General features: G+C 36.0%; 1 protein-coding gene and 1 pseudogene across 1 annotated transcript; both read left to right on the forward strand.

Moving 5' to 3' along the window:
• The first annotated feature begins 22,061 nt into the window (after positions 1–22,061).
• CCDC172 (coiled-coil domain containing 172) lies at positions 22,062–90,028 on the forward strand. The gene is made up of 8 exons (XM_053585145.1): positions 22,062–22,140; positions 22,342–22,427; positions 54,740–54,856; positions 56,044–56,209; positions 72,987–73,088; positions 73,406–73,508; positions 87,045–87,132; positions 88,882–90,028. Exons 1-8 carry the CDS (start codon positions 22,062–22,064, stop codon positions 88,918–88,920), a joined length of 780 nt encoding a protein of 259 aa, XP_053441120.1. The 3' UTR covers positions 88,921–90,028.
• On the forward strand, positions 63,957–64,049 carry LOC128582969 (uncharacterized; annotated as a pseudogene).
• Positions 90,029–139,057: the final 49,029 nt, after the last annotated feature.

A 139,057-nucleotide genomic window follows, 5' to 3' on the forward strand; every position in this document is an offset into this window, starting at 1 on the left:
TCTCATTCTAGCTCTCCTGCGTCTCCACCACATCTGCAGTTACTTCCTCCACTGATGTCTCGGACCCTTCCAGGTCATCCATGAAGGTTGGAATCAACCCCTTTCATACTCCCACTAATGTTGATATTTTGGCCTCCGCCCATGAGTCACAAATGTTCTTAACGAGAACTAGAATGATGAGTCCTTTCCATAAGGTTTTCAACTTATTTGCTCAGATTCATCAGGGGAATTACTATCCATGGCAGCTATAGCTTTATGAAATGTGTTTCTTAAGTAATAAAACCAGAAAGTTGAAATTGCTCCTTGATCTAAGGGCTACAGAGTGATATTATGTTAGCAGACAGGAGGGAGGGGGGAGGATGGGCAGAGGGAGGGTGATTGGTGGGATTACACCTGTGGTGCATCTTACAAGGATACATGTGAAACTTAGTAAATGTAGAATATAAATGTCTTAACACAATAACTAAGAAAATGCCAGGAAGGCTATGTTAGCCAGTATGATGAAAATGTATCAAACGGTCTATAAAACCAGAGTATGGTGCCCCATGATTGCATTAATGTACACAGCTATGATTTAATAATAAAAAAAGAATATTTTAAGGATATATTACCTGCATGAATATAATACAGGATATATTACCTGCATAAATATAACATGTAATAAATACATTAAAAAGAAAAAAAAACAACAACATTAACTCCCTATACTTCTCCATCAAAGCTTTTGGGCAGCCAAGTACATTATCAATGAGCAGTAATATTTTGAAAGGAATCTTTTTTTTTTCCTCAGCAGTAGTTCTAAACAGTAAACTTAAAATATTCAGCAAACCATGCTATAAACAGACATGCTACCATTCAGATTTAGTTCTTCCATTTATAGAACACAGGCAGAGTAGATTTAGCATAATTCAATCCTTAAGGGCTCCAGGATTTTGGGAATGGTTAGTGATTATTAGCTTCAACCAAAAATCATCAGCTTAGGTTTGGAATGTGTTGCTTCTATTAAAAAAAATAAATAAATAAAAATAAAAAAAACACACTAAAGTCATCAGCTGCATTATTAGATCTTAGTAAGAAACTCAGACCTATCCTTTGAAGTCTTAAAGCCAGGCACTGACTTTGCCTCTGTAGTCATCTTGTCATCTTTATCCTCGATGCCACCTTTTTCTGATAGAAGGCTTCCATCTATACTGACAATATGTTGTTTACTGTAGCCACCTTCTTCAGTGACCTTAGGTGGATCTTCTGGATGACTCACCGCAGCTTCTATGTCAGTGCTTGCTGTTTCCCCTTGTACTTTCATATTATGGAGATGGCTTCTTTCCTTAAGCCTTGTGAGTTAACTTCTCCTGAATTCAAACTTTTCTTCTATACCTTCCTTACCTGTCTTACCCTTCCTAGAATTGAAGAGAGTTAGAGCCTTCTATGGATTAAGCTTTGCTTCAAGGCAATGTTGTGGCTGGTTTGATCTTCCATATTGCTATCTATGGTAGAGCTATCTCACTAAGCTTACTCACTTCTAGCTTTTGATTTAAAGTGAGAGATGTTTTGGAAAGAGATATGGAGAACACTTAGAGATCTAAAAATAGATCTGCCATTCAATCCTGTAATCCCTCTACTGGGCATATACCCAGAAGACCAAAAATCACATCATAACAAAGATATTTGTACCAGAATGTTTATTGCAGCCCAATTCATAATTGCTAAGTCATGGAAAAAGCCCATCGATCCACTAATGGATTAATAAATTGTGGTATATGTACACCATGGAATACTATGCAGCCTTAAAGAAAGATGGAGACTTTACCTCTTTCATGTTTACATGGATGGAGCTGGAACATAGTCTTCTTAGTAAAGTATCTCAAGAATGGAAGAAAAAGTATCCAATGTACTCACCCTTATTATGAAACTAATGTAGGACCTTCACATGAAAGCTATAACCCAGTTATAACCTAAGAATAGGGAGAAAGGGGAAAGGGAGGGGAGGGAGGGAGGAGGGAGGGGGAAGGAGGGGGATTAATGGGATTACACCTGCGGTGCATCTTACAAGGGTATATGTGAATCCTAGTAAATGTGGAATGTAAAGGTCTTAGCAAAATAACTAAGAAAATGCTACAAAAGCTATGTTAACTAATGTGATGAAAATGTGTCAAACGATCTATGAACCAAGTGTATGGTGCCCCACGATCACACTAATGTACACAGCTATGGTTTAATAAAAATAAATAAAAATTAAAAAAAAACAAAAACAAAAACAACAAAAAAAAAAAGAATGGAAGAAAAAGTACCCAATGTACTTAGCCCTACTATGAAACTAATTTAGGGTTTTCACATGAAAGCTATAACCCAGTTACAACCTAAGAATAGGGGGAAGGGGGAAAGGGAGGGGAGGGAGAGGGGAGGTGGGTAGAGGGAAGGGGATTGGTGGGATTACACCAGTGGTGCATCTTACAAGGGTATATGTGAAACTTGGTAAATGTGGAATGTAAGAGTCTTGGCACAGTAACTGAGAGAATGCCAGGAAGGCTATGTTAACCAGTGTGACGAAAGTGTGTCAAACGGTCTGTGAAGCTAGTGAATAATGCCCCATGATCATATCAATGTACCCAGCTATGATTTAATAAAAAATAAAAATAAAAAAAATAAACTGAGAGATATGTGATTTTTCTTTTCACTTGGACACCTGGAAGTCATATTAATATGCCTAATTTCAGTATTGTTGTGGCTCAGGATACAGGGCAATCCCAGGAGAGAGACAGTAGAATGGCTCATTGGTAGAGTAATCAGAACAACACAACATTTGTGTTAAGGTTAAGTTCACTGCCATATCTGGGCACAATTAGCAATACTTCAAAACAATTATAATAGTCACGTCAAAGATCACTTATCACAGATCATCATAACAGATACAATACTTAAAAAGCTTGAAACATTGTAAGAATTACCAATATGTGACACAGAGACATGAAAGTAAGCACATAGACTAGCTTGATGCAAGGTTGCCACAAGTTTTCAATTAGTAAAAAAGGTGGTAGCCGTGAAGCACAATAAAGCAAAGTACAATAAAACGAGGTATGCCTGTCCAGAAACTTGCCCTGGCATTGGTACTAACCACAGAGCAGGCATTTATATCAAAAATGTAATCTGATGCTATTATCTATCTCATCTGTTTGTTCCATGTTGATATTAACATGATTTGAGGACTGTTATGATGACAGTGATACATGTTGTATACCAGCAGAGGTCCAAGGGATTACCTTCCCTGAAAACCTTTGCCATTTGGCACTACAAGAGTTTGACTGTAGAGAAAAAAGGAAGAAGTCCTAATGTGATGTTGACACTGAGCCCAAAAGGCCAGGGCACCAGCTTTTTCCCCATTCTGTATCTGGTATCTGAAAATACATTTCAAATACAACATGTCACCTTATAGGCATTAAGTCTTAGAATTTGCTAATATAGTAGAACCTCCCTGGTTGCATCTCCCTACATTGGTCACCTCCTTAAGTTGACCTAGTTTACATAGACTGGACATGCACCACATGTGTGTATCAGTACAACAGGCCCAGTTCCTTACGTTGACCACCTCCATATGTTGACCAGTTTGTTACAGTCCCTTGGGTGGTCAACTTACAGAGGTTCTATTGTATTAAACATTTGCCCTGAGTTACATATTCTCTTTTTTAAGAAAGAAGAGAACTAGCCGGGTGCTGTGGCGGGTGCCTGTAGTCCCAGCTACTCAGGAGGCTGAGGCAAGAAAATCGCTTAAGCCTAGGAGTTGGAGGTTGCTGTGAGCTGTGTGATGCCACGGCACTCTACCGAGGGCCATAAAGTGAGACCCTGTCTCTACAAAAAAAAAAAAAAAAAAAAAAGAAAGAAAGAAAGAAGAGAACATAAGCTTCTTGCTGAACAGGAGAGTGTGTTACAGTGGATTTATCTACAGTTTGCAAGTGAGTATGAACATTCCCTTTATGTTACACATAGGCAGTAAGTCTGTAATTCACTGCTGCTTGTGTTTAAAACATATTTGCCTATTGGTCTCTTGACTTGGAATCAATTTATTCCAAATGAGCTAAAATATGAATTTATGTGAAAAATGGAAGTCGTGACAGAATTTTCAGTAAGCTGCACAGTAAACAAAACATTTTGTGCCTTATTTTTTCTAGTTAACTATTTTATACTATTCCTAATTTATCTCTTTTAATATATAAGAAATAAAGTATGCAAATGACTGATTATAGGTATAAAATTAAAATATATACTTGGAAGGAAGTTCCTAGGGTAGACTGTGGGCAGAATTTTCCACGACTTCTTAGAGAACAGTTAGAAGATTTAAACAACAAAAAAGAAATTACTCAGACTTTGTTCACACACTGGCCTTTAAAATTCACTTTTAGCTGGATATGTACACTAATGTGTTGCTTATCTGTAATTTATTGACACAGTTGAACAGTTGCAAGATACTGGTCCTTGTGGTCATCTACCATTCCAAACGATGATTAAGTACATAGAAAGATACAGTTTAGAGAGAGAGAAATGAGAAACGGGAGTCACAGGAATGGGCCACACCATGATCTGTATTCATAATGTAATTCAAGAAAAAAAACTTGACCAGAACATCATAATAGATATGTAGATATGTTAGATTTCGCAAAATCGTATGAACATGACCATTCACAATGGGTAATAAATCCTATTCATAGTTAAATACTTGTTTCTTAGGTCAATTTTCACATGATGTCATAATGGTCTTTGGCTGTGATTATACTGAGTTCTTAACTTCCTTACAAAGCATGAAGCTAAAAAAAAAATAGGAAGTTGAGAGAAAGTTTTAAAATGGACAAAGCATCTGTATGCTTTAACGCAGTGGTTCTCAACCTGTGGGTCGCGACCATGAAAATACATCCTGCGTATCAGATATTTACATTATGATTCATAACAGTAGCAAAATTACAGTTATGAAGTAGCAACAAAAATAATTTTATGGTTGGGGGCCACCACAACATGAGGAACTGTATTAAAGGGTTGCGGCATTAGGAAGGTTGAGAACCACTGCTTTAAAGACTTCTCTGTTCAGATAAAGTCAATCAGAATTGGGAGTTTTTGTGTCTAGAACCAATCCTGTCACTTGTACATTTGAACAAATTAGAACCTCAGTTTCCTGATCTGTAAAATAGTGACATACACTCATGTCCCATCTCCAGGGTGACCAAAAGTTTACTATAATGCTGGTAACTTTTGGAGCTCCTGGCCAGAGGAAAATAGAGTGGCCTATGACCTAGGTCTCAGTAGCTGACTAAACAGAAACGTATATCAGGATTTGAACCACAAATTGTATTTCACAGAGCATCATTGATCCTAACATCGTTTAGGATGCCTCACGAAGGAAGGGCGTTAGGGCCAAATAAATTTTGGAACATTGTATAAACTAAATGAATCAGGTTTCTTTATTGCAGGGTGTCTTAGAACCTTTAATAAACTCACCTGCATTGTGAGTCTCCATGGGAACTAGAAAATGCAGTTTCTCATCTTATTTTCATATGGAATCATTTTTTTTTTTAAAGCATGTAAAAATCTTTAGGAAAACTAGGAGTTCCTTAAGGCACAGCTTGGAAAATATTTCTTTATGTAATTTTTCTCAAGTTCAAATATTTTAGCTGATACGTTTTTAATAACAGAATGGTAAAGATCCAAAAGTACTCAATAAATGCTCTTTTGGGGAGGATTTCTTGGAAGTTTACATCCTCCACTGGAAGATCTTGGGCTTGTCTTTGCTGGGAATGAATTAATTATGGCTTGTCAGTGATTTTAAAAAGAACATTTCCCAAATCCCTAAAGATTGCTGAGAACATAGAACAACATGCAACATGAACATTAGACATAAGTGTGATCTTTCGGGAACCCATTTGAACAATTTAGAGATGATGAGAATTTCCTTTTTATGGTTTAAAACAAAATTGTTAACTGCAGAGCAGAAGTCGGGTCAGACAGATAAACTGTTCCTAAGAATGTGCTGATTGCATTTTGTATTTTATGGTAGCTGAAGAGTTTGAGCTGCTTGCTAATGAGATCAAGAACCATTACATATATTACTGGCATCTTTAAAAGCTGCAGATCTATTTTAAAATATCTTTAGGCTACATTTGTTCAAAGCATTGTCTTTCCGTTAGACGAATTCACCTACACATTAATTTTTCTCTATAATAAACTACTGATAGTCTAAAGAAATATTTCTCTGTATCTCTTTGGAAGCTAGGCATTTTCTCTGACTTCTGTCTCTTCTGAAAACAAGTTGTTGACAAATACAACTGTCACAATGATGGTAGACTGAATTATCCTGCTGATTTCTTAATCCATTGTTTGAATTATAATGTTCCAAAATAAGAGCAATCTCTTTAAAATATTTTGTCATCTTACACTGTCTGAAAAATAAATAGTCTTAAACCAAACTGTTGCTGAAATTCTTTCATAAAACTGAACTTTTAGCATGAAGGTCTATATGCAAGAGAAAATGTGGGGGGCAGGGATTTTTCTTTTTGAGGAAGGTGTTTCTAATCCAGGTGACATAACTTGGAGTCAGGTCTGAAGTAAAAAACCAAAGGATAAAGGAGATGGATTTCAAAGTCAAAAAGAGAGCTGGAATATGCATTAAAAAGAGTACAAATAGTGCAAAGATCTCTTCAAGACAGTGGTTTCATTTCCTTTGGATATATACCCAGAAGTGGGATTGCTGGATCTTATGGTAGTTCTATTATTAAATTTTTGAGGAACCTCCATACTCTTTCCCATAATGGCTGTATCAATTTACAATATGTTCATTGCAGCCTTATTCACAATAGTCAAGATATGGAAACAATCTAAGTATCCACGATGGATGAATGGATAAAGAAAATATGGAATACACACAACGGAATAGTATTTAATCTTTAGAAAGAAGAAATCTTAGCGTTTGTGACAATAGGGATGAACCTGGTAGACATTGTGCTAAACGAAATAAGCCAGACACAGAAATCCAAACACTTACGTGATCTCACTTCTACGTGGAATCTAAAACAGTGGAACTCATAAAAGCAGAGAGTACAAGGGTGGTTGCCAGTGGCTAGGGAAGGAGGAATGGGAGGTGTGGGTCAGACATTTACAAAGCTTCAGTTCTACAGATCTAACGTAGAACTGAATAAGCACTGGAGATCCATCGTACTGCCCGGTGACTATCGTTAACAATACTGTAGCAGACACTTGATATTTGTCTAGAGGGTAGATCTTAAAGGTTCTTACCACAACAAAAAGGTAACTACATGAAGTGATGGATATGGTATGCTAATGAGCTTGATTGTGGTAATCACTGCACAATGTCTATGAATATCAAAACATTGCCTTGTTCCCCTTAGATATATACAATATATTTTTTGTCAAACATACCTCAATAAAGCTGGGAGAAAAGACTGCAGGATTCTCTTTCAGATTTGTCGTGAAGCACTGGGTAAAGCAGGCAGCCATCCAAGTGTTAATTTCCGTATTTATGAAATGAAGGAACTAGACATCAGTAATCAGTAAGATAAAACATTTTTATTAGAAATTTGATACGGAAAGAGAGAACAAAAAGGAAAAAATATGGACTCTAGGAACTAACTGTGGAAATCTTTCCACGTGTTAAACATGAAGAAAAAGTAATACTACAAGGACTCATCCTCCCTTTCCTCTTTGTTTAGCATTTCACATGTAGATTAGCAATGGCTATTGCTTTAGGGGGAGACAGCAGCTGCAAATTTGACTCAATTTTCCACCTAGAATTTTGTCCCTTGTTGTTGCATGCCTGGAATATGGTTCTTTTTCACCACTTCTCATTTGAAAGGCTTTCACTTACTATGCCTATAAGCTATGATATTAAGGCTCAATGCCAGTAAAGTTTCAGGGAAAAGAGTGAGAAAATTATTTAAAAGGACTACTTTTTTGATAATGGCAGTGTTTTGACAGTTTTTGACAGGCAATTTGCAATAATGCAACCTCCTGGATTACAGCCAACCTCTGAAATGGGCTGTAATTTAGAATGATGGCAGCTTCCATGACCTCTGTATTGGAGAGTCACTGGAATTAAAAAAGCAAAAAAATTCTCCAAACAGTTTTGATCTATATTTGAAAACCCAGTTTAAATGTTCTGATACTATAGCCATTTTACTTAATGAAAGCATTTTCTTGTCCTATGTACAGCTCTACCTGGTTTACCCTGAAGGTGAGGAAGATTTTCTGCCTTTCTGTGTGTGGTAAAACTCTTCTTCTGAGATTCTGCTCCCATCCAAATTATGGGCATTCTAACAAGCTGGTTGTGGGTATGTATGTCTGCCCCTTCTCACTGGATGAAATTAGATAGGCTCAGGCCTGGGTAACTATATCACACTGTCATCCTGCAGAGGGTGGAAGCCCTGGGCTGTCACAACTTACTCTTTTCACACAATTGTGCTGCCTCTGGTTCTGAGTTTGGTCCTGAAGGCTCCTTTGAAAAACAGGTTCTATTACTCCTTTCATTCTGAGAGTTAAATGCTATTTAAAGAGTTGTGTAACTTAAATATGTGTTGGGTATGTAGTGTAGGATTTTTAACAGAACCGCAATTCTCCAAACATACCAATATATTCCAAAATTGCCAGTTGCAGGCCATAAAATATTTACATTACAGAGTAAATAATGTATGTTTAGTCAGAAACGATAAAATATTTACAATTTTTCTAAAGATACTATATGGGTTTTTTTCCTCTGCCACAGCCATTTTTCTTGAAGTAGGAAAATAGGCAACTTCAAAAGCTCTAAGAACAATGTAGAAGCATCTATGAAGGTGAAGGAGGTTCTGAGGTGGTAAGTGGGAAAGTCCCCACAAGGACCAAACAACACCAGCTAATCTCAGATATCAAGATCCCTTTACCATTAAATAGAAGACTTGCTAGACTTCACACAACACAGTCATTTGCCAAAGAACTTCTGTGGGAGTGTTGTGAACCTCAGAGGATGGTATGACCTTCTGACCTTCCAAAGAAATACATTTTTTTTTTTTTTTTTTTTACAAAGTCTTGCTCTGTTGCCAGGGCTAGAGTTCCATGGCATCATCATGGCTGTCTGCAACCTCCAGTTCCTGGGCTCAATGATCCTCCTGCCTCAGCCTCCCAAGTAGCAGGGACTATAGGATTGTCCCACCATGCCTAGATAACTTTTTCTATTTTTAATACAAACAGGGTCTCAGTCCTGCTCAGGCTAGTCTGGAACTCCTGAACTCAAGCAATCTTCCTGCCTTGGTGTCCCAGAGTGCTAGGATTACAGGTGTGAGCCACTGTCTCTGACCTCAAATACACTTTAAACACCCCCCTCCAACACACACACTCATTGATTCTGAACATGATACAGAGAACACAATCAGGGCTACTAAATCCTCACTGCATGTGTTTGGGAAAGAGCCTGAAAAAGCTCTGAACAGAGGTTTTCAACTAAATCACCTGATTTAGTAGTATAGAGATTTCCAGGCTCTCACTCTAAGAAGTCCCGATAGCCTAATTGATTGCAGAATGTGGTAATCTTCATTTTTGAAAAGATTTTCAAATGATGACCACCCAAGTTAGGGAACTATTGTCATAGGCTGAAAAATTGCCCCTAATCATAGCCATGCCCTGGAACCTCCAAATGGCAAAATAGTTTATGTGGCAAATGGGAAGTTATAGACGTAATTATATTAAATACCGTGGGATGGGGAGATTATCTTGGATAATCAATATGTCCTTATAAAAATGGAGATAGAAGGAGATTTGACTACAGAAGAGGAAAGCAAAGTGATGTTGGAAACAAGGGGTTACAGGGTTGGCTTTGAAGATGGAGGAAGGGGCCTTGAGCCCATGGATGGAGATGGCCACTAGACGTGGGAAAAGACAAGAGATGCTTGCCTAGAGCCCCAAGAAGGAAAACAGCCCAGCTGACATCGTCACTTTAGCCCCATGAAACTAATTTTGGACTTCTGACCTTTAGAACTGTAAGGGCATAAATACGTGTTGTCTTAAGCCACTAAATGTATATTAGCTTGTGGCGAAAACAACAGGAAACTAAGAGATGACCCATCACCCTAAACCACTTCGATTTTCAGAGCCCTTTATTACTAAAGCAGAGTTTTAAGGCTCTAGAATTTAACCTATTTCCTGCTATGGAGGGACTTGAAGCAGCCTTTTCCTCTGGAAAAGTATTCTGCCCTGTCCTCCCAACGGCATTGTGCACTGCCCCCACTGTCTGAGCACTGCCCCCACAGGTGACTACCCTCCCCTGAGAATGCCACAACTGCCCCCAGAGACAAGACAGCCACAAGGGAGCATGGTCAGTAACTCAGTAACTGCATCCCTCAAGTTTGAACATCTAGACATGAGAATTTATCATGTCTCTCCTGCCTACGCAGCTTTCTGCCAGCTACTGTGGGGAATTCAGACTTGGGAGAGGTCACTCCCCGCTCTCCTGCTGAGTACAGACAGTGCACAGTGATTACAAAACACTTAGGTTGCATTTCCAGGAATGCCAGCACCGAGGCTCCCCTGGTTACAAAGGTTATTATCTCATCTTGGGACAGGACAAATGCATCATTGCACTTTAAGGGAAGAAGATGTCAAAGCACGGGGCTTACCAGTTATACTCTGATTAGAACACCTGGAAATCAAGTCATTTTTCCCGTAGTTTTAGGCTCTCAGTAAGCTGGGGGATGTATCAACAGTGCTTGTAGTCTAGGGTGGGTGAGTGTGTGTGTGGGGAGGGAGAAAAGTAGGGGGAATCTCTATATTTTATCAGTACTTGTTCCTATCAAAACTCCTCACAGTGAAAAAGAGAAAAAAGAAGATGGCAGCTGCATAGAGCTGGGATAGCATCTCGTTTCTATGACAACAGTGTCTGCTGTGCTCCTAAACTCCATCTGGTATTTTCAGGCCTAACAGCCAGGTAGCATGTAAATGCCTAATGGGAAAAAAAGGTATCAATAGAGATTCTTCGGATCAGGCTCAAATGAACACAGCAACACCATGCCCTTTCTAAGAAAAACAGCAAATTACTTTGTCGGTAACAGGGCATTATGAAGACAGACTGCAAAGTACATAGATCATACTCAAGTCTATTTTATGGACTGAGCGAGCACAATATGCACCTAAAATTAAAGTAGCTTTTGAGACAGACATGGGGGGCTTTTGCCCAAAGGCAAGCTCACAACGCTCTCATGGGATGATCCTTTCCTTCCTCCCTTCCTCGGTTTCGCAGCCCAGCTTTGTGGAGTTGTGTGTGTTTAAGGTAATATGGATGCAGCAGCTCTACCTGCCTCACTGACCTTCCCTCCAGATTTTTATCCTTGCTGATTACTGTTCTCTGGTAGCTCTGCAGAATTTAGGAGAAGCTGGATTTCAGCTCTCCTGCCTGGCCTCTGGCTCACAGAAAAGCATGCTTTCAAAACAGCATAATACAACACAGCTGGTCTCCACCATCTCCTACCCCCCATTTTGAGCACAAGCTAGTGGAAGCACCTCCTCCTTTTTCTACCCTAACATTTAAAACATAGTATCTTTACAAAGCTATAATTTATCTAAAAATACAATACAATATGACTTTATGGATAGACTGCCATGCAGTATTGGGAACATAATTAAACTGAAAATTTATCTTTTGTTTATCTGACATTCAAATTGAACTGGACATCCAGTATTTGTATTTGATAAATCTGGCAATCCTATTTATAGGCAGGAATATAGGCCTTTAAATTCCTTTGATCACTTAGCATTTGACACAGTGTATCAAAATGCTGATACACTGAATTGAGTATTGGTTTCAGCATTTTCTGATTATTAAAATGAACATTTAAATGTCCATCATTTACACCAAAAACTGTTGTTTATTCTTATCTTTGCATTCATTAATTTGCCTTTGTTCATTCAACATAGACTTATTGGGCGGTTACTATTTGCCTGACACTGACCTAGTGGCTGGGAATCAGTGGTGTGAGGAAGACTGACAGCCCTCCCTCAGAGAGCTAACATTTGCTAACTACTGGATTTTATCTATGATATTTTTTTCCCATTGTTGACAAGCCCTGTTTAACATACAAGAACCCGTCAGATATGGCTCCTGCCATCCAAGAACTGATGAACTATACTACCTAGGCTGCCCCTTATACATCTTAAAATTTCCTCCAAACCCCATCAAACCAATGTGCATTAAATCCATGGGCACTTAAATTGTTACTATTTTATTTGCCCATTTTTCACATTATTTTCAGCATCTCAAATTAGAAGACCATTGACCTTGAAAGGGGTGGGAATTACCTGGTGCAACCTTTCCATTAGTTTCTGGAGTCTTTTATTGTCCTCACTAGAATCTGGGTTCTTCCTCTGTTCTTGTCTCCTGAGTCCTAACAGGAGATATGGATTTACATAATTTACATGTGATATTTGCATTCTTTCTCCCTCCTTATTTCTGTATTGCCCCAACTCTTTTCTCTTTTTAACTATCTAATCTACTTGGTACTGGTAACTACTGAATAGGAAGAAATTAAAAGATTGCAGTGGTCCAGAAAGTTCTAGAGACATGGGATGTTTTAAGTTCTTTTTCTGTATAAATCCAATTCTTTCCTCTCATCTCTCCCTTTTGGACTGAGACATTCTTTTATGAGAATTCTGTGTAGCTTATTGTTTATACTCAAGTATGATATTTAAAATATATAACCACTGTGTAGTCAGAATAATGGTCCCCAAAGATATCTGCATCTTAATCAATCCCTGAAACCTGCCACTAAGTCATCTTATATGGCAAAGGGACTTTTCTGATTAAATTACAGATCTGGAGATTGGTGAGATTATCCCAGATGATCTGTGTGGGCCCAGTGGAATCACAAGGAGGGAGGCAGGGATGCAGGAGCAGGAGAGATTTGGGGATGCTACATTGCTGTCTTAAAGAAGAAGAAGAAAGAGGCCAGGGGCCCAGGGATGCAGGTAGCATAGTTTTTACAAAAAGACAAGAAACAGAATTGTCTCTCAGACCCTCTGGATGGTCTATGGGCACCTTGAGTTTAGCCCACTAAGACCTATTTCAGACGTTGTATCTCCAGAACTATAGGATCACTAATTTGTATCATTTTAAGCCCTTACATTTCTGGTAACTTGTTAAAGCAGCCATCATATACTAATACACCTATAGGCCCAGAGATGATTGATCAGAATTGACATGGAACAGGGTCTGTGAGACCTTTTGTTAAGCCAGGTGTTAGCTAATTATAGGTAGATCTGCAGGGCTGTGGAGATAGGACAGCCCAGTTGGTGGGGGCTGGCTGGCACTGGAGGGCATTGATTATTTACCAAGCATGTAAAACTAAATATAGAAGATTTAGAACAGATTCTGGCATGAATTCTCAATTTTTTTCCCCGAAGTCCTTGATATTAACCCTTAACCAAAATGGTGAAGGCCACGATCCTAATTCTAGATTCTTTTCTGTGTGCCCTACCTGGGATGATTTTCCACAGAGTGAGCTGGGATGATCCCTTCTTGCTTGAGGGATTTTATTACTAAATTCTTAGTTGTTGTTGTTTTCCAATTTACTATCTGAAATTGCCATCTGTAATTTGTAATTATTGAGTCTTTATTTTGTTTTTCCTTCCTCTTTCCTCCCTTTCTTGTACTCTGCCTCTCCTATCCCCATTTGAAAACAAGTGACATAAGGGAGAAAGAGAGTCAATGACTTGTTCAAGGTCACTCAGGTAGTTATCAGCCACATTGAACCCTGGACCTGGGTCAACACACTTCATCCCACCCCGGGTATGTGTAATCACTCCTCCACCAAAGCAGCAGTGCCCACTTGTCATCTTCCTATTTTTAAAATGCCACCATTCCCCCCATGTAATCCTTTTATGGTTGCCCACTGCATTTTAAATAAAATCCAAACTCATTCTGCTACTGTCAAGGCCCTGCATGATTGAATCCTGACCTCTTTGACAATCCCACATCTGTGCACTGATCCCTCTGGCTCCCTCTCCATTCAGCAGATGCCAAGTTCTTCCAGCCTGAGAAACTTCTGGAAACATAAATGTGTTCTCCACACAGTCTACATCAGGTCACTACCCCATGCTGTTATATTTATACCTACCCTTACTCTGCTTGTTATGAATTAATGAGTGTTTTCTGCTTTGCTTCTGCTTGCCCCTGTAGGTTCTTTCAGTGCAGAGTTCGTTGACGTTGTTCATTGTTGTGGCACGGAGCCCAGCACACGGTAGGTCTTCAACAAACATTGAATAATGTTTGTGCTCCTTCCTCACCCACTCACCCTGAAGCTACAACACTACTCTCAAAGCAGGGAACAACTAGTCCATCTCGCAAACCACCGCGACAGGCTGCCAATCAGATGCTGGAACTGAAAAAAAGGCAAGAAAAGGTGTCTGGCTAATTAGTTATGGAAAATAGCGTAGCTGGCACTTAAAGGAAGTGGAAACTAGCTTTCTGACCTCTGTTGTAATCAGCTTACATGGTGAAGCAGGAGATTTGAATCCGCTTATCTCCTCCTAGATGAGAATATTATGTCTCATTTGCAGTTACAGCTTTCTGGACTGAAATATCATATTTTATGAGTAATAGCATCTGTAAGTAAGATGAAAGACATCACAAGAGAAAATGAAAGCATTTAAAATGCAACAATTACTGAAATAAAATCATCTTTAGAACATTTTTTCTGACAAGTTCTCTTAGGTTTTATTAATTTCTTCTAAGAATATCACCATGAATCTTTTTTATGGGTGTTTGGATCCTGTGTGCATAATCCTTGCATTTATTCACTTGAGGCTAAGGCACAATACAATGTGGGATCTCGGCCCGTTTCCTGCTTTTTTTTCTGTGTTAATGCCTTGGAAAGGAAAATGGTAAAGGGGAGAGATTATCAGATAGTTTAGGAAACCTGTGCATATACACATTTTATAAGTAGAATAATGAAATGCAACAAACACAGACTTAGAAGATTGTCAAATTTCAAATGATGATATATATACAATTCTTCAGTAATTCCAGTATTTTGCAATATTTCCTAATATGTTTTCTGATAGGTCAATTTCTTTCGCTTTTTATTCATTCCATTCAATTCTATTACAGAACTACTTATTATTATGAAACAATCAGCTTATTCTCTGTTTTAAAGTCTTTCTTAGCTAGCTTCTTTATCTGAATGCTAATTAATTATTTCCTTTAACCACCATAAGGAATTCCATATTCTATTATCAACACACCTGCAATGTCAAATAAAAGGTAAGGTTTATGAGCCATGTAAACTATGATAAAACATTTTGAACTGCCTATGACATCGTGGAGGGAAAATAATGGCAGTATCTGGTTTTTATAATGTAATACTATGGTACTAAGGCCACAACAGTCATTTTAAATATTGACAGCATAAAGTAATTTTGTCCTGATAAGAGAGCAATTTAACAAAGTGTTTTAAAAAGAAATAAAATTTATGGTTCACTCTATCTACACATATATGTATATATACATTTTAAAAAAATTTCCAGTCACTCTAAATACATCATAGAAAGTAATAGAAATATTAAAATTTATCTCAAATTTCCTAATAGTCATTATGACTAATTCACTGAAATAAAAAGAAATCTTCATCTATGGAAATTGTAATAAAAACTGGATAGAGTAGAATATGTTAGTTGGTTTAAGTTTAGACCTACTCACCTGTGAAGGTTCAATTATTTAGTGGGTAGGTAACTACGTTAAGTATTAGGTGGGCAAAGAACATATTAATGACTAAAACAAATAACCTATAAGAACAAAAAACTGCCTTAAATATCTCTTTTATTTCTTTCTATGTAATTCCAAAGCACTTAAATTATTGCCACGAAGACAACAATTTGATGCAACCAAATTTCAAGTCCCTCATCTTAGTCATCTTGTACCCAATAAATATTTATTAAATAAACAAATGAATTATATACCACAGGGAAGAGAGGTTTCCAAGTTTTGTTTTTTATTTTCTGGAACTGACAATCTCTCTCTCTCATGTAAGGTACCTGGCTGAGCTCTGGACTCTATGTAAAAATCCAAGTTTATCATCTACACTATGATTATTTGTGCAAGGATTTTGATATTTAATGATTCCTAAAATGAATGGAATTTCTTCCTACAATAGTGCTTTTTCTTAATCAGTGATTAAGAATTGACTGTTTCTGTTCATTTTTTATGGTAGAATATAAAACTGAAAATAAAATTTATATCTTTAGGCATTTATACCCACATACATTATTTAATCATGCAGGTCTGTATATGTACTATGCACGTGTGTTTTCTCAATGTTTCCATCTATCATCTGCCATCTAATCGCCTTAATGGGGAAGGGTCCCTGAAGCCCATGGATTGCCTCAGACCAGCCCTACAACCCTGGTTGTTACACACTTCCAAACTCTTACATTCAGGTCAATATAGAAAACAGATTAAAGAGGAATTGCTTTAACTGAAGTAGTACAAAATCACTAGTGAACAAAAAAGATCTTTTATAGGAAAAAAATTAGGAAGAGGTTCTAGACCCAGCTCTGATATCAAGTGTATGTGCAATATGAGGAAATTTATCAGCCTCTCTGGCCTCAATGTTAACACTTATAAAAACAAAAGGATTATGAAAAATACTTTCTAAAGTCCCTTAAACCACTAAAAATGCTTTGATTATAATGGAAATAAATAAGTCTTACTTAAAAATGTTGAGTTTTAAAAATTAGAACCATTTTCCACAGCCAAACTTTTAACTTACATCTCAAAAAAAATGATATGCCCTATCTCAGAACATGGCAATATTTCAAACTAGGGTCATTTTCAGATATAATTGGTTAAGATGAGATCATATTGAAGTAGGGTAGGCCTTTTATCCAGTATGCCTGGTGTTCTCATAAGGAGAGAAAGAGAAAGAGACAGAGACACACAGGGAGAATCCCAAATGATGACAAAAGCAGAGATTGGAATGATGTGTCTACATGCCAAAGAATGTCAAGGATGTCCCATTCTTTGGTCCTGCAAGGACTAAAACTAAAAAGACGCAAGAAACAGATTCTCCTTACGAACCCCTACAAGGAACCAACTGTGCCTGCTTCTTGATTTTAGAATTCTAGCCTCCAGAACCGTGAGATAATAAATTTGTGTTCTAAAACACTGAGTTGTGGTACCTTGTTATAGCACCCTAGGAAACTGATTTAAATATTAGTACGGCTATATAATGTTTTGTATATGAATTGCACTTTTAGCCTTACATTTCAGATATATGATATGGCTGGCTGAATAGGCATTAACAACGAGGCGTGACCCTTCTGATTATTTTTCCCTAAATAACATTTTGTTTTAATTCATTGAGGAGCATTGCATTACTCATCTAAATTCTAGAAGTCTATAAACATCTTCAGAAAAAATAGCAGTTTGTCAGTAATACACAATTTTTAGAAAATGTATTTGTCTTGAAACACAGCTGCTAAAATAGTCTCATTTTTCTCCTCTCTCTAGTTTTAGAAGCAGTAAAGCAGTTAGGGTTTGCCTTAATAGACATCAGGGTTCAAATCCTGATTCTGCTACTTTCTAGCTACTACATGTGACCTTGGAGAAGTTACTTAAATCTCTCACTTCAGTTGTCCAAATAATCAAAGCATTGATCTCTCAGGGTTGTTGGGTTAATTAAAAGAATTAATACGGTCAAGGTCTCAGATGGTGATTGGCACATAAAGAATGTTTGTGTTCTCCCAAAACTCATGTGTTGAAATCCTGATTCCTAAGGTGATACTATTAAGAGTTAGGGATTTGGGGGCGGGTGGGTAATTAGGTTATAAGGGCAGGTTCTCAGATTGGGATTAGTGTCCTTATACAAGCGACAACAGGATGCCAGCTAGCTCCTTCCACTGTGTGAAGACTTGGCAAGAAGACTCCCTTCTATGAAGCAGGAAACAGGAACTTCCCAGACAGTGGATCTATAGACACCCTGATTTTGAAATTTCCAGACTCCAGAACAGTGACAGGAATACTTCCACCATTTTTTTCTATTTTTTATTTTATATTTTATTTACTAATTAAATCATATCTGTGTACATTAATGTAATTATGGGGTACAATATACTGGTTTTATATATGATTTGAAATACTTCCATCAGCCTGAATGGATCGAGCTATTCAACATGCTACATGCTAGTCTCTTGCTTTTGAGTGCTTCTAACCCACTGGCATAAATTGGTTGCATAAAGCAACTATGACAATGAAATAAATCTGATTGATAAAGCAACTTACCTGCTCTAAAACATGATGCGGTTTTCCATTGCATACATGAAAATGTTAAACATTGTCCAGATACTGGCCCCATATGACTTTTTTCTTTTTATTCTCTCCTACTTTGTAGCTACTGAAATTCCAGCCTTAAAATCCAGCTCGTTTTTTATCTTCTACTGATGAATCTTCCCAGATCACCTATATCAGACTTACTCTCTCTCATAGCTTAGGGTGAAGCTCTTAAACACAGAAGCATACCTAAGAATTATTTGTGCATGCTATGTCCCATTTGATAGATTTTTGACCCCCAGCAGGGCAGGGCTTGTATCTTTTCAACTATGTAGCCCTCACATTACCCAGAAGAGAATTTTACACTTAGTAGATACTCAATAAATGGTTGTTAAACTTGGTTGAACTCATATATATTTTTTTCTTTGTGGCAGATGCCCTAAGAAAAGCATAAAATAAATGAATTATTTTTCTTCTTTCCATTGCAATATATGTGCCCTGGGCTAGTGAGTATTTGCAAGCCTGGTTTAGAACTTAGGGAAGTCATCAATCTAAAAAAAGGAGAGGAAATGTGTTTTAAATCACAAGAGCAATATAGCCTTATATAAAGCCTTCTAGCAAAATAATTATCGATGGCTCAATAACCCAGGTGCTAGTGTTATTATGAACAAAAGTCTGAGGTTGAGAGACAATGAGTGATCTTAACTTTTATATTCCATAGGTACGCAATTTAATGAAACATGTACAGATGGAAAGTTTAGATCTGAGAATCATATGTGGGTATCATAATGCAAATAATTGGCTTTCTTTCTAAAGAACATCTGTTGAAACATCTGAAAGCGGTTGTTTATTCTGCTGCCAAAATGCTGAAAAATATAATAATTCTCCAATGAGGTTAGAAGTATCTGGAGGAAGAAAAATCCTTTTTATGTAGTTCTGCTTTTATTAAATCTTGTTGTTTCTCTAATATGGCACATAGGGGATGTCCAATAATATTTGTTGAATGAATGTTGAATGAATAGCAGAAACTCATTAAACAGTTGTTGAATGAATCATTTCTTCTTTTTTCAGAGTTATAAGATGCATTTTCAGAAAATAGCATGCTTGAGTTTTACTACATCATATACTACTTTTATTTGGCATAAATTTAAGTAATGCTTCTTTCTCTGAACATTATAAGATGTAATCGGCATGCGTATCTATGAGAAAAAGTATCTTTACACTAGAGAAAATGTTTGAATAAACCTAGCTATATGATTGCCATGTTTTGATATTTCGATACGTTACTTTTATTTATTATTATAAAACACTTGAAATTTGAATTATAGGCTTGCATAATCATGTTTGCTTCAACAAACAAAATTTAAAAATCTTGCTAATATTGTTGTGGTGCCTCTAAGAAGATTCTAATTTAAAAGCACCAAAATGTTTTGGGAGATGAAAAAGACTGCAGAAGATGAAGAAGTCATTTCTTCCCAGACCTCCTTTCTGGAATTTCCAGCAGATTTCTCTTCTATACTCCTGGGTAAGTGAGGTGACTGGGCTCCCCGAAGGCTGCCTAAATTTTACTCTGCCAAGTTTCAGTACAGAAAGAGCATGTTAAATAATAAATGTGAATTTGAGTGTAGCTAATAAAATTGGAATGTTAAATAGAAGCATGCTTTTGAAAACCAGCCTCCTTGTGAGGCTGCTCCCTGTGCAAGTCCATGGGAAATAATTCTAAAGGGAGTGATATTAATTAGTAATATAATTTATCTTCTGGAAGCCCTTTCCTTTGATGACCGCTGTGGTACAGTTTATAAGCCTCCAAACAAGTGCTCAAAGAAAATGGTTCAAACCACGATTTTAGCTTTGTTTTCCATCCTTGAACAGATAAAAAAAGTCACAAATGACTGCAGTATATCTAAATTTTCCATATTCATCTAGGTGATGGAAAATTGTGAAGTTATAAAAATGAATTGGTGAAAAATTTCAATGAAATGGTAATATACCTGTTATTTAATAAGAGGAAAAACAAGAGCAGAATCCAAAATTAAATTCATGTCGGTACAAATGTCTTCTGATCCCAGATTTCTTGGTTTCTGTTCTCGCTGCCACATGCTAGATATGCAATCTTAGCCAGATATTAATTTGTTCTGTGCCTCGGTTTCCTCAACTACACTATGAAGATAATAGTAAAAATCATCTCAAAAGGATATAGAGTATTTAGAATTGTGCTGGCAAATAATCAATAACAAATTATTATTTATCCACAATAATTTCAAGTTTATAAAAGAGCAATGAAGGTGAGGAAGATTATCTGGAAGGCAAAAGCTAAAAAGATGATATTTGCTGGGCAGCACCTATGGCTCAAAGGAGTAGGGCACTGTCCCCATATGCCAGAGGTAGCGGGTTCAAACTCAGCCCTGGCCAAAAGCTTCAAAAAAAAAAAAAAAGATGATATTTGCTTATAAATGATATGCTTACAGGAAATTCTTTGCTGTTTTCTACACTTTTCAGTATGTATTCTTTTATAATAAAGTTTAAAGAGTAAGTTTTATGAATCCTTGGCTTGATGAAAATTAAAGGTGGAAATCTGGAATAAGTTAAAATTTATAACTGATTATACTACAGCATTAATTAAATATTAATTAAGCCTATGTGCTGTGACAGAATTTGCATTTATCTTATTTTACTTAATTCTAATTCCATTCTAACAAGAAAATACTTTTTAAAGTTTAACCAATGTCAATTTTACATTCAGAAATAAAGTCAAATTTTATTAAAATGTCAATATTTCGACCTACTAAAACTAAAAATATTTTAATTTTTGATTTAAAAAAATCCCACGCAAAAATTCCAAAGGTGCCTTTCATGGTTAAGCTTTAATTAGCAACCACTTTGGTCTCTGACACATACCGCGCAGATATTGAAGTGTTAATATCACCACAGCTTGATTACAAAAGGCAATGATTAATTTTAAAGCAGACAAAAAAGATATGCCCTGATTACAAAGGAATGATTAAGGCGGAATGTCAGACACTGCACATTTATAGCAGTCTTTGCCATCGTCAAAGGATAAGAGTTTGCAAAGTTTATATTTAGAATTCTCGGTACTTTGTACTTTACCATGCCCTGCTATTTGGGCCCTGGAGGCCGAGCACCCTAACGCTGGTGGAGGGTAAGACCTTGGAGGGTCGCAAAGTTCGCAGCCAATCAACCCACGCGGGACGGGCCCAACGAGCCTCCGTAGCTCAGTTCCCACCCGGCCAGACGGACCGGAGGCGCTGGCCGAGGCTCAGGGGAGGTTTCTGGCCTGAGGTAATGTTAGGGAGTGCCTGTTTGCGGAGAGACAGAGCATTTTGAAGACCTTATCCCTAAAAGGAGAGGGGACTAGGGTTAAAACGCTGACCCCAAAAGGGCTGCTTCTCAGACCCCAGCCAAGGCCCGGCGCCTCCATTTTTATTTGCTCCCAGAGCAAAAATCCAACCCTACGGGAGGGAGGCCGAGGCCGGGGAGCTGCCTTCCTCCAGCAAGAAAGGCCAAGCGTGGAACTGTCTCAGGACGGGAGGGAGAAAAGCGGGGGTTTGTAAATTGTAGCAGGAAAAAAACAAGGGCCAAAAGCGGGAGGGGCCGTGGCCAGCGGACTCTGTCCTTGGTGCGGGCAGGTGACAGGAACTTGGAGACTGGTCCATCTGACAGTAGTCCTAGAAGAAGCCTTCCTTACCGTGCTTTCCAGGATCTTCAGGCTTGGTTATAAAATATTCAACGGTGAGAAAAGGATCCGCAGGAGCCCGGGCCTGAGATGAGCTTAGAGTCCTTGTTTCAGCACATCATCTTCACCGAGCACCAGGCGGAGGAGAGTCGCCGTCTGATACGAGAAGGTCTGGGGGTTTCTGTCCCTTGGTTGGGGTCTCTTGTCTTCAGGAGCTGGGTGTTTGAAGCAGAAGGAAACCCCAAAGGTCAGAGCAGTTAGGGGAGCTTGCTTGCCCTTTTGAGGAAAAGCCAGCTGACAGGTGCCTTATCAAATGCTACCGAAATGGGACGTTAGATTGATGTGTTTAAAGATTTAATTTGTATTACAGTAAGATTGGAAATAACTAGATGTCGTGAAAAAATTAAGAAAGAAACAGAAACGCTGAATGAAGAGAAAATGAAGTTGGAATCTAAGGTATTGACATGGAGAGCATATTAATTATCACTTGAAAAAGTCTACGTTAACTTCGAGGGGGGGCATATTTCACCATTTCATCATTGTCCTTAAAGTAGAAAACAAGCTATTTCTATGCTGGCAAGTTTAGTTCCATGTTACCTGGGAATATTTAAATTTCCGAATCTAGTGACACCTTCAATTCTATTATGGATTTGTTCTAGAGAAACTAGTTAGGGTAGTGAAGAATTTGTTGTCTATTTTGTGGGATGATTAAGATTTTAAAAGCACAATTGTTAATTGGAAGAAGAATTATTCTACTTATTCAATAAGTAGTTGGTGCAGTATATACATTTTGAATATAAATAATTTAAGTGTGCTATGTGGATGTAAGGATCGAATGTAATTTTCAAATGAACCTCTGTCTTTTGTTTTTTTACTTCTCTGCCACATTGTGGACATGTCTTTCAGCTAAAAGTATACTTTTTCCAATTGCATTTCTCTTTTATCTGCAGCATTTTTAATTTTATGTTATTTTAAATCAAAAGGGGAGAGTTTGATGGCTTCTTGTAGGGGAATTTGAAAGGTGGATAGTGTTTGGAGAGGCAAAGAAAAGTAATAGGAGAAAAACATCCCAGAGAAATGGAAAAGGCTGACATGCCCAAGGCATATTCCAAGAGGACTCTAGTCAAAATAGAGGGCTGATATCTGGAAATAGTAGGAAACCATTGTGGGTTTTCCATCAGGGAGCAGTGTGACAAAGTGGTTTTAGGTAGCTGTGTGCTGTGATGTGTGCCTTTAGTCCCATCTACTTGGGAGGCTGAACTGGGATGATGGCTTGAGTCCAGGAGTTTGAGGCCAGCCCGAGTAACATAGGGAGATGCTATCTCTACCAAAAAAAAAGAAAAAAGAAGAAGAAGAAGAAAAAAGAGTGTTTTAGAAAGATCATTCCGAGCTCTGATAGGGAGGATGAGAACAGATAAGAAGCTAAGAATATCATTTAAATGTGTCACGATGAGGTCCTTGCTATATGGATGGATGGGTGGAGGCAGACAGTTATTAAAAAATATTTATTCAACATTTAGTCTACAATATTTAGAGGACTAAAGAAGCAATGTGCAGTTCGAACTCGTTGAGGAAGTCTGTTTACTTCAGATATGTCTTTTTAAATTTACCACTGTGAGGAATTTCAGGGGGTTTTGTGTGAATAAATTAATTATAGAACCCTTCTCCACCTGGTGAGCTTCAGGTCTTCTTTCCAAGTCTTCATCCAACATTACTCATGGAAATCTTGGTAAAGTTTTTTTTTTTTTAATTAAATACCAATACTAGTTGTGTTTCTATCCCCCACAAGGAACATTTCTAGAATTTTTTTATCTTTTATTCCCACTGCCTGTATTAAATACCTAGCACATAGTATACATTAGGGTATTAAATGAATTGAGTACTAATAGTGTGATAGATGAAAGGGAGAGTCTTTTAAAATAGAATTTGGAATTGTTTTTCAGTGAGACCCTGGCTCTTATTTTGTCTGTGAATAGCAGATAAAGTTACTGCTACCAACAATGCTAAAAGCTGGTGGGATATTCAGAGTATTAAAAACATCATGATGTAGCTTTCGTTTTCTTGAAAAATAATTAACATGTAACTAAAAGCTAATAGAAGTAATAGGTAAAGTATGAGCACTTAGTAAATGATGGGCACGGTTCTAAGTACTTCACTTATATTAACTTTTTTGGTCCTAACTGGAATTTTGTAATGAGACACCATCATTATCCCCTCATTAGAGATGAGGAAACTGAGAGGTTAAAGGACGTGTCCTTGACACATAATAGTTAAAAAACAAATTACTCTAATGAGAGTAGCAGTTGGTTAATGACAGCATATTTTATTAAAGCAGAATTCTTGAGCTCATCTCAAACTTTTTTCTTCACGAAATTCATGTATAATAATATATCTGAAGCTTTGCATCTAGTTTAGGGCAATAAACATTTTTAAAAGGTCACTTATATAAGTTTTGTGCAAAATAAATTTTTCCTGGATTAGTGAAGACATTGACCTGACAGATAATAAATTTTGAAAAAAAAGGTTATTCTTTGTAATTTTTTTTGTTAGCAGACTGTTTTGACTGAAAATGGAAATGTAATTTGTTGACATATACACATATTTTAAAAAAGAACATTGATTCAGTTGTTTGTACTAGAGAGAAGACAGAGAAAATCCCTAATATTATTTAGAAACATTTGCTGAAATTACTAATTAATAAAAGCTCATAAATGTGCATTGCTTTTTAATCACCTGATATACATGGGTAATAATACATGTGTATCTTACTAATAAAATTAACATATGAGGTTCACAGTTCACACAATACTAATTTGTAGTTGAAGTAATTTGATTTATAATTATAGTCAAGATGGGGGGTGTGTGTATAAAGATTTTAAAAGTGGTACCACAATTATAATGTAAATGACTAATGGGAAGAACTAAAGAAGTAATCATAAATTGATTTCTTGTTTCTTTTATTCTCAGAGTTAATTATATGTCTGCCAATAACAATGAAAATATATTTACTTGAATATTTAACTTGGCATTTATTGACCCATTTATCAAGTACAAGCAGCATAAGGAGAAAGAACATAATTTGAATAGAGCAGTGCTTGAGTTATTGTACAATGATACATTCAGAAAATATTTTGGGCATTTATTTTGGTTAAAAAATGTATTTAGTAAGTACAGTATTCATTTTTTTTTTCTGTTCTCTAAAACCCAGGTAGCATGTAATTAGAACTTGAATGATAGCATTTGCCTTTCAGGGCTCAATGAGTCCTTTAAAATATATGGTTACAGAAGTCTCAGATTATCCAGTATTAGTACTTTGTGAATTGGACAGCTACAGTATGCCTGGTTAGGTTTGGTAATATGAAAATAGAAAGATGAAAACATGCCCTGGATTTGCATTAATGCTTACCAATATACTGAAAGCTTCTGATAGTCACAGGAAGGTTTTATAGTATTGATGATGCAGCAAGCCACATGTAAGGACTCACAGGACAATTAAAGTTTCTTTTAAGCATCTAAAAGATGTTCTATTTAAAAAAATGGCATGTAATTAAAATTTGGGCATTTAATTTTTATAAGAATATTCCATAAAAACCAATATAATGCCATATTCCCTCAGGAGGGAGTAAATGAAGAAAAATCAGAAGCTATTTTGTGAATATTTTGTTTATTTTTTCTTTTTCTAATTTTAACTTATTGCATAAACATAACAATAAAAGAATATTTCATGAATTTTTAAAGGAAAATTATATTGAAATAAAAAAGTAACGTAAGGTGGCTTTGTTTGCTTTACTTCAAAATATACATATTCTTTTCTCTTAATTGGTTTAAGTTCAGGACCCTCTCAGAACAGCAGGCAAAGTTATATCCTTCAGTTCTGTATTACCTAATTAGAGAAAGAACAAAACCACAAATTATTATCATTTATAAAACTGAAATAGAGTATGTAATCAAGGTGTATTCTTTTGCTTCTGTATGTTTAACAAAAGAATTTATATCCTGCCAAAATTTAATGTTATTATTGATTAAAAATGACTTTAAAACATGGATAAAAGAAGGGCATTATTTTTCCCCTCTTATTAACATTTGCATGTGAATTATTTAATCTTAATTTTAGAAAATAGCACGTGAATTATTTAATCTTAATTTTAGAAAATAATATGTAATTCTGTTTATCAAAAGTTAATATATACCTACATTTCCATTAATTATGACCAAGACAGTTTAGGGGGTAGTTACACTTTGTTGCTTATAATCTTTATGTATTTGCATGACATTTCTTCAAGCCATTTGGTTTAACATGTTCTAAGTCCCTGAGGAAGTAGAAAGGGGTGGGATCCAGAACATGAGGTAAGAAGTAGACTTAGACAAGAGAGGAATGCCTTTTGCATTGTGAAAACTAAAAATAATAGGTAGTTACTATATATCATGCCTGTGCATTTTACAAACCTTCTCAAATCTCACAAGAACCCTGTCAAGTTGGTATTATTGTTACTCCCATTATGCATGTGAGCAAAATTGAGACTCAAACAAATTAAGTAACTTGCATAAGACCACATAAATGGTAGTAAATAGTAGATCTAAGATTCTAATCTGTATTGGTAGACTAGAGAGGCTGCACTCTTAAACACTCAACTATAGCAAGAGCAAGGAAGAAGAAAAGGGTGCGAGTAGATACAGGTGCAATAGATTCAGTGGCAGGAAATTAAAGACATGATTCACTAGAAGTAGTTTCCTTGCTTTATTACGTCAAGGAATTTGATATGTATGTGTCATGTGTCTTTAAAGAAGAGTAAGAAAGAATCTGTTCCTCTGCTTTATCAGCGGGGTAGCATTATACAAGTGAGATAATACTGTTTGGAAAGATTTTCCTATAATTGTGGCTTCTCATTATTAAAGATCCATATGACTCAAGTGACGGATTGATATGAATAATATATGGTCCTTGCCTCTGAGAGCCTTAAATCAGTGATATTAACCATTTCTTAGAAAAAAGGCTCCATCAGCATAGGGTACTTGCTCTTGGTTGCAAGAAATAGAAATTCAGTTCAAAATGGCTTTAACAATGCTGGGAAATTATTGACTTACGTAACTGAAAACCCAGCATTTGATTTGGCAGTTTCATCAGTTGAAATTGCATCGGGTTGCTTATAATAAAAATCTATGTGGTGGCTTTGGTAAATAAATGGTCTTACATAATGGGGAGTCTGAGGTGGGGAATCCAGTGCCATTTATTTACTAAAGCTGCTCAAGTAAATCCTAAAAAAATCCCACACATTCTGTTTTTCATTCCACTATCCTTAGCATGCAGCTTTCATCCTCATAGTCACTGTTCCCATTACGAGACATTAGATCTGAATTCCAGCTAGAAAAAGAGGAAAGCTTGAAATACCAAAATGCTTCTCCTCATGTGGCTTTATGTTGTTTTAGGGAAGGGAAGTCCTCTCAAGGACCTAGGCTTTCATCTCAAGGGTTAGAGTTTTGTCACATGGTCAACGTTGGCAGAGGAATCTGGTGAATGTATTTTTAATGGGGTTATTGCTCTGATCAAAATTGGAATTCTATTAGTAAAGTAGAATGTTATAATGACTGATTGCCCTTGTGTTCCCCAGAAAATTACTAACAACTCCTAAGGTCATATATTTTCTTCTTCAAAATCAGAAAGAGAGGAAGAGGATGTTTCCAGACACTTTCTCTGAAAAGTGGGGCTATTTCTTTCGTAGAACCTCATCGATAATTTCTCCTATCTTATTTTAAAGAATTGTGACATTTCACTATCTCTGAACCAGTAACTGTGGTCAAGGGTTAGTGACTTCTCCCATATTCAGTGGGCTATCTGGATATGTTTCAGGTTTCAAAAAAAACATGAACTAATTACAAACGACAAAGGAAATGTTTGTTAGGGAAGCAAGCACAGGGTCTACACCACCTATTTTAGTGGCCATGAAGAGTTCCTGTGGTTGGTTGAAATATTTCTGATTAATTATTGATTATGTTTATCATTTACTCTTTGTATGATTTATCATATATGACAGAATATAATGCAAGGTTTTCCCCCTCTGAATTAGCCTCAGTTAAGTAGCAGTTGTTTTTTGTTGAGTCCTTATAAAGCCTTTCATATTATTTGAACAAGGACTGAAGTAATGATGGTTTGGGATGCTTAGAGAAATCATCTGATTGAATTGATTAAAAAAATTTTATAGGCTTAATTATTATTCTTGAGAGTGTGACCTCAGATTTCCTAGTGCTAGATGTCATTGTGAAAAGCTACTTACCTGTAACTTACAAATAATTAATAAATTTCTAAAATGTAGTATTTTTTAAAAAGCCTATGGAAGTTACATAAGTATAATACCATTTAAAAATATGCAAAACAAAAATATACCTTGTGAGGGATATATAAATATCTAGAAAAGTTTAATGGCATTCATGGGGATGATAAATAGCACATCAAAATAGTGATTATCTCTGATAGGGATGGAAGATAATCAGGAAAGGATACACAGGGCACTTAAGCTACATGTGCTGCTTTATTAAGTTGAGGGTAGGGACACAGCTGTTGGGTCACTCTTAAAAAAATAAAAATACATTTGAAACCTTACAAAGCAGTGATTTTTAGTCTTCAAATGGTTGTGCAGCCATCACAATCTAATTCTAGGACATTTTCATCACCCCCCCTCCAAAGAAACCCTATACCCATTATCAGTCATCTTCCCATCTCCTCCTAACTCCATCAGCCCAAGGTCATAACTAATCCACATTTTGTCTCTGGTCATTTCATATAAACAGAAGCCTTTTATGACTGTCTTCTTTTATCTAGCATGTTTTCAAGGTACATCCATGTTGTAGCATGTATCAATACTTTATTCCTTTCATGGGTAAATAGGATTCTTCTGTGTGTGTATTGTGTATCCCTTTATCAATCAGCCATCTGGGTTGTTTCTACTATTTAGCTACTGTGAATAGTACTGCTATGAAAATTTGTGCATAAATGTTTGGATGACCATACATTTTCAAGTGTCTTGGATATTTCACCTAGGAGTAGAATATTTTGGTTTAACTTTTTGAGCAAATGCCTGTTTTCATGGGGGCTGTGCCATTTTACATTCCTTCCAGCAAAGTATGAGGATTCCAATGTCTGTATGTCTTTGCTAACACATATTATTTTTGGTTTTTTGAGGGTTTTTTAAAAGCCGTATTAATGGGGCGGCACCTGTGGCTCAGTGAGTAGGGCGCCGGCCCCATATACCGAGGGTGGCGGGTTCAAACCCAGCCCCGGCCAAACTGCAACAAAAAAATAGCCGGGCATTGTGGCGGGCACCTGTAGTCCCAGCTGCTTGGGAGGCTGAGGGAAGAGAATCTCGTAAGCCCAAGAGCTGGAGGTTGCTGTGAGCCGTGTGACGCCATGGCACTCTACCGAGGGCAGTAAAGTGAGACTCTGTCTCTATAAAAAAACAAACAAACTGTTGCCTTTAAAAAAAAAAAAAGTCATATTAATGGGTTTGGAGTCATCTTATTGTGGTTTCTATTTCCGGTCCCTAGTGACATTGATATTGAACATCTTTTCAGATGCTTATGGCCCATTTGCCACATACATTCTTTTTTTCATTTTGTTTTGTTTTTTGGCCGGGGCTGGGTTTAAATCTGCCACCTCCGGCATATGGGACCGGCGCCCTACTCTTTGAGCCACAGGCTCCGCCCGCCACATACATTCTTAACATGAGCTCCTTGATTAATGGTCATATGTATGGTTACAATTGTTTCATGGCGATACCTGGTCACTGAGAAGTAGTCATTTCTCTTCATATTAATAGAATTGAAATGATTACATTTCTAAATGAAGTGAAAAATATATATAGCAGTTATTGGATTCCTTTTTATCTGCTTAGTTTTCATGATCTTAAGAAAATCTGGGGGCGGTGCCTGTGGATCAGTGAGTAGGGCGCCGGCCCCATATACCAAGGGTGGCAGTTTCAAATCCAGCCCCAGCCAAACTGCAACAACAACAACAAATAGCCAGGCGTTGTGGCAGGTACCTAGTCCCAGCTATTTGGGAAGCTGAGGCAAGAGAATCGCCTAAGCCCATGCAAGAGCTGGAGGTTGCCATGAGCTGTGACGCTACGGCACTCTTCCAAGGGTGACAAAGTGAGACTCTGTCTCTAAAAAAAAAAAAAGGAAATCTGGAGAATATTTCATAGTAATAGCAGTTTACAACAAACTCCACAACAGTATACCAGATAGCCTTTCTGTTTGCAAGTATTTATAACTAATAAAAGTTGTGGATCTGGCTTGGATCCACACAGTGGAAAATCTAAGCACTGTTTCTAATCGTAAAATCTTCCAATGCCTCTATTTCTTTTAAGTGCTACTCTAAATAAATTGTTTACCCTGAAATGTTAAGAAACAACAATAACAAAAAGATTCCTTTCCAGGAACTGAAAGGACAGTTTTCTAATTAAAAGCTGTGAATTTGTGGCTTAGTAGGCAGAAAGCATGAGATTAAAATTTAGTTTTTGCTGGGCAAGGTGACTCATGCCTATAATACTAGCACTCTGGCAGGCCAAGGTGGGTGGGCTGCTTGAGCCCCGGAGTACAAGATCAGCCCCAGCAAGAGCAACCCTATCTGTACTAAAGATAGAAAAAATTAGCCCAGCACTATGGCAGACGTATGGTCCCAGTTACTTGGGAAGCTGAGACAAGAGGTTTGCATGAACCCCAGAGTTTAAGGTTGCTGTGAGCTATGATGCCATGGCACTCTACCCAGGGTGACTGAGTGAGACTCTATCTCAAAAAAAAAAAAAAATTTAGTTTTCTAGCCTGATAAAACTGTACAACACAAAAGAATCCCCTTTTAGCAGTCTACTTTCTGATTTATGATTTCTTGGAAAATCAGTTAGTTATGTTCCTCACTTCCCCTAAATATTACCAATAACACATTGGATAATTATTTATTCCACATATATTCATTGAGCAACTTCTCAATCACACCATGAGTAATTCACAAACATAACACCTTTCTTCTCTAATTATAGAATTGAGATCAAGCAGTTTCAACCTAACTGAAAACTAAAAATTTTTGATGTTTTAATTTTGAAAAGTTTATAATGGTTCTTAATTTTCTCTGTGTAATTCTATAGAAAAGGCCTTATTACATTTGTCATGAATAATCATCCAAAACTTGGAAATAAGCAAAAAGAATCACTGAGTGTCCATTGAGTATCGTATTGAATATTTTCCAGTAGCTTGCCTGCCTGGGGACAATCAGATTTTCTAGGGGTGTGTGCCTTTCTAGTGGGTTCTTCTGTTTTGGGATATACCAACCAATTTTGACCTCAGGGCCTTTGTACTTGCTGGGTTTTTGTTTGTTTGCCTGAAATATTTCATCCCTCAGCTATTATTTTGTCATTCACACTCACTTATGTCTCTCTTCACAGGTGACTAGGTGATTAATTCTTATGAGATACAAGATTTTTAGTGCTAATAACAGGACAGTCTCATGCAAATCCTCGATTTCTGCTCAGTTGTCACCTTAGACCATTGGTTCTTTAAGTGTCTTCTGTAGCTTCATAGGGGTTCCTAAGACACTTTCAGGAAGTCTGTAAGGTCCTACTATTTTCTTTCTTTCTTTTTTTTTTTTTAATTTTCTCTATACATGTACATGTGTTTTTTGGTTTCCACTTTTTGCCTTCACAAAATTAAAGAGGCTTAAAATTTAATAACAATAACAATGTTTAAGATAAGGACTAGAAACAAAAACCACATAAAGAACGAACAAAGATAAATACAATCGTAAAATAAATCAGATGATTGCTGCAACAAAATGTTGCAAAATATTGAGCAATAATAATAATAATGCAAAAAAAGTAACATTCACATGGTCAGATAAAAGTATGTCTATCGTAGAATGCTTTGACTCTGAGGTTCAGTATGGAGTCATCAGTTCTTTTTTTTTTTTCAAAGTCTCAAGAAATAGAAAGTATTTATTTTTTTAAATAAAAACAGAAGATAATTTCAAAAAAACAGATCATGCCAAATCTTATAGACAATAGAAAAAGAAGAAATACTTCAAAATCATTCTACTTCATCTGGATATACCTGATACTAAACTTGGAAAAAATATATTACAATAAAGGGAAATTACAAACATACTTCACTTATAAATGAGGGTGTAATATCCTAAAACAACATATTAACAAATTGAATTAAAAATTATTGTTCAAATAATGTACTTTAGTCAAAATTATATCCAATTTATGTGAGAATTAGTCATTCTTTTCTTTTCTTTTTTTCCTTTCTCTCACTCCTCCCTCATTCTCTCTCTGCTCTCCTCTTCCCCTACCACCACTGTGTCATTAATTGTCCTCATATCAAAGCTGAATACATAGGATTCATGCTTCTCCATTCCTGTGATGCTTAACTGTCTGGGCTAAATCTAGGGAGAGGATGTGATTCCAAATACTGATCCATTTCCTTCACATTGTCAAATTTCTGGGCATAAAGTTTCTGGTAATAATCAGAGATAATTTCTTATATCTCTGTGGCATCAGTTATTTCCCCTTTATCATTTCTTATTGAGGTTACTAGAGATTTTACTTTTTTATTTCTAGTCTGGCCAAAGGTTTATTTTATTTGTTTCAAAAAACCAACTCCTTTTTTCATTCATTTTCTGAATGATTCTTTTGTTTTCAATTTCATTGATCTTTAATTTTGGATATTTCTTTTCTTCTGCTGGGTTTAGACTTAGATGGTTCTTCATTTTACAATTTTATAAGATGGCTTGTGAGTTTGTTGATGTGCTCTCTTTCTGTTTTTCAAATGTAGGCTTCTAAAGCGATACATTATCCTCGCAGCGATATATTTTCCTCGCAGGACTGCTTTTGCTGTATCTCACAGGTTTTGGTAACTTTTTTCTTCATTGTTGGTATACTCAAGGAAGTTAATGATTTCCTTTTTTATTTCTTCCTGCACCCAACTGTCATTCAGCATAAGGTTGTTTAACTTCCATGCCTTTGTGTGAGGTTGAACGTTTTTTGTTGGAGTTGAGTTCCACTTTTAGTGCTTTGTGGTCTGAGAAGATGCAAGGTAAAATTTCAATTCTTTTGATTCTGTTGAGATTTGTTTTGTGTTCTAGGATATGATCAATTTTGGAGAATGTTCCATGGGACAATAAGAAGAATGTGTATTCTTTATCTTTGGGATAGAGTGTTCTATATATGTCTTATCAAGCACAGTTGTTCTAGGGTTTCATTGAAATCTCTTATATCTTTGTTTAATTTCTGTTTAGAGACTCTGTCCAGCTTTGAGAGAGGGGTGTTAAAGTCCCCTGTTATCAGACTAAGTAAAGTCTGTTTCAAGAATCTGGGAGCATGTAAACTGGGTGCATAAATATTTAGAATTGAAATGTCTTCTTGTTGTATTTTTCCCTTGACCAATATGAAGTGACCATCATTGTCTTTTTTGACTTTAGTTGCTTTATCTACACATATCTGAAAATAAGATTGCAGCCCCTCTTTTCTTCTGAATTCCGTTTGCCTGAAAAATTGATTTCCAACCCTTAACTCTGAGTTTGTCTTTTGACATGTGATATGTTTCCTGCAGACAGCAAATAGATGGCTTGTGTTTTTTAATCCACTCGGCCAATCTATGCCTCTTCAGTGGGGAATTCAAGCCATTGACATTTATTGAGATAATTGATAAGTGTGGCAGCATTCTATTCATCTTATTTTGTGAAAGTTCATTGCTTAGTTTTGTCTTTTGCATCATTGTGGAAGCTAGATTATATCCTGTAATTTATGGATGTTTACTTTGATGAAGGTCCATTGTGATGGTTGGTATGTAGAACAGGTTGAAATATTTCCTGTAAAGCTGGTCTTGTGGCAAATTTCCTCAATGTTTGCATATCAGTAAAAGATTTGATTTCTCCATCAATTTTAAAGCTTAACTTAGTGGGATATAGAATTCTGGGCTGGAAATTGTTCTGTTTAAGTAGATTAAAGGTAGGTTACCATTGTCTTCTTGCTTGAAAGGTTTCATTAGAGAAGTCTGCAGTCATCTGATGGATTTGCCCCTGTGGGTCAACTGGTTCTTACTTCTGGCAGCTTGAAGAATCACTTGTTTTGTATTGACTTAGGACAGATTCATCACACTGTGTCTTGGAGAAGCTCGGTTAGAGTTGAGGAGACTTGGGGTCCGATATTCCTCTGCAAGAAGTGTGTCAGAATCTTTGGTGATATTTGGGAATTTTTCATTTATAATATTCTTTAGTATGGCTTCCATTCTCCTGAGGCATTCTTCTTCTCCTTCTGGGATACCTATAACTCACATGTTTGAATGCTTCATAAAATCCCATAATTCTGTCAGTGAACGTTCTGCTTTCTATCTCTTCTTTTCTGCCTCTTTAACTATCTGAGTCATCTCAAGAGCTTTGTTCTCTACCTCTGAGATTCCTTCTTCTGCATGGTCTAATCTGTTGTTGATACTTTCTTTTGCATCTTTAAGTTCCCTAATTGACTGTTTCAGTTCCTTCAGCTCTACTATATCCTTTCTATATTCTTCGTATCATTCATCTCTAATTTGATTCTGTTCTTGGATTTCCTTTTGGTTATTTTCCACTTTCTCAGCAATTTTCTTCATTGGTTTTAGGTTGTTTTCCACTTTTTAAGCAATTTCCTTCATTGTTTTTTGATTGTTTTCTATTTTCTCAGAAATTTCCTTCATTGTTTTCATCATCTGTATTTTAAATTCCCTGTCATTTCTAACATATTTTTTTTAAATTAAATCATCATTGTGTACATTAATGCAATCATGAGGTACATGATTGTTAAGACATCTATATACTACATTAAGTAGATTTCACATGTACCCTTGTAAGATGCACTGTAGCTAACATTTCTTTATAGATGAAATCCTCTGCTATAGCTACCTCACAGTCCCTTGAAGGGGCTGCTCTGGACTGGTATTTCATGTTATCAGGATTTTTCTGCTGATTCTTCTTCATGAGTGTTTTCTTATATCTGTTTCCTTGCCCTAATTTTCCTTTAACTTCCTCTTGTTCTTTAAGTTACTGTGCCTCTGGCCTAAAGTTTTAATGAGTCCTTTTGGTATGGGACCAGAAGGATGAGAAGATTGAAGAGCAAAAAGGGAAAAAAGATTTTAAAAAGAAAGAAAAAAGAGAAAGAAGAGGGGGTGAATAAAAGGAAATATTGACAAAAAGGAGAAAGGCACTAAAAAAAGGAGACAGGAGTAATATACGTGTATAGTAGGGTACTTGGACCCAACCTCTGGGGGTGCTGGGTTGGTGGTTCCCTTGAGGTCAGCAGTTGTTTGCCAACCTGATCAGACACAATACCCTACCTTCACCAGGTAGAGAGGAAAGGCAAAAGTACTATAATTCAAACTGAAACAAACAAACCAAAACTCTTACATAATAAAATTGGGGGAAAAAAATAATAGGGGCAGAAACACTAGCAAAAATGAAGTTCTAATTGTTAAAGAAGGCAAAAATGGAAGATTGTATTTAAACTAGAATATGGAAGAAAAAAAGAGAAAAAAAGAAAAAAAAAACAAAAAAAAGTAGAGGAAAAGTGTTGAAATTAAGAGAAACAAACAAACATGTAAGAGGCGCGCCACAACCCGCTATCGGCGCCCACCCAGACCTCAGTAAGAGCTATGCAGCAACTTGTGATCGGTGCCCGCCAGGACCTCCGTAAGAGCTGTGCTGCCACCCATGATTGGTGCCCACCCAGACCTCGGTAAGAGCTGTGCCATGATCCATGACCGGCACATGCCTGGACCTCCGTAAGAGCTGCACCACAACTGGTGCCTGCCTGGATCTCCATAATAGCTGTGCTGCAACCCGCGACCTGTGCCCTCTGGGCCTCCGCATGCCCTGACCAGGAACTCAGAGAGCTGCGCAACCCCACATCCTCCCTCTTGTACTCTCCCTGCCTACACACCAACCCGCTCGTCTAGCCAGGGACTCTGGTAGCTGTGTGCCCTCCGGAGCCCTCCCTGCCTCTGCATGGAGCCCTTCTCCTGGCCAGAGACTGCTGGAGCCTTGGGCCCTCTGTGCCATAGTCACTGGGTGCCAGGCACTCCCAGATCAGTGTGCACCATGCCCCGCCCTGTTGGTGGATCCGGGTATGTCACACTCGGGAGCTGCTCCCAAAACCAGAACTCCCTGGCTGGGGCAGCCTCAGAGGAGCTATATAGGGTCACTCCCTACAAAGATCCAGCAACAATAGAGTGATCCTGCTGGAGTCTAATCTTGGAGAGACACCTCCCCAACTCTGAGGATGGCCAGAGGGAACGATGAAAAACAATCATGAAGTGAAATCAATAGAAATATTCTGGCAATATGAATAATCAGAGTAGATCAACTTCCCCAAGGAACAATGGGGCTGACACAGCACAAGATCCCATGTACAAACAAATAGCTGAAATGTCAGAAATCGAATTCAGAATCTAAATAACAAATAAGATTGAATCAGAATTCCAAGCAGTAACCCAAAAGATGTTTTAAGAATTCACGAATTCAAAGACCAAATGACCAAAGATTTTGACACATTGAGACAAGAAGTTGCAGCCCTCAAAGATCTGAGAAACACAGTAGAATCCCTTAGTAACAGAGTGCAGGAAGCAGAAGAAAAGATTTCTGACATTAAAGACAAAGCTTTCGAACACTCCCAAACTCTCAAAGAGGAAGAGAAATAGAGGGCAAAAACAGATCACTCTCTCAGAGAGCTCTGGGATAATTCGAAGAAAACCAATATTCGTCTTGTAGGGATCCCCAAAAGCGATGAAGTGGCTTCACAAGGCACAGAGTCTATTCTCCACGAGATTATGAAGAAAACTTTCGAGACATGCCAAGATATTCTGAAATTCAGATAGCAGACAGTTTCAGAACTCCAGCACGACTCAACCCGAATAAGACATCGCCCAGACACATCATAATCAGTTTCACTAAAGTTAATATGAAGGAGAAAATTCTGAAAGCAGCCAGATGAAAGATAACCATCACTGACAGAGGAAGAATATTAGAATAACTGCAGATCTCTCTGCTGAAACGTTTCAAGCTAGAAGAGAATGGTCATCGACTTTTAATCTACTAAAACAAAATAACTTTCAACCCAGGATCCTGTACTCAGCTAAACTGAGTTTCATTTATGATGGAGAAATTAAATACTTTAATGACATTCACATGTTTTAGAAATTTGCCATAACTAAATCAGCTCTCCAGGATATTCTCAGACCTATCCTCCATAAAGACCAGCATAATCCTCCGCGACAAAAGTAAACCCACCTAGAACATTTTCATCAAATTCCAACTTCCACAGTTGCAAAAGGATTAAAAATGTCCACCAGACTCTCAAAAGGCTTATCAATATTCTCAATTAATATGAATGGTTTAAATTGTCCTCTAAAGAAACATAGGTTGGCTGACTTGATACAAAAACGCAAGCCAGATATCTGCTGTATACCAGAATCTCACCTTACATTAAAAGACAAATATAGACTCAAGGTGAAGGGATGGTCATCTATACATCTGGCAAATGGAAAGCAGAAAAAAGCAGGTGTTAAAATCCTATTCGCAGATGCAATAGGCTTTAAACCAACCAAAATAAGGAAGAATAAGGATGGACACTTTATATTTGTTAAAAGTAATACTCAATATGATGAGATTTCAATTATTATTTATACACGCAACCACAACACACCTCAATTTATAAGAGAAACTCTAACAGACATGAGCAACTCGATTTCCTCCAGTTCCATAGTAGTTGGAGATTTTAACACCCCTTTAGCAGTGCTGGATAGATCCTCCAAAAAGAAGCTAAGCAAAGAAATTTTAGATTTAAACTTAACCACTCAACATCTGGACTTAACAGACATCTACAGAACATTTCATCCCAACAAAACTGAATACACATTCTTCCCATCAGCCCATGGAACATACTCCAAAATCAACCACATCCTAGGCCACAAATCTAACCTCAGCAAATTTTAAAAAATGGAAATTATCCCCTGCATCTTCTCAGACCATCATGGAATAAAAGTTGAACTCAATAACAACAGGAATCTGCCTACCCATACAAAAATATGGAAGCTAATAACCTTATGCTGAAGGATAGAAGGTTTATAGACGAGATTAAGAAGGAAATCACCAAATTTTTGAAACAAAACAACAATGAAGACACAAACTATCAGAACCTCTGGGATACTGCAAAGGCAGTTGTAAGAGGGAAATTTATAGCACTGCAAGCCTTCCTCAAGAAAACAGAAAGAGAGGAAGTTAATAACTTAATGGGCCATATCAAGCAACTAGAGAAGGAAGAACATTCTAACCCCAAACCCAGCAGAAGAAAAGAAATAACCAAAATCAGGGCAGAATTAAATGAAATTGAAAACAAAAGAATTATACAACAGATCAATAAATCCAAAAGTTGGTTTTTTGAAAAGGTCAATAAAATAGATAAACATTTGGCCAACCTAACCAGGAAAAAAAGAGTAAAATCTCTAATTTCATCAATCAGAAATGGTAAAGATGAAATAACAACAGACTCCTCAGAAATTAAAAAAATCCTTAACAAATATTACAAGAAACTTTACTCTCAGAAACATGAAAATCTGAAAGAAATCGACCAATACTTGGAAGTACGCCACCTACCAAGACTTAGCCAGAATGAAGTGGAAATGTTGAACGGGCCTATATCAAGTTCTGAAATAGCATCACCTATACAAAATCTCCCTAAAAGGAAAAGCCCAGGACCAGATGGCTTTACGTCAGAATTCTACCAAACCTTTAAAGAAGAACTAGTACCTATATTACTAAACCTCTTCCAAAATATAGAAAAAGAAGGAATACTATCCAACACGTTCTACGAAGCAAACATCACCTTGATCCCTAAACCAGGGAAAGATCCAACAAGAAAAGAAAATTATAGACCAATATCACTAATGAATATTGATGCAAAAATACTCAATAAGATCCTAACAAACAGAATCCAACAACACATCTAAAAAATTATACACCATGACCAAGAGGGATTTATCCCAGGGTCTCAAGGCTGGTTCAATATATGTAAATCTATAAATGTAATTCAGCACATAAACAAACTCAAAAATAAAGACCATATGATTCTCTCAATTGATGCAAAAAAAGCTTTTGATAATATCCATCATCCCTTCATGATCAGAACACTTAAGAAAATTGGTATAGAAGGGACATTTCTTAAACTAATAGAGGCCATCTACAGCAAACACACAGCCAATATTGTATTGAATGGAGTTAAATTGAAATCATTTCCACTTAGATCAGGAACTAGGCAAGGTTGCCCATTGTCTCCATTGCTGTTTAACATTGTAATGGAAGTTTTAGCCATTGCAATTAGGGAAGAAAAGGCGATCAAGGGTATCCACTGGTCAGGGGTATCCATAGGGTCAAGGGTATCCATAGGGTCAGAAGAGATCTAACTTTCACTCTTCGCAGATGACATGATCGTATATCTGGAAAACACTAGGGATTCTACTACAAAACTTTTAGAAGTGATCAAGGAATACAGCAATGTCTCAGGCTACAAAATCAACACCCATAATGGAGGCCATCTACAGCAAACCCACAGCCAACATCGTATTGAATGGAATTAAATTGAAATCATTTCTACTTAGATCAGGAACTAGGTAGGTTTGCCCATTGTCTCCATTGCTGTTTAACATTGTAATGGAAGTTTTAGCCATTGCAATTAGGGAAGAAAAGGCGATCAAGGGTATCCACATAGGGTCATAAGAGATCAAACTTTCACTCTTCGCAGATGACATGATCTTATATCTGGAAAACACTAGGGATTCTACTACAAAACTTTTAGAAGTGATCAAGGAATACAGCAATGTCTCAGGCTACAAAATCAACACCCATAAATCTGTAGCCTTTATATATACCAATAATAGCCAAGCCGAAAAAACAGTCCAGGACTCTATTCCTTTCACAGTAGTGCCAAAGAAGATGAAATATTTGGAAGTTTATCTAACAAAGGACATGAAAGATCTCTATAAAGAGAACTATGAAACCTTAACAAAAGAAATAGTGGAAGATGTTAACAAATGGAAAAATATACCATGCTCATGGCTGGGAAGAATCAACGTTAAAATGTCTATACTACGCAAAGTAATATATAATTTTAATGCAATTCCTATTAAAGCTCTATTGTCATATTTTAAAGATGTTGAAAAAATAATACTTCATTTTATATGGAATCATAAAAAATCTTGAATAGCCAAAATATTACTCAGAAATAAAAACAAAGCAGGAGGAATCACCCTACCAGACCTGAGACTATACTATAAATCAATAGTGATCAAAACAGCATGGTACTGGCACAAAAACAGAGAAGTAGATGTCTGGAACAGAATAGAGAACCAAAAGATGAATCCAGCTACTTACTGTTATTTGATCTTTGACAAGCCAATTAAAAACATTCAGTGGGGAAAAGATTCCCTATTTAACAAATGGTTCTGGGTGAACTGGCTGTTGATCTGTAAAAGACATAAACTGGACCCACACCATTCACCATTAACTACAATAGACTCTCACTGGATAAAAGATTTAAACTTGAAAGATTTAAACTTGAGATATGAAACTATAAAAATACTTGAAGAAAGTGCAGGGAAACTTCTTGAAGGAATCGGCCTGTGGGAATATTTTATGAGGAGGACTCCCCAGGCAATTGAAGCAGTATCAAAAATACTGGGACCTGATCAAACTAAAAAGCTTCTGCACAGCCAAGAACATAGTAAGTAAAGCAAGCAGACAGCCCTCAGAATGTGAGAAAATATTTGCAGGTTATACCTCCGATAAAGGTTTAATAACCAGAATCCACAGAGAACTCAAAAGTATTAGCAAGAAAAGAACAAGTGATCCCATCTCAGGGTGGGCAAGGGACTTGAAGAGAAACGTCTCTAAAGAAGACAGATGCATGATCTACAAACACATGAAAAAAAGCTCATCATCCTTAGTCATAAGAGAAATGCAAATCAAAACTACTTTGAGATATCACCTAACCCCAGTAAGGGTAGCCCACATAACAAAATCCCAAAACCAGAGATGTTGGCATGGATGTGGAGAAAAGGGCACACTTCTACACTTCTGATGGGAATGCATACTAATACGTTCCTTTTGGAAGGATGTTTGGAGAATACTTAGAGATCTAAAAATAGACCTGCCATTCAATCCTATAACTCCTTTACTAGGTATATACCCAGAAGACCAAAAATCACAATATAACAAAGACATCTGTACCAGAATGTTTATTGCAGCCCAATTCATAATTGCTAAGTCATGGAAGAAGCCCAAGTGCCCATCCACCCACGAATGGACTAGCAAATTGTGATATATGTATACCATGGAATATTATGCAGCCTTAAAGAAAGATGGAGACTTTACCTCTCTCATGTTTACATGGATGGAGCTAGAACATACTCTTCTTAGCAAAGTATCTCAAGAATGGAAGAAAAAGGATCCTGTGTACTGAGCCCTACTGTTAAGCTAATTTATAGCTTTCATATGAAGACTATAACCCAATGATAGCACAAGAATATGGGGAAAAGGCCAAGGGAGGGGAAAGGAGGAGGGAGGTTAGGATGGAGGGAGAGCAATGGGTGGGGCCACACTTAGGTGCATCTTAGAATGAGTACAGGCGAAACTTACTAAAGGCAGAATACAAATGTCTACATACAATAACTAAGAAAATGCCATGAAGGCTACGTTGAACAGTTTGATGAGAATATTTCAGATTGTATATGAAACCAGCAATTGTACCCCTTGATTGCACTAATGTACACATTTATAATTCAACAATAAAAAAAAGAAAAACAAAACAAATTTAAAAAACAGGTGATCTTCTGAGGTATAAGATGTTAATCACAATGTTGATACAGCTGTATGAGATTGAGGCCTCTGCTGATTTCTCAAATCTGTAGGCTTGGGAGCCCAGATGTCTCCTCAGCCTGCTTAAAAGACACTCCAATCCAGGAGTCCTCAAACTATGGCCCGTGGGCCACATGAGGCAGTGTATTGTATTTGTTCCTGTTTTGTTTTTTTACTTCAAAATAAGATATGTGCAGTGTTCATGGGAATTTGTTCATAGTTTTTTTTTTTTGTTTTTTTTTTTAAACTATAGTCCGGCCCTCCAATAGTCAGAGACAGTGAACTGGCCCCCTGTTTAAAAAGTTTGAGGACCCCTGCCTATGAACCTTGGCTAAGCAGAAGCTTTCCAAGGAAAGCACTTACTGCTGGGATCTCTCATGGCGTGGCTGCCCACTTAATGCAGTGTGCCAAAACCAGTCTCACTTCATGCCCCTAAGGTCCAAGGCTATAATCTTCCAAACTCTTAGATCTCTGCTCTTCTCCAGTGTCTCAGTCCCCACCTTTGGGCAGCTCAGTCACTAGATTACTCGCCCAAGGTCTCCTGGCCGATCCCTGCGCTGTGACCTGCAGGGGGTGCTCCCCCACAGTGGCTTTGCTGGCAGCCCACAGCTGAATGGTATTAGCTCCTTTCAGGCTCGGCAGCTCAGTCTGGGGCCCCAGACTACGCCCAAGGTCATCCACACACCTGCCCAAGATCTTCCAAGGCAGTTCAGTCAAGTGTCTGAGTCCAAAAAAACCAAAACAGCCCACAGGTAAGGCTTTTCCTGCTTGCAGTCTCACTATTGCTATGGTTACAGCTGCGGGCAGCCTCCGACTGAACAAACGCACCTACCTTGTGCCAGTTCTCCACCACTTTTGTCCTTCTGGGGTCCAGAAGTCTCTTGCTGACTCCATGTGTCACCAAAGGGAAGTTTCTGGGCAGATCCCACCAGCCGGAGATCCCTGGAGTCTTCTATCCCCACTCTCACTGCACCAGTTGCATGGAAGCTGTTACTTGGCTACCATCTTGCTCCCAGGTCATACTATTTTCTTAGTAATATGCAGGTACCATTTGTTGTTTTCACTGTGTTACCATGCACATTGATAGTACAAAAATAGTATCACGTAAAACTGTTAACACAAATCCAGGCAGTGACACCAAACTGTACTGGTAATCATTGTATTCTTCCCCACCATACATTCACGGTAGGAAAACAAACACTGCTAGTTTTTATGCTCTTGATTAAAGTGTAAAAAATATTACTTTTATTGAAACTGACCATTGAGTATGTGCATTTTCAATTTTGTGTGTGATGAAATGGAAGTTCACCTAAACTACTTTGATATTCCAAAGTACAATGATTGTCTCCAGAGACAGCATATGTGTGACTGAGTTGCAATATGAACTAGCTATTCTTTTTCTGGAATGCCATTTTTACTTAAATAATTGACAGTCAAAATTGTAGTTATTTAGACTTAGGTATTAGGCAAAATTTTTTCAAAAATAAACAAATTGAGCCTAACATGTCAAGGCAAACATCTGACATTTTCTTTTAAATTTTGCCAATGATAATATTCAATCTTTCAAAGAAAAACTAGAATTGTGGAAGACTTGTATCTGTCACAATGAGCTTGACAGTTTCCCAGTACTTAAAATATTTTTCTGATGAGTTTGTAAGTGATATTAATGAATATGAATGTTATTTTTGATATCATATTATGAAATGTATCAACATTTGGAGGATCTGGATAATTCAGTAAAGCAGTATTTTCCAAATAACTAATGCATATTGTTGTAAAACGGTGCAAGAATAAAAGATGCATTCAAAGTGCAAGATAGACTGATGAATTTTATTATAACAGAGAATGAAAAGTTCATTGAGGCTCGGCACTCGTAGCTCAGTGGCTAGGGCACCAGCCACATACACCAGGGCTGGTAGGTTCAAACCCAGCGTGGGCCTGCCAAACAATAATGACAACTACAACAAAAAAATAGCTGGGTTTTGCAGCAGGCACCTATAATCCCAGCTACTTGGGAGGCTGAGGCAAGAGAATCACTTAAGCCCAAAAGTTTGAAGTTGCTGTGAGCTGTGATGCCACAGCACTTTCCCAAGGGAGACTAGTGAAACTCTGTCTCAAAAAAAAAAAAAAAAAAAAAAAAAGTTCATTGAAATCGTTTGAGTATACACACTGCAACTAACTTTTAATGAACTACCACTTGTTGAATTTTGGTTTAGTATCAAAGAAGACTATGCATGATCATTTGAAAACAATATTAAAATCCTCCTCCAGTTACCAATTATGTATCTGTACCCTCCATATACTCTTGCCTATTAGGAAGCTGGTCACACAGCAGGGGTTAAGCTACTGGGGTTAAGCTACTGAAGCTTCATCTGTGTTTACAGCCACTCCCCATGGTTTGCATCACTGCCTGAGCTCCAGCTTCTTTCAGACCAGAGGAAGCACAAACCTGCTATAAAGTGATCATGTGAGAGAGCTAGGTCATGTGCTCCTTAGGAGAATCTAACGCCTGAGTATCTGAGGTAGAGCTGAGAGTGGCTGCAAATACACATTATCATTAGCAAAGAGGTTTGACTGCGCAGAGACCATAATAAATCAATTGCTTGCAGACTCATATCAAAACCATACCCCCAACCCGGCTATCCTTGGTCAATGGAAAAATTGTCCTTAATGAAACTGGTTCCTGGTGCCAGGAAGGTTGGGGACCACTGTTCTAAGTCATTAATATTTGAAATCGGTTTCTGTTGTCTTCACACTTGCATGATAATTTGTCTGTATACAGAATTCTTGATTAAACCCATTTCAGAAAATATAAATCCTGCACTTCTGTCTTCTGAAATTTATTAAAAATGCAGAAGAGAAGTATTGAAGCAGTCTGGTATAGGTAATCTGTTTTGTTACATTTTTCTTCCTTAGGTGCTTTTAGAAATTTATTTTACCTTTATAATTCCAAATTTGTGCACAGATGTATCTATCAATTTTTTCCAGAACAAGAGTGAGCCTTCCATTTTAATCTCAGCTATGATATACTAGTTTCTTTTTCAACATCCCTATTTTTTATCATTTAAATCTTTGTTTTCTGTTCTCTGAATCTAGTTCTCAGCAGTTTGGGAGAACTTACACTTTGCATCATGGATTCCATCTTTTGCAGTGTTAGTTTAATTAATTATTGAATGTTCCTTGCAAATTTAAATTCAGTGTTTCCTTCTCTTTCTTTCACATTTCTTTAATTTTCTGCTTTTCTTTTAATCTCAGCTTGTTGTATTTTTATATTATTCTCCTGTGTCCTTACTTGCTCTTATGTTTTAGTGGACATAGCTTTGTTTTTATCCTCTTGAAGATATCAAGTAATTGATTAACACTTTTTTGTGCATCATGTAGTATATTATGGAGATATACTGTGCTCTTCTCTGTAATCTTTTGAATAATTCTTTTTCTCTTCTGTTAACAGTAGTTTTCACAGGGTTCACATTTTTATTCTATGAATCTGTTTATACCTGTACTTTACCAACAGATACAATATATAAATTGTTCTTTGTCACATTCTTGTTTTCTTGAGTTCTTAAAGACACAACTGTCTTCCTAAAGCTAACACTGCCAATTGGTATAAGTATACCCAACCCAATTTCTAGTGATTAGAGTATAGATTTACTTGATGTATGATCTGAGCACCAACGCCTATATGGGTATTCTTTTCCCTGAGGTATGATCATTTCTTGCTCATGTTCCAAGTTTTCTTGCTATGGGGAGGAAAATGTATGTTTTAAAGAACCAGTGATAGTTTATATGTAGTTCTTTCATTAAAAGCAGTATGTGAAAAACCACTAGCTCAGCCTTCCACTGTTTTACATCCTGACAGAATGTGAAGATGTGATGATAGGTAAGGTAAAGTACTGCCACCTGAGTTGTCAGGTAATGCTGAAGTCTTGTTATCTAAAAGTATCTCCCCAGGAACCATATTTTAGGTTAAAAAGTATCATTATAAAATGTTTTGGGCCCATCAGTTAGTATTTGTGCTCTATTGCTCTTTTTCTAATTAGATTAATATCTCACTGAGATCAGCCCCTTTTTAGGAATGGGAATTTTGAGAAAAAGAAGAATAATTTTGTAGTTCAAGAGTTATTTTAAAAAGAGTAGATTTATCTTGGCTATGGACTTTGGAACATTGAGTAAGTTCAGAAAAGGTGTATGGAAGGGATCAAAGGCAGACTGCCTGCTCACAACTGTGCCTGTGATTCCATGGCTGCTGAAAAGAAGCATTGGTGCTTATAATTGTTATTGCCTGGATTAATATTTCAAGATAAGTTGAAAGCCTGCATACGTCAGCTTCTTTGATTCAGATTAGTCCCATGGCTTCAAATATAGTCCATCTTCCCTTGGTTAAAATTCTAATCAATTCTTCTCAAGAGGAAAGAAAGGTAGATATTTGTGACTACCACATGGGAAAACAGATTGGATTTTTACTCTAAAATGGCCTTGTTATTATGAGTTCCTACTTTTCTCCATCTTTATTATGACTGTTTGCTTACGTCCCCACTGGTAGAGTAGGTTATATAATGAGGGCTTTCTACATTATATTTGGTAAGCATGAAGTAGACTTTTTAAAAATTAAAATACCTTTATCGTTCTAACTCTTTCCAAAAGTAATATATGTTTATTGCCATTTACTCCAAAAACAGTTAAGCAAAAGCGTAATGAAAATCACCCCTGATTCTACCACACAGTTAAAATTTTCCATAGACTTTTTTCCAAAAATTTTAGTGCATGTATGTTTTTTATTAAATAATTTGCTTTTTTCTACTTACTTATATCCTGGACATCTCAGTAAATATATGTGCATCTAACTAAGCAATTTTAATGGCTGTGTAATAGTCCATAAAATACTATACCATAATTTATTTGGCTAATTTCCTATTAATAAATATTTACTATTACTATACATTAACTATTACTAGCACAATTTTAATTACAATATTATATATATATATACACGTATAAGTAGTTCTGTGTCGTTCTTTAAGATAAGGTCTTAGAAATCAAATTGTTATATTGACGAATATATGCTTTTTAAGACTAGGTAATTTCTAAACTATCCTCCAGAAAAGTTGCTCCAGTTTATAGTCTCACAATTTTACTACTTACACACTAGAATTATCAATTTTTTACAACTATAAGAAAGATGGCATCCTTTTATAGTTTTACTTTGAATTTTTATTAATATATTGTTTTTCATTTATGTGTATTTTGTGGTTTCCCTATTAATATCATTTGTCCTTTCTTGCTTTTTCCTATTGTCATATAGCTTTTTATATATTACAAGTACTACTCTTTGTCATTTGCTGCAAACTATATTATTTGTAGCTTGGGTTTTATCACATGTTTTTCCAATCAAAGTTTAGAATTTTTGTGTTGCTAGAGTTTTAATCTTTTGATTTGTTTTTTCCTGAATCCATTCCAGACTTGGAAAAGCCAACTTCACTTCAAGATTATAAATGATATCTTTTTCTAGTACTTTCACAGTGTTTTTTTCTCATTAGCATTTAAAAGAGAAATTACTATGATTACCTGCATAAATGTCATGTTACCACAGAAGCACCAGCTTTATAATAATGGGTATGTGTGTGTTGATATAAGTGTATGTATTTGTGTCTGTTTTTAGATATTCTGTATTATTCTACTCTTAATCCTTTTGAAACCAGCATCATATTGGCTTAAGTATATTAGCTTTAAAATATCTTTGACTCTCTGGAAGGGTAATTCCTTTTTCATATTTTTCCTGACTATTTTCAAAGTGTGTTTTCATAGATAAATCTGAAAATAATTTTGTAAAATTAAAAATAATCCAAATCATTTGGGTTTTAATTAAGATTATACTAATTTCATGTGGTAATTTGGGAAGAACTGATATACTTACAACTCCAAATCATAGTCAAGAATACAGTGTATTTTTCTAATTTTTGGATCTCTTTTTATGGTCCCCAGGAGAGAGCTTTTTAGTATAAGTCTCAGTTACTTGTTAAATATATTCAGGTATTTTGTTTGGTTTTTGCTGTCATAGAATATTTTTCCTACTTATTTCCATTTATTATTGGTAACTAGAATAGATTTTGCTATTTATTTTGTTACTAGTTTCTTTATTAAACTCCCTTTTATTTTTAACAGATTTTTAGTAGGTTTTCTTGGATATATTAGGTATGTAATGATGGCATTTGCCCAAATGAAAGAGAGAGAATTATGTGTCAGCGTTTTGAATAATTAGACTTCTTATTCCTTTTGGAGGGGGGCTATATTGCATTAACAAGCATTTCTAGATCAACCTTAAATAGCAGTGTTTCTCATCTGATAACCCAAAATGAAAAGGGTTAGGAAACAAACCATGAGGAATCTGGGAAAAGAGATTGCCGACCACAGAAAACAGAGAGCAAAAGCCTTAAAAAGAGAGGTTGCCAAGTGTGCTCCATGAGCAGAAGGGGGCCTGGCCCATGGGCCTTGAAGGTAGTAAGGGAAGCAAAGAGTAGCTGGAAATGGCGATGTGGGGTGCAGGTATTGGAAAGCCATATAAGCCATTAGAATTCCTAATATTGAAAATTTCTTGCTTACCATATTAGGATTACTATGTCAAAGTCAGTTATACTTTAAGCATCTGTAGTTTAGAAAAGTATTCATAAAAGATCTATTTTTTAAAAAACTTAACATCTTTTATGAATATCATTGGTGTACTCTAATGTTTAAAATGGCTTTTTATCATAATTGTAGCCACCACATTATTTTTCCCACTTGTTATGATTTTAGGAAAGTGAAGTCTTCTACATAACTCTTCTTTTTTTATGTAAAGTTGCCTATTATGCTATTGGGCAGAGTGTTTAATCAGCAAAATGTCAGCTCTTCAAGGCTGAGATTATTTTTAACAACAGCAACCATAACAAAGAGTAGCTCTGTACTTTGCTTACTTGGACCCAAACATTAATTTAAAATCCTCAGTCATTTTCAATTTTTAAGTTCTTCTGCTAGAAAAATACCTAAAGGCACCCAGGCAGCAGGAGTAGTGAAAAGTCACAAATCATGGCTTTGCTGAAAACTGACCTAGTTGACCAGATAAGTCAGCTCTCTGGGAAAAGTATAAGCTCCATTAAAAAATCAAATATCCCAGGAGGAATAAAACAGGGAAAGGAAAAAAACAACCTTTATTGCTGAGAGAAGCAGAATTAACCAGGGCGTTGGCACTGCTATAAATTAACATTTTCCAAAGCAGCAATATTTTCTGATAAAGCTTGGCTATTTGATTGTGGAACCTAACTTTAAGGATGCATGTAAATATTTTTTCTTCATTTCTAGTCAGAGGACAGAGACAAATGAGATAGAAAAATTTGTATTACTGCCATTAGGAACTTACCATCCTTTTCTTTATAGTGTTTGCAGCCTCTTGGGGCCTTGAATAACTCAGGAGACAGAATTAATAGTTTTTAAAGTTTTTGTTTATCATAAAATAAATGGTTCAAGCCACCATGGATATAAGATAGTGCCTTGATTTAAACCTGGCTCAGAGAGATAGGTTTAGAAATATTTTTATGTCACAATTTAATATCTCATATAGTATCTTCTCAATTCCCACTCATTGCCTTTGTAACAAAAGAGAGGTAAGAAGTTTCTGATGATTATTCATCTTTTGATCCCATCAGTATGTTCAGGGTTATGTTTGGAATATTTACTTAAATTTTACACATCAGTAGATCTGATTTTGAAATACAGGAATAGAAAAATAACTTAAGAAATTGGTTGGGACAAGGGTAAGAACAAAAAGAACAGTCCCCAAACCATTCTACATATAGGTGGCTGTGAAAAGCTGTTTTATTTCTGAAGCGTTAATAATAACTTGCATGTGGATAGAGGAACTGAAGAAATCCAAAATTTTTTGTCCCGTTAGTTTCATTAAAATGTGCAGGTTTTATATTAGTAATATTAGGCCTCATTTACCTTCTGTAACTGTAATCTATTGATGTCCTCAACAATGTGAATCACCTTATTATAGGCATCTATTCTTTCCTTTCCTGAATTTAGCTTTCATAGACTTCTGCCCATTTTTCTTTCATGCTATTCCCCTACTTGCCAAGACTTTCTTATATTAAATGTTTTTTTAAATCATAGATCCTATGATTTAAAAATTAGTGTAACTCCTCATGGTATTCTGAAAGAAAAAATAAAATAAAAATAAATTAGTGTAACTCTCAGGAACTTTTAAAATCTTGATTAAAAGAGGAAAACATGGTATGGGTGCCATGGCTCACACCTATTAATTCTAGCACCTTGGGAGACTGAGGCAGGAGAATCACTCACTTAAGACCAGGAGTTTAAGACTAGCCTGAGCAACACAGTGAGACCACCATCTCTTAAAAAAAAAGAAAGAAAAAGAAAAGTAGCTGAGAGAGTCATGGCATGTAGTCTCACCTATTAGGGAGGCTGAGGCAGAAAGGATCACTTGAGCCCTAGATTTTGAGGTTGCAGTGAGCTATGATGATGCCACTGTCTTCTAGCCCAGGCAACAGAGCTAGACATTGTCCTCCCCACCAAAAGGAAAATGTGGAAGTATAAAATAAAGACAAAAAGTAAGTTAGAAAGTGGGAACAAAGAAAAGTCTAATAACAAAAATAAAAATAAGCAGAGAAGACCTCAAAATGGATAATTTACATGGAATTTTAGGAAGAGGTGGATTATAGATATACTCTTTTTATAAACCTTTAGGACAGCTGTCTACTTTTTTGTTTTGGGGGTATAGTTTTCATTTTTTAAGTTATGGTAAAATATTCCAGTTAAGTGCCAACATGTCACATAGCTCTTTTTAATATTTGTTGTTATTCCTTTTAAGAAAAAGGATAGTGGTAATTTTAGCTCTTAGTTGTTAATAGCTGAGATAGAAAACCTTAATTTCTGAGTCCTAACATAAAACTTTTCTGAATTTGAATAATAAATTTGCTTAAGTCTCATTTAAACATTTCTCAGTTCAGTAGGTAATATTTTCTTCACTTGGGGGTTTTGACTTGGGTCTTTTACAATAGATCAGAGGTAGAAACAAAATTCAGGAATTTTGAATCTGAAGGATGTAGTACTGAAGAACCTTACTAGATCAGATCAAACCAGAGTTTATCCAGCCTAATATTTGGTCTCTAAAGCATTATTGTGACCATTTCTGATTGCTGTCCAGAGAGGTAGATGTATACAGCAAGCAAAATAAGCTCTGATGGATCCAGTATTTGGTAATTTTTCTAAGGTTCCTTAAACTTACATGCTGTCTACTTTATAGTGTTATCAGAGACCAAAGTTCCTTTTTAGCTCCAGAATTCCCTTTGCACTACTTTGAAAGAGTTCTGTTATTTCCAGGTTAACATCATGATTTAGAAGAAAGGAAGTAAGAAGACCTGGGTTTTAGTCCTGGGGTTTCCCCTAATAAATTATATAATCTTTGTTAAGGTACTTAATTTCTCTGGAACTCATTTTATTCGTATTTAGATAATCAATGCTAAATAGCCATGAAGTATTCCTTATTCTAAATAAATGTGGTAGAAATCATGTTTAATTCTTTTTTGCTTTCATTATCAATTTCTATATGACTTTATAAATATGGCCATATGTTTTCTAATTTCTGACTTCTCAGACAATGAATACTCACTGCCCTTTTCTACCTTCCCCCACCATTTAAAATATTATTTCAGTTCCTTTGGTTATATAAATACTTCTCTAATATTTCCCTATTGATGTCTTTTTTAAAATAGAGTTGATGAGAACAGCATGAAGTATTAAAGGTGTGGGTAGTCTGTGATCTTATAAAAATGTAAGATCACATTTTCTGTTTTATTTTGGCTACTTTTTTTAATGCCAATATTTCCAGGACTTTTTAGCCATAATATTTCAAACTGTCTTGTAAGTCAACCCTTTGCCTCTGGACTAGACTATATCAGAGCTTTTTACTATTCAATATTTTCTGGGACAGAGATTTCACAACCTGTCTCTCATCTTGAGGAAGTTTCTTATAACTAATATAAATCTTGCTTTCTGCAATTTAATTTGCATTTATATCTTTTTTCTTTTCTTTGTAGAGATAGGAACTGCCCCAAACTGGAATTGATGCTTTTTTTTTTTTGAATTTTTATAACATGGCCTTATTTAATATACCATTTAATTTAGTTCAGTCCAATTGAATTTAGCAAATGTTTATTGAATACTCATAAGAAGCTTTGTATTACAGTAGGTATTTAGCATATGCAAATAATGCATAAACATTACGTAAGAGATAGGCTTCTGTAATGGTTAGGCACCTGAATTTGTTTTTGTTTTTTCACTGCAGCATTATTTATTTATTTATTTATTTTTTATTAAATCATAGCTGTGTACATTAATGCAATTATGGGGTACAATGTGCTAGTTTTATATACAATTTGAAATACTCTCATCGAACTGGTTAATGGGGCCTTCACCACATTTTCTTAGTTATTGTGTTAAGACATTTATATTCTACCCTTAGTAGATTTAACATGTACCCTTGCAAAATGCACCCTGGTCTCACCAATTACCCTCCCTCTACTCATTCTCCCCCCCTCCCTCTTCTCTTTCCCCTTCATCTTGGGCTATATTTGGGTTATAATTTTTATATGGAAGTGTGGATGCTTATAAATTAGTTTCATAGTAGGGCTGAGTACATTGGATACTTTTTCTTCCATTCTTGAGATACTTTGCTAAGAAGACTATGTTCCAGCTCCATCCAAATAAACATGAAAGAGGTAAAGTCTCCATCTTTTTCTAAGGCTGCATAATATTCCATGGTATACATATACCACAATTTATTAATCCATTCATGGGTCAATGGGCACTTGGGCTTCTTCCATGATTTAGCAATTATGAATTGGGCTGCAACATTCTGGTGCAAATATCTTTGTTATAATGTGATTTTTGGTCCTCTAGATATATACCTAATAGAGGAATTGAAGGATTGAATGGCAGGTCTATTTTTAGATTCCTAAGTGATCTCCAAACATTTTTCCTAAAGGAACGTATTAGTTTGCATTCCCACCAGCAGTGCAGAAGTGTTCTCTTTTCTCCACATTCACACCAACATCTATGATTGTGGGATTTTGTGATATGGGCTAATCTTACTGGAGTTAGATGGTATCTCAAAGTGGTTTTGATTTGCATTTCTCTGATGATGAAGGATGATGAGCATTTTTTCATATGTCTGTAGGCCGTGTGCCTATCTTCTTCAGAGAATTTTCTCTTCAAGTCCCTTGCCCAGCCTGCGATGGGATCACTTGTTCTTTTCTTGCTTATACGTTTGAGTTCTCTGTGGATTCTGGTTATTAAACCTTTGTCAGAGACATAACATGCAAATATCTTCTCCCATTCTGAGGGCTGTCTGCTTGCTTTACTTACTGTGTTCTTGGCTATGAAGAAGCTTTTTCATTTGATCAGATCCCAGTAATGTATTTTTGGTGTTGCTTCAATTGCCCAGTTGGTCCTCCTCATAAAATATTCTCCCAGGCCGATTTTTTCAAAAGTTTTCCCTGCACTTTCTTCTAGTATTTTTATAGTTTCATGTCTTAAGTTTAAATCTTTAATCCAGTGAGAGTCTATCTTAGTTAATGGTGATAGGTGTGGGTCCAATTTCAGTTTTCTACAGGTCGCCAGCCAGTTCACCCAGTACCATTTTTTAAAATAGGGAGTCTTTTCCGTTTTTAATTGGCTTATCGAAGACCAAATGACGGTAAGTAGCTGGGTTCATCTCTTGATTTTCTATTCTGTTCCATATATCTACCTCTCTGTTTTTGTGCCAGTACCATGCTGTTTTGATCACTATTGATTTGTGGTATAATCTGAGGTCTGGTAGCATGATTCCTCCTGATTTGTTTTTATTTCTGAGTAATGTCTTGGCTATTCAAGGTTTCTTCTGATTCCATATAAAATGAAGTATTATTTTTTTGAGTCTTCTGATTCCATATAAAATGAAGTATTATTTTTTTGAGGTCTTTAAAGTATGACAGTGGAGATTGCATTAAAATTGTATATTGCTTGGGGTAGTATGGACATTTTAAGTGATGCTTTCTTATGAGATTCAGTACTAAACATAATAGATTACATACAGTATTTCTAGTCCAGCGAATTTTTGTCTTTATATATTAAAGCTTCCTGACTTTTGTTTCAATATTCATGTCTCAGGAGATGTTATTTATTAAGGTCCAAATGAAATAACAGTTATGTGTCTAATATTAATGTTTATTGTGTCTTTTGCTATTTAGATCCAAATGAGGTATTAAAATTTAAAAAATTGAATTCTCAAAACTGTTTTGAGGACTTCAGCAGACTTGTATTTTATTCAATATGACTGTAGTCAGGGGACTGGGATTTTACCTGTGCTTTATAGATTTTATCTCATTATTTTACTAGTCATATTGTGTACTACTTGATTTATTTATCCATATGCTCCTTATAAGTTATAAGAATAGAAATCTATTCTTCAAAACAAGCTATCTTGAAGCATATTTCAATGGATATAGTCTACAAGCTTTAGTACCTAAGCTAAGAACTGTGCTAGGTATGGAGAGGAAAAGGAAGACACGTTCTGTGCCCTTGAGGAACTTGTAGTCTTACTGTGTGGAGACGTTATAGCATTGTGATTATAAAGTACTTATAAAATAATACAAGACAACACATATAAAGTATGTAATGTAAATCTTATTTTGCATTTTAAAGATGAATACAAAAAATGTCTTACACTATACAAATCTTTTCTATTAACTGAGGTAACCTAAAATGTCTAATTAATTACTTCATTCTGATTTCCTTTTTTTTTTTTTTCACTTTGAAGGCTCAACAGTTTTCTGAAAAATCCTTCCTCTTACAGCTTTTGAAAACTCATGAAAATGCTTTAGAAAGGCAATGCAGTGAAATTACAAACCAAAGGAATATGCTTCTCCAAACCTTTGTAAGTCTCTAGCCACTTTTAAAAATCTATTTCACTAACTGTGTCAAAAGTATTTAAATACACTTAAGTGCACTTTTAGGAAATTATCCATATGCATATTGGCAGATAGTACTGTTCAGATACAGAAAGGTATTAAGTGCTATTTAAAACCAATTGGTAGAGTAATATAGTTTGAAAGAATTCTGTTGGCAGGAATGCAATATAGAAATTATTTGTAATTGTAATAAGAACAAAAAAAATGAACATGATTTGAATTGCTCGGTCTTTGAGACCTTGGTTTTAATGCTTATGTAAAGCAGAGGGGCTCACACTTTAGGCATATGTATGGATTGGGGTAAAAGGATGAATTTTGTATATCTTTTTATCCTAGAGCCAACAGTCTGAGCAATAGTTTTGAATGACAGGGCCATGTTAGAAATATTAATCAACACTCTAAGAAAATACATTTAAGGTATTAAAATAACATATCAAAAGTCAGAACCAACAGACTGGATGGTTTTGAATGACATGGTTAGTTTCAAAATATGTTCCAAAATTGATTGACATCTCTTAGAAAACATAGAAAAATATAGTAATGTTTAGATTCTAGCATTGTGAAAAAGTTTCGGTCCTTAAATTGTCCATAGTTTTTGGAAATTCTTATTTCTATGCCATGTTAATATTTCATAAAATGTTCCATATTATTGGAAGTACTGATTTTGAAGTACATAATATAATTTTACCTTCACTGTCTACATTTTAAAGGGTTTTCTTGGCTATCTTTATTTGGTTGTTTCCTATAAAGCAGTAATTCCTTTGAGTCTAGATTTTAATTTTCAAGTTTGGTCATTTAATTGTTTCACCACCCAGTTTCATACTACAATGGCCTATATGATTATGAAGTTTAATACACAAACACAGATAGAATGTTAAGTGGTAGAATTTCTATCTCAATAATTCTCCCAAAACATTAAGGAGATATCTTTTGTCTGAAGATAATTGGTTTTAATATATAATAGCTTCAGTTTTTTCTTAATATTACTAGAAGAACAAAGCATTTTTGTAGTAAAATAAGGAAATTTAATTTTATACCTTTGTTGTTAGGAACTCCAAATGATTATATTTTAAATCATTAAAGAAAAATATTATGTGTATTGTGACTAACACCGGTATTTCATCTTTGTTTGTTTGTTTGTTTTGTTTTTCAGGAGGCTACAAAGAAAAAAGTGATAGAAGAGGAGGAAAAATTTATGAAGGATATTTCAGACTTCAATAATGAGTATGAAATAACAAAGAAAAGAGAACTTTTGATGAAAGAAAATGTCAAGATTGAAATCTCTAACTTAGAAAAACAGGCAAACGTTTTGAAAATGGGTATGAATACATAGCACCACCTCATTTATCTTACATTAATGAAAATAACTTATTTTGAATTAAGTAATTTTTTCAGAAATTTTACTTTTTAATAAGCAAATTGGATCACTGTATAGCTATTCTTTTACTGTGTCTTAATTATCCTAATGTATTTTTTATTGTGAACAGTCTCAAGTGCTTTAGAAATACATGTGATGTGCGTTTTCAACAATTAAATATCTGTTAAGTAATAGATACTATTCTATAAAAGTCAAAAGTAGGGAAATTAAATCTGTAAGCAGACACTTACAGTATAATATGGTGGAAGCCACAATAAATGTTAGAAGTGGTACTGTAATTCTCATTCTGCCATCAGTCTAATATAAACTAGGAAATAAGATCACACAGTGGGATGGGGAGAGAAATACTAACAGGAAGATTTTTGGAATCTATTATAAGATCCTGAATAAAGCAGTTGCCAAAGAGAGGAGGGGATGAAAAAAAAAAAGAAAAAAATTAGATGGTTATTGTGGCAAGAGCCTGTAGTCGTAGCTTCTTGGAAGACTGAGGCAGGAGGATCACGTGAACCCAGGAGTTTGGGGTTGCTGAGAGCTAGGCTGATGCCGTGGTACTCTGTCCTAGACAACAGATTGAGACTCTGTCTCAAGATAAAAAAGAAAAGAGTATTAGATTTTTATTTTTGCCCTCAAGCCATTTCTTACTGCTGAGAATCAAAGAGGAAGGCATTGTATAAAAAGGCTACCAAAGAAGTTTATTTTAGTTTCTAGGACAATAATTAAGGAAAAAAATGAAAAGATGAATGGCTAAAAGGACAATATGGAACTTAAAAACAAATCCTAAAAAATATTTATATAATCTGAAAAAAATGAGGGCGGAGGTGTAAAGGAGTAAAAAGTACAAAACAGACAGAAAATGAATAATAAAATGGTTTACCTAATTTCATCTGTAGTCACTGTTGCTTAACAATAGGGATATGCTCTGAGGAGTCAATACATAGGTGATTTCATCCCTATGCAAACATCATAGAATGCACATAGACAAACGTAGGTGGTTACAGCCCACCACACACCTAGGTTATGTGGAAGAGCCTATTGTTCCCAGACTGCAAAGTGGTACAGCATATCACTGTACTGAAATGCAAGGGTAAATATGTCTCTCTACCCATATCCAAACAGAAAGTTACAGTAAAAAAAGATACTGTCTAAAAGATAAAAAAATGGTACACTTGTATTGAGCACTTACTATGATGGAGCTTGTGGGACTGTAAAGTTGCTCTAAGTGAGTGGTGAGTGAATGTGAAGGCCTAGGACATTACTGTAAACTACTATAGAGTTTATAAACACTATACATTTAGACTACACTAAATTTATATAAATTTTTTTTCTTTTCCCAATAATAAATTGACCTTAGCGTGCTGTAACATTTTTACTTCATAAAAGTTTTGGTTTTTGAGACCCCACTGAGACCACCCACCCACCCACCTCCTTCCTTTCCTCTCTCTGCTCTCCCCTTCCCCCACCCCTGCCCGTGTACTAGGTCATAAATTGTCCTCATATCAAAATTGAGTACATAGGATTCTTGCTTCTCCGTTCTTGTGATGCTTTACTAAGAATAATGTGTTCCACTTCCATCCAGGTTAATACAAAGGACGTAAAGTCTCCATCTTCTTTTAATGACTGGTATACATATACCACAGCTTATTAATCCATTCCTGGGTTGGTGGGCATTTAGGCTGTTTCTATATTTTGGCGATTGTAAATTGAGCTGTAATAAACAATCTAGTACAAGTGTCTTTATGGTAAAGGATTTTTTTCCTTCTGGGTAGCTGCCCAGTAATGGGATTGCAGGATCAAATGGGACGTCTAGCTTGAGTTCTTTGAGGATTCTCCAGACTTCCTTCCAAAAAGGTTGTACTAGTTTGCAGTCCCACCAGCTGTGTAAAAAGTGTTCCCTTTTCTCCACATCCATGCCAGCATCTGCAGTTTTGAGACTTTGTGATGTGGGCCTTTCTCGCTGGGGTTAGATGATATCTCAGGGTGGTTTTGATTTGCATTTCTCTAATAATTAGGGATGATGAAATTTTTTTATGTGTTTGTTAGCCATTCATTTGTCTTCATTAGAGAAGGTTCTATTCATGTCTCTTGCCCATTGGCATGTGGGATTTTTGGCTTTTTTCATGTGAATTAATTTGAGTTCTCTATAGATCCTAGTTATCAAGCTTTTGTCTGATTCAAAATATACAAATATCCTTTCCCATTGTGTAGGGTTGTTGTCACCTTAGCTGTACAGAAGCTTTTCAGTTTCTTCAAGTCACATTTGTTTATTTTTGTTGTTGGAATTGCCACGGAAGTCTTCTTCATAAAGTCTTTTCCCAGCCAGTATCCTCAAGTGTTTTTCCTATGCTTTCTTTGAGGATTTTTATTGTTTCATGCCTTAGATTTAAGTCTTTTATCCATCTTGAATCAATTTTTGTGAGTGGAGAAAAGTGCAGGTCCAGTTTCAGTCTTTTACATGTGGATATCCAGTTCTCCCAGCACCATTTATTGAATAGGGATTTTTTTTCCCCCAGTGTATGTTCTTGTTCGGTTTATCAAAGATTAGGTGGTTGTAAGAATTTAGTTTCATTTCCTAGTTTTCTATTCAATTCCAAATGTCTATGTCTCTATTTTTGTGCCAGTACCATGCTGTTTGACCATTATGGCCTTATAGTACAGCCTAAAATCTGGTATGGTGATGCCCCTGGCTTTTTATTATTAAGAACTGCCTTAGCCATACTTATTTTTTTCTGGTTCCATACAAAACAAAGAATTATTTTTTTCTAAGTCTTGAAAGTACAATGTTGGTATTTTAATACAGATGGCATTGAATCTGTAGGTTGCTTTGGGAAGTATAGACATTTTAACAATGTTGGCTCTTCCCAGCCATGAGCCTGGTATGTTCTTCCATTTGTTAATATTCTCTGCTATTTCTTTTCTTAGGGTTTCATAATTTTCTTTATAGAGGTCCTTCACCTCCTTTGTTAGGTATATTCCTAGGTATTTCATTTTCTTTGAAGCTTTTATGGTAAACACAATTATAAGAGGGACTTCACCTAACAAATGCAATCAATGTAACCTGGTCTCTTGTACCCTCAATGAATCCCCAACAGTAAAAAAAAAAAGAAAGAGAGAGAGAAAGATAACCACCTTAATAAATAGACCAGATGATAAAAAAAAGTTTTGATTTTTAAAAACTTTGACTTAAGCTATAATAATACATAGCTTAAGACACAAATATTTACAGCTTTACAAAAATATTTTTGTGTGTTTTTATTCTATCAGCTTTTATCTATTTTTATTTTTTATTTATTTTTATTAAAGCATAGCTGTGTACATTGGTATGATCTTTTATCTATTTTTAAATGTATTTATTTGTTTATTTTACTTCTTAAAATTTTCTTTAGATTAAAATGTGTGGGTCTCACATGAATTTTATTGTCATTTATTTTGTTAGGAAAAAGCCCCAACTACACATCTTTTTCAGATAAACCCTTTTATTCTGTGAAAACAGAAATGACTTTAATAGCCAAAATAATTTTTAAAAGAATACATAGTAAAATTTAAAATTTTATACTCTCATATTTCTAAATTTACTAACAAGCTACAGTAATTGGGATAATGTGTTGTGTGTCACTGACTTAAAAATCGGCAAACAGTTGTCTATTTTAATTTGCACACAAACTTTATGGACACCCTATAGATCACTGGAATAGAAAAAAATCCAGAAATAGCCATGCATGTGGTCTACCAGTTTTCAACAAAGATGGTAGTGCAGTTCAGGGGGGGAAAGAATGGCTTTTCAATAAATGGTGCTGGGACAACTGGACATTCATTGCAAAATGATCCTTAACCCATACTTCACACCATACTAAAAATAGCCTAAAATAGACATATACCTACCTAAACATGAAAGCTGTAATTATGAATCTACTAGAAGAAAACATAGTAGAAAATCTTTTCCATCTTATAGTAGGCCAGTGTTTTTAATCTCACAGCACATTTGAATCTATAGTTAAACTTCCATGGCACACTTAAATTACGTTATCAAAAAAAAGTTAAAGAAAATAATATACTTACTGTGCTTTGTACTTCTTTTGAAAATACTTTAATTAATGATCTTAAAAAATGTTCATGGCGGGCGGCGCCTGTGGCTCAAGGAGTAGGGCGCCGGTCCCATATGCCAGAGGTGGTGGGTTCAAACCCAGCTCCGGCCCAAAAAAAAAAAAAAAAATGTTCATGGCACTCTTAAGATCCTCTCACAACACCCAGTTGAAAATTACGGGACTAGGCAATGATTTCTTAGAACACAAGAAACATGAACCATGAAAGAAAAACACATTGTATTTAATATAAATTTAAAAGACACTTAAGAAAATAAGAAGACGAACTACATCTTGGAGAAATATTTGCAAAAACTATATCTGCTAATGTACTGTTATCCAGAATATAATGAACTCTTACACCCTAAAAAGAGGACAAAGCCAGTTATAAAAGGGAGGACATTTTTGAACTTTACAACAGAGTACTAACAATTAATGAACATGTGAAGAGATACTCAATATCTTTTTTTTTTTTCGTAGAGGCGGAGTCTCACTTTATGGCCCTCGGTAGAGTGCCGTGGAGTCACACAGCTCACAGCAACCTCCAACTCCTGGGCTTAGGCGATTCTCTTGCCTCAGCCTCCTGAGTAGCTGGGACTACAGGCGTCCGCCACAACACCCGGCTATTTTTTTGTTGCAGTTTGGCCGGGGCTGGGTTTGAACCCACCACCCACGGTATATGCTCACTGAGCCACAGGCGCCACCCGATACTCAATATCTTTAGTTATTCGAAAAATTAAAATTAAAACCACAGTAAAATATCACTTTGTATCTATTTAATTGAAGTTAAAAATCTGATTATATCAAGTGTTGTTGCCAAGAACGTGGGCGCATCTGAAATGCACATGGTAGTGAATGGTACGATCACATTAGAAAATAATTTCACACTTTCTTTAAAAGCTCAGCATAAATCTACCATATAGCCCAGCCACTCCACAACTGTTTACTCCATAGAAATGAAACCCAACCCATGTTTAAAATTTTTGGCAGCTTTATTCACAATACCGAAAACTGACCATAAATGTCCGCTAAGAGGAGAGCAGACAAACAAAATTGATATATCTGTGTAATAGAATACTCAGCAATAGGAACAACAGATCTGCCAACACCACATGGATGCATCTATGGTACAGTGAGTGAAAGAAACCAGACGCAGTGCAGACTAATTATAGTGACCAGAAGCAGATCAGTGAGTACCTAGATCAAAGTGGATGAACTGTGAAGGATCACAAGGAACCCTTTGGGATTGAAGGAAATTTATGAGTTAATGCCTGACATGAGTTCACAAGTGTAAATGACTGTCAAGACTTATGGAATTATATACTCTAAATGGAAGTACTTTATGTTAATTTTTCCTCTATAAAACTGATAAAGGAAAAAAGTTTTCAATATCACAAGTACTTATAGGAGCTCTCTAATTTGTGTCTCTTTTTCCAGAAATGCGGGTTTATTTTAATAGATTTGCTTCCAGGGTATCTGATGCTGTTGTTCATACTTTAGAAAGTGTCTAGGTATTTCATAACATTTCCACATGAAACTTAAATCTCCATAGTGATAGAGACTGTGTTTTGTTTAATTATGTATCCCCAACAGTATGAATTCAGTTGATGACTGCTTGACAAGGAGAAGCAGAAGATGATATGAGAACCTATAATAAGTAGACCTAACCTGGACTAGGTAGTTAAGGAAGACTTCCCTGAACAAGTGAGATCTGAAGGATGATACTGATTAGTTAAGAGAGGGATTTGAGTATAGATGTCAATTAGATAGTAATATATTTAAGTTAGGAGCTCAGAGAGAGGTCAGGGATGGAGCTATTAAATTTTGGGAGTCACCTAGGAAAAATGTCTTGAAAGAAAATGGAATGAACCCCGAGGAACACCAGAATTTTCAAAGCACAAAGAGGAAGAAAGTCAGCAAATAGTCTAAGAAAGAGCTTCAAAAATATTAGACTACTTTACTGTGTGGAATCAGGGTCACCTAGGGGACAGAGTATTTGAGGAGTGATCAGTCCATGTTGACTGCTGCTGAGCTATCAACCAGGATAAGGACAAAGCAGCAGCATGCAGGGGTCACTGCTGGTCTTTAGAAAAAGTAGCAAATGGAAGTAGTAAGAGAAGGCCAGAAGCCAACTTGTAATGGGTTGAACAAAAACTGGAAAAGGCAACCAGGAGCACAGATCAGACTTTGAAGAACTTTCTTCATGGATAAAATAGAGAGTCCAGTAAAAAGGGGGATTTGAAGTCAGGGGAAGGCTTCTAATGGGAAAGTGGGATATTCTTTTTTATTTTTTTTTCATTTTTCTTTTTAAGATGGAAGATATATGAATATATTTAAATGCTAGTATATTGGAGCCAATAAAGAGGAAAAGTTGAAGTTACAAAAGAGAAGCAAAGTTCCAAAAGAAGATAAATGGTGTACAGGTGGCAGGACTAGTAGTGGTGTTTATGAAGAAGAAAACAAAACAAAGTAAAAATAAAACTCAGCAAAGAACCCAAATGACCATCAATAAGGCTCTCTATTTTGAGTTTATATCTCATTATATTTCTGTGAATATATTTATGTGGTAAAAGCTAATGAAACTGCTAGGTCAGAGGAAAACTTTATTGAAACATAATGCCAAATTATGCTCCTTCAAACATTGAATTAATTATTTTTTCTATCAACTATGTTTTCTTATATTATTTTCCCTTACCATTACGGAACTGGGTATTATCAATAATTTTAATGTTTGCCATATAACAAGTGAAGATGTTCTTATTGTCATTTTTATTAGCATTTCTTTAATTTTGCCTGAAGTCAGATTTCTCTAATAGTTTATTTTCTTTATTGTGAACAGAAAAAATATGTTCCTATTCTTTGTTCATCTTTCTGCTTTTTGTTTCTGCTGACTTTTAAGAGCTTTTATAAATTAGTTTTCTCTCTGTCACGTGTGGTGTAGATATGCCTCTTAGTTTATTGTTTCCTTTTGACTTATTGTGCATGTGTGTGTGTGTTTGCGTGTCATGTACCAAGTAGAAATTTAAAATTTTGGTAATCATCTTAATCAGTCTTTTCTTTCATGCTTCTGGATTTTGTTTCTAGATTAGAAGGGCTTTCTCTACATAACATTAATAAAACAAGGTTTCATTTCTCCCATGTATATTATATATCCTTCTCTTTAGGTACAGGGTGTTAAGGATCCATCTTTATTTTTTTCCAAATGGCTCATCAGTTATTTAACACAATTTAATAAATAATTCACCTGTTTCCAACCAATTGGAAATTATACATTTGTCATTTTAAATTCATATTATATGTGTGTACATACACATGCAAATTTGTCTTTTTGAATTCTTTTTTATTTTCCTAATTATTTCATTTCAAGGATGATTTAATAGCTAGCAGGGCAATCTTCTCTCCTTTTTATTGATTCTCTTGTATTTATTTTACTAGATAAAATTGTCTCATTTCTGAAGTTCAAAGAATACTGTATTTTAATTAAAATTACATTAACTCTATTAATGAATTTAGGGAGAAACGATACCTTTCTACTCTTGATTTCTGTTATCTAAAAATGAGATATTTTAATTAAGTCTTGCCTTTTTCATGTCAATATTTTCTAAGTATATCGCTTCTCGGCCTTTTGGCTAAGATCAAGTGTAATATTTTCTAAGTATTACTAAATTAGAGAATGTAAATAGATTTTTTTCTCCATTTTTTTAGTAGTTATTTATTATTTACAGGTAAATTACTTTTTTGCATATTCTAACTTTTTAACATATCACCTTATTGAACATTCTCTTATCATTTGCATTTGATTTCACTGGGTTTTCTATGTGTAATTGTGTAAGCTTCAACTGTTGATAATTTTGTCTGTATTTTCCGATATTTACTGTTTTAAAATCGAATTTCATTGACTTATACTTTTAGAACACTGTTAATAATAGTGATGACTTCTGATAACTTCTCTTATTACTAACTTTCATGGAAATACTTCTAGTTTTAGAAGTATTAGCATCTAGCATTAGTATTAGTATCTATTATTAATCATGATGCCAGATTGAAGATTTCTCTCTCTCTTCTCCCTTTCTCTTCTCTTCTGTTGCAACCCTTCTTCCCTCCCTCCTTCCTCCAAAAAACCTTCCCCTTTTAAGGTGATCATATGCTTTTCCTAATTTAATCTATTGAGGTGAATTTTATTACTAGACATCCTATCATTAACCTTCCTTAGTTGTGGCCTCAGTCTTCAAATATATTACTGAATTTTATTTGATAATATTTTCTTTAGGATCTTTGCATCAATATTTATCAGTGAGATTAGTCTTTTGTGTGTTTATATTGATTTTACAAAAAGAATGTAAAAGCTTTCATTTTTCTCCCATTGGAAAAATGAAAATACTAGAAGTATCTTCTTTAAGGTCCAAAAGAATTCACCTGTGAAACTATTTCTGGTGACCCTTTCTCCTTGGTGGTGATGGTGGTGGTGAAGAAAGAAGGTATTCAGATTTTAAGCAGATGGTAGAGCCATTTTCTCAAAATAGTTTAATTTCTATTTGTCTTCTTGCCTGTTGGTGTTTGCTCTTCCATTCCCTCTTCTAATTTGTGCCACCACATCTATTATTTCCTGACCCTTGAGTTTTCTCCTTCCTTCTTCCCTCTAACCTTGCCCACTGAGTTTTTAGCCCACAACTATTAGTCAGCCAGTTTCATTGGATTTGGAATAATTTCAATCTTTAACTCTTCGTATCTGTTTTTATTCTTTTTTATTACTTGGTTTTTTTTAACCCTCGTGAAACATCTTCTTTGATTTATCATTTTTTAATGCCAGAGTTGGGTTCTCTTCTCTCTCTTTGAGGTTGCTAAAATACTAACATCCGTATATGTATTTTAAAAAGGTATTATTACAGCATTATTCTGTCATGCCTCTTAATTCATTCTATTTTAAAATATCATGATAAACATAGCAAACCAAGCTCCTCAGCATATTTTCCATCCTTACGCAGCCCGGTGCCTCTCCAGCAGCTTCCTTGTGCTACAGGCATACTGGCCTTGTGTTTCCTAGATTGGTCCATGCTACCTCCTGCTTCAGGACCTTTGCATATGTTCTACTTGGAATGTTTTTCTTATTCTTTATCTAATTAACTCATTCTGATCTCAGCTCAAATGTTATTCCTCAGGAGTGCCTTCTCTGATCCTCTACCCTCCCAATGTCATATTAAGTCAGTTCCTCTGGGTATGTTCTCTCATTGTTCTCTGCACTTTACTTCAAAGTATTGTAATTACATGCTTCTGTAATGATGTTACTCAAGTCTATCTCCCCCACTGAAGCATAAACTTTCACAAAAACTAGAACTGTGTTTTGCTCACAAATGTATTTCTGAAATGCACTTAGTACATTCATTCATTCATTTAATAATACTTACTTTGTACTTTTTGTTTATCAGACACTGTTATAGATATTGCTGTTGCTGTAGTGATCAAAAACAGAAGGAAAAAAATGCCTGCCATCATGGAGCCTGCATTGCAGTAAGGGAGACATAAAAGAAAAAAGGAAGGAAGGAAGAACGAAAGAAAAGAGTAAAGGAAGGAGGGAGGAAAAGCAGGAAATTAGATAATGATAAGCCTAAAGAGAAAAATAAAACAGGGAAGAAGGATAGATAGATCAAGGGTAGGTTTGGAGTGGGGTTGGTGGTAGGATTTTAGATAGATGTCCAGGGAAGACTGCACTAATAAGGTGAGGTTTCTTTTTTTTTTTTTTAATTTCAGAATATTATGGAGATACAAATGTTTTGGTTACATGAATTGCTTTTAGACAGTTTGAGTCAAAGTTACAGTGTGCCCATCACCCAGGTAGTGTGCATTGTACCCATTAGGTGTGAATTTACCCATCCCCTTCTCTCTTCTCCCATCTGCCGCATTTCTGAATGTGTACACAAGTGCTGACCAATTAAGGTAAGTTTTGAGTAAGAGCTAAAAGAATAAAGAAAATAACCAAAGGAATACATGGAGGAAGAGCATTTTGCAGATGGGATAACTAATGCAAAGCCCTGAATTGTTGACAAAAAGCAAAGAGCCTGAAGTCTTTAAATGAGGAATTCAGAAAATTAAAAACCTTGTGGCCATTCTAAAAACTTTGACTTTTACTAAAGTGAGATTAGAAGTCATGGGAGGGTTTTGAAAAAACAAGTGAAGGATCTCATATTTTAACAGTATTGCTCTGACTGCTACTGGGAACACCCTTAAGCGAAATAAAAGCAGAAACTAGATGAGAAGTGATGATGGTTTAGATCAGGACATAGTTAGAAGTGATAAGAGGTATTCAGATTCTGAATATATTTTGAAGTTAAACAAAATTTCATGATGAACTAGATGGGGTGTGGTAGAGGTGGTAAGGTTGACTTTCAAGTTTTTGGCCTGAACAATTAAAAGTATAGAATAATTAGTATTCAGTATATATTTGTGACATGAATAAATATTATTTATTTTAAACATCTGATAGTTCATACATAAGAGTCCATCTCTTGGCTTCAAAACAATTATTGTCATAACATTTCTCTCAAAATGTTCCTCTTACTCATTTCTACCAGTTGGTGAATCTTTTTTTTTTTTTTTTCTGGATAAGAAATAAGAAGTATATTACACTTCTTTGCCTGGTAGTATCCATTAATGATTGGCAATGTACAGACGAGAAAGACAACTCATCACATGTTAAAAGACGGGAATGAATTTTGATTACTTTAGTTTGGTTTAATATTCACAACTATAAAACCTGGATATTCATTAGAATATTGTGGGTTTTAGGCAGTGGAAGAAATTAAAATGATCACCACATCAATTAAACCTTAACAAAGTTATAAATAAAAATAAAAATAAAATTAAAAGGAAGCAATAGTAAAGTGGGGGGAAAGTTACCACAAATAATATTCTATTCTGTATGCTTCATAAAGAATTAACACATTGTTTTGTTTTTTTCTTGAATAATCGATCTTCCACCTATGCCTTTTCCATTTAGCCTATAGGATAGGGACTAAGAAAAATAATATATTTCAGGAATATTTAAATTCAAAATTTCTCCAGTCTTGCCTAAATTTTACAAAGGCATTATCATAGAATGTCTGATAGATCAATGAATAATAAATAAAATATTTATCTTTTTTTTTTTTTTTGTAGAGACAAGAGTCTCACTTTATGGCCCTCGGTAGAGTGCCGTGGCATCACACAGCTCACAGCAACCTCCAGCTCCTGCGCTTAAGCGATTCTCTTGCCTCAGCCTCCCGAGTAGCTGGGACTACAGGCGCCCGCCACAACGCCCGGCTATTTTTTGGTTTTGCAGTTTGGCCGGGGCCGGGTTTGAACCCGCCACCCTCGGTATATGGGGCCAGCGCCTTACCGACTGAGCCACAGGCGTCGCCCAAAATATTTATCTTTTTTAATCTCTTAAAGATTGTGTAATGGTATCCATCCTAGAATACCTGTCTGAATTATTGTCATGCAATTATATTTAAATTTTCATTTATTAAAGGAGCAGAAGCTTAAGTGTGAACCTATTAATTTTATTTTTAAAATTATCCGCTTTTAATTACCTACACCAGTGTACAAAAACATTATGAATAATAAGTAATACTTAAAGTCAATTATATGATTTATTTTTTTTTAGTTCAACATACTTCTTGAGTATCTACTATGTGTTCTGCATATACTATGCGAGGCACTGTACAAGAATTAGAATTTAAAGCAAAGTCCCTGTTTTCAAGGAGCTTATAGTCTTTTTTTTTTTACAATTTAATTTCAACTTTATTAAACTGATCTATTAATACAATTTTTACCTTTCTTACTTTTGCAAACAAGAGTCTACTAAGAAAAGCTTGGGAAAGGAAATTATTCATCTTAAACATGCTTGAATGAAGGAGCTTATAGTCTAATGTGGAAGAGAGACAAATAGTAAAATGATAACTTAAACATTATGTGGAGAACTTCCTCTTATGAATCATGATAGTAGTTTTATGGAATTTTCCCTCTTATCACAAACAACTAGAAGACTAGAGAAAATAATACGGAAAACTACTTTTGGATATTGAAGATAAGAGTTAGTGCAGGACTGATCTCAGAGAGAAGGGAAATAAATGAGATAAGCCCTGATTGCCCTAGCTTCCTACCTGGATGCAGTTTGGGGACAATAGCAACTTAAGCAATGCAAAGTGGTCTAAATTGAGGACACAAAGATTGAAGTCCAGGGAGACCAAGTTAACTATAGTATTCAGGACAAACTACTTGAGAGGACAGGTCTACATAGGGGAAAAGCTCCAGAAATTTGTATAGAGCTCCCCTGAATCATTGGATGTATAGTAACCTGGACATACATGGGGAAAAGTCCACTGGGATGAGCAAAGCAAAACTACTGGGGTCAAAAAGTGAACGATATAAAGAGCTCATATGGGAATGAGAGATATTCATATTAAATCTTGTAATAGAAACATTTAGTTAAATAGAATACTACTATAGTGGGATTAAGTTAGCTGTAGATTAAATGCTCTTCTAGATCCACCATAAAGAAAATTTTATAAACGAGACTTGAACCTAACCGAAAAGTAGCTTAACTTCTTTCTAAAATAAACATGGGCATGCTTTAAGGGATGATAGAAAAAATTTTAAAAATTCAACTAAATAATATTAAAGTATTATAATTAGTAATAGTATCCAAAATACAACTTCTGGAATCCAATCAAAAAATTAATAAACATGTAAAGAAGCAGCAAATTATAGCTCATGGAAGGGAAGAAATTGAGTCAATAGAAACCCCAGGAATAACAAAAATGATACAAATAAAAGGAAAAATATTTAAAATTATTTTAATATATTTAAAAACAAGAGCATAATGAAAAACTAAATGTAAGACATAAAAATAACTAAAGACACAGAAAAAGAATATGACATGTTTTTCATGAGAAAAACATTTAATAAACTTGGAATCAAAAGAACTTCAACTTGATAACTACTTCACCCAGCCCCTAACTAGATTTTTGGAAAAGTCCATAGCTAATGTCATTACTAATGGTGAAAGGATGAAAATTTCTTATCTGAGGTGATGGATGAGGAACAAGACAAGAATATCCATTCTTAGTATTTATAATCAACACTGAATTGGAGGGTTTAGCTGGGGAAATCTGGCGAAAGAAGAAATAAAAGACTTCCGAATTAAAAAGGAAGAAGTAAAACAATCCTGTACAAAGACAACAGGATCTTGTTTTATAAAAATCCTAAGGAATCTACAGGAAAACTATGAGAACTAATAAACAAGTTCAACAAGGCTGTCTGATATAAGATCAAATATAAAATCGGTCATATTTCTATATGCTCACAATGACCAATTTGTAAACGAAGTTAAGAAAACACTTCTATTGACAATAGCAACAAAAATTAAAATACTTAGGAATATATTTAACAAAAGTGCAAAACTACAAAAACACCAAAAACTTTAAAAACATTGTTGAAGGAAATGAAAGAACTAAGTAAATGGAAAGACACATGGGCTTATGATTTAGAAGACTTGCTGTAGTTAAAATGACAATACTTCCATAGTGATCTCCCATCAAAATCCCAGCTAGATTTTTTTTCTTGAGACAGAGTCTTACTTTGTGGCCCTGGATAGAGTGCTGTGGCATTAGAGCTCGCAGCAACCTCAGTGTCTTGGGTTCAAGGATCCTCTTGCCTCAGCCTCCTGAGTAGCTGCGACTCCCAGTGCCTACCATGATGCCCAGCTAGTTTTTCTATTTTTAGTAGAGACAGGGGTTTTGCTTTTGCTCAGGCTCTTCTCAAACTCCTGAGCTCAGGCAATCCACTGGCCTCAGCCTCCCAGAGTACTAGGATTACAGGGGTGAACTACTTCACCCAGCCCCCAACTAGATTTTTGGAAAAAAATTGACAGACTGATCCTAAAATTCATTTTGAAATGCAAAGGACGCAGAATAGCTAAAACAATCTTGAAAAAGAAGAGTTAGAGGGCTTATACTTTTAAATTTCAAACTTATTATAAAGCTATGGTAGTAAAGACAGTTTGGTACTGGCATACGGATGAGCATATAGATCAATGGAATATAATTAAGAGTCCAGAAATAAACATATACATCTGTGATCAATTTATTTTTGACAAGGATGCCAAAATAATTCAACAGGAAAAGAATAGTCTTTTAAAATAATTATGTGAAGATAACTGGATGTCCACAAGTAAAAGAATGAACATGAACATCTGTCTCATAACACACACAAAAATTAAATGAATCAGAGACCTACATGTAGGAGCAAAAACTTAAATCCTTTTTGTAGGATTTAAGTAGACATTTTCTCAAAAGAGATAAACAGTCACATGAAAAGATGCTTGATGATCTTTAGTCATCAAGAAATGTAAATCAAAACCATAAAGAGATGCCACTAGTGCAGCTATAATAAAGGTGAACAGTAATAGTACTGGCAAGAATATGAATGTAATGTGTATGTTTGTGTCTTAGTTATTAACAAAGATTAAAAAGTAAAAAAAAATTATAGAAACATAGACTAAAGATATAAAGAAAGAAAATATTGTTGTATATCTGTATAGTGTTTTATATTTTAAGCTAAGGATTATTTCAAAAGAGTGTAAAAATTAAATGTTTATAATGTATAAAAGTTACAGTAAGCTAAAGTTTATTATTGAAGAAAGAAAAATATTTCTTACAAATTTAATATGGCTTAAATTTGTAATGTTTAAGGTCTATAATAGTGTACAGTAATGTCCTAGGCCTTCGTATTCACTCACTCACTGATGCCCACAGAACAATATCCTGTCTTATAAGCTCTATTCATGGTAAGTACCCTATATAGCTGTACCATTTTTAACTTTTATACTGTATTTTTTATGTACCTTTTCTATGTTTAAATACGTTTAGATATACAGATACTTACTACTGTGTTCCAATTTCCTGCAGTATTCAGCATAGTAAAATGTTGTACAGGTTTGTAGGCTAGGAGCAATAGGCTATACCATATAGCCTAGGTGGGTAGTAGGCTGTACCACCTAGGTTTTATAAGCACACTCCTTGATGTTAACACATGACAAAAATCACCTAAGGACATACTTCTCAGAATGTATCCCTATTGTTAAATGATGCATGACCTGTATTAATGTTCACAGCAATAGTAATCATAGTAGCCAAAAAGTAGAAACAACACAAATTTCTGTCAATGATGTATACAAAAACAAAATATAGTATAGCTATACAATGGAATTTTATTCAGGCATAATAAAAAAAATGAAACACAGATTTGTGCTACAACATGGGTAGTCCTTGCCATCATTATGCTAAATGAAAGAAGCCAGCCACAAAAGACAATATCTTGTTTGATTCATTTTTTGTGAAATGTCCAGAACAGGAAAATTCATATTTTCCTACAGAAAGTAGATTATTCATATTTCATACAGAAAGTAGATCAGTGGTTGTCTAGGGCTGGATGAGCTGGAGGAAATTGGGGGTGACTACTAATAGGTATAGAGTTTTATTTAGGGGTGAGAAAATGTTCAAAAATTATGTAGTGAAAATGGATGCACAAATATGTGAATATACTAAAGCCCATTCAATTTTATAATTTAAAAGGATGAATTACATGATATGTGAGTTATATCTCATTAAAAATTGTTTTGTAAAAAGAACCAAAGGAACTCTAGAGATTAGAAAACATAATATCTGATATGAACAATTCCCTGGAAGGGATTAACTGCAGATCAGAGACTACAGGAAAAAAGGTCAGTGAACGTGAAGAGAGAGCTTTAAAAACTGAAACACAGAGGGAAATAAAAGACTTCAAAAAACTAAAAAGCTCCTCAGAGACATGTGGAACAACATCAAGCAGTTTAATAAATGTGTAATTGGAGTTCCGGAAGATAGAGCAGAAGAGAAAAATATTTGAAAATTTAGGAGATGATCTTAAGGGATGAATAGGAATTTGTTGTGGGAATAAAGAGAGGAAGGGCATTTTAGGTCGAAGAAACAGCATAGCAATATTGTGAAAGCTTGTAGCCATATGGTGAGTACTGTGCAATGTTATTTTAAATATGCTTTAGTTATGAAGCATAGAGTTTTCTTATTATTGGGAAGTTTATATTTACTCAGTAATTCGTGTTTTACGTATTTTGAATTGTCTTTTGGTAGCCTAACCGTCAACTAATCTGTCTCTTTGTATCTTATTAAACAGTTCGTGATTAATAAGTGCTGGTCAGTTTTTTAAAAACAATTCCTAGACGGCCAATCGACCATATGCTGCTTAAATGTTTACTTTATAAAAAAAGTTAATAATTGCTGACATATTTAAGGCAAAGCCTAAGTACTTAAAATATATTTTTTGTCTATTTGTGTCTAGATTTTTTAGAAGTGGTTTTTTTTTTTTTTTCTATTTCTGTGAAGAATACCATTGGAATTTTGATGGGGATTGTGTTGACTCTGTATATTGCTTTGGGTGGTATGGACATTTTTAATACTGAATCTTATAATCTATAAAGATATCTTTTTATTTGTGTTCAATATATTTTATCAATGTTATAGAGTTTTCAGTGTACATAGCTTTTACCTCTTTGACTAAATTTACCCTTAATTATTTTATTTTTGGTGCTATTGTATTTGTTTCTAGAAATGAAGACAATGGAACATGATAGTGGTCAGTTAAACAAACTCCAAAAACAAAAGAGTGAATTGGCACAAGAGTTACTTATTCTCCAGGGAAAACTTAAAGGTATTACCTTCATTAATTAGTATATTTTGCTGTTAAATGTGGTTACATGCACATAATAGGCTCATATCATTCTTTTAAAATATATTTACCTATTGGAATATATTGCTATTATTGGCATCAAAAAAATAGACAAAATATATATCAGTGTTAAAGCTTGTATTTTTTAATGTCACAAATTTTGCTGAGATCGTCTGTGCTCCTTTAATTGCTATATTAGAGTAGACAATACACACATAAGCACCAAAAATTAGAATATTGTTCTTATGAGTAAAGATAACATGTATTTTTTTAATTATAAGAATTTTTTAATTGTTCAGCTTTTGAAAATGAAGAGAAGGAATCCATTTATACTACCAAATACCTAGAGGCAGAAAAAATAAAAATCAGTGAAAAGCCTCAAAATGATGCAGATTGTTTAAGGTAAGAGTTGCCTATTATACTTTGGTATAAAATCTGGTAACTTTTCAAGTTAAATAGATTTCGGATTTATTTAAAAGTTCCAGATGAAGATGTTATTTCCTTCTATCTATATTTTAAAACATGCTAGTAAGTAAACACTTCACTGTTTACAAAGTGCTACACGTAAATTCATAATGCATTGGGTCAATGATGTTGAAATCTATTTTACCATTTCATACACCTCATGGACTTTGTGTTATTCTCATCCCAAAAGGTAACTCTTATTTCTGTCATTCCTAAAATTTGGGGAGGGGTGGGGGGTTAGGGAGCAAATAATTGAAATTATTTTTAATCTTTTTAGATTCCAAGGGAAAATTACAATGTTTTACTTGAAATTTGTTACTCTGATGTGCCAAACGGTCTATGAAACTAGTGTATGGTGCCCCATGATCGCACTAATGTACACAGCTATGATTTAATAATAAAAAATAAAATAAAATAAAATGAAATAAAATTCAGAGAGATATTAAAAAAAAAAAGAAATTTGTTACTCTGGTTTTGTTCCTAAAAAAATGAAAATGTAATTTCTGTACCGAGTATTTAGATGCTTTTTATACATTTAGATAATAAAATAATGGTTGATGTTTGAAATGATGTAGTCACAAATACAAGGACAGACTACCTTGAGTTTTTAATTTAACTATTATTTATTAGTAATTCAGTGTTATGTTTGCTGGCTTAATTTTAAAGACGTTCCTATGCTTTCTAGGCCCAATATAAGAAAAGAAACCTCATTACTGATCTATTAAGAAGCAAATGAAGCCTCTTTTCAGATAAATCGTATAGGAAATATGTCCACTAGTGCTGAACAGATGCTTCATATTAGCAGTATATTGCCTTAGGCCATAATTGTAGTAGATTGGGAGGAAATATTTGCGATTGAATTTTATGTTATGTTTTAATAAGAATAAAATATCAGTCTTTTGGGTGATATGTGTGATGCAGAATGAGTTTCTGTAATGACAATCTGCTCATTGAATTTTTTACACTTTTAAAAATGGTGATGCCCACTAGTATCATTATAGTTAATAATGTAAGAGCTTCAAATATGAAGTCCAATCTTGTGGGTTTATCACTCAGTCATAAGAATTTGCTCTGGGTTCAAATTAAACACACAAAGTCTGTTAGAAAGTGCTTTTTGCTTTACAATTGGTGACAAGAGGAAATCTGAATAGAAAAAAATATCAGTCCATGTACCTAGTCCATTCATTGTATTTTTATTTTCTTTCTTTATTTGTATTGTTATTATTGTTATTTTGAGATAGAGTCTCACTCTGTCACTCTGGGTAGGGTGCCATGGGGTCATAGCTCACAGCAACCTTAACCTCTTGGGCTCAAGCAATCTTCTCACCTCAGCCTTCTGAGTAACTGGGAGTATAGGCACCTGCCACAATGCCCATGCCCAGCTAATTTTTTAGTAGAGACAGGGTCTTCTCTTGCTTAAGCTGGTCTCAAACTCCTAGGCCCAAGAAGTCCTCCTGCCTTAGCCTCCCAGAGTGCTAGGATTACAGGCAAGAGCCACTGTGCCCAGCCACATTCATTGCATTTTAACAGTTAAATGATATGCCAATATTTATCAATTCCCACTTTTAATTCATTTATATATATACTTAGTACCCCTATTAGTATGTTTCATAAGAAGTTTCCCAAGTGTGAATAAAACCAAGTACTACCCTGTTTCCCCAAAAATAAGACAGTGTCTTATTTTAAGGTGTGCTCCCAAAGATGAGCTAGGTCTTATTTTCAGGGGACGTCTTATCTTTCCTGTAAGTAGGTCTTATTTTCGGAGGATGTCTTATTTTCGGGGAAACAGGGTAAGTGTAAATATTTTAGGAAAGCTAGGCATGGTGGCTCATGCCTATATTCCTAGCACTCTGGTAGGCTGAGGTGGGAGGATTGCTTGAGCTCAGGAGTTTGAGATAGTTTGCATAAGAAGGAGACACGTCTGTTCTAAAAATTGGAAAAAAAAGAAAACTAGTGGGATGTGAAGGTACATACCTGTAGTTCCAGGTATTTGGGAGACTGAGGCAGGAGGATCACTTTGAACTGAGAAGTTTGAGGTTGCTGTGAACTAGGCTAATGCCACAGCACTCTAGCCTGGGCATCAGAGAACTCTGTCTTAAAAAAAAAATAAGATTTCAGAAAAAAGGACTGTATCAGTCTTAGGATTAGTGTAATAACACAAAGCTAATAATGGGAACAAAATATATTTGTGCTTGTATAATGCAACAGGAAACTTGTTTCAGTAATAAATCTGCAAAGTCAACAGCATGAGATTTTCATTCTGAGCACTTAAAGATAGTTTGGTTTTGTGAAGAACATATTTGCAATGTAAACTGCCTGAAACTTAATATACACCTGCTACTGAAAGACTCTTAAGTACATTAATGTGAAGTGGTAAAGCAGTGCCGTGGCTTCTTTGGTGAAAAAGTCATTCAATTTAGTTGGCCATAGAGTGCACATTTATGGTCCTTAGAATTATAAGAAGGCATAAATGTATCTGGTATTAAAACACTTTTAACCTCTAAAAGATATGCAGATAAATTTGCTGTATATATGTACACATACATATATAATTTTAATTTTACAAAAATGTATAAATTGTGGCAATAGTCTGTTGATTGAATAAAAATTCCAACCCTACAAAGATGTAAAATGTCAAAATATCCCTTCCTATCAGTTTGCTCTGATGCCCCAGATGGAACCATTGTTAAAAGTTTGCTGTGTAGCTGAGTTTATCTGTTTATCTGTATCTGTATGTGTGCATGTATACACATATATACACGTCTGTGTGTGTTTGGCAAAATTGGATCATGAAATCACACTTAGTGGTCTTCAGTTTGCTTTATTGCTTAGCAGCATGTAGACATTTTCCACATTAATGTTTACTGACCAACTTCATTCTCTGCCTTTGTAACAGAGAAGCCACATTTATGCATTCTCCCATTAATGGATGTATGAGGTTCCAAATAGTCACAATTAGAGACATTGTTATAAATGTAGCCTTAAATAATTGCAGAAGTATTTCTGTAATGTTATTTATAATGAGCATCATTTAGTAGAGTAGGAATTGTAATACAGACATTTAGAAAGTAGTCTATATTTACTTTACCCTTTGTTTCCAACAGGAATTGACTCAGAGTGGACACATGTAACAAGACCTCAGTTTTAAAGTTTCTGCAAAATACTAGTCAAATAATCGTATGTTTGTACCAAATGGGTATTTTCTCTCTCTCCTCTCCTCTCTTCTCCTCTTCTCTTCTCTCTCTCTCTCTCTCTTCTCTTTTTAACATTTATGAAGTATGAAAAACCCTATTTAATTCCAGGATGATTCTTAGCTATGTACTTCGTTGAAGATTTCTGCTGACTCTGCATCTTTTCTGGTAAAACTTCATCATTTATTCACTAACAGAAGTGTCTCTACAGCATTGATTATGTAGCCTTCAAGCTAATAGAGATACCCTGTTTTGTGAATTCTTGGCTCATAACATAGTTATGAAAGCTTGTAAGTATGTGCAGGGGAAATTTTGATGGTAGAATCAATTGATTACTTTCAAAGTTATATTCTGATTTAAATGTACGTATTCGTCCCCTAGATTTTGAAATAATTTTGTTTGTTATATAAGCTATATACAACATTGCAGTGATCATTTTCTAAATTCCTTGGTGTCAATGATACCATAACATAAAGTGAAGGTACAGGCATGATGCCTACATTGCTGGATGCAGTATACATTACAAATACATATTTGGAATGTAATTTCATATATATAAATTATTATAAGCATCTTAAAATTGTTTATGTCATTTGATACAATAAATCCACTCATGAGCTGTATATCAAGCAAAAAATATAGGTGCAGAATAAGCTTTATGCACAAAAGTATTCATAGTAATATTGTTTATAGTAGAAAAATAGAACAACTGAAATACTCTACCATAAATGAATGATTAGGCCAACTGTGCTGTAACCACTTGGACTACCACATATTTACCTTAAATGGTATCAACTGGCATGCATAGTTAACAGGGGTAATATAATAGCATTAAGAAAAAGAAAAAAACTAGGAAACAAAATTTTATAATCACTATTAAATGGCAACTGAAGTCTGCAATGATATGTACCTAAATTTTAATAGCATTTGAGATTGAGACTGGGTAAAGTTTGTCTTTCTTTTGAGCATTTGAGATTGAGTACTAAGACTGGGTAAAGTTTGTCTTTCTTAGTAGTTGCATATGGTTCTATAGCTAAAAAGAGTATGATGTTAGTTAAGGCTTTTCTAGAAGTCTGAGAAGTAACTGCAAAAAGATAAAAAATTGGAACAGAGCAGGAAATCATAAAAATACCTGGAACATAAGTTTCGCTTAAACTAACTAGTAATATTGGCTCATCCTGGCCATTATTTGATGATTCAAAGAAAGGTGAAAACAACCAGTGCAAACTGCCCTTAGTTACGTGCAGTGGGAGAGGGAAGTCCTTCTTGACTCCTGTAGACAATCAGCCTATGCACTGAAGCATGAGATCTGCTTACCATTATATTGCTTTGGCTAGCTGTAAATGTATTAATATTCATACCATTATCAGCTAGCCTTTTAAAGCTAGCAACAGCAATCTTTTCTGTAAGTGCAGATCTAAATTCTACAGCTTGATTATATGCTGAATAGAAAAATACTTCCTATAATTTGCTCTGAATGCCCTCCTTGATTTCAGTAGTCATTCCTTCTTATTATTAGGTAGCTAAAAGGGAGAGTGGTCACCATCCTATTCTGATAGGTGTGAAAGATCATACACAATCGGTGGTGCATTTGGACTGAAGAGAAGCATGGGCAAGTGGTGGAAAGAAAGATCTCAACTGTTTTATTTGGAAAAAATAAATATATTAAAGTGAACCCTTATGTACTTTTTAATAGCGGTATCCACAGTACATTGTAACTGCGTTTACCCTTCCATTTATTCTTTAAAAATATTTATTACAGGTGTTTTATTCATGTGTAAACATCTAATGCTCAAAGTTAATAACGTATTCTTTCCTAAAAAGCATTCTTTTAGAATTCCCATTTACTATTAAATTCCTAAAAGTTCAGAACACAATATACTTCACATTTATAGTCTTGTACTGCATAACGACATTAGTCATAGATGGCCGTGGTCTCATAATTTTTAATACCATCCTCTTACTGTACCTTTCTTAGGTTTAGATATATAAATACTTTTGTTTGTGTTACCATTGCCTATGCTATTCAGTGTGGTAACATGCTGCACAGGTTGTAGCCTAGGAGCACTAGGCTATACCCCATAACCTGGGTTTGTAGTCAGCTGCGCTGTCTAGGTTTGTGTAAGTGGACTTATGATGTTTGTGCAATGACAGTCACCTTAACGATGCATTTCTCAGAATGTATCCCTGTTGTTAAATGACATGTGACTATTGCTGGTATTCTATTTCTCCCCCAGTTTTTAAAATAACCTTTATAAACTATATGTAATTTTTAACGCATAGAATAATGAGCAACTATAAACTTAACTAGAAGATTACCAATAACTTGCATTAGCTGTGGCTCCTTTTTTATCCCATACTTCCTTCCTTACCCCAATTGTCATTAATGTCCCTTATTGCATTTCATTTTCTTATGCGTGTGTGTTATATAACTTATTTGATTTATTTTATTTTTTGCTTATCATTTTCTTTATTGCATTATATAATTATTTTAATTTAAACCATATATTTTATATAATCTATCACATATATTCATACCCAAACAATCTATTGGTTATTTTTATTGTTTCTGAGTTTTATAAATGGTATCGTATTGTCTGGGACTTGTTTTTATTCAGCACTGTTTCTAAGATTTACCTATGTTGGTGAGTATAGATATGTAAATATACCATGATTTTTTTCCCTTTCTACTGGACATGGGGATTGTTTCGAGTCATTTGCTATCATAGGCAGTGGTAATGTATACATGTTGGTGCACGTGTGCAGAGTTTCTCTAAAGTATATGCCTGTTGGAATTGTTGAGTGTAGAGTATGTGGATTTTGACCTTCACAAGCTAAAGACAGACTGTTTTCCAAAATGATTAAATCAATTTATACTCCCATTAGCATATTATAGAATTTCTCATTGATCTCATTGATCTCCTCAATACTTTGTTTTCAGACTTACCAATTTTTGCTAATCTTATGGGCGTAAGATAGTATTTTGTGATCTTAAATCTGTATTGCCCTATGTGGTTGAGCATCTTTTTATCTGTCTATGGCCCATATTTTTCCTAGTCTGTAAAATGCCTCCAATTTATTTTTCCATTAAGATATTTGTGTAATTTTTCTTTCTCAAAAACTGAATCGTAGTTGTTTTTAATTTTTGAACTTCTAGCAATTGTAGATTTTTTTCTGCTAATGCATTAAAAATATCTTCTCCTAGCTTATAGGTTTTTATTATTTGCTTTATACTGTTGTAGTTGAACAGAATTCCTATTTTTGCTGTGGTTGAAATTGTCAATCATTTCCTATTATAGTTAGCATTTTTGTTTCTTAGCAATATTTATTATATATTTCAAAATAGCAAGAAGAGAGAATTTTAAGTATTTTATTCGTAAAGAAATGATAATATATGTTTACGGTATTTCAAGAAAAAATGTAATAAAACAAAAAGGCCAGACACGGCAGCTCATTCCTGTAATCTTAGTGCTTTGAAAGGTTGAGGTACAGGAATGCTTGGGATGATTGTTTGAGGCCAGGAGTTGTTTGAGACCAGCCTGACTCTGTCTCAATGAACTAGAGAGGCTGAAGCAGGAAGATTGCTTGAGGCTAGGAGTGTCAGATTGTAGTGAGCTGTGATGATGCCACCGTACTCTATTCCAGGACACAGAGCAAGACCTTGTCTCAAAAAACAAAATAAAACACCCCACCCCTAAAAAGATAAAACCCAGAACTCCAAAGAAATGGTAAATGTATAAGGTGGTAGTTATATTAAATTCTGTTATTTGATTAATACAAAATAATTCACATATTGAACATCATACCATGCCCCCTAAAGATATATAAAATGAGGTGAAAGCTGTATTAATTAGTAGGATGTAAGTACTCCAATTTGTACAAATAATCAACACATTGAATCCCACAAAGGTATAAATGTATTCATGATCTATGTGTATATGACGTAATTTTAAAAAAAGAAAAAAGATGTATAATTTTGTGTCAGTTAAAATCAAAACAAATTAACACACTTAATAAGTTTAACATTGATACAATATTATCAATATAGTCTATATTAATATTTCCTCTGCTATCTTGTTTTCTTTATGATTAGATATTTTTCTTTCTCTCTTCCTTTCTTGTCTTCTTTTTCCCCTTCCTCCTTGCATTATATAAGGAGGAAAGATAACACGTAATGTTTTCTTTCAAGCTCCTTTAATCAAGAACAATTCCTCAGCTTTTTGTCTTTTGTAACATTGACACTTTTTTTTTTTTTTTGAGGTGTCAAGGCTAGTTTTTTTTTTCCCCTGAGACAAGGTTTCGCTCTGTCACCAGGGCTAGAGTGCAGTGACATCATGATAGCTCATTATAACCTCAAACTCTGGCCCCAAGCAGTCCTCCCACCTCAGCCTCTCAGAGTGCTAGGATTACAGGTGTCAGCCACCATGCCCAGCCAAGGATAGTTGTTTTATTGAATGTACTTCATTTTGGATCTGTCTGTTCCTTTGACATTAGATTCAACTTAAACATTTCTTTTTTTGGAAAAAACATCATGGAAGTGATAGTGTGTTTATTTTTATCAGATATTTGTTTTGTTATTGGTAATTTTAGGTTTGACCCATTAGTTAAGATTGTGTGTGCCAGATTTCTCCAGTGAAAAGTACTGTTTTCCATTGGTAATTAATAAATGATACATGTGGTGACTCTTTGAGTCCTTGTATATATCCTTTCTCCTAAGAACCCTTCACTTAATCATTTTATTGTCCACTAATGATTCTTCCCTGAATTGCCTATTACCATGGTGGCTACAAAATAGTAATTTTCTAATCATGTCATTCTTCATTTACTTGTTGATAAAATTCTATAAAAAGAGAAAAAATGGTTTTTTTCCTTATTTTTCCTTTTAAGAAACAAATTTGTATGGACTCATTAATTTATTTTCATTTCATGTTTTATAATCTATTACTGTAATTATTATTTTTGATGCTCCAATTGTTGCAAATTTGACCAGACGCATCCCCTTGAAATTTACTTCTGTGTCCCATCATTTTGTTTTGTTTTGTTTTGTTTTTTAAAGAATGCCTTCCTTCCCTTCCTCCCTTTTTCCTTTTCTCCCTTCCTTCCTTGCCTTCCTTCCTTAGACAATATTCTAGGCTAACCTTATGCATTACCTACCTCAATCCTGGAACCGGTCATTTCCTCAAGGGGCACTAGTATCTTTGAGAAGGGAGTGATATTTAATAACTCAGATCAGAGTGCTGGATATGCTCATTGCTTCTGGATGTCATTGCTTTTAAGCACCATAAATGACAGAACTAAAAATACTATTTTAAAAAAATTTTGTATTTATACTGATCTCCAATTCAAATCCAAAATGACAGGGTTTATCTTTTCCTCCTCCCATTATATATGTCCATCATTTTGCTTCTAGTGAAAACTCTGGTTCTTAACAATATCAACATAATTATTCATTTTCTAAATCCTAACAATATCACAAAATAATTTTAGAATTACAGCTGTATAATCCTACTAACAACAAACCTACTTTGTACTTGTTATTGTCTTCCTACATATCCTATTGAAGATATATAAACTACTATGTCCAAAAATTACTTGAATTATTTTTTTGTCTGATTTTAAATTTGAAATGTGATTAAGTTTGTTTCTGTTTAACTCAAGTGTTCTTTTGTGTCAAATTTTATGGTTCTTTTTTCTTCAGCTTCATTGATTAATTTTTATTTGTTGATTATGTAATACATCAGCATAATTCAAAGTCAAAAGTATGTAAAAAATATACTCAAGGGAGTTTCATTCCATTTTGTAACTATTCCACTGCTTCACTCATTGCTATAAGTGACCATTTTCATTAGTTTCTTGTCCATCTTTCCTATGGTTCTTATTACAAAAACAAGTGGATTATTTTTCTTTTCTTTTTTATTTTTTTTGGAGATAAGGTCTCCCCTTTTCAGGCTGGAGTGCAGTGGCCTAAACATAGCTCATCTCAACCTTGGAATTCTTGGGCCCAAGTAATTCTCTGTAGTTAGGACTATAAGTGTGTGCCACTGTGCCCAGCTAATTTTTCAAAAAACTTGTTGTGGAGACAAGGTATTACTGTGTTGCTCAGGCTGATCTTACACTCCTAGCCTCAAGTGATCCTCCCACCTTGGGCTCCCAAAGTCGTGTGATTACAGGTGTGAGCCACCATGTCTGGCTAAAAATAATGAAATATTTTAAAACACAAATACAATAAGCTCAGATATCCCGAAGCAGAATTTAAAAAAGAAAAAAGCAAACATGTATACTTGTCATGTTTGGACCTCTGGAAAACAAAAAGACAAAAATCACAAAAGAAGGAATCATAAAAGACAAGACACAAAAACACATTTATACAAAAGAACAAAGATAAGAATTATAGTAGACTTCCCATCAGAAATCATGCAAACTAGAAGAGATAAGGTGATAACATCCTAAAGAGTGAAAATAAAAGCTGTCAACTCAGAATTCTCATTGAAAATATCTTTCACAAATGAAGGAAAATTAAGATATTCTTAGACAAACACAAGATGATTGAATTCCTTGCCAACAGATTACGCTATAAAAAAGGCAAGTTTTTGGTAAGTTTTTTAGAAAGAAGGGGTATACCAGATGGAAACCTGGAGCTACTCAAAGATATAAAAGAGTTTCAGAAAGAGTTAAAATGAAGATAAATACAAAAGCATTTTCTTTCATTTTTAATTGCTCTTCAAGATAAATGGCTATAGCAAAAAAGAGTAGCAAGATATCTTAGGCTTATAGCATATGTAAAAAGAAAAATGTGTAATGGTAATAGAACAAAAATTGGAGGGAGAAATTGGAAATTCACTATTCTAAGGTTCTTATCCCGCAAGAGAGTACACAGAAATAAATTGAAGAATGTGTTATAAACTCAAGTGCAATAATAACAAAATTTTAAAAATCAGTAGTCCTGCCTTATCCACAGTTTCCGCTTTTAACAGTTTCAATTACTTGCATTCAACCAGTCTGAAAATATTAAATGAAAAATTCCAGAAATAAACAATTCATGAGTTTTAAACTATATACCATTCTGAGTAGTGTGATAAAAATCCTGAGCCATCCTGCCCCATCCTGTAAATCATCCTTTTGTCCAGCATATTCATGCTGTATATGCTACCCATTTAACAGTCACTTAGTGGCCATCTAGGTTATCAGATTGACTATTGAAATGTTGCAATATTTGTGTTCAAGTAATCCTTATTTTAAGTAATAATGGCCCCAAAGCACCAGAGTAATGATGCTGTCTATTTGGATAGGCCAAAGAGAAGCTGTAATGTGTTTCCTTGAAGAAAAAAGGAGAAAGTTTTTGACTGAATATAGAAAGAAAAAAACCATATGCTGAGGTTGCTAAGATTACTGTGCACTGAGATTTTTTAAAAATGTTCTTCATAAGTTTTACCTATCACTTTATTTTTTTTTAATATTAAATCATAGCTGTGTACATTAATGCGATCATGGGGCACTGGGATATTTTGAGAGAGAGAGAGAAAGATCACATTTACCTGTCATCATGGTATATTGTTATAATTGTTCTATTTTATTATTGTTGTTGATAATTTCTTACTATGCCTAATTTGTAAATTTAACTTTATCATAGGTATGTATGTACAGGAAAATGTATAGTATGTAGTATAATGTTGAGTCCTATCTGCAATTTCAGATATCCAGTGGAGGTCTTGGAACATACACCCTATGGATAGGGAGGGACTACTGTAGGTATAAATAGTAAGAGAGGAGAATATGTAAAATGCAATTATGAAAAATAATTGATCCAAAAGTAGATGAAAAGAGAGGGAAAGGAGCAAAAAAGAGATGGAACAATAACTAGAAAAATGCTATATTTTTAATTTAGTCATATTAATAACTATACTAATGTAAACACACCAACTAAAAGATAAAGATATTAGATAAAATAGTTAAGACTCACCTGTATGGTTTGTACAAGAAACCCACTTTAAATAAAAAGACATAGGTTAAAAGTTAAAAAAAAAAATGGACAATATCCTATATTAGTGGTCTGAAAGTTCTAGTTTTTTTCATATCCTTGTCAACACTGGGTATTACCTATCTTTCATTTTACCCATTCTAGTGGAGGTTTAGTAGTATTTCATTGTTACTTTTCTTTGTATTTCCCTGAACAAAACCAAAGTTGAGTACCATTTTATTTTTTTTATTAGCCATTGGATATCTGTTAACATTTTGGTTTTTATTTCTTTTGTACCCATTTTCCAATGGTGTTATCTTTTTTTAGGATTTGTAGTTCATCATATATTAGAGGCATAATCTGTGCCTTGACTCTGCTGACTTATTTTGAGTGCCATTCTATATTTTTGCTTGGTGATTGCTCATTGTTCTCAATCTGTGAGAAGACTCCGAGTCTAAATATATTAAGTCTGTCTTCAAAAGGGATTTTCTTTTTGCTCCCACTGATATCTGGGGAACGCTGCTGGTGTAAAGCCCTCTTTCCCCTTGAGAATAAGGGCTCAGCAAAGTTTTCAGTAATCTAAATATCACCTTGTTGCTGTCCCAAGAGTTGTTTATATTTGGGAGAGTGATGCTGTTCTTAGTGTCATCTTTATGGCAGCTTCTTCCCCCTAGCTCCTAAAGTGCAGGCTCTAGCTCTCTGCCTGTCTTGCCACAGCTGATGGCTTTTGTGTATGATTTTCTTTAAAAAAAAAAAAATGTCAGTCATAATGTTAGAAATGAAAGAATATTTATTATTTTCCACATTAAATGTAGACATAAAATAATTTAAAAATGTTTTGAAGCCAGTGCTGATATTGACAATAAATTTCCTGAGTATATTTATAATTATCAAACTTATTTGATATTAACAATATTGTTAACTATTTGTTTAAGGTTTATTATTTCTATTGCCTATCTGAGTTTTCCCAGAGAGATATCAGAATATGCCAATTCAAAATTATGCAACATTGGCATAAGAATTATTTTGACCTAAAGGCAGTTAAGACTCAACAGATGCAATAAGAGTTCTCTACCCTGTTAGGCTTTACATGCCTAAAAGTAGATTGTCCTTTGAGTAAGGTTCCTACCTTATACCAGGGAGACAGGACCTACTTTTATCATTAAAGACAGAGCCAACACCAAAATGAGTATACATAAACAGACTTTAATAAAATATCCCTTATCTTTCATTACTTTACCCATATATTTTCATGCTTCTTAGTCACTTGAAGCCTGGTAAAAAACAAAAATGCAAAAAAATTAGTATAAATATTTAATCGTCTTTTTTTAGAGTCATTTCTAAGTTAATTTCCTTACAGTGATAATATTGAAAGGACTTCCTACTGCTGGTTCAAGTGCCCTTTTTGATTTGTCACTGTGAATCTCCTGCTTTTTGGAAAATATGCCTGTTTTAAAGATAGCTACATGGTGGGGCGGCACCTGTGGCTCAGTGAGTAGGGCGCCGGCCCCATATACCGAGGGTGGCGAGTTCAAACCCAGCCCTGCCAAACTGCAAAAAAAAAGATAGCTACATGGCATCTACATCCAGAAACTTCATTCTAGTTTGGTCATTTCAAACAGTGATCTCCCATAAACTTGATTTAACAAGTCCAAACCTTTTTCCCTTTACTTAGAAGGTAAATAAAACCAAGTCTAACCTCTTCAACTCTAGCCTATTTTTGTGACCCCAAAGGTATGAAAAAATTATGTGCTTTATTCCTGCTAAAAAGTTTCAAAATATTCAAAGGACTAAAGACTTAATTGGAGAAAAGAAACATTGATGCTGCTTTCTTACTTCCAAATTAAAATATATTTTAATTATGTATGTATACACATATTATAAAGTTTTTAGAGTTTAACTTTATAAAGAAATTCACAGGTCATGTATTTTCTATACTTAAAATTTTTCAGGTGAGAGTCAGATGAGCTAAATGTTTAACCAAGGTTATTCAGCTTATTTGTGGTCAGGACTAAAACAGAGGTCTTTTATACACATACGTAGCATTATTTTTTTCTCACTAACCTATGTTGCTCTTCTAATTTTCATAAATTAGTAAATGTCTATTATTTATTGAGTCTACCTTTTTTCTTTATAAAACATTTCTTTCTCAAAATTTTATATAGTTCTTACTGAATTTTAGAGAATTTCAATTTCCAAAAACTTTGGTTCTAACTTGAAATTATGATTATAGACCCCACAAAACTGTCACTCTCTGTGTAATAAAATTTATGGTAAAATAGTGTATTATTGAACTAACAGGGTGAATTTTTACCTTTAAACTAGACTTAAAAAAGAATTAGAACTGTATAAGGAAGATGACTTGGAAAGTGTTTATGAAGCTCTCCAATCAGAAATAGAATTTTTGGAGCTGGTAAGCCATCATCAATTAACTTATGTTCAGTAGTATTTTAACTACTGGTAAGAATAGTTTTACTGGTATACATTTCATTGAACTAGTGTTTTGTCCCTCTGCAAAAACCAGAAAGCATAATGAGCAAAACTAAAGTCAGGATATAAATATATGAAGTATTTTGAGTTCCTGAAGAGTTAGGTGCTACATAAAGCAAAGTATATTCAAAGAGAATATGTATAATTTCAAACTAAGTTAAAAAAATTAGATGTGACCTCCCGACTTTTCCATGACTAAAACTATTATTAGAGAATTAATGCACTGAAGAATTTTAATTATCATAATACTTAAAACCTTTTTGTTTTTGATAGGCATAAATTATACTTTTATTATATTTGATACTAAAACTTTCTTATCATATATTTTTATGATCTGAAAAACCTTGAAGTCAATTATTAGAAACTTACTTTCAAATTATGTGGGCACACTTTAAATTGCTTTTACCTCTTACTTTGTTTGTTTATAAAATGAACATAGTATTTTACATACTCTAATTTTTAGAAGACATAGATAGCTTTTAAGTATCTTAAAACATAACATTTATGTTTATTTTCTGTAAAAATTTTTGTTTAAGGGTGGCACCTGTGGCTCAGTTGGTAAGGCACTGGCCCCATATACCGAGGGTGGCGGGTTCAAACCTGGCCCTGGCTGAACTGCAACCAAAAAAAAAAAAAAATAGCCGGGAGTTGTGGTGGGCGCCTGTAGTCCCAGCTACTCAGGAGGCTGAGGCAAGAGAATCGCTGAAGCCTGGGAGTTGGAGGTTGCTGTGAGCTGTGTGATGCCATGGCACTCTACCGAGGGCAATACAAAAAAAAAAAAAAATTTGTTTAAAAATATTCTAATACATTATATTTGAATTTATGTCTTAGTAAAATCTTTCAGTTGTTCACGCCTGTAATCCTAACACTCTGGGAGGCCTAGGCAGGTGGATTGCCTGAGTTCACAGGTTAGAGACCAACCATCTCTAAAAATAGCTGGGCATTGTGGCCGGCACCTGTAGTCCCAGCTACTTGGGAGTCTGAGGCAAGAGAACCACATAAGTCCGAGTTTGAGGTTGCTGTGAGCTGCAAAGCCATAGCACTCTACAACGGGTGATGAAGTAAGTTTTCTGACTCAAAAAATAAAATCTTTTTTTTTTATATTTTTTTTATTAAATCATAACTGTATACATTGATATGATCATGGGGCATCATACACTCGCTTCATAAACCATTTGACACATTTTTATCACAGTGGTTAACATAGCCTTTCCGGCCTTATCTCAGTTACTGTGCCAAAACATTTACATTCTACATTTACCAAGTTTCGCAAATACCCCTGTAATATGCACCACAGGTGTGATCCCACCGATCCCCCTCCCTCTACCCACCCCTCCCTTTCCCACTTCCCCCTATTGTTAAGTTGTAGCTGGGTTATAGCTTTCATGTGAGAGTCCCAAATTAGTTTCATAGTAGGGCTGTGTACATTGGGTACTTTTTCTTCCATTCTTGGGATACTTTACTAAGAAGAGTATGTTCCAGCTCCATCCATGTAAACATGAAAGAGGTAAAGTCTCCATCTTTCTTTAAGGCTGCATAGTATTCCATGGTTAAAAGCAAAATTTAGAACTGCAAGAGTTACTGTTCTGCTAAATTTAGATAAATTTTATATAATTCTTTTATTAAGAATTTGTTTGTCCCTATGAATAGTTATTACATGTTTTCTTTCCAGACATTGGCACAGAAAAATCTTCATAAAAACAACTTCTAGAGAATTGATCAGCCATCTGAGACCTGATCAAGGCATCTTAGTATCCCGTCTCTGTGAAAGATACATGAATGGTACCTATTACAACAGATTCTTGTGGAGAACTTGAGGCTCAGAATATTCAAAGTTCCTAGAATTAATTTACTAGCACTTTAATAGTATTTTTTGTCTTTGTTGCTCACTAGAACTTGAATTCTTGTATGGTTTGATTTTGTTTCTAAAGCTAAAGGACAAAGTAGTAGGTACTGTGTTCCCAGGTTTCTTATGTTCTGCTGACTATACTTTTCATTCTTTGTTGTAGCTTTACATAGGTCCAGTCAAACGCATGTAGGTGGAAATGCTCAGATTATTGACCCAATTTTTTTGTTGACCCAATTTTTTGTTGATGCCATTTTTGCCAACAGACGCACCTACTAACACAGGTGCTTACTTTCATTTGAACCCTTCTCTAATCATAAGATGTCTGTTGACAGAGATCCTCTGAAACCCTTCATCTGCCATAGCCAGTTTTTTCTGCTTTCCCCTGTGTGTCTAGAGTTAAAGTCTGGGGCACCTGCAGTTGTTTTTTTAGCAGTTTGTGCCTGCCAATTTTCTTCCTAATGCCAGTGTTGGTTGGGATGAAATAAGTTATCCACTGGGGAGGTATATAATTTCCTTACAGCCATCAGTATTCATTTTCTCTGGTGGCCTGAAGCACTGCAACTGAAAACAGTGTATTATGGTTATATCAAACTTTGTATTGCTACCAGATTTCCAACATTACTTATCTTTTTGCTGTTAGCACTCCTAACTACATAGAAAGTCTGTTATCTAAGATTTGGTATATCAAAACGATTTAACAAAGCCCTAGATTAGGGTAGGTCAAGGAGGGGAACAAAATTTACTTGGGGATATATTTCAAAATGCCAAGTGCTAATGTTAGAACCATGTTGTCTTTTGCGGTTATAGTTGAATTAATGTCAAATATGAAATATTTACAAATGCCTTATATCTACTGATGTTAAGGTCTATCTAAGCAGAATCCAAGAAATCTTATTTCAGAGCAAGTCTTATTTTGACACAGCTTTTTGTTTAAGTTGTTTAACACTCTTATCTTTTAAAAATTAGCAAAGTTAAAACACTCCTTTGGGATAGGTAGCAATTGCCTTCTTTTCAAATAATATGCATTTTTAGAAGTAATTTCTATTTTTATTTTTTAAATATTTAAATTAATGATGTTATTTTTGCTTAAGAAGAAAAAATTAATGGTGCCAGGGAATTGCAATTTATTTTATATGCAAATACAAAGTTGAAATAGTTATTGGGATTAGTCACGACTTCAGTTCTGTCTTATTTTAGTTCATTTATCTACCCACATTCCTCATTTTATGAATCTCTATTATTATATGTATGTACTATATTATTAACATGCAGATTGAGTTTGTACAGAAAGTGTTTTTTACTTACTGGTAATTTTTGTTCATTAACGGTTTTGTAGCTAAAATATTAATGTGAACTCCAAAGGTATACCATCTATTTGTATAACTAACACACTGGCATATATGCAGAATAAACTTACTGATACAACTGTTCTTTCACATGTGTGCTATATAGATTATCTGGATTAAATATTCAATAATAGAATCAGGATTGATTCATGTGAATTGAATTTGAGAAAAAACTAAGGGTTCAGTATTTTCATTATTTCAAAACCCTTAAAATGCATAATTTAAGATTTAAACTAATTTTCATATAATCAAATGAGTGATTATTTTAGCACTGCATGTAAAGTAATATAGAGCACTACCCACATGATACCTATCAAAACAACTGAAACTATTAAAATCAATGTAATCAAAGGAACAACTCCTCTGAAGCAAAGGAAACACAGCGATAGATAGAAATCAGTGTATTAAGCTAAACTGTGTCATCGATACAAACTATTAGTAGTAGATTGTTTTCATTTTTGTTAAGAATTAGTCATAAACAGAGTCTCACTATGTCACACTCAGTAGAGTGCCTTGGAGTCGCAGCTCGCAGCAACCTCAAACTCTTGGGCTTAAGCGATTCTCTTGCCTCAGCCTCCCAAGTGGCTGGGACTACAGGTGCCTGCCACAACACCCGGCTATTTTTTGTTGCAGTTGTCATTGTTGTTTAGCTGGCCCAGGCTGGGTTCGAACCCATTAGCCTTGGTGTATGTGGCTGGTGCTGTAACCACTGTGCTATGGGCGTCGAGCCAATTTTTGGGATATTTTTGATTCGTGTTTGAATCAAAATTCTACAAATGCAGAATCTATGGATCCTGAGGACTGACTGTAGTTTGTACTAATCATTTAACTAGAGTGTCAATATTTTTTTGGCTTTGAATACTAGGAACCAAAAGTGCCACAAACAGGCCTTTTCTAATTCAAATAATAAAGATTTTGTTTCTTTAGTAACAAAAAAAAAAAAAAAAGAATTAGTCATAAAACTCTTAAGTTAGGAAAATTAAAATTATCTAGGTAAAAATATGTCTCATATTGAATTTAATTACTTAAGAAATAAGACTCTGGCTATACAGAAAGACTTTTTTTTTTTTTTTTTTGAGACAGAGTTTCACTTCGTTGCCTTGAATAGAGTGCTCTGATGTCATAGCTCACAGCAACTTCAGTCTCTTGGGCTCAAGCAATCCTCTTGCCTCAGCCTCCTGAGTAGCTGGGACTATAGGCACCCAACACAACACCTGGCTGTTTCTTAGAAATGAGGTCTCACTCTTGTTCAGGCTGGTCTCAAATGCCTGAGCTCAGGCAATCCACCCACTTCAACTTCCCAGAGTGCTAGTTACAGGCATGAGCCACTGCCCATTCGTTAAGTAAATTCATTAAATTTGTCATTTGCTTAGTTATAACCAAAATGAAAACTAAGGAGGGGAGACAAGATGGCGGACTGAAGCCAGCTTTCAACAAAGGCTCCCGTCCAGAAGGAGAGTTAAGGGACAGGAATTTAGTAAGTATCCTGGTGGACTTGAGCCTCACCAAGAGAGAAGGCTGAAGAACGCACATCAACACCGCTGAGGCAAGTTGTGATCACAAGGACGCAAACAAAAGGTACAAAATCCACCACCAAGCGGACGGGAGTCCCCCTCCCCCATGAGACCGGCTCTGTAGCCCCACAATTGAACAAGTGGGCAGAAATTAAAGCCCCTCCCACTACACTCCACGGGAGAGACCTTCTAAAAACTGGACCTACCTCCCCTACTGGGGTGCCGTGGCGTTCTTCTGCCGGACATAGGGCTGAATAAAACTTTGGGAATCCTTTGCCGGCAACCCTGAATCCCCGGCGCTCCCCCCCCCGCCCACTGAGGTCTGGAGGCCTGTCCCCCAGGACTTCGGATCCTTGGGTGATTTCTCAAGGGTAGTGGACAGTCCCCGAGTTGCGACTGGTCAGCATTGACTCTGAGGCGCGCCGAGTGAGGAGAGGGCACCGGGCTGAGGGGGAGTCACGCCTCGCGGCACTTCCCTGCGGTGCAGTGCACCAACCCTCCCCGGGCATAGGGGGCCCAAGACTGAATCAGACTCTGGCCTCCCCGCTGAGAGCTGAGAACCCCTACTCTCACTCGGGGTCTGAGGGCCTATCCCCCAGGAGTTCGGCTCCTTGGGTGATTTCTCGAGGGGAGTGCACAGTGCCTGAGCTGCGTCAGGTCAGCGCTGACTCTGGGACACGGGAGCGAGGAGAGGGCACTCTGCTGAGGGGAAATCAAGCCTTGGCGGCACTTCCCTGCAGTGCAGTGCAGGAGCCCTCCCTGGGCACAAGACTGAATAAGACTCTGGCCTCCCCGCTGAGAGCTGAGAGCCCCTACTCTCACTCGGGGTCTGAGGGCCTATCCCTCCGGAGTTCGGCTCCTTGGGTGATTTCTCGAGGGGAGTGCACAGTGCCTGAGCTGCGTCAGGTCAGCGCTGACTCTGGGATACGTGAGCGAGGAGAGGGCACTCTGCTGAGGGAAAATCAAGCCTTGGCGGCACTTCCCTGCGGTGCAGTGCAGGAGCCCTCCCCGGACCGTAGTATTGCGTGAAACTGAATGAAACTCTAGCTTCCCCCCGCCCCACTCCCAATCCGGGTCTGGGGGCCCATCCCCCAAGAGTTCTGATTCTTGGGGGATCTCTTAAGGGGTGTGGACCCAGCACAAACTGCGGCCGCTCAGTGCTGACTCTGGGGCGCGGGACAGAGGAGAAAAGGGTCGCCTGAGTGCCCACACCAGAGCAGCAGTTCCCTGGAGGTAGATCAACAGCCATTTTTTCTTTAACGGCAGAACGCTCACTTCTGGATATTCTGAGGCCACACCCCCTGTCTCCCTGGGCAACCTGAGGAGGCCACCGGTGACACGGCTCACAAACCCAGAAGCCTCCAGGGCGGGGCCGACCCAGAGAGGTGTTCAGACGCAATTCTCCAGCAGCAAAGACGTTTGAACTCAAAACAGCCCGTCTCCTGTAGGCGACGACAGGAACAGAGACAGAACCTCACAAAGTTGTCTGTTCTGTTCTGTTCTGTTAGCAGCATCCATCAGGGACGGGGCTAAGCCTGAGTGAACACCTCCTTCCCATCACCTGCATCAAACACTCAAAGATGTCAGGCCCCATCTCCTCCTGCTAGATAGCGGCAGTCTGCGGGGGCCTGGCAGACTTCCTCGCGATTCAGGCAGGTGCAAACCCCTGGAGTGTCTGTTCACTGCAGGCAACTGGGTTAGCCATCTGCAGAGATACCAGTGACTGGGTCCGACGGAGGGGCAAAGTGGGGAAGGAGACGTCAACCTTCCCAGACTGCTCTGTTTGCGGGGTGGCTCCTCCTGACTCCACGCTGCACTGGGGTGAGCTGTCTCAGAGGAGTCACCAGGCCCCTGTGATCCAGTTCCCAGAGACCTCTTGAACCCTTCCACCTGAGACAAGTGCCGATTGAGACAGTTGATTCGGACCTTTTGAACTGGGCTAATAGACTGAGGACTTTTCAGGTGGTGCCCTGGGTGTGCGATTGTAGGAAGGTTTGATTCTCCTTTTCCAACTGGGGTCAGAGGTGGGCAGGCGGGGTGACTTAATTGCTGATTTTTCCACACAGCTGAGACTTCAAGCCAGAGTAGAAGTTGCAATAGGATCGAACAGAAACCAGCTGAAAACAAGACAGAACCACTTTGCTCCACCACACCAGACAGGGCCCCAGTTTCTCAGGCCACAACACTGTACGGGCCCTCGATAAAACCCCAGGGGAAAAACCAAAGGGAGTAAACCATGGGGCGGAATCAGCGGAAAAACTCTGGTAACATGAATAACCAGAATAGATCAACCCCCCCAAGAAAAGATACGGCAGATGTGATTGAAGATCCCATTCATAAACAACTGGCTGAGATGTCAGAAGTCGAATTCAGAATTTGGTTTGCAGACAAGATTAATAAAATGGAATTAGGAATTCGAGGAGAAATTCAAAAACTGTCTCAAGAATTTAACGAATTTAAAGACAAAACCACCAAAGACTTAGACACACTGAAACAAGAACTTACAGCCCTCAAAGATATGAAAAATACAGTAGAATCCCTCAGTAACAGAATGGAGCAAGCAGAAGAAAGGATTTCTGACATTGAAGATAAAGTCTTCGAACGCTCCCAATCTCTCAAAGAGGAAGAGAAATGGAGAGCAAAAACGGATCACTCACTCAGAGAGCTCTCAGATAATTCGAAAAAAAATAACATAAGAGTTATAGGAATTTCGGAGGCTGATGACGTGGCAGCCAAGGGCACAGAGGCCCTTCTACATGAAATTATGAAAGAAAATTTTCCAGAGATGCCTAGAGAATCTGAAATTCAGATAGCAGACAGCTTCAGAACCCCAGCACGATTCAACCCCAAAAAGCCATCTCCCAGACATATCATAATTAGCTTCACTAAAGTTAACATGAAAGAGAAGATTCTCAAAGCAGCCCGGCGAAAGAAAACTATAACGTACAAAGGTAAGAATATTAGAATAACTGCAGATCTCTCTGCTGAAACTTTTCAAGCAAGAAGAGGCTGGTCATCAACTTTTAATCTCCTAAAGCAAAAAAACTTTCAACCCAGGATCTTGTATCCAGCTAAACTGAGTTTCATCTATGATGGAGAAATTAAATACTTCAATGACATTCATATGTTGAAAAAATTTGCCATAAGTAAACCAGCTCTTCAGGATGTTCTCAGACCTATCCTCCACAATGACCAACCCAATCCTATACCACAAAAGTAAACTCACTCAGAAACTTTGGATCAAACTCCAACTTCCACACTGGCGAAAGGATTAAAAATGTCCACTGGACCTTTGAAAAACTCGATACCCAAAATTCCACCAGACTTATCCTTACTCTCCATCAATGTGAATGGCTTAAACTGTCCTCTAAAGAGGCATAGGTTAGCTGACTGGATACAAAAACTTAAGCCAGATATTTGTTGCATACAAGAGTCACATCTCAACTTAAAAGACAAATACAGACTCAGGGTGAAAGGATGGTCATCCATATTTCAGGCAAATGGTAATCAGAAAAAAGCAGGTGTTGCAATTTTATTTGCAGATACAGTAGGCTTTAAACCATCAAAAGTAAGGAAGGACAAGAATGGTCACTTCATATTTGTTAAGGGTAATACTCAATATGACAAGATCTCAATTATTAATATCTATGCACCCAACCAGAATGCACCTCAATTTATAAGAGAAACTCTAACAGACATGAGTAACTTGATTTCCTCCAGCTCCATAATCGTTGGAGATTTCAACACTCCCTTGGCAGTGTTGGATCGATCCTCCAGAAAGAAGCTGAGCAAAGAAATCTTAGATTTAAACCTAACCATCCAGTATTTAGATTTAGCAGACATCTACAGAACATTTCATCCCAACAAAACTGAATACACATACTTCTCATCAGCCCACGGAACTTACTCCAAAATTGATCACATTTTAGGTCACAAGTCTAACCTCAGTCAATTTAAAGGAATAGAAATTATTCCATGCATCTTCTCGGACCATCATGGAATAAAACTTGAATTGAGTAACAACAGGAATCTGCATACCCATACAAAAACATGGAAGTTAAATAACCTTATGCTGAATGATAGCTGGGTCAGAGATGAGATTAAGAAAGAAATCACCAATTTTTTGGAACAAAATGACAATGAAGACACAAGCTATCAGAATCTCTGGGACACTGCAAAGGCAGTTCTAAGAGGGAAATTTATAGCACTGCAAGCCTTCCTCAAGAGAACGGAAAGAGAGGAAGTTAACAACTTAATGGGACATCTCACGCAACTGGAAAAGGAAGAACATTCCAACCCCAAACCCAGTAGAAGAAAAGAAATAACCAAAATTAGAGCAGAATTAAATGAAATTGAAAACAAAAGAATAATACAACAGATCAATAAATCAAAAAGCTGGTTTTTTGAAAAGGTCAATAAAATAGATAAACCTCTGGCCAACCTAATCAGGAAAAAAAGAGTAAAATCTCTAATATCATCAATCAGAAACAACAAAGACAAAATAACCACAGACTCATCAGAAATCCAAAAAATCCTTAATGAATATTACAAGAAACTTTATTCTCAGAAATATGAAAATCTGAAGGAAATAGACCGATACTTGGAAGCACGCCACCTTCCAAGACTTAACCAGAATCAAGTGGAAATGTTGAACAGACCCATATCAAGTTCAGAAATAGCATCAACTATACAAAACCTCCCTAAAAAGAAAAGCCCGGGACCAGATGGTTTCACGTCAGAATTCTACCAAACCTTTAAAGAGGAATTAGTACCTATATTACTCAACCTGTTCCAAAATGTAGAAAAAGAAGGAAGACTACCCAACACGTTCTATGAAGCAAATATCACCCTGATCCCCAAACCAGGAAAAGACCCAACAAGAAAAGAAAATTATAGACCAATATCACTAATGAATATAGATGCAAAAATATTCAACAAGATCCTAACAAACAGAATCCAGCAACACATCAAACAAATTATACATCATGACCAAGTTGGTTTTATCCCAGGGTCTCAAGGCTGGTTCAATATACGTAAATCTATAAATGTAATTCAGCACATAAACAAATTAAAAAACAAAGACCATATGATTCTCTCAATTGATGCAGAAAAAGCTTTTGATAATATCCAGCATCCCTTCATGATCAGAACACTCAAGAAAATTGGTCTAGAAGGGACTTTTCTTAAACTGATAGAGGCTATCTACAGCAAACCCACAGCCAATATCATATTGAATGGAGTTAAATTGGAATCATTTCCACTCAGATCAGGAACCAGACAAGGCTGCCCATTGTCTCCATTGCTTTTCAACATTGTAATGGAAGTTTTAGCCACCGCAATTAGGGAAGAAAAGGCGATCAAGGGTATCCGTATAGGGTCAGAAGAGATCAAACTCTCGCTCTTCGCAGATGATATGATTGTGTATCTGGAAAACACTAGGGACTCTACTACAAAACTCCTGGAAGTGATCAAGGAATACAGCAGCGTCTCAGGTTACAAAATCAACATTCATAAATCGGTAGCCTTTATATACACCAACAACAGTCAAATTGAAAAAGCAGTTAAGGACTCTATCCCATTCACAGTAGTGCCAAAGAAGATGAAATATTTGGGAATTTACCTAACAAAAGACGTGAAAGATCTCTATAAAGAGAACTATGAAACTCTAAGAAAAGAAATAGCTGAAAATGTTAACAAATGGAAAAATATACCATGCTCATGGCTAGGAAGAATCAACATTATCAAAATGTCCATACTACCCAAAGCAATATATACTTTCAACGCACTCCCTATTAAAGCTCCACTGTCATATTTTAAAGATCTTGAAAAAACATTACTTCGTTTTATATGGAATCAGAAAAAACCTCGAATAGCCAAGACATTACTCAGAAATAAAAACAAAACAGGAGGAATCACACTACCAGACCTCAGACTTTACTACAAATCGATAGTGATCAAAACAGCATGGTATTGGCACAAAAACAGAGAAGTAGATATCTGGAATAGAATAGAGAACCAAGAGATGAATCCAGCTACTTACCGCTATTTGATTTTTGACAAGCCAATTAAAAACATTCAGTGGGGAAAAGATTCCCTATTTAACAAATGGTGCTGGGTGAACTGGCCGGCAACCTGCAGAAGACTGAAATTGGACCCACACCTTTCACCATTAACTAAGATAGACTCTCATTGGATTAAAGATTTAAACTTAAGACATGAAACTATAAAAATACTAGAGGAGAATGCAGGGAAAACCCTTGAAGAAATTGGTCTGGGTGAGTATTTCATGAGGAGAACCCCCCGGGCAATTGAAGCAGCTTCAAAAATACACTACTGGGACTTGATCAAACTAAAAAGCTTCTGCACAGCTAAGAACACAGTAAGCAGAGCAAGCAGACAGCCCTCAGAATGGGAGAAGATATTTGCAGGGTATAACTCTGACAAAGGTTTAATAACCAGAATCCACAGAGAACTCAAACGCATCAGCAAGAAAAAAACAAGGGATCCCATCGCAGGCTGGGCAAGGGATTTGAAGAGAAACTTCTCTGAAGAAGACAGGCGCACGGCCTTCAGACATATGAAAAAATGCTCATCATCTTTAATCATCAGAGAAATGCAAATCAAAACTACTTTGAGATATCATCTAACTCCAATGAGACTAGCCTATATCACAAAATCTCAAGACCAGAGATGTTGGCGTGGATGCGGAGAAAAGGGAACACTTCTGCACTGCTGGTGGGAATGCAAATTAATACATTCCTTTTGGAGGGATATATGGAGAACACTCAGAGATCTAAAAATAGATCTGCCATTCAATCCTGTAATTCCTCTGCTGGGCATATACCCAGAAGACCAAAAATCACAACATAACAAAGATATTTGTACCAGAATGTTTATTGCAGCCCAATTCATAATTGCTAAGTCATGGAAAAAGCCGAAGTGCCCATCGATCCACGAATGGATTAATAAATTGTGGTATATGTATACCATGGAATACTATGCAGCCTTAAAGAAAGATGGAGACTTTACCTCTTTCATGTTTACATGGATGGAGCTGGAACATATTCTTCTTAGTAAAGTATCCCAAGAATGGAAGAAAAAATACCCAATGTACACAGCCCTACTATGAAACTAATTTGGGACTCTCACATGAAAGCTATAACCCAGCTACAACTTAACAATAGGGGGAAGTGGGAAAGGGGGGGGTGGGTAGAGGGAGGGGAATTGGTGGGATCACACCTGTGGTGCATATTACAGGGGTATTTGCGAAACTTGGTAAATGTAGAATATAAATGTTTTGGCACAGTAACTGAGATAACGCCGGAAAGGCTATGTTAACCACTGGGATAAAAATGTGTCAAATGGTTTATGAAGTGAGTGTATGATGCCCCATAATCATATCATTGTATACACTTATGATTTAATAAAAAAATTAAAAAAAAAAAAAAATGAAAACTAACCCAAAATAATACTGATCCTGCTCAGAGATTTGTGGCAGGCCACCACAGTTTTTTGCTATAACAGTTCTTTCAGAAGCAACTTTCTAATTCACAGTTCTCCCCTGGGAACAACATTAGAATGTATAGATGGTTTGCTGCATATTTTTCCTGGTGATTAATGGAGCTATTCGGCTAGGGGAAAAACAGCAACAAAATGTATAAAATACGGAACATGACCACTGGACTAGAAATTCCTTTCTTTGGGCCTAATTACTGAACTAAGAGGAAAAAGTGAAGAAAAGGAAAAGCTTTAAGGTATGTATAATCTGGAAGATTTCTGTGCTATTGTTATTTTTCAATAGTTGTGTTTTCTTCTGTATAAGAAGCTAAAATTAAGAAGCACTTTGCCTCACTGCCTTTTTTTCTCAGAACTTGAAAAATCATGATGAGATTCTGAAAAATCTAAGATAAGGGTGAAGTCATTGTTTTATAGGGAATTGGAATCCGAAAATATCTTAAGACAAAAGTCAATTGGGTTTGGTAATTTATTATTGAGTGGAGATTATGCTGTGAAAAATCTACTCAGCCTCTTACCAGAAGGGCAAGCAGTAATTCAGCTGGCCAGCTGCTGATGGACAGACAGCACGCACTGGACAGGCCCTGTTCTAAGCTTTTGCTGAGGACAAAGTCTCTTTGTATTTTAAACCAATCAATCACATAACTGTGTCATACTATTATGAATAAATTATTCATTTGAAGCCCAGAAAACAGTAGCAGTTCAGTGACATAATTAGAAATAAATATGAGACAATTTTAATTCTCAGACCAGGCTAAGGTGTTCTGTCATTCAAATATTTATTTATAGTATAAAATTTGAAATTTGAAATTGCCCATTGTACCAAAAAGTGTTTTAACATTTGAAGCTGATCTTTGTTAGCTGAACTTTTATGTATTCTTTTTTGATCCATCTTCTCTCCTTTGTCATCCTGAAAAACTTATGTGAGGAAAATATGTTTGCCTCTCAGAATGTAGTTCAGAACGTTTTCCACCAAGGGAATTTTTCAGGATGTGAACTAAAAATGAAAATTTTTTTTGTCATTAGCCTGAAGCAGAGATTAAGTCTTGGATTTTTGTGGTTCTTTTATCTTAAAACAACATATTTTCTTTTTAATGAAAGATTGGAAAGAGCAAAGTTATTTTTTAAAATGTTTGAGTGAAAAAATGTATAATCAGTTGTTTTGGTGCTTTCTAAACATTATATTTCCAAGTTAAGTTTTTGTTTCTTTGAATGTTTGCTAATGGTCAAACCATCATGCCAGTGAAGAAGCTTTGTTTTCTTCTAGATTTTACTGATCCTTGACAAAAGAATTAACACTGAGGCAGCATTGACCACTACATAAAGGAAATAGTATAATATCACAAACTTTACCTTGCTCCATAAAAAGAATCAGGATTTTGTTTGTTGGTTGGTCGTGTCTGGAGAATCACATTTACTAAACATAAGGAAAAGATTCACAGGGTGTTGCTCATTGTGGAACATATACTTTGATTGGAAGAAGACAGCATAACAGAGAAAGCTGGGACTGATGGTAAAGTGCTCTCCCAGCTGCTGTGAAAAGTATCAAGAGCAGCAATGCTGTCAGAAATGGATGCTTATTTAAACAACTGCTTTTGACACACAGCAATTTGTCTTTAAAAGGCTTTGATGAAATCAACAGCACCAGAATTTCAATATCTGGGAAAAGAATAAGTAGGTAAAAATGTGAAATTAATAACAGCTACCGATATAGGTAGCTATTTCAAACAAGGCTCGTTGAGTCGAAGAAAATGATTTTATTTTTTTCTTAGAACCAGGAGAACTACATTACTTTAATAATTTTAAGTTAATTATTTTAATACTTGTAATAAATTTTCATTCTAATTAGTTGGTAAATGAGATGTTGTTAAAATAAGATCCTCTTAATCTACATTTAACAGATGCAAATACAATTACTAATGAATATTTCTGGATATGGCTTTGTGATTACTGAAAGTACTTGTAATTTCAAGCCAACATTAAATGGTATGGCTGTTGAAACAGTTTTTTGTGGACTTTAGACAAAAACGCTGAATGGGAATAGGTAATGTGGGGGTAGTTACAGGGTCAGGGTAATCCAACTCTAAAATCTGGAGTCCATTAAAATTTGTGAAATACCAAAGTTATATTTATGAACATGATTTTATCTGATAAAATCAAACCTTGTTAGCTTTTTATTGAGATTCTAGTTGGAGCCACATATATATTCCAGTTTTTACAGGAGGAACTGAGATTTTGATTGATGATCTGATATATGTGAGGTCACAAAAAGCAATCAGCCTCTTTATTTGCAGTTTAATTGCTTTGGTTTCAGTTGTAACATATCTGAAAAATATATTACTTTTGAAAATATGTAATAAAATCTTAAGCAACAAGTAAATACTAGAAGACACAGGAAATGTGAGAATTATTTAAATCACTCTTTGGTACCAGAAAACATTGATTAATCAGAATCAGCAAATATGAGCCTTTAATTAACATAGAATATCTTTCCACACTCTTTGAGAAGAATGGGGCAATAAATCAGTACAAAACACACCCAAATCAAGTATTATTGAAAGTTCACTTTCTGAGTATCTCCTGAAAATAACATATTCATCCCATTTGATTATACTTTGTACACATGTATTTTTTTCAGTGCTACCCTGTGGTCATTGATATTTAAGGTGATAACTTGGGGCGATGGTACCTTCCTAAAATGTCAGATAATAAAAGTTACTTTCATTCTTCAGTCCTTCCTAAGGCAGGAATGTGAACTAATAGATACCTTCCAGAAAGATGAACATACAAGAAAATCTCTGATTAACCTGAAATCAGCACTCTTGCTCATTTCTTTTCTCTTTTGTTCTTCCATACGTCCATTCTTTCATCAATCTATCCATCCATCCTGATTCCTGTATACCTCTCAGAACTTCATGTTGTATTACTCCCCCCTTGTACACTCTTCTCTAGCCACACAGGACTTCTTTCTGCTCCCCAAATAAGCCCCACTTGTTCTGGCCTTAGAAGCATTCCATGAGCTGTGTTCCCTCTGCCTGGGGGGCTCCTCCCCTATCTTTGGATGGCTGTCTGCTTCTGTCACTCAGGTATCAGAAATGGCTGGGAAACCTGAAGCCTGGGGGGGGTCACATGTAGCCTCTAGACCCTTCAGTGTGGTCTTTTGACTGAATCCAAATTTCACAGAATAAATCCTTTTAATAAAGGGATTTGTTCAGAACAATACAGATTAGATTGAAGGGCTGCATTGGGGGTTCTGAAGGGTCACATGTGGCCCCATGACTGCAGGTTCCCCAGTCAATCTAAAGTAGTCAACAAAACCAAACTACCACATATTCTAGTTAAACACTCTTCATAGTTATCATTTCTGATGCCTTTCTTGTTGTTTTTCTTTTCTATTTGTCACCACTAAAAGGTACATTCCATGCAAGGAAGGATGTGTTTATCTTGCATATCACTTTTCCTTTAGAGCAGGCATCCTCAAACTTTTTAAACAGGGGGCCAATTCACTGTCCCTCAGACGGTTGTAGGGCCAGACTATTGTTTAAAAAAAAAAACAACTATGAACAAATTCCTACGCACACTGCACATATCTTATTTTGAAGTAAAAAAACAAAACAGGAACAAATATAATCACACCATCTCGTGTGGCCCGCGGGCTGCAGTTTGAGGACCCCTGCTTTAGAGCCTAGAACAGTGTCTGGCATATAGGAAGTGTTCAGTAAGTATGTGTCAAAATATGGTTTGAACCACTGATTGGGCTCGTACTGAATAGAGAAAAACTGAAAGCATTTCTGCTTAGAACTAGAACCAAAGATGTCCACTATTGCCACTACTATTTAACATAGTGCTGAAAGTACTAGCCAAAACAATTAGGAAGAGAACATCAAGGGTATCCAAACAGGGAAAGAGGAGATCAAACTATCACTCTGTGCTGACAATACAATATTACACTTAGAAAATCCCAAGGACTCAACCAAGAGTTCTCCTGGAAGTGATCAAGAACTGCTGCAGTGTCTTGGGATAAAAAATCAGTGTTCACAAATCAGTAGATTTATATACAAGCTGAAAATCAAACCAGAGATGCAATACCCTTCACAACAGCACCAAAGAAAATAAAATACCTTAGAATGAAGGATCTCTACAGAGAGAACTCAGAAACACTAAGTTCATTAAGCTGTGAAGAATCAACGTTGTTAAAATGCCTGTGCTATCCAAAGTAATCTACAGATTCAATGAAATCCATATTAAAATACCAAAACCATAACTTGAAGATCTTGATAAAATTTTTCTACATTTTGTATGGAATCAGAAAAAAAATGAATAGCCAATGTAATTCTACAAAATAAGAACAAATCTGGAAGCATCATGTTACCCAAATTCAGATTATACTACAAGTCTATGATGAACAAAATAGCATGATACTGGCATTAAAAATAGAGACATATTTTTTCAAGATCTTTAAAATATGACAATGGAGCTTTGATAGGAATTGCATTAAAATTATATATTGCTTTGGGTAGTATAGACATTTTAACAATGTTGATTCTTCCCAGCCATGAGCTTGGTATGTTTTTCCATTTGTTAACATGTTCAGCTATTCTGTTTCTTAAAGTTTCATAGTTCTCTTTATAGAGATCTTTCACTTCCTTTGTTAGATAAACGCCCAAATATTTCATCTTCTTTGGCACTACTGTGAAAAGAATAGAGACTTGGACTGTTTTTTTGGCTTGGCTATTGTTGGTATAGATAAAGGCTACAGATTTATGGGTGTTGATTTTGTAGCCTGAGACATTGCTGTATTCCTTGATCACTTCTAAAAGTTGTGTAGTAGAATCCCTAGTGTTTTCCAGATGTACGATCATGTCATCTGCGAAGAGCGAAAGTTTGATCTCTTATGACCCTATGTGGATACCCTTGATCGCCTTTTCTTCCCTAATTGCAATGGCTAAAACTTCCATTACAATGTTAAACAGCAATGGAGATAATGGGCAACCTTGCCTAGTTCCTGATCTAAGTGGAAATGATTTCAATTTAACTCCATTCAATACGATATTGGCTTTAGGTTTGCTATAGATGGTCTCTATTAGTTTAAGAAATGTCCCTTCTATACCAATTTTCTTAAGTGTTCTGATCATGAAGGGATGCTGGATATTATCAAAAGCTTTTTCTGCATCAATTGAGAGAATCATATGGTCTTTATTTTTGAGTTTGTTTATGTGCTGAATTACATTTATAGATTTACATATATTGAACCACCCTTGAGAGCCTGGGATAAATCCCACTTGGTCGTGGTATATAATTTTTTTGATGTGTTGTTGGATTCTGTTTGTTAGGATCTTATTGAGTATTTTTGCATCAATATTCATTAGTGATATTCGTCTATAATTTTCTTTTCTTGTTGGATCTTTCCCTGGTTTAGGGATCAAGGTGATGTTTGCTTCGTAGGACGTGTTGGGTAGTATTCCTTCTTTTTCTATATTTTGGAAGAGGTTTAGTAATATAGGTACTAGTTCTTCTTTAAAGGTTTGGTAGAATTCTGACGTAAAGCCATCTGGTCCTGGGCTTTTCTTTTTAGGGAGATTTTGTATAGTTGATGCTATTTCAGAACTTGATATAGGCCCGTTCAACATTTCCACTTCATTCAGGCTAAGTCTTGGTAGGTGGCGTACTTCCAAGTATTGGTCGATTTCTTTCAGATTTTCATGTTTCTGAGAGTAAAGTTTCTTGTAATATTCATTAAGGATATTTTTTAATTTCTGAGGAGTCTGTTGTTATTTCATCTTTACCATTTCTGATTGATGAAATTAGAGATTTTACTCTTTTTTTCCTGGTTAGGTTGGCCAAATGTTTATCTATTTTATTGACCTTTTCAAAAAGCCAACTTTTGGATTTATTGATCTATTGTATAATTCTTTTGTTTTCAATTTCATTTAATTCTGCCCTGATTTTGGTTATTTCTTTTCTTCTGCTGGGTTTGGGGTTGGAATGTTCTTCCTTTTCCAGTTGTTTGAGATGTCCCATTAAGTTATTAACTTCCTCTCTTTCTGTTTTCTTGAGGAAGGCTTGCAGTGCTATAAATTTCCCTTTTAGGACTACCTTTGCAGTATCCCAGAGGTTCTGATAGTTTGTGTCTTCATTGTTGTTTTGTTCCAAAAATTTGGTGATTTCCTTCTTAATCTCGTCTATAACCCATCTATCCTTCAGCATAAGGTTATTTAGCTTCCATGTTCTTGTATGGGTATGCAGATTCCTGTTGATATTGAGTTCAACTTTTATTCCATGATGGTCTGAGAAGATGCAAGGGATAATTTCTATTTTTTAAAATTTTCTCAGGTTACATTTATGGCCTAGGATGTGGTTGATTTTGGAGTATGTTCCATGGGCTGATGAGAAGAATGTGTATTTCGTTTTATTGGGATGAGATGTTCTGTAGATGTCTGTTAAGTCCAGATATTGAGTCGTTAAGTTTAAATCTAAGATTTCTTTGCTTAGCTTCTTTTTGGAGGATCTATCCAGCACTGCTAAAGGGGTGTTAAAATCTCCAGCTACTATGGAACTGGAGGAAATCAAGTTGCTGATGTCTGTTAGAGTTTCTCTTATAAATTGAGGTGTGTTCTGGTTGGGTGCATAAATATTAATAATTGAAATCTCATCATATTGAGTATTACCTTTAACAAATATGAAGTGTCCATCCTTATTCTTCCTTATTTTGGTTGGTTTAAAGCCTATTGCATCTGCGAATAGGATTGCAACACCTGCTTTTTTCTGCTTTCCATTTGCCAGGAGTAGATGACCATCCCTTCACCTTGAGTCTATATTTGTCTTTTAATGTAACATGCAATTCTTGTATGCAGCACATATCTGGTTTGAGTTTTTGTATCCAGTCATCCAACATGTGCCTCATTAGAGGACAATTTAAACCATTCACATTAATTGAGAATATTGATAAGCCTTTTGAGAGTCCGGTGGACATTTTTAATCCTTTTGCTACTGTGGAAGTTGGAATTTGATGAAAATGTTCTGAGTGGGTTTACTTTTGTGGTAGAGATTTACACTGGTCTTTATGGAGGATAGATCTGAGAATATCCTGGAGAGCTGGTTTAGTTATGGCACATTTCTTCAACATGTGAATGTCATTGAAGTATTTAATTTCTCCGTCAAAAATGAAACTCAGTTTAGCTGGGTACAGGACCCTGGGTTGAAAGTTGTTTTGTTTTAGGAGATTAAAAGTTGATGACCATCCTCTTCTAGCTTGAAAGGTTTCAGCAGAGAGATCTGCAGTTATTCTAATATTCTTGCCCTTGTAGGTGATGGTTTTCTTTCGTCTGGCTGCTTTCAGAATTTTCTCCTTCATATTAACTTTAGTGAAATTGATTATGGTATGTCTGGGAGATGTCTTATTTGGGTTGAGTCATGCTGGAGTTCTGAAACTGTCTGCTATCTCAATTTCAGAATCTCTTGGCATGTCTGGAAAGTTTTCAATCATAATCTCATGGAGAAGAGACTCTGTGCCTTGTGAAGCCACCTCATCACTTTCAGGGATCCCTATAAGATGAATATTGGTTTTCTTTGAATTATATTGGTTTTCTCTCTCAGAGCACTCTGAGAGAGTGATCTGTTTTTGCCCTCCATTTCCCTTCCTCTCTGAGAGTTTGGGAGCGTTCGAAAGCTTTGTCTTCAATGTCAGAAATCCTTTCTTCTGCTTGGTCCTTTCTGTTACTGAGGGATTCTACTGTGTTTCTCAGATCTTTGGGGGCTGCAACTTCTTGCCTCAAGGTGTCAAAATGTTTGGTCATTTGGTCTTCGAATTCGTTTAATTTTTGAGACATCTTTTGGGTTCCTGCTTGGAATTCTTTTGCTATCCAGATTCTGAATTCGATTTCTGACATCTCAGCTATTTGTTTGTGCATGGGATCTTGTGCTGTGTCTGTCCCATGGATCCTTGGGGGAGTTGATCTACTCTGATTATTCATACTGCCAGAGTATTTCCTTTGATTTCATGTCATGGTGTTTTTCACCGTTGCCTCTGGCGGTCCTCAGAGTTGGGGTGGTGTCTCTCCGAGATTAGACCCAGGGGGATCACTCTATTGTTGCTGGATATTTGTAGGCAGTGACCCTGTGTAGCTCGTCTGGGGCTGCCCAGCCAGGGAGTTCTGGTTGTGGGAGCAGCTCCAGAGTGTGACACTCCTGGATCCAGCAACAGGGCAGGGAGTTGTGCACATGGTTCTGAGAGTGCCTGGCGCCCAGTGACTTTGGCACAGAGGGTCCAAGGCTCTAGCAGTCTCTGGCCAGGAGAAGGGCTCTGCACAGAGGCAGGGAGGGCTCCAGAGGGCACATGGCTACCAGAGTCCCTGGCCAGACTAGCGGGCAGTGTTGATGCAGGGAGTGTACAGGAGGGAGGACGTGGGGTTCCGCGGCTCCAGGAGTTCCTGGTCAGGGCGTGGGGAGGCACAGTGGGCGGGGTAGCGGGTCTCTGTGCAGCGCTTACCAGGGTCTGGGAAGGTGCAGCTCTTCTGGAGGTCCAGGAGGGTCCAGGCACAGCTCTTACCAGCTCTTTTTTTTTTTTTTTTTTACATATGACAAACAATGGTTTATTTCAGAAATTTGTGACAGATTTAACAACTGAAATAAAACAATCTACTTGATTTATTATCACAATAAAATGACGCATGACTATCTCTTAGTTATAGGAGAAAAAAATACCGTTGAATTCAATTTTTCATTCCATACAAAAAGTCATAGCAATTTAGTAGATAATTTTCTTTGACCCCCTGCATCAACCAAAAAACCTCCAGAGAGTGCTGATCATGGGTCCCGGCACAGCTCTTCTAGAGGTCCGGGAGGGTGTGATCGTGGGTCCCAGTGCAGCTCTTCCGGAGGTCCAGGAGGGTTCTGATCATGGGTCCCAGTGTAGCTCTTCCGGAGGTGGGAGGGTGCCGATCATGGGTCGGGTACAGCTCTTCCGGAGGTCCAGGAGGGTGCCGATCACCCGTCTCTGTGCAGCTCTTCTGGCTAACTCATGCTCAGATCTGCTGAGGCGATGGAGGCCAAGAGCAGGGGCATAGTGAGGCCTCAATCTCTCACACCTTTCCCAGTCCCCACAGACACTCCTGAAGCATCCAGCCTCCGAAGCAGTAAGCAGGTCTGTGATTGAATGCACATGCATTCGTTTTATATGGAATCAGAAAAAACCTTGAATAGCCAAAACATTACTCAGAAATAAAAACAAAGCAGGAGGAATCACGCTACAAGACCTGAGACTGTACTATAAATCAATAGTGACCAAAATAGCATGGTACTGGCACAAAAACAGAGAAGTAGATGTCTGGAACAGAATAGAGAACCAAGAGATGAATCCAGCTACTTACCGTTATTTGATCTTTGATAAGCCAATTAAAAACATTCAGTGGGGAAAAGATTCCCTATTTAACAAATGGTGCTGGGTGAACTGGCTGGCGATCTGTAAAAGACTGAAACTGGACCCACACCATTCACCATTAACTAAGATAGACTCTCACTGGATAAAAGATTTAAACTTAAGACATGAAACTCTAAAAATACTTGAAGAAAGTGCAAGGAAAACTCTTGAAGGAATCGACCTGGGTGATTATTTTATGAGGAAGACTCCCCAGACAATTGAAGCAGTATCAAAAATACATTACTGGGACCTGATCAAACAAAAAAGCTTCTGCACAGCCAAGAACATAGTAAGTAAAGCAAGCAGACAGCCCTCAAAATGGGAGAAAATATTTGCAGGTTATACCTCCAATAAAGGTTTAATAACCAGAATCCACAGAGAACTCAAACGTATTAGCAAGAAAAGAACAAGTGATCCCATCTCAGGGTGGGCAAAGGACTTGAAGAGAAACTTCTGTAAAGAAGACAGATGCACAATCTACAGACACATGAAAAAAAGCTCATCATCCTTAATCATCAGAGAAATGCAAATCAAAATTACTCTGAGATATCACCTAACCCCAGGAAGACTAGCCCACATAACAAAATCCCCAAACCAGAGATGTTGACGTGGATGTGGAGAAAAGGGCACACTTGTACACTGCTGGTGGGAATGCACACTAATACGTTCCTTTTGGAAGGATGTTTGGAGAATGCTTAGAGATCTAAAAATAGACCTGCCATTCGATCCTATAACTCCTTTACTAGGTATATACCCAGAAGACCAAAAATCACAATATAACAAAGACATCTGTACCAGAATGTTTATTCATAATTGCAGCCCAATTCATAATTGCTAAGTCATGGAAGAAGCCCAAGTGCCCATCCACCCACGAATGGACTAGCAAATTGTGGTACATGTATACCATGGAATATTATGCAACCTTAAAGAAAGATCGAGACTTTACCTCTTTCGTGCTTACATGGATGGAGCTGGAACATATTCTTCTTAGCAACGTATCTCAAGAATGGAAGAAAAAGTATCCAGTGTACTCAGCCCTACTATGAAGCCAATTTATAGCTTTCATATGAAGGTTATAACCCAACTATAGTACCAGAATATGGGGAAAGGACCAAGGGAGGGGAGGGGAGGGGTGGAGTCAGGGTAGAGGGAGTATAATGGGTGGGGCCACACCTATGGTGCATCTTAGAATGGGTACAAGCAAAACCTACTAAATGCAGAATACAAATGTCTACATACAATAGCTAAGAAAATGCCGTGAAGGCTACATTGAATAGTTTGATGAGAATATTTCAGATTGTATATGAAACCAGCACATTGTACCCCTTGATTGCACAAATGTACACAGCTATGATTTAACAATAAATAAATAAATTTGAAAAAAAAAAAACAGAAAAACAGAGACATCAATCTGTGGAAGAGGACAGAGAACCTAGAGGTAAAACCAGTCCCATATTACCTTCTGATCTTTGATAAAGCAAACAATGGTATACAGTGGGGAAAAAGAATCCCTATTTAATAAATGGTGCTAGGAGAACTGGTTAGCCACATATAAAAGGCTGATACTGGACCCCCACCTCTTACCATTTATAAAAATTAACTCACAATGGATAAAGATTTAAATTAAGACATGAAACAATAAAATGTCTGGAAGAAAGTGCAGGAAAGATTCTTAGTGACATCAGTCTTAGGAAAGAATTTACAAAGACCCCAAAGGCAGCCACAGCAATAACAAAAATAAATAAATGGGACCTAATCAAGTTAAAAAGTTTCTCCACAGCTAAGGACACAGCTAAGATTAACAAAGCACAAAGACAACCCTCAGAGTAAGAGAAAATATTTGCATGCTACAAATGTGACAAAGCTCTAATAACTAGAATCTACGAAGAACTCAAGCAAAAAACAGAAAAATGGAAACAACCCCATTACAATCTGGGTAAGAGACATGAACATAATCTTCTCTCATGAGGACAGATGAATGGCCAACAAACTCATTAAAAAATTGCTCATCATCTCTATTAGAGAAATGCAAATCAAGACCACTTTCAGATATCACCTTACCCCAGTGAGAATGGCTCAAACATCTCAAGGTCGCAAAATGACAGATAGTGGCATAGATGCAGAGAGAAGAGAACACTCCTGTGCTATCAGTGTGAGTGCAAAGTAGTAAAGCCCTGGGAAAGAAGTATGGCAAGTAGTCAAAGAACTAAAAGTGGACCTTCCCCCCACCCCAAAAAAGTCATTTACTGTAAGCAAATATGAACTCAAATGTTTCCAATTTACAACTGCAAAGATGTGGACAAATCCCAAGCGCCAATAACTCAACAATGAATTATTAATAAACTCTGCATATGTATACCATGAAATAAATACTGTTCAGCAATAAAAAAGATGGTATCCTTTTTTACTATTTGGATAGATTTGGAGAACACTCTCCTGAGTAAAGTATCACAAGAATGGAAAATGGGCATCACATGTACTTGAAACCAACTTCAAACTTAATAGATTAACAACCTATTTACATGAGAGAAAAACTCAATTGAATCCAAGAAGGGGTGGGGGTAGGTGACGGGTTCTTTTCCAGTGAAAATGATGTGTAAGTGTATGACATACTTCCTGTGTGAGGGACATTGCTACAACTTAGACTTTGACTTACAAATGTGGCGTAAGTATATGTATCCTCATATTAATCAGAAATTTTAAAAAACTGGTTTGAATTAATGTGTATAATATAAATTATATAAATATAATTTATAAGGATTTAAGTATAAATTATTGATTTTCTAGCTACAGAAACTGGATTAATTTATTGTTCATTATCTTTCTTAGTTGAATTACCCTATCATGTCATTTTCTTATTCTTTCTGAGTCTGTTTACTTAGCTGATCTATGGTAGTGATAATAAGTTTGCTAATTTCAGGACCTGTCTATTTAGAACAATCAATAAAAACATTGGAAATAAACTGGAAGAAAATAAAAATCCCACTTCTCATCGTGGAAAAGTTTTTGAGTCTGTTAGTGGTTACTTACAGCTTTCTGTTATCAAGCTGTTGATTGGCAGATAACAGTTATAAATGCTTATTTTCCACCAGCTGCTAGAATAGGACGTGAAAATTGTTAGTTACTTGCAAGCTATGAATGTACATTAGAGTACCTTAAAAGCATCATTTCTCCATGGTATTAGAAAATTTTGAAATGTGTTTGCATCTGTGATTTGTTCAGTCTTTCTGGACTGAAATACAAAGTGTAAGCAATCCTGTCAATTCTACACCGTATTTCGAAAGATATATGAGTGCCATCTGCTGGATATCTCTGGTACCACAGTGAACAAGGAGATAAAACAAAAACGAGGAATTGTTTTACGTTTTTCACTATTAATCTTTTCAAAGATTCATTCATGAGTTGTGGTTCCATCAAATAAAGTCAAGTCACTCTACCTGGATCTTCAATAATTTAACTGCCAAGAAACTTTATCACCAGGTATTTGTTTTCTTTAAAACTACTTAAAAATTCCCCTCTCTTTATCATTTAATATCTACAGAAGTAGCATTTTTCATGAGTTAAGTGGCTAAATTATTTTCTAGAGAAATTCTGTTGATGAATAGAAATTGTGACTCTATTTTTTTCTTTTTATTGAATCATATGCACATGAATACATTTATGCATAAGTGGGGTACAATGTGTTGATTTTTTTAAATACAATTTCGGGTGCTAACATCAAACTAATCAATATAGCTTTCGCCTCATTTACTTGATTATTTTGTTAGGACATCTATGTTCTATACTTGATAATTTGACTTGTACCCTTGCAATACCCTCCCTCTATCAAACCTCCCCCTCTCCTCCCTTCCCACTCCATTTCTCCTCTTCATCCTGGGCTATCGTTGTGATTTGTCTTACATAAGAAAGTGTGAGTAAATATAAATTGGTTTCATAAAAGTACTGAGTACATTGGATACCTTTTCTTCCATTCTTGAGATACTTATGAGAATATGAAAAATAGACCTCTGTTTGATCCTGCAATTCCTTTACTAAGGGTATATCCAAAAGACCAGAAATCACTTTGCAACAAAGATATTTGCACCAGATTATTCCTTGCAGTTCAATTCATAATTGCCATGTCATGGAAGAAGCCCAAGTGCCCATCGACCCATGAATGGATTAATAAATTGTGGTATATGTACACCATGGAATACTATGGAGCCTTAAAAAACATGGAGACTTTACCTCTTTTATGTTTACATGGATGGAACTGTGACTATTTATTCTGAAAATATCCTGGTACTTGAATATATGACACCATTTCATGTATGCAGCCCATCAACAAATCCTGTTGTTTCTATCTTAAAAATATGTGCAGAATCTGGAAACTTTTCTCAAAGTTTGGTATGAACTGTCACCCTAGTGTTGTCCCTTGATACTTCCTGTCTTCCTTTTCTGCTTTGTTTTTCTTCTTAACAATTATGCATTTTACTTATTTATCAATTTTGTCATATTTGCTGTCTATCAAAAAACATTAACTGAAATGTTTTTTAAGGCTGCATAGTATTCCATGGTATACATATACCACAATTTTTTAATCCATTCATGGGTCGATGGGCACTTGAGATTCTTCAATGACTTGGCAATTATGAATTGAACTGCATTTCAGACCAGAATGTAAGTGTAATGAGGGCAGGGATTTTTGTCTTTTGTTCACAGCTGTATCACCACTTTCTACAACAATACCTGACACATGATGTCATATATACTCAGAAAATTTATTTCTTCAACAAATGGGTTTACTTTCAGTGATTTTCCTCTTTCTCAAATAAACTATTTTCAATTCTATCAGTAGGAACATATTCTTGGTGCTTCTATTAACTCTAAGTTATAACATCCAAGTCAATATAATCTTTTCACATGTATAGTCAGTTTTGATATAGCTCAACTACATTCTAAAGTGAAAAATGAGCACCTACTAAATGGGATATCTTGCTGATTGTCACATAAGACCAAAGGTGACTAAGATACAGTTCTTGTGCTTATGGAACTGAACAGTTCTTCCTGAAGACTGTTAAGGAATTGGGAAAATGACAGAACAATTCAGACTCAGAGATACTAGATTTATTCTTCAATGAAATGGGAAGCAGGTGTAGTTTTATTGCATTTTGTTTTATTTTTCTATAGGGCATCAGTTAACCTTGGCAATGATTCTTGAGAAGTTCTGTGTGTTTCCTGACCTGTAAACACCATGTATGTACACATACATACGTACTTGGTGTTAGGTGTCCTTGACGTCTCATGCTGGATATTTCATATAAATCATCTCTGATGCTCACCATTAATTTAAAACATAGAAATTGATTACTGTTTATAACCTTTATAACCAAAAAACAAACAAACAAACAAACAAAAAAATAAAAATCAGGCTACAAAGCTGAATCACCAGCCAGGATAACATACTACCAATTTCAAAGCAGATTTGAACCCAGGACTATCTCTACTCAATACTCCCTAATAAATGCCATATACACAATTCAGAATAGAATAACTAAGGACTGATTTCTCTTGGTTTAGAAATACAGCAAAAAACTATTTATTTCAAAAATACAAAGAAAAGTTAGCTATGCGCCAGGGATGTTTAAATTCCAATCTTCCCAAGTGAGACAGCTGCTTACTCCTTCCCATCAATGTGAAGTAATTGGATTGGAAATATCCATTCTTTTTCTAGTTTTCTACTTTGTGTATTTCACATATGCTTGTTCTAATTATTTTCCCCCAAAACCTTGAAATTGCACTCAATACAACCAGTTTTCATTAACAATAGCACCTTAATCATATTGAAAGGGAAATTAGGAATACTCAGTAGTATGGAAACATTTTAAAAGGAAAGGAAGAAGTATCTAGAAGGAATAGCTGATTGCCATATTTACAGAATGAAGGAATTAATTTATACCTAGATCAGTAAGTAAGTTCTTCTTAGGAAAGGGTGCTTTGGTTAACTCTATTTTGCAAGTGTAGAAAGAAGTAGATTTGGCTAAAAGAACACTGTATTTTGCGATAGTGATGATGTGCTAATGACCTTGTTTAATTCAGTTCTAATTTATGTTTTCATAAAACCTCATTATTAGATTTAACTGAGAACATACTTATTTGAAATAGAGGAAAACTGAGTTGATTTTTGTTCTAAGAAAAAATGCGGTGGTGATTTTATTTTTACTTGCGCACTTAGTTAAATGAGTGTCTATTGGCTTGCTTTAAAGAGTAACCCAGGACTAACAATGAGTTTACAAACTTTTTTCTAAAGTCAGCTGTATTTGTTTTCTATTGCTGCTGTGACAAATTACCACAAACTCAGTGGCTTAAAACAACACACATTTGTTACCTTACATTTCTAGAGGCCAGAAATATAATGTGAGCCTCACTGGGCTACAAGAGAGGTGTCATCAGGGCTGCTCACCCCTGGGAGCTCTGGGGGGAGATCTGGGTTCTCGCCCCTTCCAGCTTCTGCAGGTGTAGGTGTCCTTGACTAATGGCCCCTTCTGCCATTTTCAAAACCTGCCTGTGGGGCTGAGTCTTCTCACGGTGCGTCTCTTTGGTTGTTCATCTTCTACTCCTCCCCCTTTCTACTTATGCAGACCCTTATGATTATTGAGCCACGTAGATAATCCATGATAATCTCCCCATCTTAGTGTCAATTGATTAGCAATAGTAATTCTGTCTGCAGCCTTAATTTTTTACACCATGTAACCAAACATTTATAGGTTTCAAGGTTAGAATGTAGACATCTTTGGAAGGGGGCATTACTGTTTCTGCTGCATCAATGAAATGTTTGTGTTCTTTAAAATAGGTTAGGCTGCCGTCCTAAATTCAGTTCTAATATTTTACTTTTTATGATTCTGTGGCTCATCTCCTGACCTGCAATAAGGTAAAAATATAATATAGTTGAGTGATTTCCTCACCTCCAGGAAACAGGGTTCTGTTGTTCTATTATACAAAGGTGCGACATTTCATGGAGAGTTTTAAGTTAGCATTTTTATCTCCTGCCTTTATTTCCTCCTCCAAATTGTTAAAATTTCTCCTTTCTTAACTTCTCCCAAAGATACTTCTGTGAAAAATTTCCCCTTATTTTTCACCTCTACTCTTTTTGCTCACATTTACTGTGTTTATCTACTTTACTGGATTATTTCCACTTTTGAGTAGTAAGTAAAGCTGTGTTCCATTTGCTTTTTTTTTTTTTTTGTAGTGTGCCATGACGTCACACGGCTCACAGCAACCTCCAGCTCTTGGGCTTAGGCGATTCTCCTGCCTCGGCCTCCTGAGCAGCTGGGACTATAGGCACCTGCCACAATGTCCAGCTATTTTTTTGTTGTAGTTTGGCTGGGGCCGGGCTCAAACCCTCCACCCTCGGTATATGGGGCCAGCACCCTATTCACTGAGCCACAGGTGCCGCCCATCCAGGTTCAAAACATTATGGTTACTCCCTAGTGGAATCTCCCCTTTTGGGGAATATCTTTATTTGGAAGTCCCCCTAAAGAATATAAAACCTCAGAGTGATCACTATAAACTAAAGCAAAAGTAGGAACCTTCAAAGTATCCTTTGGGAAAACCACCTTGTTTATTCAAATGTTTAGAATCTGTTTTTATTTTAAAAGAGGACATTGCAAAGTAAGGTTATATAACAAAGTCTCTGTGTCCCTGAAGGGTTTTCTGTGGTGTTGATTCCCTTGGCAGAAATCCATCTAGTGACTTACCGTATCTCTCTGTATTAATCTTGAATGAACTTGTTCTTGTGTAGTATTCACAAAGCTATTAAATATATTATAGTCTTTAATATGTATTTCTTTTTTTTTTTTTTTTGGTTATTGGCCAGGGCTGGGTTTGAACCCGCCACCTCTGGCATATGGGACTGGCGCCCTACTCCTTGAGCCACAGGCGCCACCCTAATATGTATTTCTTGATGTTTCATTCTGGTAGGTCCTATCTGGGTAACAAAAAATAAGATGTGGTCTAAATCCTTAAGAAGCTTAAATTCAAGTAGACTGTGTTGCTTACAAAATCAGCTTGGGTTTTGCATTCAAAATAAATACATTTACTTGGTTTTACCTCATCTTATTCAAAATGGTAACATGGTGGCTTTAGCATGAGGCAAACTTGCAGTTCACTTCTGCCTCTGCCTTTCTTGTATTGCATTGGGCTAGTTACTTAACTCTTGTGGATTTCACTTTCTAATTGGTAATAAAAGGATAAAACAATGCTCTTCTTGTTGGGCTACTGTAAAAATTCTATAATATGGTGTATTAGCTGTGGCATAATTCTAACACTCAGAACGTGTTTGGCAAAAGCCGGCATAGGATAGACAGAGTACCTTGATACTAATGTTTTTAGTGCTGCTCTTCCCATACTAAATGAACTTACTAGTTCATATGCTTTGATCTCTTCCTTTGAGTCATCTAAATTTCATTCATGTGGCTTCCATCCCAGACCCATGCTAGGTATACTGGGTTGTAGAAAGGTGCAGCCTAAGATTGTGAAACAGATTTTCTTATGCAAACATGATTGGTATCTTTTGCCAACCCTGAAACAACTGAACCGGCCAGCCAAGAGGAACTTCTGGGGATGGTTCAATTTGATTTCAAGAAAATCCTGTTTATTTTATACTCTAAGATATAATCAGAGTCTGAGGATGTGGTTTCCTGAACACTACCAGCTCTTCTAAATTCCACTTGAAGAATGGCAGAGCACTTTACCTCTGCTCCTTCCCCCACAGTTCACTTTACTAATTTTACTAATATGATAGTAAAATTATACTTTCTTAAAGAACTAAAGAGCAAGAGAAGATGACATAGAGGCGTTGATCACAATACCATTTTGAAAACTAAGAAGCAGAGAGATGAGTGGGGAATGACTTAGCAAAACTTGAAAAAGTAGATCCCAAACTGACAGAGGTCAAAAGGAAAACCATCTAGATTTGCCCTTACAGAATCCTCAAAACACACGAGAAGTGGCTGCTAAGTACCTCTGGAAGGGGTACTGAAGATGGGACTGAAGACGGAGGGACTGGCTGTAAACATATATTTAAGGAACACTGACATCCTCAGATCCTATTTTCCACACCAGCTGGGAACAGCACCCATCCAACCCCACTACAAGATTTTAGGTTTATTTTCTAGAGAATATAAAATAAAAGGTCTCTGGACAGAAGGCACCAGGCACTTTTGAGGATAAAGTATAGTTACTGAAAATAGAGCACTTAATAAAAATTTACATCCCGAATGTTGTAATCTCCAACCCTTTACTCTAACTCATGCCTTATTTTGGGCATTCAGATTTATATCCTCCAGGCCAGTGTTCTCAAAGTCTTTGACCAGCAGCATCAATATCATCTAGGAACTTGATAGATATGCAAATTTTAGGGCAGTATCCTAGACATACTGACTGAATCAGAAACTCTGTAGATGTGTCCCAGAAATAGGTGTTTTAACAATCCCTCTAAGAGTATTCTTCTCTGAGGAATCTCACAAGCTCAAAAGAAAAGACTTATGCAAGCATAATGGCAATTATAGGATGTATGAAAGTGAAACTTAAAGTATGTTAGTAGAAGTTTAAAAAAAGAGTTAAAAGAGAAAGTTGAGGCAATCTCCCAGAAACTAGAGTAAAATGACAAAAGGAGGAAAATTGGGAGGAAAAACATAAGAGAATCAGTTTATTCTATTCAATGTTTGAATAATAGAAATTTAGAAAGAGAAAGCAGAAAAAAATGGAAGAGAAAATTTTCAAGAATTAAAGGAAACTGAGTCCATTAAGGACCTAGTGGAATCAATGCATTAGACCAACTATCATCATCGCAAAATTTCAGGATATGAAGCACAAAGTTAAGATTTTACAAACTCCCAAAGTGAAAAAACAGGTTACCTCTAAAGGATCAGGAGACAGAATAGGTTTGGTCTTCGCAACATGAATACTTGGATAGACAATCCAATGATTAGTTTACCAATTCATAAGAGAGGTGATGAGACTCTCTTAGATAAGAGGCAGATAAATCCCAGGATTATAGCTGAGCACCAGGCCCAGAGAGCAACCAGTCCAGTTAGAGTAGCCTCAAGACAAGTATCTCCAAGATGATGAAATTGCTAGAATACCTGGTAAGTTCAAAGTATACAGAGGACTTTTAAATAATTGGGATAGAGTTTTGGTATGAATCAGTGACAAGTACATAGCAAACTAAGCAAATGAAAGAAAAAAATAACATCATTAACTCCAGAGAAAATAAAAAGTAATCATAATACTAGACAGCTCAGCTGTGAATATTTTCATCATCATAATTGTAAACACTAAATAACAATCTAACTAAAAGTTATCACACTTTGTTGGAAGGATGGGGATGAGAATTGTGTTTGTGATGGTGGCAGATGTTTTGTGGGAAAGAATACTAAATTCTTATCTTCCACAGTAGGAAATCAGTAGATAATGCCAAAAAGGAAAAAATAAGTAGCAGCATGAACATGTTATTTCGTGATCTGAAGGCAAATTCAAAAGTAAACAGCCAAAGGAGTTGAAATCATGGCCTGGGAGTAGGGATGCTAGAGAGAAAATGGGGGCAAGGGAAAGAGGTTTTGATGATGTTCATTAATATAAATAATCTTTATAAAACTATTTTTGGAATGTTGACTTTGTTTATTGACAATAATTTTAAACATGGGGGCCAGGCATGGGGGCTCACACCTGTAGTCCTAGCACTCTGGGAGGCCAGAGAGGGTGGATTGCCGGAGCTCACAAGTTTGAAAATAGCTTGAGCCAGAGTGAGACCCCATCTCTAAAAATAGCTAGACATTTTGGCAGGCACCGATAGTCCCAGCTACCTGGGAAGCTGAGGCAAGAGAATTACTTAAGTCCAAGAGTTTGAGGTTGCTGTGAGCTGTGATGCCACAGCACTCTAGGAAGGGTGACAGAATAAGACTCTTGTCTCAAAAAAAAACCAAAAAACTTTAAACATGACACAAAAGGCGGAGCTTTGTTTTAATGTAAATTCAGTGGTGTGCTAGTAAGCCAACTTGGGGGTGTGGTGGGTCATGACTTGTAACATGTTGTGAAGATTTCTACCATGGACAATTTCAAACTGTCAATGATTTATCAATTGGATCACAAAGTCCCTGAAATTTACCAATGGGCTCTCTCAAGCCAGTATGAACCAGCTTATGACAACTCCAATAATATCATGTTTTTTAAGTAAAAATTTCCTCTGTTTTTTTACATTTAAATCAATTATTGAATATAAATCACAGACAATAAAATGCACAGATTTTAAGTGGACAGTTTGATGAGCTTTGGCAGAGGTGTTCACTCATCCAAACCAAAGAAGAGATCATTTCCTTCTCTCTGGAAGGTTCCCTTACCTCTGTGCAGTCGGTCCTTACACAATTGCACCTGCCTCCGGTAACCACTGCTTTGATTTTTTTCCCTGTAGATTAGTTTTACCTATACTTGAACTTTATGTAAGTAAATTATACAGTGTTTGTCATTTGCATCTGGCTTCTTTAACCCAACATGCTCTCTGAGAGATCCACCCATGTCGTTGTATGTACCAGCAGCTGACTCAGTGAGTATTTCATTGTATGTATATACTCCAGTGTTTATGATTTCATGCCAGATATTAAGATGAGGCATTATAACCAATTTGGATTATGACATTTTCCTTTAAAGAGAATTTAGTTTTGTCCTGACAAGCATTTAGATTACTGGTGAATTATTTTGATCCTATTAGTCTCAGTTTTATTCTTTGTTAGGGCATTTCTGTTTTCCTTCTGAATTTAGTCTTAGGGCAGGGCCCTTACTCTAGGGTGTGGTCTCTATGCTTAAGTGTGACCTTCCTGGGAGTCTCAATTAAATGCCTGCTGTGTTCAGCTCAGCCTCTTCACTCTTACTTGGCAGAAACTACAGAGTCTTCCAGCCCAGCATGACCTCGGGTATCTTAATTCAGCTCTTCATCCTGCAATTGTGATTTGGGTGAGGCCTCCTTGACATTAGTCAAGGACCTGCAGGGACCCTCTGCTCTCCTTCTCCCTCTCATGTCGACACACCTGTTTGTGTAGCAATCTCTTGTTAAAGAAAATATTACTCGTGATGCTTTTTAAAGAGAGTAAGGCAGATTTTATTTAAGGAGCCCCATGGCCATAAGTGTAGGGACCATTGCAATGGGGTCAGGCAGTCAAGGAGAGAGGTTGGACTCAACTTCAACAAGGAGAAGTCGGGTGGCAGCTGTGGCTCAGTGAGTAGGGCGCCAGCCCCATATACCGAGGGTGGTGGGTTCGAACCCAGCCCCGGCCAAACTGCAATTAAAAAAAAAAAAAAAAGTTTAAATAAACAAGGAGAAGTCAGGCGTTATAACTAAGAAATAGGGTATAGGCTGGTGTCAGTAGATGGAAAATCTTGAAAGGAAATGTCCAGGACATGGGGATTTCTGTCTAAACTGGCTTAATGGGATCGTTGCTGGGGCAGGTCAGAGTGATAAAAGATGGAGGGTGTCAGATATCACGGGTGAGGAGATTTTCACTGATCTAATCCAGTAGGATTCTTGCTCAAACTGAATTCAACAGGGACTGAGAGGGGAACCTAAAATTAGACCTAATCAGAAAGGACTCAGGAACCTGACTAAGGTTTTAGTCAAAAGAGTCTTTGTCATTCTTCTCTGTACCCTGACTCACAAATTCCAGCTGCTTAAGCTGCCTGACATGTAAGTCTCTGCCTTCTCAGGTTGGAAGAACACCTGTTTCACCCGTGTGTGCAATGGGCCAAAAATGGCTCCTGGCTCACCTCACATGGCTTCTGTCTCTTAGGGATCATTGCCTCACACTAATTGTCCTCAGTGCCTAAAAGCAGTAGTCTTGGACATTTGTCCCATTTTCTTGTTTTTGTTGTGAGGGCAAGGCCAGTGCCAAATACTTAGTTATGATTAGAAGAATTATGTGTAAAATCATGTTGAATGATTTGACTCTTAAAGCTATAATTTGGATAAAACTACAAGCTGAAGAAAAACTCCATCATCTCTTTTGAGAAGAACCTTCAAACAGAAAACTGGACTTCTAGAGGCAGAAGTATGTGCCTTACCCATATTTTTACTCCAGGGCCTAGATCTGGTCCCAGCTCTGTGTTAGTTGTTAATGAATAGTTATGTAAATGAATGGACAGATGACTGAATGAATTATTAGCTATGCTGAAAGCTTGAAAAACAGTAAACCGTGGTGTGTTTTTTCTTTAATGTCTCCTTACCCTGTCCATAGGATAAAGGAAGAAAATGCCTGGCTGGTTCAGCTGGGGACTAGGTGTAATTGGTGATAGGTGGTAATGGGGCTAGGCAAAGGAGCATTTACTTGTTAGAACAAGAAATGAAGACAGTTTTCCTTATAGTATGAAAGGATAAGAAAAATCAAAGCCTTTGCTAATACTGCCATGGGTGTGTCAGTAGCCAGCTCTAGTCTTTTAAATCTTGGCATATATTTGGCCTCTGTAGCAACCAAAAAAATTTTTTTATTTTTATTAAAGATGTGTGTACTAGAAATGAGACTATCTAAAACAGACCATGTTTGGATTATGTTAGAAGCAGAAATGAAATTTTCTATGTATAGAAAAATTATAAGGTAGAAATTATGTGAGACAAATTGAGAAGAACTAATTTAATAGATGTCAATTTGATGATGCAGAACAGGTAATGAAATTACATCATCATGAATTGGGAGTGTTCTAGTTAAAATGCATGCTGTTTGAACATGGGACAGATTGTGCAAATCTTTTGGCTATAGATTAAGAATAGGAACTATTTTCTAATAGTTAGAATAGTAAGTAATAGGAACTATTTTCTAATAATTAAGAAGAATGACATTAAAATGGTTAGTTTAAGGATAAACTCCGATAGCTTTATAGATATAATAAATGAGTCTTGTAGTGTTGCCTTGAATTATTTTTGAAGAAAATGCATAGCCATCTCTGACCAAAACTGCAGAAGCCATTCCTTTACAATTTACTGTGATTCTGACATTTGACAATAAGAGACAAAGAAGGAGCCTTCCGACAGGTGCTTTAAGAACCATCAGAAATCTTACATCTATAGTCTGCTGAGAGAATAAATATATACACTCTCCTCCATTTTTGAGAAATGTTCAATTAATGTGTATAAGACTTAGTTTCTTCCTCTGCTTGTGCTGTTTATTCCTTTGACCTGGAATTCCAACTTGTATTTTCTGCCTGTTAATATTTTATCCATTTTAATGGATACATATTGAGCTCTGAATAAGGTAGGACACTTTTACTTGCAAACGATCAAATATTCAACTCAAACTAGTTTTAAAAACCAAAAATGAATTGTACCATCCCACTTAACTAGTAAGTCCTAGAATGCATCTTGACTTAAGGCACTGCTACATCAAAGGACACAAAGTCACCAAATGATCTCTCCCTCCACTCCTAGGCTTGTTCTCCTAGTTTCTCTGGCTTGGCAAAGATGGCTACTGGCAGCTCCAGTCTTTTCTTGTATCAATTTAACTATCCCATGGAAAGACAGCTTTTCCCAGTAGTTCTAGCAAGTATCTGAAATGGCTTTCGTTGACCTGCCTTAGACTAGCTGCCAATACCTGAACCAATCTCTGTGATTCTGACTGGCCAGGGGAGCCAGCAATAAGATTAGCTTATTTCTCAGAGCAAATTTCATGCTCTAAGAAAGGGGAAACATATTTCTCCAAGAGAAAATGGGAGGACTGTTACCACAAGAAGGAAGAGTAACCAGCACTTAGGATTATGTATATTCCAAGCACTCTGCGTATCTGTTCTTCAGGGTTTGATTCAGGTGTCATTCTCTTTACAAAAACCTTCTTAATGTCCCTCTCAACTGTAGACAACGTTAATCAATCCTTTAATTCCCTTTTAACTCGTACATATTATCTGCATAAAAGTTATAGCACATCATTTGTGTTTGGTTATAATCAGTCTTTAGCCTTTTTGTTTTCTTCAGTCTCCTTGAGGACAGAGACTATTTTTGTTTTAATCCCATGTATTCACTTATTAAGTCAACAAATACAGTCCTATGTCACTTAATGACAGGGATATGTTCTGAGATTTCATTGTTGCACAAATATGGCAGAGTGCACTTAACACAAACCTATATGGTATATTCTACTCAACAAGACTGTAAACTTATAAAGCATGTTATTAAACTGAATACTGTAGGCAATTATAAAACTATGGTAAGTGTTTGTATATCTAGTTTTGATGAAAACACTTGATCCATCTTTTTTCTTTATGATTGGTACTTTTTGTGCCCTGTGCAAAAAAACTCTTATCTACCTGAAAGTTGCTAAGATGTTCTCCTATTTTCTTTTTAAAAGTTTTCAGGTTCTGAGTTTTGCGTCTAGGTGTACAATCTATATATACTTAATTTTTGCATATGTAGTGAGAAAGTGGCTCGTGTTTTATATGGATATCTAGTATTTTGAATAATATTTATTTAAAAATGACTTTCCTTTCCCCCATTTGATAGCTTTGGTCAAAAATCAATCGATCATCTATAAGTAAGTCTGTCTCTGCCTTTCTGTTTTGTTCCATTGATCCATATGTTTATCTTTACTTAAATACCCCCAGTGTCTTGATTACTGTATGTTTAAATAGTAAGTCTTGAAATCAGGGAATCCAGTTCTACCAACTCTGCTTGTTTTGCAAAAATTGTTTTGGCTATTCTGGATCCTTTGCATTTACATATAAATTTTAGGTTAAGTGTATGTATTTCTTCCCAAAAGCCTACTGGTATTTTTTTTTTATTATTGTTGGAGATTCATTGAGTGTATAAAGAACCAGGTTACCATGATTTCATTTGTTAGGTAAAGTCCTTCTTATAATTGTGTCCCATCCCCAAGAGGAGTGTCACACCCTGTGATCCCCCACCCCTCCCTCCTTGCTTCTCCCTGCACCTCCTTCCCCACCCCTCATGTACTATGTCATCAGTTGTCGTCATATCAGAATTAAGTACCTATGATTCTTGCTTCTCCATTCTTGTGATGCTTTAAATCCCTGCTGGTATTTTAATAGTTATGATTTTTCATTGAGTATATAGACTAAGTTGGAGAAAACTGATATCCGGGAATACTGAATTCTAATCCATGAACATAATTTATCTTGGCACATATTTAAGAGTTCTGTAGTTTGTCTCAGTAACAATTCAAACCTTTCAGAGTTCAATTTTTATATATATTTTGTTGGGTATTTGTAAGATATTTTCCAAAGTACTTGATTTTTTGATCCCTTTTTACTTAGTATCATGTAAAATTTTATTTTATAATTGTTCATGGCTGTTATATAAAAATACAATTCATTTTTAATACTGTATTGATGTGTATCTTGTGATCTTGCTAAATTTACTTATTAATTATATTAGATTTATGAAGACTACAGAGGAATTTTTACACTCACTGATATCATAATGATAAATTTATAACTTCTTTCCCAATTTAGATATCTTTTGTTTCTTTTTCTTGCCTTAATGCACTAGCAGAAACTTCCAGTTTATTTACTTTTGAATACAAATGGTGAGAGCAAAATGCTTACCCTTTTTACAATGATAGGAGAAAAGGATTTACTGTTTCACCATATAAGTATGATGTCAGCTGTATCTTGTTGTATAATGCCCTTTATCAAACCGAGGAAGCTCCTATCTATTCCTGGTTTAGTTAATAGAAGCAATCTAATGATGTGTATCCTGGCATGTTTTATTTCCTCTTCAAGCATCTTTGTCTAAATGTTTGACAAAAAACAAAACTAAACAAGAAAATTAAAAAAGCAAACAAAAACTGATGCCAAAACTTTAAATATCTCCAATTAATTCCAACACTCAGCTAAGACTGGGAAGTACTTGTAGCAGTTCTATTGTTGTAAAGCTCCTTGGGGAAAATATTTTTCATCTGATCAGTCGGAAGCTGTTGGCCCATCTTTACTTTGTACTGTTTATTTCCAAATTGGATTCCTCAGTAGTTATGGCAGAAACTACACAGGTCCAGTCTAGGATTCCTGCCAGAGAATGTATTTAAAATACATTTCTGTGTAGATTTTTGGTTTTATGCAGGTAGGACAGAAACTAAGGTAAGGAAAGAGAAGCCAATAGATTATATGACACAAGAATCCTTTTAAAGAAAAATAAAATAGAAAAAAAGCTTAGCAATAGTATTTAAGCAACACATTGAAGAGCACATTGATTTTGGGGAAAGAGGCCTGTTCATTGTTATATAAAAGATTTAAAAATTTTAGAATGCTATTATTTAAGATCGGCGTATTATGTATTGATGATTCATTGCTGTTTTACTTATTTGGTACTTTAACTAAAAGTCTAAGATTGTCCTCTAGGTTAATGAAAGAGTGAAAGATCATTAGGATAAAATGTCATTTTAAGAGATGTTCAAAATTCTCTCTGTTTTTCTAGAGGAAAACACCCAAAAAGTGTAAATTTTCATATTTTTTTATTTTAATGTTACTACATTCTTTTTCTTTACATAATGACAATTTAGATGTCATTATTTTTCATTTTCATGAATTAGTAGTTAGATATTAGTTGATTATGAGAATATCAACTAAGAAAAATACAGTAAGAAAATTATCCTGGCTGTAGTTGATTTCTTTTTCCACCCCACCCCCCCGAAAGCCTTTGAACTAGTTTATTTTTATTATAAGATGAAAAATTTCATTACTGTGACTACTCTTTTAAAGCAAAATTGGGACTATTTTGTTAATCAGGCTAATTCCTTACACTCATTGATCATTATAAAAACTACTAAAAGCTTCATTAATAATATGTTAAATTTTTTTAGGAATTTAAAAACCTCATGTGCTCTACATTTTTAGTATTTCATATGATACTTTAAAAAATGTGAAGTTGGGTCAATAGGTAATATTGTCTCCATTTTATGTGTGAAAAAAAATGAGTAGTTAAGTGAGTTGCCAGAGACTACCCATTGAGAATGTCAATAATAAATCTGATGATTGGCCACCCAACTTGTAGGGTAGAACTTTCAGTGCTTTTGAAGGCAGTAGTCCCCCCTCATCTGTAGGGATACATTCTAAGACCCCCCAGTGAATGCCTGAAATCTCCAAAAGTACTGAGTTTTACATATAATGTTTTCCCCTATACATATATACCTATGATGAACTTTGATTTATAAGCCAGCACTCTTGTGCTCTGTGACCACTATTAAGTAAAATAAAGGTTAATTGAACACTAACCTATCAGCACCCAGATAGCTACCAAGTGACTTTCGGGTGGGTAGCATTTACAGTGTAGATATGCTGGACAAAGCTATGATTCATATCCCCATTGGGACAGAGAGGAGCAGTGCTAGATTTCATCATGCTACTCAGAATGGCACACAATTCAAAATTTAGGAATTGTGTATCTCCGGAATTTTCCATTTATATTTTCAGACTGTGGTTGACCACAGGTAACTTAACCTACAGAAAGTGAACCTGCGGATAAGAGGGACCACCACTGTACCTTGATTGGTTTCAGGATGCAAGTTTGTGAGTAGAAGTTGTAAAGAGAGAAAAGTGATCTACGTCAACAGAGAGACAAATGGTTGGGTTTTCCTGCACATTTCAGGAGGGAGGTTGTAAAGAGATGAGAGAGGAACAAAGGAGGGGGCAGAGAAAGAGGGAGTAATTTCACACCTGCTCAGGTTCCTTAAAACTGTAATAAATGTCTTAACACAATAATTAAGAGGATGTGGTGAAAGCTATGTTAACCAGTTTGATGAAGATATTTCAGATTGTATATAAAACCAGCACATTGTACCCCATGATTGCATTAATGTACACAGCTATGATTTAATAAAAAAATATATTTTTTAAAAAGAACTGTAATAATTTCTACTAAATTTCAAAAATGCTTGGTGAGACTTTTTTGTGAAAACTGACTTTTCTATGATCTTGATTATTTCAAGCATTCATTTATCTATTCAATAATAGTTCACTAGTGATAATCTGTGATATGCACAGCATTTTCCTTTGGTGCTGAGGACACAATGACACATGAGACTCACTCCTTCTCCTCATGGATAATATAATCTACCATGGGTTTAGCAAACTGCAGCACACAGACCAAATATGGCTCACAAGCTAAGAATGATTTTTAAGTGGTTAAAAAAAATCAAAAGAAGAGTAATATTTCATGACATATGAAAATTATACAAAATTCCTATTTTAATGCCATTAATAAAATTTTATTATAACATGGCCACACGTTTTTTGTTTACACATTCTCTATGGCTGATTTTGTGTTATAATGGCAGGGTTGAGTTAGTTATAAGAGAATACATCTGGCCCATGAAATCCAAAATATTTACTATCTGCTCCTTTACAGAGAAAGTTTTCCAAATCTAGTAGGTAAAACTGATGTTATAAGAAATTACAATAGGTCAGGTATGGTGGCTCACACCTGTAATCCTAGTACTCTGAGAGGCCAAAGCTGGAGGCTTCCTTGACCTCAAGAGTTTGAGACCATCCTGAGCAAGACACTGTGTCTCTACTAAATGTAGAAAAATTAGCTGAGTATTGTGGCAGGAACGTGTAGTCCCAGCTACTTGGGAGGCTGAGGTAGGAGTATCGCTTGAACCCAGGACTTTGAGGTTACTGATGACATGGCACTTTAGCCCAGGTGACAGAGAGAGACGCTGTCTCAAAAAAAAAAAAAAAAGAAAGAAAAGAAAAATAAACAAAAATTACAATTGAATCTAGTAAATTACAATGGAAGACAATTCAGCGTTATATGGGAACATATATCTTATCAAACAAGACCAACATGATAGGTAATATTAGTTATCTATACTAGTCAGATAGTCAGGACTATTTGCATGCTACAGAAAGTTACCCTAACCAGACTAAGCCAAAGAGAAAATATATTGGTTTATGTAACTAGGACACCAAGGAAAAATCTGGCTTTAGAAATGACTGGATTCTGCAGTTCTAATGATACTATGACCAATTATTCTCTTTTCCTCTGGTTTTTAACTCTGCTATCGTCCTCCATGTTGGCATCATTTTGGGGTAGATTCTTCCTGTGTGTTGGCAAATATGACCATAAACAATTCCAGAATTCATTGTATTTTCAAGCAGCAACCCTCAAGAGAAGAGAGTATCTCTTAATTGTTTAACAAAAACCTGAGGAGGATTCTGACTAGCCTGGCTTGGGTCAGGTGCTCGTCCTTAGATCACAGATCTGCTTCTAGGCTGCATCCAGGTGACATCATCCCTATGATAGTGGATGCAGGGCTGTGCAACTTATATCTCTACCACTACAGAAAACCTACTGGGATAACAAAAATTAGAGACTTACACTATACCATCAATAAAAATTTGCACAGATCTTTGAGGTATTGGGGAATATATAGCATTCCATTCAAGATGATTGTATAGTTTCAGAAAAGTAAAATTGTATGAAAATCTGGAACACTCAAATACAGTGATTGCTACTGATTCTCTGTGAGGCTAATCTAGCTTGCTGGCCTATTCTGCCTGAACTATTAACTTATAGTGGTAGTTGAACCAACCATTTTTCTTATGAATGTCAATTCTAACAAGAGTGTAACTACATCTCTACATGGAAACAATCAGCCATCTCTTTTATATGGAGCACCAGCAACTCTTCCCTTAGATGTACATTTCCTCACTCATTAGCTACAAGCACCATCACTCCCTGTCGTTTCTAACAGTGAGGCTGGTTACAGTTGTACGTGTGTCTCCTAGAATGGAGAATTGCTTCTGTATACTCATTATCTCCACTGAATGTGGAAATAAGAAGCTTGCTTCAGGCACAATGGAAGAAATCCATTTCCTCTGATGAAGTGAGGAATATTCCTCCATATGTAGTACATAAATAAAAGATGACTGTGTTAAAAGTATCACAGTGTTAGAGGCCATGATGAAGATGTGACTGGCATATGAAGAAGATGAGAGGTGAAGACTTTACACTGAAAAAATGACTGAAATTTCCCCCAAGCAATTGTTTTTAAACACAAATAAAATATCTAATGCTACTATAAATGAAGTTATATATTAAGTGAAAATATTGCCCAGACATCAAAAGCTTTTACAGATGACAGATTTATAAAAGAGCATTACAGAAATTGTGTGTTCTACACTGAGATGAGCATTTGTAAATTTAAGTCTTACTGGAAATACTGTTGAGCAGTATATTGACGTTATTTATATCTGAGCACTTACTGAAAAGTTCTATAAAAACAGTTAAATTGGTTGCAGCATTTCTACTGCAAATGGTGAGAGCACAGACATAAATATTACCTAGTTAGTTGTATTTAATTTATGATACTGACAAGAATTGTTCTGTGCCAGAAGATGAGAGGTGCTGATTGGCTCCCAGCAAATGACTTATCTTTGTTGGTAAGAACATTTTGTAAAATGCGAAGTATTTAGTTGAAATTAGTCAGCGTGACTCACCTCCTTCAATGGACAGTGTTAATGTGAAAACAAATTGAGAAGGGTACATTTTCCAAAAGACATAGAATTCAGTCACCTAATTACATCATTTGCCAGGAATTGCTTTGTGCAAAAAAATATAAAACGTAGTATGCCTTGAATATGTAGTAATTGACAATGCGAACAGGATAAAATCTAGATATCCCACGGCTTCTTTTTACGAGTTAGATGCATGGTGGCCTGTTGTAGAACAGTAAGTGAACTTCTGTGGCTGAATCCTGAGAGCTATTCCTATTTATGTCTTCAAGAGAAAATCTCTACTAAATCCCTGACAATGAAGAGTGAATCAAATTCTTGGTCTTTTTGGTTGATATTAGATCCCATAGACTTTGAATATTTCCCTGCAAAGGCATTCACAAAAGCTACACAAATGATTCAACTTGCTCATTTTAGGTGAAATTGTGCCTTTGAAGAACTAACTGGCAAGGAATAATCTGGCCCATTAGCCTATATTGCAATTCATTTTCCTGAAATGAAAGTCATAGCCTGAACTACATTACCAAAACTGTAAAGTTGAAAATGGAATTCCAAAAAGGTTCTCTGATTTTAAACTTTATGAAAATAACTGAGCATGGTGGCTCACAGCCGTTATCCCAGCACTTCGGGAAGCTGAGGCAGGAGGACCCCTTGAGTGTGGGAGTTTGAGGTTACAGTGTTACAGTGAACTATTACTGTAGACTGCAGTCCAGCCTGGGTGACAGAGGAGACCCTGCCCCCCCAAATAAAAAGTTGTGAAAATATACTAACGTTGCCTAAACTTTTCTAGTTAGATATTGATCATATGAACAAAGAGCTACAAATTGAAAATGCTTAACTGCAACACAATGGGTGACTGAAAACTAAATATAATGATGTTGGAGGGCCAGAACTGAATGCACATCTCTAAATAAGAGCCATTGTTTAATGGAGAAACCTCAAAGCACTCAAGCTAGACCTCCCATTTGATCCTGCAATCCCATTACTGGGCATCTACCCAGAAGGAAAAAAATCCTTTTATCATAAGGACACTTGTACTAGACTGTTTATTGCAGCTCAATTTACAATCACCAAAATGTGGAAACAGACTAAATGCCCAGCAACCCAGGAATGGATTAACAAGCTGTGGTATATGTATACCATGGAATACTATTCAGCCATTAAAAAAAAATGGAGACTTTACATCCTTCGTATTAACCTGGATGGAAGTGGAAGACATTATTCTTAGTAAAGCATCACAAGAATGGAGAAGCACGAATCCTATGTACTCAATTTTGATTTGAGGACAATTAATGACAATTAAGGTTATGGGGGGGAAGCAGAAAGAGGGACGGGGGGGGGCCTTGGTGTGTGTCACACTTTATGGGGGCAAGACATGATTGCAAGAGGGACTTTAGCTAACAATTGCAATCAGAGTAACCTGGCTTATTGTACCCTCAATGAATCCCCAACAATAAAAAAAGAAAAAAAATACAAACCATTAAAAAAAAAAAAATCTAAAAAAAAAAAGAGAGTCTATACAAGGGCGGCGCCTGTGGCTCAAAGGAATAGGGCACCGACCCCATATGCCAGAGGTGGCAGATTCAAACCCAGCCCTGGCCAGAAACTGCAAAAAAAATAAGAATCTATACAAGTTAAGTAGCACTAATGTTTGTGAACTCTGGTGTTGCACATGAAGCCAAGTAAATCAAACTAGTTCTCTAAGTTGAAAAATTTGTGGTTTTTGTGAAAAATTTGTGGCCTGATAGAGATATCCTATATTAGATTACAGTGTCAAGAAGTAACAAATTACAAAAGCAAACCTTAGTAATGAAATATTTCTATTTTTTCAATGTTATTTTTATGTTAAATTTTAAGTATCTCTAATGTCATACATGCCTGTTTGTGCTATGTTACCTACTTGTATCATTGTTTAGGAAATGTACAATAACTTTAGTTGTTTTTCTGGCTCTTGCATAGACCAGCATCTAGTCTACTCCACTTATTTATGTGACCAGCTGGCTCCTGCAGCTGCAGCATTTGAATAAATGACCTCTGCCTAGACCCAAGCCTCTATCTTGTATTCTATCGTCCTTTGATAAAACACTGTATTAAAGATAATAATCTATATGATGTTTATAAATGGAGAGTCCAAAGAGCAGGAATTTGTCAGAGTGAGTCTCTAGCACTGTCTAGGGGAAAAATGTACCCAGACCAGTGGGCTCAGGGGTATTGTTACTGTACAACTAGCCTGTTTCCCTGAAAATAAGACAGTGTCTTATTTTAAGGTGTGCTCCCAAAGATGCGCTAGGTCTTATTTTCAGGGGACATTTATCTTTCTTGTAAGTAGGTCTTATTTTTGGAGGATGTCTTATTTTCAGGGAAACAGGGTAGATGCATTGTCATTTTCTAGTTTGAAAACAGTGGCCATAAATCTCATTTAACTAGCCATCCTTAATCAAATGTGATGCTCACTAAGTAACAGGAACAATATTGATCTGGCCTGGGGAAGAGGCCATAACTACGGGCAGTAGGGTATCTCGTCTCCTCTGAAGTGAATTTTTTCCTTGTATGTGGATATATTTGCTTTCTGGTTTACATAGCAGCCTCTTGTCAGTTTGGGTAGCTAAATCAGACGTGAGAACCTTATCCTCTTGCGCATCCTAACAAAGTATCTTAACCTGTAAACAACGGACCAGATCCACTACTTATTTATTTACAACTCAATATTCTAAAAATGGTTAGACCATACCAAGTACGGTTCTGTTGAGCTGATGTATGAGCCTGTATACTGACAGGTTCCCTTACCATAATAATTTAGATTTAAAATTACTTTTACTTTGAAAGCTCATAAAATGGGCGAACTGAGGCACTGGTGAATAAGAAAAATTTTAGGACTAAAATTTAGATTCAAAGTGCTAATCAAAGTTGCCAGTAGTAGTTCAAGCAAAAGATGTTTCTACTGATGCATTTTAAAATTTTATTTTAATCTAATCCAGTGGCTTTTCACCTTGAAAAATTTACCCAGTAGGCTAGTTGAATTTGAGTTTACTGTTAACAGAAGTTCACGCTGGAACGGAGTAAAGTGAGCTGAGCTTAGAGTGCTCCGGCTATCAACCTCTGCCTGAAGCTGCCAGTGCTTTGCTGTATAAGGCAAGGGCAGAGTGGTTAATGGCCCTGATAGGATTTTCCACCGTCAATTCATTAATGTGGGTTTACATTCTTTGCAGACACGAATATGCATTCTCTGACATGTACCCATTAATATAAGTTATGAGACAAAGTATTTTAATTATATATCATGCCACATAAGACTTTATAACTTGTACCAAGTCCCTCAATATTGAAGTCAATAAAAGTTGAGTGACTGTGAAATAAGATTCTGAACAATTAATCTTAAAACTAAAACAATATGAAGAGTGAATGGAAATTATAGATGTACGTAAGTTGTTTATATTAGTCCCATTTTTCTGGTTTGTATTATATGAAATAATTAAGTGTTCCTTTAAAATAAATATCCATTATGACTTTATTGAAAAAATGTTTGTATCTGCCTTTAAGAAATAGTTTTAAATACACTCTATTGGCTTTTTCTAACTAATTGAATTCTCAGACATGTCTTAAGTAAATTAATTAAGATTGTTCTAAGAACTCGTGTTCAAAAATGATGGTATGTAATAGAGATACATTTCTGCAGGAAAAGACAACAGCTAAATGAGATGTTAGTGGAACAGAAAGTCAGAACTTTGAAAAAAAATTCTTACTATAGTGATAGTCTTAATAAAACCACAAAACATGTGTTAGAAAGAACAAATCTTGAAGGTCATGCCATGTTTTACTTCCTACCTGATATATAAATCTCTCTTACATCACCTCAAATAGTCGTGCAGCCTCACCTTGAACATTGCCAATGACATTGGATTTATTACCTTTCTACTCAGCTCATAAATTTTACTTTCTATCTGATTTTAAAGTTCTTTACGTATATGCCATACAACTTCTACTAGACTGTAGTCTCCTTGAAGGCAGAATCAATATTTAAATCCCTAAAGCACCGTTTGTAGCCAGAGTGTTCCCTGTATTAATGTTCTCAAATATCTTACTGAAGTAATCAACTAATCAGTTCCAACTTGGGAACATTCTATGAGAAGATTCCTTTTAAAATTGATCCATCTTTTGTTGGCTAATTCAATTCCTTTCTTAGGAGTCTCTGAGCCCAAGGGTGGGGCTTCATCCTTTAAGGCAAAGCTGAAAGGTCTTTAGCTCCTCATTCAGAAACAACTTCCACAATGAGAAGAAAAAAAAAAATCTCAGTTTCTGATATTTCAAAGTAGCAACAGTTATTCATTGCATTGTAATGTCTCAGATTTGACTGGACGTAAATCAGTACTTCATTCATCAAGACGCACTGATTCTTTTGTTAATTTAGTTGCAGTTCAAGTCATTCTCCATTCTTAAAATTGCTTAATAATATGCTCCTCCAGGAGAGAAGCTCCTGGGTGGTGCCAGAAGCTTCTGGCACCTGACTATGATAAATACTGAGGCAGCACAGATGGCAAGAAATAATTGGACTTTGGGGTAGTTTTATGGCTACACATCAGCACTGTTGTGTGACAGGAACCCAAACAGGTCAATTTTTTTTTCTTAGTAGAGTTTACTCAAGTATGAAAGTTGATCCTTAAAATCCAAAGTATAGACTGTTAAAGCCACAAAGAATCTTTGTGGCTCTAAAAGGTCCAGTTCAACGGTGATAACCCTGTTCAACTTTCTCATTTTATAAGCAAAGGTGTCCTAGACTATAGAAAAAGAATATTGTCCTAGACTATAGCTATCTGGTCAAATATTGTAAGTAAAGACCAAGACCCTTTATTTCTATTTATTTCTGTCTCTAGAGGTCTCTTTCTAACACTACACTCTTCAGATGTCAAACTGGGTTGTCTCTTCTATATCATGTCCAGTTATTTAAAATTTAAATAAAAATCTGCCAGAGGGAAGTAAGTATTTTTGTTAAAATACATTCCGTGACTTGTTATGTGAAGATGTAGAGGGCATGTATCCACTAAACCTCACAGAGTAGCATGTCATTCCCACTATAACGGCCCAGGAACTGGCTCTCTTGTGAAAAGAGAAAACTGAGTTGTCTTCAAGTTATCCCCAAGTCATCTTTTCCTCAGAAAATTTAAGTTCATTAAAATTGAATGAGCCATTTTGGAAATATGGAAGCATAAATAATATTGAACTAGTTGATGAAATGGTTTAGCATTTGACTTAATTAAAGGAAAATGTTTATCAATTCCAACATTGAATTCTTATTATTTATTTTGTGAATATATTTATTTATATTGGAATACATGTACCTATTTTAGTCCATCAAAGAGAACAATACCTAATGATCCTGTATTTCAAAGAAAAGAAATCAGGCATGAAGTTTATTTTTTTTTTTTTGAAAAAGTGCCTAGAGGGGGCAGCGCCTGTGGCTCAGTTGGTAAGACGTCGGCCCTATATACCGAGGGTGGCGGGTTCAAACCCGGCCCCGGCCAAACTGCAACCAAAAAATAGCTGGGTGTTGTGGCGGGCACCTGTAGTCCCAGCTGCTCAGGAGGCTGAGGCAAGAGAATCGCTTAAGCCCAGGAGTTGGAGGTTGCTGTGAGCTGTGTGATGCCATGGCACTCTACCGAGGGTCATAAAGTAAGACTCTGTCTCTACAAAAAAAAAAAAAAAAAAGTGCCTAGAGGAACTAGAAAACGTGAAGTATAAAATGAATGAACTCATAGAGTTGCTTCCTTTCCCATGAATCACTGAGAGTTATAATTATAGAAGTTTGGTTCCATAGATAAGAATTATCATGTTTTGATATATTTAGCCAAATCAAGATGAGTCTATTTATTATTTACTTAGGTTTCTTTCTTTCTCTCTCTCTTTTCTTTTCTTTTCTTTTTGTCTTTCTCGCCTTCCTTCTCTCTTCCCTCCCTTCCTCCCTTCTTCCGTTCCTCTCATTTCTTTTGGTAAAATATTCATTCAAGACCTGAGTGTCTACAAAGTGACGGGCCCTTTACCTAGTACAGGGAAACATAAAGATGACTATGAGGCATTGATTTTCTCAATCTTGAGGAGGTGGTCCGGTACAGTACAACATGTGACTGATTCTAATGTAAAAGCATCAGAGTTAAGCTATGTCTGAAGTGTGGAGGAGCCTAGAGTAAGCGCTGATTTCTTATGTAGGGGCTGGGGATGATTTTCTAGAGTGAGTAATACTTGAGCTAGATCTTACCCAGTAGGGAAGGGAGAGAGAAAGGCCCAGAGGTATAGGCACAGCTAACTTGTTTGCAGAGTTCTGAGTGGTTCAGCTTGAAGGGCGCTTAGAGTGAGGGGTGGTGGGAGAAGCACAAGCACACAGGGGAGGTTTGGGAATGGCTGTGCATGAATGATGATGAGTTTGGATTTTATCTCATAGACAAATAATCAGGTCTGTGTTTTAGAAAAAACCTTTACTAAACAGATATTGTAGGAAGCATACAAATATATATTCTTGGCCTTTGGGCTTACAATTTAGTAACAGAAATAAGTAATACAATATTTTTTAATGATATAAAAAGACTTAGAAATAATAAAAGATCCAGTGTGTATTTGGAAACTGTGGAAATCTTATACTACTGACCGTAATCAGAAAAAAGATTTGTGAAAGAGATTGTCACATTTGAACTGTGCCTTGAATTTTTAAGAGGGGTTCGAAGACTACTTTCAGGGATTATATCTACAGTTCAGTATGAGGGGATTCAGGTAAATAGAGAAGGGTGAGGAAGGACCATCAAGGTAGAAGAAACACCAGGTGTCAAAAACTCAGGACTTGACAGTTGAGATAGTAGACTGAGGAGCAGACAAGCCCTTGATTTAATAGAGACCTCTGAGGGCAGTGAGATCAGAGAGTGATTCCAAATGGCTTAGTCTGTGAAGAGGATAAACCACTAGGATGCCTGACTGGGGAGGCAGGATCCCAGAACAGTAGCAATATTTCAGACAAGAGATGCAGAGATTGCATCAATGAGTATGGATTGTGACAATGACAGGAGGAGATTAATGAAGGGGATGTCATTGAGGAAGGATCAGCAGTGGCTCCCTGCACATGGGAAGATGTTTCTCGCCCACGACTGAAAAGCACAGCAGCTCCAATAACAAGAACAGGAAAGGCACGAGGAGCAGCTCTTTGGAGAGAAAAGAGTTTTTCAGGACGTAGATATGACTTTATGATTCAGGTAAAATACCCGAAAGGCCCAGAAGACATTGGCAATGCTGCGTTGGAAGCTTCGAAAAGAAGGTAGATTTTTTATTAACTTGTTAAATCTATCATTAACGCCTCCATGTCACCTTCTTCAGGCATAACTGCCACGATTTCAGCGACCATCGAGGGATTCAACTGTATCTGATCCTTGTTAAATACAATTGTTACAGTATGAGTCTTCATCTCTCAGAATGATAGTGTCTCTAGAGGAAGAATATCCTTGGAATATGTAAGATCAATGAAATATGATGCTATTTTTTTCTGCGAACAAATAGTGACAAGGTGTCTACTCTGACACCCTCTAGGTGTTAGGGGCCCAGAGATGAATAAAAACCAGTCCTTGTCCTAGAGTAGCATAGACTAGGAGAGGAGAATAATAGGCAAATGCATAAAAATTCTATAATATGCTACATGCTGTTAAGAAAAAAAGGGGGGGTGATTTTTTAAAAAGTCCTATATTATCACTGTAGATCTTTGTACCTTTTTATTTTAGAAAATGTTATAGTAAGTGCCTGTTAAGTTCCAAAGTCTGTCCTTGCCTCTTGGATGACAGACTTATGAGAGCTGCTACTGAGGAATGTTATTCATACTTATCCTACAGGTGTGGTTGAAATCTGCTTGGGTAAAACAACCGATAATAACTGGTAAAGTATTTCGAGAGTGACTTTTCTGGGGCGTGGGCACTCACACTGTGCCAGGAGGGTTGCTCAGTGCTGCTGTTGAGTTAATTCTCTAATTAGCTACAATTCCATTGCCAGTGTGGACTGGATGCCGTGAGTGCCAGGAAGTGCCCCTCCATCAATAGAACATCCAGAATGTGGAACTACTCATGTTCATAACCTCTTCTTGTCTGATCTTGCAAAATGTTGTAAGGTTTGTATGAAAAAGCTGAATGCCTCATAAATCTTTAAAACTTTGATGCTATTTTGGAAAAAATTAAGAAAAAACAAAGAATAATTTCAGCCATCTTCAATGAGCATTTAAAAGTTGAGAAACAGACTAAGAATATCTATGGACCAAAGTGCTCTTTACTTTAACGTACTAGCCCAAAAGACAAGTTTGCATTACCTCAAAGTATATCTTGAAGCCTGTGTACAATTATGTCAGGGTACATTTAACTTTTAACACATGTGAATATAAATTTGCCTCTATGACCATTAACATAGTTGAAAAATGACAGTAATAAAAATTAACAATTAATGTAGTACTTACTATGTACCAGGTACTATTGAGACAATAAAGAATTCAATCACCTATATGACCCTTTGAGTTAGGAACCATGATTAGTCCCATTTTACAAGCAAGGAAAGGAATAGTGAGGCTTACTAGCCCAAGGTCACATTTCTTGTAACTGGTAGAGGCAGTATTTGGACCCAGGGATCAGGCTCCAGGATTAATGATGGTAACTGTGATATTATATTGCCATATAGGTAAGAGAGGCAGTGTTTATTACTGAACCCAGAACATCTTT

Source organism: Nycticebus coucang, chromosome 3 (assembly GCF_027406575.1).
Source record: "Nycticebus coucang isolate mNycCou1 chromosome 3, mNycCou1.pri, whole genome shotgun sequence".
Classification (NCBI taxonomy): Eukaryota; Metazoa; Chordata; class Mammalia; order Primates; family Lorisidae; genus Nycticebus; species Nycticebus coucang.

Excerpts from the sequence above, each read along its gene's own strand:
- CCDC172 (XM_053585145.1), top strand. The coding sequence starts at position 22,062 with ATGAGCTTAGAGTCCTTGTTTCAGCACATCATCTTCACCGAGCACCAG. Across the intron at positions 22,141-22,341 it reads TCGCCGTCTGATACGAGAAG|TAAGATTGGAAATAACTAGA; the intron begins GTCTGGGGGTTT and ends TTTGTATTACAG. Across the intron at positions 87,133-88,881 it reads AAATAGAATTTTTGGAGCTG|ACATTGGCACAGAAAAATCT; the intron begins GTAAGCCATCAT and ends TTTTCTTTCCAG.